The sequence below is a fragment of the Cervus elaphus genome, chromosome 10 (assembly GCF_910594005.1).
Source record: "Cervus elaphus chromosome 10, mCerEla1.1, whole genome shotgun sequence".
Taxonomy (NCBI): Eukaryota; Metazoa; Chordata; class Mammalia; order Artiodactyla; family Cervidae; genus Cervus; species Cervus elaphus.
In genome coordinates this window covers 34,600,736-34,744,914 of record NC_057824.1, presented here as the reverse complement: position 1 = coordinate 34,744,914, position 144,179 = coordinate 34,600,736, and the positions used below count along the sequence as shown (strand labels likewise).

General features: G+C 44.0%; 1 protein-coding gene across 1 annotated transcript; it reads right to left on the bottom strand.

Annotated features, from left to right (window-relative positions):
• Window positions 1-31,184: 31,184 nt before the first annotated feature.
• Window positions 31,185-141,494, bottom strand: HS3ST2 (heparan sulfate-glucosamine 3-sulfotransferase 2). The gene is made up of 2 exons (XM_043914511.1): window positions 141,001-141,494; window positions 31,185-32,589 (listed from the first exon to the last, which is right to left on the bottom strand). Exons 1-2 carry the CDS (start codon window positions 141,483-141,485, stop codon window positions 31,971-31,973), a joined length of 1,104 nt encoding a protein of 367 aa, XP_043770446.1. The 5' UTR covers window positions 141,486-141,494; the 3' UTR covers window positions 31,185-31,970.
• Between the last annotated feature and the right edge of the window lie 2,685 nt (window positions 141,495-144,179).

The window sequence follows — 144,179 nt, the reverse complement described above, 5'->3', positions numbered from 1 at the left end:
GCTTTCCAAGACTGACTTCACACTCCAAAATGTCTGGGTCTAGGTTTGTGACCACATATTCGTGATTATCCAGATCCGACATTTTGCGTATAGTTCTGTATGTTCTTGCCACCTCTTCATAGTCTCTTCTACTTCTGTTAGGTCCTTACTGTTTCTGTACTTTATTGTGCCCATCTTTGCAGGAAATGTTCCCCTGATATCTCCAGTTTTGTCAAAGAGATCTCTAGTCTTTCCCATTCTGTTGTTTTCCTCTATTTCTTTGCATTGTTCATTTAAGAAGGCTTTCTTATCTCTCCTTACTATTCTCAGGAATTCTGCATTCAGTTGGGTATATCTTTCCCTTTCTCCTTTGCCTTTTGCTTCTCTTCTTTTCTCAGCTATTTGTAAGGCCTTCTCAGACAAAGGATGAGGCCGCCTCCTCCTTGCCATCTTGTATTTCTTTTTCTTTGGGATGCTTTTGGTTACTGTCTCCTGTACAATGTCATATTCTTACATTACAACAATTTTCAGGTGCTTCCCTCATCCTTTAGTTTACCTACAATTTCCAGGCTCAGGCCTTGTACACAGTTACCAAGTAAAACTGTACATGTTGTGCACAACACAAGTTCAGAGGGTGTCATTCCCATAGACTAATATAAAGGGTATACCCTGGGATTGTGTGATGTGGCGATACTAACCCTGTTTTTACTTGCATTTTAGATCTCTGCATTAGGGGTTTTGACATCTAATGGGAAATTTACACAAAAGCTGTATTTAAGAAAATCAAAGATCACTTGCATCTCCGTATATTAGCTGTGCTCATTTTCGGCTGGTGGCATTATGATTCAGTTCTATCCTCTTTGTGATTTTTCACATTTTCTGATTTTTCTGCAAGAAACATTATTCTGTCTTTAATCAGAGAACTGGGGAAACAACAATAAATGTTACATTAAGAAAAAAGTAAACGAGGTGTCTTGAGATTCTGGCAGGAAGGAGAGCAGACACCAGCATTTACTTGCAAGTGAGAGGCTGGAAGCAAGTGATGAGAGGATTTCTAATGAGGCCAGGAGTCCGGGGAATGTGTTAGAAGGGGACTGTGATTACCATCTGAATCTAACAGTCTTCTTTACAAATTACTAAGCTCGCACGGTGTCCTGGGAACACAGGGAGATGTGGGAACCAGCACAGGAGCAGGCTACATTGCCCTAGGAAAGAGGATTGAGGTTTCTTTCCTTTTTTTTATTTCTCTCTCTGTGAAAGGAAGTGAACATAGACTCTGAGCTTGGGAGAAGCTTGATTAATTGCCAAGTTGTGGCTAGTGAATAAAAGTTCAATTAGAATTGTGCTTGCTAATGAAATCCAAATGTTGGAGCAGGAAACTGGCAGAAACAGCCCTGTTTTCTGAAAGCACAGAACAGGAAGCTGGAGAGGGTGGTGCTGGAGAGAGCGAAAAGCTGTTCCCCTGGGCTGAAAGTGCTGTGGGCAAGAGTGCTTTCACTATAGCCAGGGCAGAAACAAATTGCATTCAAGCCTGTGAGCTGTAAACCCTTCGGTACTTCCAAAACCTCATCTGTAAAATGACGGTAAAATACCGTCCTCACAGAGTTCTAAGAATGAAATGGTGTGACATAAAGTTCGTTTGTCTTTCCTTCTTCTTAAGCTAATTCAACATGTCAAGCACTTATAGAGAAAATACCTGCAGAAGGCAGGGCATTACGTGGGTTCTGTGGGGAGCGGTAGACAGATAGCACAATATAGCACCGTGTTCTTTATGTGTATAATCTCTTTTAACATCACCATGATCCCATGAGATGAATATCCTTATAATAACTTTGTTTTTAACTTTTCACTTGGAAACAATTTTAAATTCACAGGAAGTTGAAAAAAAAGGTGAAGAAAATTCCTATGTACCCTTCATCCAGTTTCGCCTAACATTAACATCCTACATAATCACAGTTTGAGTCTCAAAACCAACATCAGTACAGTTCTGTCAAATTTCCCCTAATGTTAGTCAAAGTGAAAGTGAAAGTTACTCAGTCGTGTCCAACTCTTTGCGACCCCATGGACTATACAGTCCATGGAATTCTCCAGGCCAGAATACTGGAGTGGGTAGCCTTTCCCTTCTCCAGGGAATCTTCCCAACCCAGGGATCAAACCCAGGTCTCCCGCATTGCAGGCGGATTCTTTACCAGCTCAGTCACAAGCCCAGAGTTAGTCAGTGTCTCTCCGAATGCCCTTTTTCTGTTTCAGAATCCAGTCCAGGAATCCCACATTGCATGTAGTTGTTATGTCTCTTGAATTTCTAAGTTACAGATATTCTGAGGGATTTTGGTTGTATCCATCTTGAGCAAGGAATGAGGAAAGGTCATTTGATATGAGAAGGATCCACATAGCAAGTTTCATCTGAGATTAGATCACGGTTGCTCAATATGCTCCGCCTACCACGAGACATCAAGTTTACCTGTAGTGACCATGCAGATCCCAGAGGATTAGTTCAGGCCTTCTAAATCAGCTTCTTTGGAGGTAGAGCTCAGAAATCTGCATTGCAATTCATTTCCCAGTGGTTTTATGCACATTAAAATTTGTAACCTAAAGGGAGGAAGGAAGGGAGGGGAGGAAGGAAATAGTGTTAACCATTTGCACGTATGCATGCTCATTCACTCAGTTGTGTCCAACTCTTTGAGACCCCGTGAACTGTCACCCACCAGGCTCTTCTGTCCATGGGATTTCCCAGGCTAGAATACTGGAGTGGGTTGCCATTTCCTCCTCTAGAGGATCTTCCTAACCCAGGGATCGAACCCATGTCTCCTGCTTGGCAGGCAGATTTTTTACCACTGAGCTACCTGGGAAACCCAGGTGGGATTCCAATTTACCTAAATCCAGTTTGTCTGAAGTCGGGGGTTATGTGCAACCTTCCCTACAGAAGAGTTAAACATGCCTGTTCTTTGAGTTCAGTCAAAACAGTATTTGCTTCTGTCAGTCAAAAGTGAGCAGAAGTGACATGTCATTCCTCTTGATGTTAGGTACATGGTTTACCACATCTCAGTAATATACCAAGTAGAAGCTGTATTATCAGTCTGGGTCCTGGAATAGAGATAACTTGGAGCAGAGCTTCATTCAACCCAGGTTGAAAATGTGGAGTGAGCAAGAAACACCCTTTGCTGTGTTAAGCCTCTGAGAATTGAGGGTTGTTACTACAGCAGAACCTAACCCATTCTGATTGGTGGCAACTAATATAAAACTAATTCACCTGGTTGCTTGTACATATAAATATCAGGAGATTTCCTTTGATTTGCCTAAGGGAATTTTTGACATAATTTTCAATTTCTTTGAAACATTTTCTGAATGTGTATTAGTTTATTCTCATGAACATCTTTTTTTTTTCTTCTGTCTGCTGAATAACCTTTCTTTAATGTGTATGTTTATCCCAATATTTTCAGACTTGCATTATTTCATACAGGACTTACCAGATTCATCTCTTTTGATTATTTGTCTCCTTCTTGATTTTTTTTTTTTTTTTGTGCTCTGCATGCCTGAATGTACTCCATGAGCTAAACCAAATTAATATGTAGCCTGCATTCTCTCCTGTTTAAGAAGGCACTGGCATTTTGACAGCAAGGATGAAGACACGAGATAGATGGGTTGAGAATTATATTGAATTCCACTCTATTTTATTTTTCAAAATACTTAATTGATAAAGGAATCCTGGGACTCTGAGACACAATGATACATATAACCTTATTTCCAAATGTATGTATTACTAAATTATAAAACTTAGCAGAAAATATCATTAATGGCAAAAAGTCATTAGAGGGTTTGAACATCTATTCATTTAACACATATTTATCAAGTGCCTAAAACCTACTGGGGGTAGAGTAGGGAATGATGAGTGGCTCTCCCCATGGAGGGTTCATTAAGTCTAGATGGTTAGAGGCAGGATTTGAGGCCAGTGGTATGACTGAGCCATTTATTTCACCCTCCCTTTCTAGAGCCTCAGTTCTCCATTTGTAAGATGAGGCTGATCATAATTCACACGACTGTGTTAGAAATGGCTGCTCTCATGCATGGAAAACGACACATAGCTGGCAGACAGCAAAATGCTTAAAGAGGGGTAGCCTTGTTGGCGTCAGACACATTGGCTTAGAGTGAGGATACAGGGGCTTTGAACAGAGGTTACTTTTTGCAGAGAAGTGTAGCAGTGAAAAAAGAAAGATGATGGCAGGGCCAAGGGTCCTTTGTTTAGCTCAGGGCACTTAATTATGCTTAGGGGCAGAGGGAGAGTGAAAAAAAGACTGATGATTCAACAGATGGGACCATCTGTGCAGCTAACTCTTGGAAAACCCAGGCTGGTGTGGAACCCAGGTTATAGGCAGACAAGTTAGATTCAACCCAAGAGGAGGAGCTGCTTCTTCTGAGGACCAATCAATCTAGGACGAGAGCAGGAAAGCTTCCGCTAAGGATCACTAAGGGTCCTGACCGCCAGGGGGAATTGGAGGGCTCTCAGTCGAAGGGCCACTTGGTCTCTTTGGTGGGAGGACACCGATGTGGCAGCTCAAGGCGTTTGGGGAAAGGTTGGCTGAGTAAGGGCTGCCCTCCTCTGGCAGCCCTCCCTCGCTTCTCTCCCCTTTCACTATCCGTCTGTCTTGCATAATTGCCTGTTTAAATGTCTGTCTCCCTGCTAGACTGTAAGTATCTGTGTCCCGCGGCCTCCAGCCCAGTTCTGTGTTCCTGGCACAGAGCAAAAATCAATAAATGTCTGTGGGAAAACGCGTCGAGTGAATTTCTTTTGGTGGCCTCAAAGAAACAGTGACCAACTCCACCTGCAGGTGGCGCTAGCTGAACAGGCGGAGGAGCGTGGGAAGGGCATTCAGGAGCCAACATACCTAAGAGACAGGAATGGCCTGAAATGCGCTGGGGGCGGCGGTGGGGCTGGGGTTGGGGTGATGTTAATGACTCCCTACCTACGGCCGAAGGTTCTTTCACTTTAGTAGCTGCACATCGTCCTTCTGCAGCTGGCTTTTGAGGCTGAAGTGATGGCTTTTATCGGAGTGTGGGTGAGACAGTCTTTAGGTGATTGAGACCATTGACTTTGGAGTTGGACTATCCAGAGTTTAAATCCAGGCTGTGAAATCCCGAGCAAGTCATTTAACTTCCGGGAGCCTCGGTTGTCCCTCTGAGACGTGGGCATGATGATACTTGTACAGACTCCCTCCAGAGCGGCTACAGAGGCGGAAGGGGAAGCCAGGAGCTCTGGGCTGCCTGGTACAGCGCAGGGCGCAGGCACCTAGTGGTGACCAGAGGGTTAGGGTCGGGCTTTGTGATCTGACTTAAAAGGTCAGTGGGCATCCTGCTCTGCTGCTGCCCAATCCGGCGGCGTGCGGGGCGGTTCCCCTGCCGCCCTGCCTCGCAGCTCCTGCAGCCTCTTCCGAAGATGGGGAGCGGGCAGAAAAGATTCTGGGGCTTTCCAGAACCTTCACACACACACACACACACACACACACACACACACACACACCCCACCCCGTCCCGATTGCGGGCTCCAAAGGAGGCTTCGGGGCTTGTGGGTCCGCGGCTTCCGCTGCTTCGCTCCTCCTCCTCCGCGCTGTGGCTCAGAAAGTGGCCCTTTAAATGGTTTTTATAGCAGCGTAAAAGCGCCTGTGGGCGGCTGGGCCCCTCCCGTGACCTCGTAGCTGGTGGTAAATTGCCTCTCTTGGCAGAGGCGGCCGCGGGGAGCGCGCCAGGATCAATAGCAGAGCCCTGGGTCTGGGGAGGGGAGCGCTGGCACGCTCGGCCACCGACTCCCTGACTGCTGGCGCTGCCATGATTGAGGAGGGTGGGCAGGGTAGAGGGGTAGGGGGAAGTGAGCCAAGGCAAAGATGCTCCGGACTGCTGGACTTGGTAGGCAGAGCTGAAGCCAGGCATCCTCCAAGCCTGCTTGTCCTCCAGGATGCTGGGACCCCTGAACCCAGGGACACTGGGCTTGGCAGGAGTGTGTTGCGTTAGGGTTGGTAGGAAGGGAACTTGGATCTTGGCTCTAAAGGCAGCAGTAGTCCTCATTATGCCCTGTTCCCTGAAGGCAGGCAGGGGCTGGTGTCAGGTTAGGAGACTGTCACAATGCCACAGTGGTTGCCAGCATCTGCCCTGGATTCAACAAGCTTAGGTGTATGATCCAAGCTTTGTCTCTCACTACAGTTTTGGGTACATGACTCATTTGGGTCTCAGCTTGCTCGTCTGCAAAATGAAATTATTAAAGTAGCTTCCTCAAGTTGACACGCTCTTACAGGTTTGGCACATAGAGTTCACTCCCAGTCTGCTCTGGTCTGCATACTGTGCCCCCGCCCCCCAAATTCATTTGTTGAAACTTAATGCCCAATGTAGTGGTACTGAGAGATGAGACCTTGGGAAGGGTGATTAGGTCATGAGCGTGGAGCCCGTGTGACTGGGATAAAAGAGATGCCAGAGAGCTCTCTCACCCCTTCTGCCATGCAAGAAGAGGACTGTCTTTGAACTGAGAAGCTGGTCTTCAGCAGACACATAATCTGTTGGGTGCCTTGATCATAAACTTCCCAGCCTCCAGAACCATGAGGAATAAATTTCTAATGTTTATAAGTCACTCAGTTTATGGTATTTTTGTTATAGCAACTAAAGGGACTAAGACAGTGACAGAGGAGCCTACTGTGAGCTACAGTCCGTTGGGTCACAAGAGTCGGAGGAGACTTAATGACTAAACCACCACCATAGCCAGGCAGGCGTGATCACAGCGGTCTATCCTGCTAAGCCTAGATAACCTCGACTATTTTTCCAAGTACTAGCTAATCAATCAAGGTTTGGTGCTCAGGATGAAACCTCCAGGCTGCCACTGACCTTGGGCCTTGCCAGACCAAGGGCTTCAAGCTCCATCACAATTACACATTGCCTCACTTAAGAGTGAATAACCCTGCAGTTATTGCAGATAAACATGTCCCAGGTTTCATTGCACTAGAGAAGTTTGCATCATCCAATACATTGATAAATAAATGTGCATATCTTCTCAGCCATTATTTAGAGGAAGATAATATGTCTTAGAGACTTTTCATCTGTAGAATTTAGTGAATTAAACATTATCAGTGCATGCTCATTCGCTCAGTCATGTCCAGCTCTTTTTGACTCCGTGGACTGTAGCCCACCAAGCTCCTCTGTCCATAGAATTCTCTAGGCAAGAATACTGGAGTAGGTTGCCTTGACCTTCTCCAGGGGATCTTCCCAACCCAGGGACTGAAGCTGGGACTCCTGCACTGCAGGCAGATTCTTTACCATCTGAGCCCTCTGGGAAGCCCCAAACATCAACTTAAATGGAAACTTTGATATATAATTTGCCTGTTAGTATCAATTGTGATAATGTAATAGCCCATCAGATCTTGAGAATCAGATGAGATAAAGGACATAAAGTACTTGGCACAGTACCTAGAACAATGGCATTTGCTCAATGAAACTTAGCTCTCACTAATACTAAGATATCAGTGACTGCAGCACATGCAGCATGAAGGTGTGTTTGCCTATAGTTAGGTGCTGCTACATAAACAGAAACTACTCTGCCTGATGCCATGCCCACACTCAAACCCTTCCCTTCCCAGGCCCGCATTCCTACCTCCCACAGGGTGCTTCTGAGAGCATCTCTGGTAAATGACTTTCATGTGAATCCTTGTTTCAAGGTCTGCTTCTAGGATACCCAGTCTAGGGCAACTGCCATCACTGGCAAATCCTGGAACCAGTCAGACTCCAAGCCAGTTCAACCTCAGAACTCAGCAGTGCCCTTCTCCCTGCTGGGCACACTCTCATCCGTAATAGCTAACACTTGTGCCAGCTACTTGATGTATATTAACTCAGTGCTCACAGTAACTCTATGAGGTAGATACTCTTGCATTTCCAGATGAAGAAACAGAGAACCAGAGAGGACAAGCAACTTGCCCAAGGTCCCACATACAGTACATAGCACAATGAATTCAAACCTAGGCAATTTGACCCTCGTGTGTGTGTATGCTTAATCGCTCAGTCATGTCTGACTGTTTGTGACCCCATGGACTGTAGCCCGCCCGGCTCCTCTGTCCATGAGGATTCTCCAGGCAAGAATACTGGAGTGGGATCCCGTGTCCTCCTCTAGGGGATCTTCCCAACTCAGGGATCAAACCCAGGTCTCCTGCATTGCAGGTGGATAGTTTGGCTTTGAACAGTACGCTCTGTGGCCTGTCGCTACAAAGCTCCTGGGAGAATTCAGTAACTAAAAGGTAGGAGTTATCTGTTAAACAACAGATCAGTAGGAAAGTGAATTATCCATGGCTTATAAAATAATTTGTTTGGAAATCAACCAAAATATCCTTAAGAAGAAATTTTGAATAAGATCAGGCAAAAAATAAAATACAATGAAACTGGGGGGTTTTGAACAGTGAGTTTATGTATAATGTTTTTCTGGGGTCTTGCTGGCCCTTGATTGGGGTCATCTCTGACCTCTGGACATCCTGGCTCTGGGATCATGTAACCTAAATCAGAAATAATTCCTTTTAGGGCCTCCTGCCTAAAGATCTAGGTGACAGGTGAGAGAGCAAAGATGTGTATGTGTAGCATCATCATCTCACACACACACACACACACACACACTTGGGGGTGTCATCTTTAGAAAACTAAAGGGGCCTGATCTGTTTCCATGAGGCCTCTGTTGTCTGCATGTCTCCTCACAGTAGCTGGGGTCATCTCATCTAGGTGGTGGTCAAGAAAGATGGTGTTGTGGAGGTCACTCGAAGCTTGAGCTAAGGTGAGGGAGACAGGCACAGGATGCAAGGCAGTGGACTGGAATGTTCATGATGGCATCTTCATTCACATTTTGATGCTGAGGTGGCTGAAACGTCTGGGTGGTGGGCAGCACCCCCCTCTCTCTGACTCTCTTTCTTTTCATGTGACATCTCTTCATGCCAGTTTTGGCTTCCTCACAGCACGGCAAATTCAGAGTAATCTGACTTCTTACATGATATCAGGCTTCCACACAAAAGTATAAGCAGAGACTGTGCAGCCTTTTTAAAGGCTACACCTTGAACTGGCATAGCCTCACTTCTGCCAAATTCCACTGGTCAAACCAGTCATAAAGGCCAGTTCAGATTTAAATTAAGGAGAAAATTCCCCAGCTTTCAACTGGAGGAGTGGCAAAGAATTTGCCCTGCCACAATTACAATGTTGGAAAGACATAAAGTTTTATCATTAAGCTACTGGACTGTCCAGGTTGTTTATTACAGCAGCAGGCTTATACTGACTAATACACTCTGTCATAAATCAGGTGTAGGAGCTCATTTACATATTCCCTAAAAAAGGAGTCCCTTCTCCAAAGATCATCTAGTAAATGAAGCAAAAATGAGAGAAAAGGGAAGATGCTGCACAAGGAATCATCTCTGATTCTTGTTAAGACATTTATTTTCTAAATTTCCAATTCTTTTTGCATTAAAGGAAAATACATTCGAGCAAGAGATATATGGATTCTTCTGTTTGGTTTAAAGATAGCTTTTCTTAGGGAAAAAAGCTAGTAGTCAAAATGATCTATATCTATGATCGAATAGACTGTCTTGGAAGTAATGTTTCCCATTACCTAAAGGCAATTGAGCAGAAGCTGGTATCACTGGGATGGTGGGTGGGGAATCCAGTCAACACTTCCACCTCCTAGACTAGCTTTCCTCAGATTCAGTGAGAACCTAGTTTGGTGGAATCTTCGCCCTTCCAAGAGACCTGTTAGAAATCTAAGCTCTAACTCACCCCAAGAAGACAGCTAGGAAGTGTGGACATTCATCTTTCTAGAAAGTTCCTACACCAGGCAATAGAAATTGGCCCCTTGGCACTTGATAGGAATAATGTGGGTTTGCAGTGTGGTGGCTTTATTCTTTGGAGGAGTCTCTGAAATGCAACAGAGAATGCTGTGGGAAACAAGCGGCAGGATGAGGTCAGCCTGTGAGGGTCCTGCCCAACTCTGTTTGAGCTTCTGAAGAATCTACCATCTACCTCCTCCCTGGACCACCTCACACACTCCAGCACCGACAACCTGATTCAGCAGGACGTGGGCGAGTGACTGTCTTCAAGTCTTAGTTAAAACAAGCCGTCAACACTCAGAGTGTCTAGGTGTGTTCCCAAAAGGACAGACTGCCCAAGAGGATAGAACATGTAGTCAGAGATTCTTAGATGGCTTTGGATGTCTTTGGATGGCTTCCCACGAGGCACTAGTGGTAAAGAACCCACCTGCCAATGAAGGAGACATAAGAGACGTGGGTTTGATCCCTGGGTTGGGGAAGATCCTCTAGAGAAGGGCATGACAAGCCACTCCAGTACTGGAGAATCCCATGGACAGGAGCCTGGCGGGTTATGGTCCAGAAGGTCGCAGAGTCAAATATGACTAAAGTGATTTCATACAATGTTTGCATAATACTGTGGACAAGTATTTGCATTTTCCCCCTTTTCTTTCCTCCCAGGCAGGCAGGTGGCAGGTTTGGTATTTGGTTGCCTCGAGGGAGGAATGTGTCAGGGCTGAAGGCCAAATATCCCCTGAGATTTCTGCCATTGTTCTGAAAACCTAAACAAGTTAAGGATGGGTTTGTGGGAGGAGGCAGAGTGGCTTGAGAGGCTCAGGAAAGACAGAGGGAGTTTTCCTTAGATTAAGAAAAAAAGATATCCCCCAGGCTGGAGTATGAGAGTGGCCAGTGGGCCTGTGGAGCAGTGGGAAGACAGAATGACCCCAGGGAGAAATGGTTACATAGTATGTCCAAGGAAATAAGACAAAAGGGACCTGGGCTCCAAGCCTTGCCAGAGACCCCTGTGTCCCACTCCTGGGGAGAAAGCAGCAAGGAAAACTCCCTGCTGAAGGCACCACACAGATGGAAAGAGAGAGCTCTCAGAGGTGACTGATGACGGAAGATCCTGTGCCCCCAGCCTTGGCACTGTGTCCGACATCAGATCCTTGACAGCATAGCCTGGCGTGAGCTGGGGGAGGGCTGAGGATCAGAGATGAAGGTCCCTTCCTGAACCATGAAGCTCAGAATGGGGGATACATCTGAGCCTTATTAAGGGTTATTAAACCTTACTAAGGTTTTTTTTAATAGGAGAAAATTAAACTAAAGTTTAATAACATGTATACATAGGAGAGATCCAGGAAAATGAATAACTCACCAACACAGCTGAAACTCTCACCCTAAGTTACTGTCTTCAGCTAAAGACAAAAGAGGATGTTGGGAGTAGTAGTTTGGGATTTTAAAGGGGAGGAAGGCAAGTCACATGAAGATGGAAAAGCAAATGTTTGGTAAACAAATGTTTACTGGGATATGCAGAGACAATGGAACACAGAGAACTTCTCTATCCCACCTAGTTCACACTATGGTTATCTATGGTGACAGCATCCTTCCTGGAACAGCTCCTTCATCTGAATTCTTTTAGGCAGTTAAGGAAAGGTCAAAGTTTCTTCCTGAATCGTCTTTTGGGATAAAACAATCAAATGACCCTCATGCCAAAGAGACTTTGGGGATGGCAAAATTTGCTCCCCCTACAGCTTTTTCACGCCCTCCTCATTAAGGGATGTTAGTGAGTCTGCAGCCTTCGCACAAGAAGCAAACACTATCTACATTCAAGTGCTCTAAACTCTAAGAGATGTCTACTGCCCAGAGAGTCAGTGCAAAATGAAAATGCAGGACGTCTTGTTAAAAAAATTATGAAGAACATCCACAGCTACAGCCGAGTATTAAACCAAGTTTCTTCTGAGCACTGGGCACTGTTGGGACTATACAGGTAGCAAATTGATTACACTAGCCGTGCCACTAAGGCTGGTTATTAAGAATAGAAAGGTGTGACCGTTCTTGCACTCCCGACTTTTGATTTAGAGATCTGTATCAACTCTGTATTTGTTATTGTTGAGTGGAAAACTTAGTGGCAGTTGGGCGGGGTGGGGGGGGGATGATTAAGGGGGTGATGAGGATATTTCCAGTTGACTCGGGGGCTACTAAGTCTATGCCTGGCTTCCCTGGTGTCCTTGAGGACTTCTAGAGTGGTTGCCTCCCCTGGGCTTCTGTATTCACAGTTAAGGAAGTAATCCATGCCTAATGATGCCATAAGCACCATCACACCTTCTTTTGTGTAAATAATGTCTGATAAAATGAGGTGTGAGCCTGCTGTTGCAAAGCACACTTAGCTGTTAAATGCTTTTCTTTCCACTCCATTGACTTTCCCTATTTATAGCTATTCCAGCAGAGCGTTTGTGTCATATTCATTTCCTGCCAGCTGCTGGTTTCCTCATCTTAGTTCTGAAGGGAAACCCACAGGGACCACCCTAGGACCACCCACTCCCCATGGCACCAACCTCTGCTTGGGTCAGGAGTCAAGAGAGAAAATGTTGGGTGAGGTCTCTTCTCTCTTCTTCTCTGGACTTGGCCCTGGAGCTTCTTTGCCAAGTGAGAGAAACAGTTCCTTGACCTGGGTTGACCTGAAAGGAGGGTATTAAAGAGCCTGGGGTGGGAGGAAGCTTTTGTCTTGCAGAGAAGACAAAGGGTGAGGGAGTAACGACTGATGTAAAGACTTGGGTGACTTCTAAGGAGGATGGTGACAGACTAATACTGATGCTAATATTAACAGTTATAGTAATACTGGCCATTAATCTTTATTGAGTTGTTTGCTATGTACTGAGTACCATAGTGAGCACCTAAATGCATTATCCATTTAACCCCAACCCCATGAGGCAGGTCTTGAGTAGGCAGTATTGATCAGAGGGGAATCTGCTTATAGGAGGAGATAAGATATTGTGGCTGTTGAGTAGAAGTAAAATGAATTATATTTTGTGCATTTGGGAGAAACCATAGAGGTCAGCTAAGTTCTGTCTGGACAGAGACAAAATCAACAAATAAGACATGTGAAACTGGGATGTTTTTTGTTCTTTGACCTCAAGAGTGATTTTAATCAAGTAGAGTTTAGGTTTCAGTCAAGACTGAATCCACACAGGCAACACTTCTGGTTGCCCAGGTAATAAGACTCACACATTAGGATATTAACGTTATAATGGGGAAAGTGCAAAAGAAATAAGCAGTAATTTGGGAAGGAGCTGTGTGTGGTCCAGTTAAGACCACCTTGGGGGGGAAATAGATAGTAGCTGAGGGCAGCAGGGAAACATTTGTGTGTATACCAAAGTTACCTTGAGAGAACGAAACTTGGAGCACGCTTCTGGTTTCTCCCCCAGACCTTGGTGAAAATGGACTGGATAGTAAATTATGCACTTGCTTGTCCACATTGACTTCCTTTTTGATCATTGGCATAGCTTCCTGGAGCTCCATTTTCTTGGGAAATAGTGAAAGGCCACCCTCTTGATGACTGTGGCTCTATATTTGGCTCTGGACACGGAAGCCATGGCTGACCTGGGATCTGAGAAGGACAGCATAGAGTCAGTGCTTGCCCCTGTAGGGCAGGCAGGCTCAGGGCCACAACCACAAGTGATTTTGACAATCTGCTACTTAGATTTTTCCTCCTGTTCTTAGTAACAGAGGGTTGGGGATGCCCGCAAAGAGTCAGGGGGATAGACTAAGGGTCAACAGTTCTTGCTGTTGACATCACTGTGTAGATGAGGAAACAGAGGTTTAGAAAGGCTAATACAAGAGGTAGAACTCAAATGTTTCTCCCTAGTCCAAGCATATCATTCCTTCTAGTCTCTTATCCACCTTCTCAAAAGCAAAGAGACTGAAGAAGGGCCAAAAGGTATAGTGGATTTATTACCAAAAGTGGTCACAGTCCTTCTCTTCTCTGGATTCTTTCCCCTTGCAAGATGACTCTGAAGTTCTTCCTATCAAGAGGCAGAATTTATGTCACTGCTCTGGAAACTGGGCTGGCCTTGTTACTTGGAAGTGATCATGTGTCAGGTCTGAGCCCAGGGCTCAGGGGCTCCTGTGGGCTTCCATTCATCTCTTGCAAGCCTGCCACGGCCATGTGAAGTAGCCCAGGCTAGCCTTCTAGAGGGTGAGAAGCCTCACAGAGTAAAACTGAGGATCCCAGCCAACTGCAGACACGTCAGATCAGGTGTTAGCTGATGACCCAGATGAACGGATGGGCTCAGCCAAGCCAGGGACTCATGAGCAACAATAAACGCTTATTGCTGTACACCCCTGAAGCTTTGTGGTTGTTTTTTATGTAGCCCTGCTGTGGCGTTAGATGTCTAATACAGGAAGCTATGGAGCCTCCACCCTGAAATGATGCACAATAGAAAGCTGGGCAGCAGGATGGTGAAGCAGATTCGGTGAGTCACAAGGACTCTAGGAATCTGAAACCCTCTGAGAATTCTGCACTCCGTGATGGATAGAATGGAAAGATATTGTCTAGTGCTGGCCTTGGAGACATTGCCCTTGGAGAAAGAAAAAGGAAACTGACATTCTGTGCCAGGTGGTTTTTAGAGTGGCTTTTTTCCATTTTTTCCTCACGCTATTTCACAGCAGAGTGAGGGCAGGGGGCCTGCCCGCGGTCACACAGCTAAGATGTGGCAGAGCAGGGATTCTCATCCAGGTCTGATGGACTCAAAGACCACCTTCTTTTTAGTTGACTTCATGTTCCACCTAGTCATTGAGCAAACACATATTACTCTAGGCCCTCTGCTGAAGTTGGGATTTCCTAGTTGAATGGTAGACAACCTCTGTCCCCAGAGAATTATGGTGTTGGGGATCTCTGAGACAAATCTATTCAGAGTACAATTCCCTCTCAGTAGAGAATTGCTAGGTCAGAGAGCTCTAGATTCAGGAATATTTAATGGATGATGGTTTCCAATAATGTGATGTCTTTGACTCCCTGTCTTATTCCTCATCCAGCCATGTACTTGGGATTTGGGCTTCCCTGGTGGCTGAGAGGGTAAAGCGTCTGCGTACAAGGCGGGAGACCTTGGTTCAATCCCTGGGTCGGGAAGATCCCCTGGAAAAGGAAATGGCAACCCACTCCAGTACACTTGCCTGGAGAATCCTGTGGACTGAGGAGTCTGGTAGACTAAAGCCCACGGGGTCGCAAATGAATGAGCAATTTCACACTTTCACACTATGGACTTTCAGCAGGACTGAATTCAGGGCTACTGTTCCAGAGGGTTTGGCAGTGCTCAAGAATGGATTATGGAGAGGGCTCTAGGGTTATCCTTGGATTAGACCTCGGTTGTGTCTGAATTGCCCTGGAAATTGTTGGGTCCTCACCTGGCTTGGATGTTGGCTAGCCTTGGAACTACATTTGTGCTCCATGAAGCTCTGTACTTGGCTTTGAACGCGGGGTTCTTGACTGAGCTGAATCTGACATGGACAAGGCAGGCGGGCTCAGGGCCACCCCAGGTAGTGACATCCTGGCCCGCCCCGCTGTGGTTGTCCTTTCCTTCTCTTGCTCAACCAGCCCCTAACATCTCATCTCTTGGGTGGTCTTCCTCACACTGACTAGAAGGTGGCCATACTTCCTCCTCACCCAGGAGTAGATAGAGAAAAGCTTGTTTTGCATTCCTCAATCAATTTGCCACTTCCCCAAACAACTATACCACTTCCCTGACACTTGCTACTGGTGACTCCGCATTAATCTGTGTCCTCGAATCTGGAGCAGGAGAACTCTAAGGACAGATTCTGATGGCAAAATGCCGAGGCGGTCCATTCCAAGAGCCTGTGCCCCTGGGTTGAAGGAGCCAGGTACTGCCCATGGCTTTCTTCTGGATGGCTAGGGCTGCCAGGCCAAGTACTGTGGGCTTCAGTGTGTGCAAAGCAAGATGAGCAAACCTGAGGACTTGGGATACCTTCTTAGATGGGTTTGCTTTTGCGGGAAGGTTCCCAATCAGAAAAGTCGGCGGCTGCCCTATTTCTGTAGGGTCCAGGCTTTCTACCCGTGCTCAGTATAAAGAGACAGATCCAGAAACAGGTTTGGCAGAAGGAAGTGTCAAGACTCAGGGCTGGAGAAGACAGCACGGGTAAAGACAGGGCCACAGCTGGAAGCCACATTGAGAGAAGATAGAAGAGCAAGGAGATGGGAAATTTAATAATCACATTAAAAAATTAAACACCAGGCCCCAGTGGTTGTCGCTTTCCATCCGCTGAGATTCACAACACTTGACATCCAATTATAATTGTGGGTTCCTATAAAACAGCCCATTAACTGCAACTATAAATTACTACAGCTTGTGTGGAGTAGGCTGCTGGCTTAGTAGCTGATACTGAGGATTATGGAAATTATTAACAATCAACGTGTCTCTCGGAGTCCTCCTGCTCTGGGGAAGATGTACAGACCCTGGAGGAAGGAAGACAGCTGCTGAGGAGACACATTCTGGCACAAAGGACAGCTGCCATTGTCTTTGATGGAGAGAGGGCATCTCTCTCCACTGCTCTTCAAGTTGCCATCTTATTCCCTCCTGAGGACCAGGGATGCAAAGACAGGGATGTACACCCCCATACCCACATTCACATCCTCTTCCCACGCACGTGCACACACACACACACACACACACACACACATACACACATGCATTATGAAACTCCTGCCAACAGCTCCTCCTGCTAAAGGAAAAATCAACATACACCATGGATCCAAAGTACTTTGAAATTCTTCAAGAGCTTATTTCATTCTTTATTAGAGTGGGCATCCTCCCCCGCTTTTCCATTCTTCCCTCTCCTCTCGGGCAGCACTACTTTCTGTGAGGGGCGGGCCAGCCAAGGCGCCTTGGGTGAGCTGTCTGGCCTCGTCCGCAAAGTGGACAGGACATGCTCAGCCCTGGTGGAGTTTTCTGTCAGTCTATCTGCATCCACTTGCTATCTTGCAGGAACTCCCCAGAACTTCTTGCCTATTCTTTCTTTTCTAAGGTTACTACTGTGATTCTTACTATTTACCACTTCAGTGGAATTTGGGGAAGGAATAGAGAGATAAACATGTAGGTTAAATCCACCCTCTGGAAACTAGAAGTTGTTCATTGCATTTTAAAATTAGATAAATTTTTTTGAAAAGAATATGTAATATGAGTGACTGTTTTGCCAAATGTTTGACATATATTAATCTTTGACATTAATCTTCCTGAGAATTCTGTGAGGTGAGGACTACCATTAACAGCCCTTTCTATAGATGAGGAAACTAAGTCTTTTGGCTAAAACCAGTGTTTCTTTATTACCATTTTTTTGTTTTTTTTTTTTTTAATGAAAGGTAGTGCCTTTTACATACAACCTTTGTTGTATGTAATTCAATACAAAGATTGAAGGTGGGAGGAGAAGAGGACGACAGAGGATGAGATGGTTGGATGGCATCACCGACTCAATGGACATGAGTTTGAGTAAACTCTGGGAGTTGGTGATGGACAGGGAGGCCTGGCGTGCTGCAGTCCATGAGGTCGCAGAGTCAGACACGACTGAGCAACTGAACTGAACTGACTGAATGCCTTTTAAAATCACAAGAAAATATGAAATAAGAATAATTCTTTATTCTTGGCTTACATCTCAGCACAATCTTGATTTAAAGTCCTGAATCTTAGTTTTTTTCTTTCCCCCTGTAATTTTGTTCTCCTTACGCATCTTTAGAGAGAGAAAGATCTTGTCCATTCCTGGGTTTTAAACAAAATAGATTCTGGCAGTGAGCCCACAAGATCCTTGTTTGATCTGTTTGTCTGAGACAAACGGGAGATTGGGAAGCTTGTATTTCTGTAGTTCTCCTTTGCTAGTTTGGGGCTTTGGTTGCCTGTGGTGAGTAGGAAGTGAATTTCTGGGAGTCAGCACTGCAGGAGAGAAGTTTCCTGCTGGGCAAAGCAGTTTCCTTTCTGAGTTTATTTTGGCTGCAGAAGTTAGTAGGGCACCGCCCTCTCCTCTAAGTGCCCTCATTAGGAGCTCAGGCTTGGCCTGCTGCCAGGGGACTCAGCTCCCCGGGCCTGTGTCCTGCCCTGCCCCCATCAGCCTGAGCTGGGGTTCTATGTGGAAATCCCACATTATGCTTGTTGCTTGGCAAGATTCCTGTTTCCTGGGACTGACCACCACCCCCACCCCCAACCCACACATTTTTATTTATTTGCCTGTGATCATTTCAGTTGACATTTCTGAAGGAGTTAAAAGCATGTGCTTAACTAATTATAATAAAAAATGCAAATCTTAAATTTCCTTTTGAACAAGAAAGGGAACCGAAAGGATAAAACCCCAGATGTATATCTGGGCGGTGGAGTTTTAGATGATTTTTAGTTTTTTCCTTGGCCATTTTTCTGATCTCAGCTGGGAATCTATTATTTTCCCTTAATAGATTTTTAATCTTTCAATTTCAAAATTTCAAACATATAAAAAATAGCATAACAGACATTCATATACCTGCTGTAGAAATTTAACAAATGTTAACATTTGCCCTATTTGCCTTTCTTTTTTACATTTCTTTCTTTTATAATCAAAGGCTTCACTTTAACAATCCAAGAAAGTTAACTCAGGCACTCTCTAAAGTTTTTTTGGAAATAACTTTTTTCTTGACAGTGGAGAGGCAGCAAACACTGTCAATGGGAGGCCTGGTATCTGGCTGTCTGGGGACCCACATAAGATTCTGGGGCACTGCTGCTATTGCCGGAGGCCCCAAGAGGGCAGTTGGGGGAGCAGACACAACTTTGATCCCTGGAAAGTTTTCTCCCAGTTCGAGAGTCTAGGGACCTCCATGCCTGCCTTACAGAGAGCCTGACCACTCCAGGTGGGTTCTGCAGACTAATATCCCCTGGTGGGGCTTTTGCTTTTGCTGTTGTTGTTGTTTTGGGGAGGCGGAAAATCCTTAGTACTGTCTTTCTTTTTTAAAATTGTTTTTATTGAGATATGACTGTATTACAAAACCTGCACGTGTTTAATTTACACAGTTTGATGAGTTTGGACATATGCATATACCTGTGATACCAGTCCCACCATCAAGGTGATAAACAAATTCATCATCACCTCCAAAAGTTTCTTTGTGTCCCTTTGTGATCTACTATTATGTTATTGTGGTATGAACACTTACCATGAGATTTACCCGTTTAACAAAATTGAAAGTGCACAGTACCAGAGTGTTTACCAAATGCACTGTTATAGAGCACATTTCTAGTCTTGTTCATCTTGCATAACTGAAACTTCATACCTGATGAGCAGTGACACCTTATTTCTCCCTTCCCCACAGGCAGAGTTTTAGAAGTGAAGAAATGCACTGTACTTCGCATATGTTCATGTACATAGGAGTCACCGGAAGATCGTGTTAACTGTGGATTCTGACCCAGCAGGTCTGAAGTGGGGCCTGAGAGTCTGCATTTGAGAGTTCCCAGGGAATGCTGATGGTTCTGGTCTGCAGAACTCACTCTCCGTAGCAGAGCCTCCAAGAACTTGGGGTAGTCCCCAGACTGAAGGAGGCCTCCTGGTTATACACAGCTGGAATCTGTTCTCGTTGGCCACAGCCAACATTGTGCAGGTCTTTTTAATCTTTTGACTATCACCCTGCTCCTGAAGAAAATATCTGACCACAAGAATACCTTAGGTTTTGCTCTCAGTTTTGAGAGTCCCAAGTATTACAAATGATTATCATTAACTTTTTGAATAGAATCTGTCAAGGTAAATGCAAAGTGTAATCTATTCTAGCTGGAAAACCAAGATAAATTTCTTTGTCTCAAATCATTGTCCATTATTAGCATATCCCAAAGTGAGACGAATGCCTCATTGTTGGTATGTGAGAGAATTGTAGGTAGCACATTGATAATTTTTCTTAATTTAAAATATTTGTTAGGATTTGAGGGAGCCAATAAAGTACAACCCTACCCTTTCCACCTGAATTCTTTTTCATTTTTTAGTTGAAGTATAGTTGGTTTATAATGTTTTGTTAGTCTCAGGTGTATAGCAAAGTGATTCAGTGTATATATGTATTCAAAGTGTGTATATGTATATATATATACACACATACATATTATTGTCCAGATTCTTTTCCCTTAGAGGTCATTATAAAATATTTAGTATAGTTTCCTTCACTATACAGTAGGTCCTTGTTGGTTGTCTGTTTTATATATTGTAATGTATATATATGTAATGTATATATAATGTAACTATATATTGTAATATATCAAAATTTATCCCTCTCCTCCTTTCCGCTCTGGTAACCATAAGTTTGTTTTCTATGTCTGCAGGTCTATTTCTGTTTTGTAAATAGGTTCATTTGTATCACTTTTATAGATTCCACATATAAGTGATATCCTATGATATTTGTCTTTCTCTGTCTGGCTTACTTCACTTAGTATAATAATGGATCCATCCATTCACTTGAATTCTGAGCCAACTGAGAAAAAAGATAAAGCACAAGGCAGATGAGAGATTACAATGACATTTTATTATGACAAAGGCTAAGCTGAAACCTGGTTTTGTTAGCTTCAAGCGTCCTTAATAATGCCCTCCCCACCTTGCTGGCATTGTGGGAAGCCTACCTCAGAGAAAGTGAGTCTGAAGAGCAGACCCACCTACCCAGATCACTGCCTGACTCCTGTTTGGGTGGAGAGGGGAGGAGAAAGAGACAAAAACTAGGATTTTTGATAAATTAGCTCCACTTACCCAACCAAGAAATGTGGACTGTACTCACCCACCAGGTAAATTCTCACCCCTCTGGGGAGAGGAGAAAGGATAGACAAGAATCTAGGAGTGTTTTGTAGAAATTCCTTCTCTCTGAAATCAGAGAAATGGGGAAAAGACAATCACTCATAGTAATGATTGTGCTTTTGTATTTTAATTAGAATTAGTGGAGCTGATTCTCCATGTATGATAAAAACATAAGATTTCCTTTGAAAATAAATTTAAATGAACAAAAAGAAGATGATTAAAAGAGAAAGATTAAGATAATAATAGTACAGGTAATATGTAGCTATAGAAAAAATTGTATGGATGATGCTCAAATGTCTAAAATTTGGGAAACATTGGTCCAATTAATATTCCCTGAAATCTCAGTGCCACATTTCTTCTTCAAAAACTGCAGATCAGGGTCTCCCATTCTAATGTTCTCCTAAGGCAGCTTTAACTCAGTTATTTGATCACTGATCACAGTTTGACTCTGTTTCACTCAATAGAGAGTAGTTAGAACAAATAAACTAAGACCCTTGATATATTATTGACTTTGATTTCATATATATAAATCATTTATGGGTCAAGTCATATGATCTTAATAGTATTGATCCAAGGCTTTTAATTCTCTCTCCTCCTTCCTCCCTCCTTCTCTTCTTCTCCTCTTTCATTTTTTCCCCCTAAATTCACTGTGAGATAGAATAGCAAATTCTTATTTTTTTTTAATGGCATAAAATAAGACTGTGTCCTTCCATAATTTGATGCAGTTTCTAGGTGAATTAGAAACATGGCCTATGGCCATAGGAAATAAGACCAGCATACTTTCGTCCCCCTAGATGTCCAGGTGGTCCCAGGAGACAAGAGGAAACAGTCAAACCTGTAGGCTAAATGGTAACAGGTAGAATGAGCTAAATGTGAATTATGCCAAAAAGAAAAAAAAAAAAAATCTTGGCATCCAAATGGGAAATATTAAATTATCCTACTCAAAAGGTTTAGTCACTCAGTTACCTGGGGGCCATTCTGCTGCTGAATTTTCCCAAAAGATTAATTGCTATACACTTGTACTCAAAATTGAAAGTGGTCTCCAAATATGTTTATATGAGGGGTGACAGCTCCTCCCACTAAAAAGTCTCTCTGAGAAGATAGGTCATCTTATATTTGAGTCCTTATTATGTATCCAATTTAAAGGACATTCTCTAAATTACTGTATTTTGAACCATGAGGATACCTGAAGGGAGCTGATTCAATGCTAATTTAGGATATTGTATAGGCCATTGGGTGGCCTTGGTAACAGAAAAGATAAAGAAATTTAACACTGATTCAGTCGTTATTTCTTGAGATGTGAACTCACAGTGCAAGTGTTAGATGCAAACAGGATTATCTTAAATGAAATGTTGAGTGATCATGATGACAGGCTCATGACTCCATGTGTCCTGGGAATGGGTGCAGGGGACTGGGAGAACACCGTGGCAGAGAAGTGTTAGATTAATTCAAATGAGGCCTTGATGCCAAAAAATAATGAGAAGAATTTAAATAATATAATTTCATGAAGGTACAAGAAGGGGAACAAAGCAGTATTTTGAATCCTTGTAACTGTCCAGATAATGTGATTTTAAATACATCTGAGGAAGTAAAATAATTGAGACATTACAAGTAGCTGCCTCACTATTTCCTCTAAATTTCTACAAATCTCTATTAGGTCGAACCATGTAAGACTGCCATTTTTGCTGGTGAATGTTGGCATTTTCACATGGTTCAACTTCACAAACTGAAGTTGGTAATACATTATGAAAACATATTATTGGGAACATGATGGGCCACCCAAACTGTGGGGTCACTTTATATGCAGGTATGTACCCTTCAAGGTGAAAGAGGGACTTTGGAATTTTTCTAACTGTGGAATCTTTAAGGTTAGGGCCATGACAATATTTTGGAGATTTACTGAATTTTTAGTTAACCGAGGACCATTTAGGAAGACAAACTGTTGGCTTTGTCAGTAGTTATTTCAATAACACTTCATTTTTTAGAATAATACAAATTTTAGTTGTTTTGTTATAAATGATCACTTTTGTTTACCAGTTGCCCAATTTCTTTAATAGGAGTCTACTTTCACTTGAAGTCATAGAATACTTGTCTTGCGTAGTCTCACTAGGGACATCAGTGGTGCATCATTTGCCTGCAGCCAATGCCACAATCAGGTGACGGTTGCTCTAGGAAGAATAAAGTCATAATTTTTCCCTCTCAGGATTCGCCAGGCTTTATCCATCTATTCATTGGGACTAGCTATCATTTTCATCAATGGAACCTTGATCCCCCACAGAATCCCCTTAATAGACTCATCATTCTTACTGTTTTGTGTTTACATCACTTTATGTAAGAAAGCAGCTTCCCTGGTGGCTCAGAGGGTAAAGAAAATGCCTGCAATGTGGGAGACCTGGGTTTGATCCCTGGGTCAGGAAGATGCCCTAGAGAATGAAATGGCAATCCACTCCAATATTCTTGCCTGGAGAATTCCATGGACAGAGGAGCTTGGTGAACTACAGTCCATGGAGTAGCAAAGAGTCAGATATGACTGAGTGACTAACACATACTATCTAAGACAAATATGGGGATATTCCAGGAGTTACTGTAAAAATAATTATCAAGAATATGTTCTGTTGACCACTAGTTCTCCCCCAGGAAATTGATTCTCTCTCCCTTGAGCTCACAACATTAGCTCATACAAAGCACATCACCCATCCGTTGTTCTCTTTGCCTTGACTGTTCAGAAACTCAGAGCCATGTTTGAGCTCAATCATCATGGAACATTTATCACAAACATTTCTTGATATGATTCTATCTTTCTCTTGATAATTTAACTTCTGACCTGGAATTTTATGTTGATCCTTGCAGCAACTTGACTCTCCAAAGTTAGTTTAAGTTCCAAGGGAAGGCTTGGGTCAAATCCCAAGCCTTTGTTGCCACAGACAAAACACCCAGACTTACACCAGTCTTATCTTCATTTCTCAGATATTATTTTCCTGCACTTAAAGAATGTTAGCTAAAAGCCACCACATGTCTTTTCTTCATTCTCAGGTCTAACAGCCTTTGTTGATGTCAAGTTCTTCCTAAAAGACGATTTAAATTTTCATACTGCAGCATAAGTCTCTTCCTCACAAAGAGGGAATTGGAGTGAGAATTATAGATTTGAGTCCTGGCTGTGAGACCCTCGACAACTAGCTTAAAAAAATCTTTGGGTGTCAATTTCTTCCCTCTGCAAAGCAGGAATACAAATCTTAGTTATTATAAAGAGAAAATTATGTAAAGTATATGAAAGGACTTTGTGCCCTTAAACAAGTTTATAAGTCAGGTTAATATCATTCAAAGGCAGGAGAAAGATGAAGTCCTGTATAAATATCTTTGTTTCCCTGGATATTTTGCCTCTGCCATTTTATCTTCGTGTCTCCATGTTACCTAGAGTCCCTTGCTGGACCTTTGCCCAAGGGCTCTGAGTGGCTACAGCCTCTGGAAAGAGGGTTCAAGACTCTGAAGGTGGCATAAGGTGCCTTGAAAAGCCCTTTGAGTAGCCTAGAATGGACCCCACAGGGACCAGGTTCATCAGGGTAGCGTGAACTACAGGGCTCATACTGGGCTCTGATAGAGCCAGATGCCCAGCATGGGAGGCCGGCCAGGTCAGGGGCTGAGGAGCTGCTGCAGCCACGCTGCAAATGCATCCTTTGTTTCAGGCTTAGCGGGGAAAAGAGCCCCTATCCAGAAGCCCAAGGGCAGGACTGCAGGCAAGAAGCCAGCTCCACTGCAGGGCTAAGCCTGCGTCAATCAGACTGGTGCTCCTCAGACAAGCTCCGGGCTGAGGTGTGCTGGGTGGGCCATGCCCACAAAGCATGTGTCAGTCAGCTGTGATCCAATTAGCCATGTGTCATCAATCATGTTGTGGTTAGACGTGGATCAGCCTGACACTTGTCAGTCACACAGACTCGTCTCCCATCCTTCAAGGGACATGGGAGTGAAATAAGTGTCAGTCACACATATGCCCACTGGGTGTGCTTCTGCCAAACCCTCTGCAGAGTGAGGGAGGGGCCCAACCATGTGGCCCTACCAGGAGGAAGGTGGATGTAGGAATGGAATAACTGCCGGCAGCTCTCCCATCCTCCCCTGCTTTTCTTTTGCCACCTTTCACTCATGGTCTTGTCCCTTCTCAGGCAGCCTGAGTGTGTGTGTGTGTGTGTGTGTGTGTGTGTGTGTGTGTATGCATGCACACAGGGGTTGGATGCCAAGTGGGAAAGGCAACTAAAAGGAGTTGCCTCTTATTCAGAGAGTGGGTTCTAAAGTTAATAAAGGCAGGGAAGCCAAATTGCCTGCAGAAATTTCCCCAGTCTAACACTACCACTTTTATCTTCCATCATTGCTCTGGATTTGTTTATTTATCCACTTGGGCAATTAAGACAGTAGTTGACTTGTTTTTAGGGACCATGGAGGGTGAGGAATAAATAATAATCTACATTAGCATCACAATCAGAGAGGCAAAATGCTCACACGTGGTGATGGGCATGGAGGGGGATGGAGGGGACGGAAAATCCCAGCATCCTCTTATGGTCACTGTCATGAAGCAAGATGACAGATAGAATTGCTCACACTGTTTAAATCGCCTCTCCTCATCTCTCTCTGACAGAATATAATTGAATTTAGGTCAGTTAAATACTTGTATGACGTGACTGCCTCACATCATCAGGTAAAGTGCAATCTGACTTGTTTTAGAGGTGTTGAAAATATCACAGTCCAGTGTCCCGAGCTCAGGTTTCATCCAGGCAGTGGTGCATAACAAGAATCCAGGGCCCCTCACTTATTTTCTCAAGTGCTTCCTGGTTGGGAAGGCAGGGAATGAGAGATTTTATGGTGGTGGCATGCCAGAGCTAAGTGGGCAGCCCCTGGAGAGACGGTTCAGGACTGCATTGAATGATGCCACATCAGTAGCTTATAATTGCCTCTGGTGGGTGCATTTACACCAGAGAAATTGGCAAATTCTACAAAGCAGATATTCCCCTTACTTCCTACCGCGCTCCCTTCAGAGAACTCATCTACTAGCTAGAGATGCAGGCTGGGAGAAGTTGGTTCTGGAGACATTTGCCTTGAGAGGTCAAGTGCAAGAGATAGGGAGACAAATAGAAGGTCTCAAAGTGGGAGGTACTGGAAGATGGTTGTGGGAGATTTTCAAGACTTGTTGGAATATATCGGTAATCTAAGAGACAGATTTTTCAAATTATTGGAGGCTATTGTTACAAAGACTGTTAATTGCCTTCTCAGTATCCATTCTCTTATTTTTCCTTAGTGTCAAAATCCTGGGTTGTCAGGGAGGCAATATGGTTAGCTAACAGACTACATTTTCCAGGCTATTTTTCAGCTAACAGTAGTGCATGAGATGTAAGTATAAGTTCAGTTCAGTTCAGTCACTCAGTCGTGTCCAACTCTTTGTGACCCCATGAATTGCAGCACGCCAGGCCTCCCTGTCCATCACTAACTCCCGGAGTTTACTCAAACTCATGTTGATCGAGTCAGTGATGGGTAGAATATTTAGGAAATCTCCTCTGCTGCTGCTGCTGCTAAGTCACTTCAGTCATGTCTGACTCAGTGCGACCCCATCCCTGGGATTCTCCAGGCAAGAACACTGGAGTGGGTTGCCATTTCCTTCTCCAATGCATGAAAGTGAAAAGTGAAAGGGAAGTTGCTCAGTCGTGTCCGACTCTTAGCGACCCCATGGACTGCAGCCTACCAGGCTCCTCTGTCCATGGGATTTTGCAGGCAAGAGTACTGGAGTGGGGTGCCATTGCCTTCTCCGAGGAAATCTCCTCAGTTGGGGTTGAATTGATTAGCAGGAGTGTTTTTCTAACTTTCTTTTCCCCTTCTTTCTGACTGAAACAGAGATGTGGTGGTTGGAGCACCAGCATCCCTCTTGGACTATGAGGATGCAGGCCAATGGACTAAGGGTGATGTATTAGACAGAAGCCATCTGAATCCCTGTTAACAGAGATGCTGTACCAGGACCGGACTGTCCAACTCCAGACTTCTTCAATTTGAGAAATAAATCCCTAATTCATTTAAGCTACTGTTGTCAATAAAAAGCAGTCAGGCATATAGTTCCTAAATGGCACGGTCGTATTTCCATTTCATTCTAAGCTGTTTTGGAGGCTGAGGTATATGTCTTCTTTCTTCCTTCCTTCCTCCCTCTCCCTTTCTTTCCTTCCTTCTTTTCTTGTTTCTCCCAAATGGTAAAAGCAGTATGTTCTCCTTATTTATCAGGAAGCCAATTTTATCAAGAACCAAATTCATTGTTCAACTGTGAGAGGCCCCTTGGGGCATATATTTATCCACCTGAATTGGTTCTTTGGCTCTCCAGGGCTGGGCAATGGGAGGTGGAGTGAGAGGAAGAGAGGACGTTTTGTCTCCCATAGAAGGCATCCAAGAAGACAAGTGGCTCATCTTATTCTGGAAAAAGAGTGGCTTTGCATTTCTGCCCTTAGTATTGGATAGGCAGGTGTGGGGTCCACTCTGAATTTGTGGGAAAACTGAGACTAGCCCTTGAACTGGGATGTGGTGTGGATAGGCCTAGGGTCCAATCCAGTGACTGGAATTTAGCCCAGTGCCCTTAATCCTTGTTTTTGGTTGTCCTGACCTAGAAAAACAGGTTCCCACAGCATTTCAGACTGGCATATAACATTCTTCTCCAAAGGATGACTTCCTCAGCTTTCTTTAAGACATGGCTCCACTGCTACTTCCTCCAGGGAAGTCCTCATCTGTTTCCCTGTGCCCTCATCACATAGCTTCAGTTTATTATATTATAGAGTTTATAATATAATAATAGAGTTTATAATATAATAATATAATTACATATTATTATAGTTTATGTGACTCTCATCCTCATTAGTTTGGGAGCTCCGAGGAGGAAACGGGAACAAAAGTTCACACAATTGTGTATCCTCGGTGTCTGCCTAAATTGTTCAGTAAATATTTGCAGAACAAAAGAAATCACCATTGATTCCTGGTTTTTGTTTTTTTTTGTATTTCATCCAGTAGGTAATTTGAGGACCAGACCCCATAATGTCCTTCTTGTTCCTGGGAGATGTAATGTCATTACAGCTGTGGTGTCTAATAAACGAGCTGAGCTTTATTCAAGAGGTGGAGATTTTATAATTGGAGATGGAGCAGGAAGGGGATCCATGTTCTTTCTCATGAAGTCCTTGCTGACTGTGTTAACGCCACCCTCCATTTTGCATTCTTTCCAATTACTGCACCTGACTCACTCACCCATCTCTCTTGAGAGAAATGCCTGGGTTGACTCCTATCTCTACTACTTGTGTGAACTTGACTTTCTTCACTTTGTTCAGCCTCAGTTTCCTCACCTCAAAGATAGGAATAATGTCAATATCAGTTACCACTTTTGAATGTAATTCTCAAACTTCACATGAATTGATATGTCTAATCCGCATAAAACCACTATGATGTTGGTACTATTATTAGCACCTCTCTTTCACAGATGGGCAAATTGGCACAGTGAGCATCAAATAACTTGCCCAAGATCCCAGAGTAAGGGAGTAGTGAGTTAGAGTCAGAACTCAGACAGTCCCTGCTCTTAACCATCACACCCATCTGTCCAGTATTTGCTACACTTTGAAACAAGATTTGCTTTGTAGGGTTGATAAGACATGGAAGGCACTGCAATCACATGAGATGTTCACTTCTAGTTAGCCTGCCATCAGCTTCCCTGAACCAACAACCTCCAGGCACAGCTGGAGCCTTCCCAACGAAGACTCCTTGCTATGGCAGTTAAACATTAAAAATATTTTTTTAATTGAAGGATAATTGCTTTATAGAATTTTGTGGTTTTCTGTCATATACCAATAAGAATAGGTACACCCATGTCCCCTCCCTCCCGGACCTCCCTCCCATCTCCCTCCCCACCCCACCCTTCAGCCCCCGTTTGTGTTCCCTGAGCAAATTCCCACTGGCTACCTATTTTACATATGGTCTTGTAAATTTCTATGTTACTCTCTCCATTCATCTCCCCTTCTCCCTCCTCCCTTCCCCCATGTCCATAGGTCTGTTCTCTACGTCTGTTTCTCCATTGCTGCCCTAAAAATAAATTCACTATAGTGGTTTGGTGTCAGGAGGTTCTCTTTTGGGTGATCTCCAATGACTTCCACACTCCTGTCATGCTAGTGGAATGAGCCATTGTGAATTGTGGGCTCTAAGATGGAAGGAACCTGATTCTCTGGTATTTTGGAATTACCGTGCACCCTGTACTGTTAGAGAGAAACATGCTTCACACACACACACATACACACACACACACAGGCCTGGAGGAGCCTTCTTTGTTTCAGATTTGAATAGCCAGACTTCATCTATTTAAACCGCACTAATTTGGAGCTTGTGCAAGTTTGCCCTCAGGCAGCCTGGGTGAAAGGATATATTTGCACCGGATTAAAAATCAGAGTTTGCTGAACAGACCCATGTATACACCTGATTTCACTTGTTTAAACTAGGATTTTTAAGGTACTTTAGCATCTTTTATTTGGATATGATAATTGATCCATTAATTACAATAGATTCTGACCTATTCATTAATACTTAGAGGCTACTTGGTCTGAGAGGTCTGAGAATGCTTGTAATGCAAAGGAATAAAGCTGCATTTGTGCATACAAAATTCAGGAATTTCATTAATTCTAATTCCTGATCGGGATAAACAAGCAAATTTCACAGTTTCTTGGGTGTTTCCTCTGGGTCCCAGTGTAATTCTGTCTCCTTCTGGCTACAACCTTGGCCAGGATCACAGGACACCAGATACTTTTGTAGGGGAATGTACAAGGGCAATTCATTAACATCCATATACAACTCATTCTTCTTCTGGTCCCCAGAGGTTCAATGCCCAGTTTCTGGGTTGTGGTAGCTCCCACTGACCTCTGTCCCCCTTCTCCATGCCCATGGGGGATGCTTGGAACCATGGATTATTGGTACCATATTCTCAGTCATTTGATTTTCCTAAGTCATTTCCTAGGACTCTTGGGGTAGAAAAACAGAGCTAATATCTCAGGCTTTTGTAAGTCTTGTAAGTCAGACTCATTTTCAGGAGCCTTCCATGATGTCTGACAGAGCAGACAAAGGGCAAAGCAGCCCCTGGAGGTTCAGCAATCCTTCCCAGCTACCCGTGGGTCCTGTGGAGCTATCTGGCAAGTGTCCCAGAAGTCCAGTTCCATGGGACATTCCTGTCCATGTCACCAGACTCCCAACATCCATCCAGCCACTTACACATTCATCCCTCAAACATCTGTCGTGTGCCTACTGCAGATCAGCAAGATGCAGTCTTGACTCTCAGGGAGTTCAGGGTCTATGGTCAAGACAGGCATTTATACAAGTAAAGATACCCTAGTGTGATAAAAGCTAGAACTGAGATGTACACAAAATACCAAGTGCAGAAGAGCAAGCAGATAATTCAGCTTGGTTGGGGAGGAAGGCTGCACAAATATCAAGCCAGAGACACTTGAGTGAAGTCTTATGGGAGCAGGGGTTTCCATTAGCTGAAGATGCCTGGGGGCAAGCAAGGCATGGATACAGAAAATGTCAAGAAAAGGCACAGTTCTGTAAGATTGGAGCAGAGGGTGAGGAGGGAGAAGGTAATCCCAAAGCTGCCATTGGCGTTGTCCCAAGCACCATGCTGGAGGATTCAGACTTTATTCTGAGGCCATGGTACATACTCAAAGCAGGCCTGTGAACTCAAATGCCTTACATGATGATGAGGGGGTCCACTTGGGGACTGAAAAATCGAGGAGTGCAGGTCCCATCTGAGGTGGCAGCCTTGAAGCACAGGCTTAGCTGGCCAAGTCTCCACGTCACACTGAGTGAAGTAAATTGGACAGAGAAAGACAAATATCATGTGATATTGCTTATATGTGGAATCTAAAAAATGGTACAAATGAACTTATTTACACAACAGAAATAGAGTCACAGATGTAGAAAACGATCTTATGGTTACTGGGGGAAACAACAGGGGGAGAGATAAATTGTGAGATTGGATTGACATATATATTGACATATATACACTACTATATATAAAATAAAGGACCTACTGTATAGTACAGGGAACTCTATTCAAATACTCCGTAATGACCTATATGGGGAAAAAATCTAAAAAGGAGTGGGCATATATATATATACACACCCACATATATATATGATTCATTTTGCTGTAGAGTAGAAATGAACACAACACTGTAAATCAACTACACTCCAATAAAAAATTTCTTTAAAGAAGCTGGAAATCCATATTTTATATGAACACTCCCAAGTTCGTAATGTGGGAAATTATTTCAACATGTCAAGCTGGCCAAGCAAAAACATGTCTGATGTCCTGTCAGCCTCTAGTTTGGCTTCACTTCAGATGTAAAACTTACGCGGAGAGCTGACACCATCAGACTATGTTTCAGGAAGAGGATGCCCCCACAGGTCTCCCCAGCCTTTGTCAGCAAGAACCTCTGCTCCTTCCCCCACCCGCTTGCTTCTCCTCTCACTGCCCTCCCACACCATCCCCAGCACAGCCCCACCTTGCTGGGAGGAACTGGAAGAATGAGCCATGCCCCAGGCCTGACTCACAGAGAAAAGCCCAGCCATAAGGACACGAGAGAGCCGTATTTATTTCACATGGACAAGCATGATTCCATTGCATGCTGAACATGAAAGCTCGCGTGAGGAAAGTACCCGTAACAGCAGAATTATGTGCTTTTGTCCACAGGGAGCAGGGAGGATCACAGGGTGTTTTTCAAAGACAGTTCCCCTTCAAGCAGAGTTGAAACCACAGGCTTTGAAATCACTGGTTTATTTCATCAGCAAAGGGTCTGTATCCTAAGGGTGGCCAGGAGGAACACTTCCAGCTCCACAATCTCTGCACGAGCTGCTAAGGTCAGGAGAATGAGGCTGGTCCCCATCCATCACCCAGGGCGGCTCCAGAGAGTTAAGCTCAGAAGGGAGGTACATGCCACTCGGAATTAACAAAGCTGCTCCAGGGTGGATGGTGACGGAACAGACTGCTTTGTTCATAGCAACAGAACCATTACCACTTATAATATGTATCTATAATCAGAAGATCTGTGCTTCCTAAAACAATTTCCCAAGGCCTCTTATGGGCTGAAAGGAAACTATTAGGAACTGACTGGACATGCCAGAAATAGATCAACTTTGCCTGGACAGACTGGGGAGAGCTAGTGGCAGGGACCCCCTCCCCCCCGCCCCATACACACACACTGGTCTCTTGGCCTTTAGCTGGACTTCCCCATTCCAAGAGGATGGAACCCAAGAAGGGAAGAGGGGCTGGAGCCTGGATTCGCTGAGGGAAGAGGGTCAGAGGCCTTCAGGGCAAACCTCATGGAAGAGACTAGTGGAAGAGCCCTGAATCTCCTTGGCTCATTCCCACCTGAAGTCCTGCCCAACAGTTTCATAAAATTTAATATTATATGGTCTATAAAATTCCCGGAGTTGGTCTATCACTTCAGGGTCGATCTGTACATGAGTTCTGCCTTTGGATTTGCCCAGGCATCGAGGCAGGAGGCTCGATTCTGTTTTTTTCAAGCAAGGGAATCCTTTGGTCTTGTTGAAATAGAAGTGCTTGTCCGTGATGAGTCTCTTGATGCCCAGGAAGTCCTGGACGCGCCCCATCTCGCCGGCCGGGTCGGTGATGAGCCGCTCACCGCTGACGAAGTGGATCTGAGCCAACGGGAAGTAACGCAGCCAGCTCTCCAGGTGCAGCGCGTACATGCCGATGCGGATGGCGTTCCAGGACACGTCCACCAGGCCCAGCGTGCGGTTGCGGAACGAGAGGCCCTCGAACGTAGGGATGTCTGGCTTCTTGGAGAGCGTCTGGGTGTAATCCGAGATGGCGCGGGTCACGGGGTTCCGGACGACCACGATCAGCTTGGTGTCTCGGGACATGTTGAAGATCCGGCGAGGGGCCTCTTGAGTGACAAAATAGCTGGGAGTCTTTTCCAGTGTGATCTGACTCTCGAGGGTCCGAGGCATGAGGCTCCTGTGGGGCAGAAATGCACATGATCAGCCAAGGCTATTCTGAGGGCCCCCGGGAGATCACTTCCCTCCACCCAGCTCCCCTGGGGAACCCCGCCTTCTCCTCTGTGACATTTGAGCCTCGCCTGTTCTCATCTGATGAAGCACCTGTTTTAACTCTTGTTGACCCTTTTTTCAAAGTCTTTAACAGTTTAAGACAAGAACCAATCTAAATGTCCATCAGTATGGGTTAGATACATGATGGAATAGCCAATTAATACAGTTGGGTAGATCTGTGTGTACCGTTATGGAATGATTTCCAAGATTTAGTGCTTAAATGAAAAAAGGCAAGACACAGCTTGTTTATCTGGGGAAAGATACCAAGAAACCAATAAAAGTAATTGCTTTTGGGGAGGGGCCTTGAGTGGGAGCAGAGCAGGGAGGTCAGGGATAAATGAGAATTACTTTTTATTGTGTAATCTTTTACACTGCTTGAAATTTTTATTGTGTTTATTACATATTCAAAAAAAATACAAAGGAAGCCACTGAATATTGTTCTGGCATAAGATACCTCTCCAAATATATTAAGAAAGTCTTTTGGGGAGAGGAAAGGCATGTTTTGTAGGAATAGCATGTGTTTTTGAAACCGAGTTCTGATGTCTTTTCCTGCTGAAATGTATCTGAAATATATCCGTGGTAAAAGACTGAAGAAGCACAGAATTTCAGGTGCAGGGAGGGGCTCAGTCAGAAGCCCAGTAATGCAACCTCTTGCTGTCTTCTTAATTTCCTGGTTCTGCTTAAGGTTTAAGGGAGGATGGCAGGGCAAGCTGATGTCTCCTTCTCAGGGGTATCTCTTTCAGGTCCTTGTGAAAGGGAACACCTCTGGCTCCCAGTTGCTACTTCTTTCGGGAAGGTTGTGTTTTATCCTTAACTAGTTTTTCTTATATAGTGAAGAACAGAGGAGCCCGGCATGCTGCAGTTCATGGGGCTGCAAAGAGTCGGACACATGACTTAGTGACTGAACAATGACAGCAAAGTTTTTCTTAATCCTGGCTGCACATTAGATCACCCAATTAAAGAAAAAAAGAAAAAACGAAGGTGGTTCTTTTGAGGCGCTAGCCTGCCATCTTCTTGATCAGTTGGCCCCCGAATAAAGTCTCTTTCTTGCCTCAGCCCCTCATCTCTCAGATTCATTGGTCTGTCGTGCAGCGAGCGGAGCAAGCTTGGACTCAGTATCAATTTGGCTTAGCCAGCCAGAAGACTTGCTGCTTGTGGCTAACTGATCCTGATCAAGGAATATTGGGGCAAGACCCTAGCAGTAGCTGGGACCGTTTGTCCTGAGATTCTTTCCTTCAAGATTCCCTGCAGTGGCCTGGCTGCCCCTCAGCACTTGGCAGCTGAGAAAAGGAACAGGCAAACTTCTACCAGTTGACAGACTCGGATATTGTTTGTAGAGAGTCATTAACAACAAACCCAGCCCTGCTGAGATAGGTGTTCTGTAATCTCTTCAGAAACTTGATAGCTTCCAACTCAGTTCAAAACTGAGTAAGCATCCAGGTGGAGAACAAGATGGCAGAGGAGTAGATGGACGTGGAGTGCATCTCTCTCCACAGATACATCAGGAATACACCTTCAGACACAGAAGTACATGCAGAACACCAACTGAGAGCAGACAGGGGTACCCGGCCAGCAGAAAATAATAATATGGACCCACGCAAAACTGAAGCTCAAGCCCTGAGCCTTTGGAGTGGGAGCACTGACTCCAAGACCCTAGACTACGAGAGAACTAACCCTAGGGGGGTATCAGGTAATGAGAACTCACACAAAGGAAACCACTGGAATACAGGACCTGGCATTACCCAGCCACCAGTAGCACCCTATGCAGGATGCTGCATCTAAACAACATACAAAACAAAAATATAAACCAAATCATCAGCCGGCAGGATTACCACCTCATTCACCCTTGCCCATCAGAGGAAAAACAAATAAACAAACAAAAACTCAGCACAAATCTCACCCTATACAGAGCTTACACAAACCACTGGACCAACCTTAGGAGGGCAGAAACAAAAAAGAAGAAAGAATTCAACCTTAAAGCCTGGGAAAAGGAGACCTCAAACACAATAAGTTAAAAAAAAAAAAAAATGAAAAAGCAGAGAAATGCTACACAAATGAAGGAACAAGCTAGTCCAAATAAATGAAGAGGAAATAGGCAAACTACCTGAAAAAGAATTCAGAATAGTGATAGAAAAGATGATCAAAAACCTTGACAACAAAATGGAGAAAATGCAAGAATCAATTAACAAAGACCTAGAAGAACGAAAGAATAAACATGCAGAGACAAACAACACAATTACTGAAATTAAAAATACTCTAGAAGGAATCAATAGCACAATATCTGAGGCAGAAGAGTGAATCAGTGAGCTGGAAGATAAAATGGTGGAAATAACTTCTGAAGAGCAGAATAAAGTAAAAAGAATGAAAAGAACTGAACCTCTGGGACAATATCAAATGCACCAACATTGAAATATAGGGGTCCCAGAAGAAGAAGAGAAAAAGAAAGGGTATGAGAAAATTTTTGAAGTGATTATAGTTGAAAATTTCCCAAATATGGAGAAGGAAACAGTCAATCAATCCAAGAGGCACAAAGAGTCCCATACAGGATAAAACCAAGGAGAAACATACCAAGGCACATACTAATCAAATTAACAAAGACTAAACACGAAGAAAGAATATTAAAAGCAGCAAGGGAGAAGCAACAAGTAACATACAAGGGAAACCCCATAGGCTTAACAGCTGATGTTTCAGCAGAAACTCTGCAGGCCAGAAGAGAATGGCAGGATATATTTAAAGTACTGAAAGGGGAAAATCTACAACCAAGCTTACTGTACCCAGAAAGGATCTCATTCAAAACTGATGGAGAAATAAAAAGTTTTTCAGACAAGCAAAAGTTAAGCAGATTCAGTATTATCAAACCAGCTTTACAACAAATGTTAAAGGGACTTCTATAGTCAAGAAATACAAGAGAAGAAAAAAGATCTACAAATCAACCCCAAACAATTAAGAAAATGGCAATAGGAACATATGTATCAATAATTACTTTAAATGTAAATGGATTAAATGCTCCAACCAAAACACACAGACTGGCTGAATGGATATAAAAACAAGACCCATATATATACTGTCTACCAGAAACCCACTTCAGATCTCAAGACACATATAGACTGAAAGTGAGAGGATGGAAAAATAGAAGCAAAGGAAATCTAGAGTAGCAATTGCCATATCAGACAAAACAGACCTTAAAATAAAGAAGATTACAAGAGATAAGGAAAGACACTACATAATGATCAAGGGATCAATCCAAGAGGAAGACATAACAATTGTAAATATTTATGCACCCAACATAGGAGCACCTCAATACATAAGACAAACACCAACAGACATAAAAGAAGAAATTGACAGTAACACAATAATAGTAGGAGACTTTAACACCACACTCACAGCAATGGACAGATCATCAAAACCGAAAATTAATAAGGAAACACAAGTCTTAAATGATACATTAGATGAGATGGATCTCATTGATATCTTCAGGACATTCCATCCAAATGCAGAAGAATGCACCTTCTTCTCAAGTGCACATGGAACATTCTCCAGGATAGACCACATGGGTCACAAATCAAACCTCAGTAAACTTAAGAAAATTGAAATAGTATCAAGCATTTTCTCCAACCACAATGCTATGAGAATAGATATCAATTTCAAGAAAAAACTGTAAGAAACACAAACGCATGGAGATTAAACAACACATTTCTAAATAACCAACAGGTTACTGAAGAAATCAAAAGGGAAATAAAAAAAATTTCTAAAAACAAATGACAATGAAAACATGACAACTCAAAACCTATGGGATGCAGCAAAAGCAGTCCTAAGAGGGAAGTTTATAGCAATACAATCCTACCTCAAGAAACAAGAAAAACATTGACTAGACAACCTAACTTTACACCTAAAACAATTGGAAAAAGAAGAACAAAAAAACCCCAAAATTAGTACAAAGAAAGAAATCATAAAGATCTGAGCAGAAATAAATGAAAAAGAAATGAAAGAAACAAAAGTAAAGATTAATAAAACTAAAAGCTGGTTCTTTGAGAAGATAAACAAAATTGACAAACCTTTAGCTAGACTCATCAAGAAAGAAAGAGAAAAGAATCAAATCAACAAAATTAGAAATGAAAAAGGAGAGATTACAACAGACAAGGCAGAAATACAAAGGATTAAAAGAGGCTACTATAAACAACTACATGGCAATAAAATGGATAACCTGAAATAAATGGACAGATTCTTAGAAAAGTTCAATCTTTCTAGACTGAACTGAGAAGAAATAGAAATTATGAACAACCCAATTACAAGCATTGAAATTGAAGCTGTGATCAAAAATCTCCCAAAAAACAAAAGCCAAGGAACAGATGGTTTCACAAGAGAATTCTATCAAACATTTAGAGAAGAGCTAATGCCTATCCTTCTAAAACTCTTCCAAAAAATTGCAGAGGAAGGAACACTTCCAAGCTCATTCTGCAAGGCCACTATCACCCTGATACCAAAACCAGACAAAGACAACATACAAAAAGAAAACTACAGGCCAATATCACTGATGAACATAGATGTAAAAATCCTCAACAAGATTCTAGCAAACAGAATTCAGCAACACATCAAAAAGCTCATACACCATGATCAAGTTGGGTTTATTTCAGGAAAGCAAGGATTCTTCAATATATGCAAATCAATTAATGTGACACACTATATTAACAAACTGAAAGATAAAAAACCATATGATCATCTCAATAGATGCAGAAAAAGCTTTTAACAAAATTCAGCACCCATTTATGATTAAAACTCTTCAAAAAATGGGCAAAGAAGGAACCTACCTCAACATAGTAAGGGCCATATATGATAAGCCTACAGCAAACATTATTCTCAATGGTGAAAAACTGAAAGCATTCCCCCTAAGATCAGGAACAAGACAAGGATGTCCACTTTCACCACTATTATTCAACATAGTTCTGGAAGTCCTAGCTACAGCAATCAGAGAAGAAAAAGAAATAATACGAACTCAGATTGGAAAAAAAGAAGTAAAACTCTCACTGTTTGCAGATGACATGATACTGTACATAGAAAACCCTAAAGATAGTATCAGAAAATTATTAGAGCTAATCAGTGGATTTAGTAAAGTTGCAGGATACAAAATCAATACACAGAAATCACTTGTATTTCTATATACTAACAATAAAAACTCAGAAAGAGAAATTAAGGAATCAATCCCATTTACAATTGCAACAAAAAAATTAAGTATCTAGGAATAAACTTACCTAAGGAGACAAAAGAACTGTACACAGAAACCTAAGGAGACAAAAGAACTGTACACAGAAAATTATAAGACACTGATGAAAGAAATCAAAGATGACATAAAAAGATGGAGAGATATTCCATGTTCCTGGGTAGGAAGAATCAATATTGTGAAAATGACTACACTACCAAATGCAATCTACAGATTCAATGTGATCCCTATCAAATTACAAATGGCATTTTTCACAGAACTAGAACAAAAAATTTCACAATTCATATGGAAATACAAAAGACCCCAAATAGCCAAAGCAGTCTTGAGAAAGAAGAATGAAGCTGGAGGAATCAACCTTCCTGACTTCAGATTATACTACAAAACTACAGTCATGAAGACAGTATGGTGCTGGCACAAAAACAGAAACATAGACTAATGGAACAAGATAGAAAGCCCAGAAATAAACCCATGCACCCAAGGGTACCTTATTTCTGACAAAGGAGGCAAGAATATACAATGGGGCAAAGACAGCCTCTTCAATAAATGGTGCTGGGAAAACTGGATAGTTATGTGTAGAAGAATGAAATTAGAACACTTCCTAACACCATACACAAAGAGAAATTCAAAATGGATTAAAGACCTAAATGTAAGACCAGAAACTATAAAACTCTTAGAGGAAAACATAGGCAGAATACTTGATGACATAAAGCAAGATCCTCTATGACACACCTCCTAGAGTAATGTAAATAAAAACAAAAGTAAACAAGTGGGACCTGATTAAACTCAAAACCTTTTGCACAGCCAAGGAAACTATAAGCAAGGTGAAAAGACAACCCTCAGAAAGGGAGAAAATAATAGCAAATGAAACTGACAAAGGATTAATTTCCAAAATATACAAGCAGGTCATACAACTGAATGCTAGAAAAACAAACAACCCAATCAAAAAGTGGGAGAAAGACCTAAACAGACATTTCTCCAAAGAAGACATACAGATGGCTGACAAACACATGAAAAGATGCTCAACATCTTTCATTAATAGAGAAATGCAAATCAAAACCACAATGAGATATCACTTCACACCTGTTTGAATGGCCATCATCAAAAAGTCTGCAAACAATAAATGCTGGAAAGGGTGTGGAGAAAAGGGAATGCTCTTGCACTGTAGGTGGGAATGTAAATTGATACAGCCACTGCGGAAGACGGTGTGACGATTTCTTTAAAAACTAGGAATAAAACCACCATATGACCCAACAATCTCACTCCTAGACTTATACCTGAGGAAACCAAAATTGAAAAAGACACATGTATCCCATTGTTCACTGAAGCACTATTTACAATAACTAGAACATGGAAGTAACCTAGATGTCCATTGACAGATGGATGGGTAAAGAAGCTGTGGTACATATACACAATGGAATATTCAGTTCAGTTGAGTTCAGTTCAGTCACTCAGTCGTGTCCGACTCTTTGTGGCCCCATAAACCACAGCACGCCAGGCCTCCCTGTCCATCACCAACTCCCGTAGTTCACCCAAACCCATGTCCATTGAGTCAGTGATGCCATCCAACCATCTCATCCTCTGTCGTCCCCTTCTCCTCCTGCCCTCAATCTTTCCCAGCATCAGGGTCTTTTCAAATGAGTAAGTTCTTTGCATTAGGTGGCCTCAGCCATAAAAAGGAACACATTTGAGTCAGTTCTGATGAAGTGGATGAACCTAGAACCTAGTATACAGAGTGAAGTGAGTAGAAAGAGGAAGATAAATATCATATTTTAATGCACATATATGGAATCTAGAAAAATGGTACTGAAGACTTTATTTACAGGGCAGCAATAGAGAAACAGACATAGAAAACAGACTTATGGATATGAGGAGAGGGGAGGAGAGGGTGAGATGTATGGAAAGAGTAACATGGAAACTTATATTACCATATGTAAAATAGATAGCCAATGGTAATTTGCTGTATGGCTCAGGAAACTCAAACAGGGGCTCTGTATCAACCTAGAGGGGTGGGATGGGGAGGGAGATGGGAGGAAGGTTCAGAAGGGAGGAGATATATGTATACCTATGGCTGCTTCATGTTGAGGTTTGACAGAAAATGACAAAATTCTGTAAAGCAATTTTTCTTCAATAAAAAAATAAAAAAATACACAGATGTCTGAGCCCCATTCTAGACTAACTGATTAAAAATATTTGGGGGTGGGTTCTTTTCTGAAGCTCCTCATATTATTTCAATGTGAAAATAAAGGTGAGAACCACCAATACATAACCACCCTTTCCCCACTCCCTATTTATTTGTTTAAAACTGTTTATTTTAGTTATTTATCTATTTTTTCTTGTGCTGCACAGTATGTGGGATCTTAGTTCCTTAACCAGGCATCAAATCCATGCCCCCTGCATTGGAAGTATAGAGCCTTAACCACTGGACCATCAAGGAAGTCCCACCCTTCACCTATTCCTAACACTATGGCTTCCCAGACCCCACAGCAGGCAGCTTCACAGTCCTATGGAATAGAGGCACCTGGTGTCTAGTCTTCTTTGTCCCAGGCCCATAGTCATCTCTTCAATAACCTGGCCTCACAGGTTGTTGGCCAAATATCTCCATTTTCTTTTCCCTTTTAGTAAACTCTTCCTCATGCCCATATGTTAGGTTTTGTCCTTGGAATTGCCCTAATTCTGAAAAGGTTCACTCTGAAATTCTACTCTAGGGCTATGTCGTGGATTGAATGATGATCTTCCAAAAGATATGTTCACCCAGAACCTATGAATGGGACCTTATTTGAAAAAAGAGTTTGTGCAGAAGGAAGTAAATTAAGGATCTTGAGATGAGATCATCTTGGATTAGGGTTCCTTGTAAGGAATATCCTTAGAAGAGAAGAGAAGGAGAGAAGAGACAGACAGAGGAGATGTGAGGATGAAGGCAGAGCATGCAGTGATATGTCTACAAGCCAAGAAATGACAAGCATTGTTGGCAGCCGGCAGAAGCCAGGAGAGAAGCATAGAGTAGATTCTTCCTCAGAGCCTCCAAGATGAACCAACCCTGCTGACAATTTGCTTTTAAGGATTCTGGCTTCCAAACCTGAAAGAATAAATCTCCATTGTTTTAAGACACCTCTGTTCAGGGCGTTTGTCATGGTGGCCACAGGAAATAAACACAGACCATAACCTTCTTTCTTTCTGTCTTTACCATAGCCTCAGATTCATTGTACCTGATCTTCAAATTCATCTGATTTCACTTTCTTTTTTATTTCACTTTCTTCTAAACCTTCTCTGGACCCAGGAAGCAATCATTTCCATAGCATCATCTTCACATCACCACCATCACCACCACCAATAGTCTCAGAGGACAAGTTATACAGGGGCTCACCTGCCCACCTATGCTCTCAGATCCCTCCCCCCACCCCCTGACTCTCCTGCCTTTCATACAAACCTCCCATTTCCCCCTTGAATCTTCAAGATCTTTTTGCAACTGAGAAGCTAATACAACCAATATTTTGCTGCTAGGCCCAAAGTCTGTAATAGACCTTGATGGGTTGAAATTTTTAATAGTATTTATTAATACTCAGGATATCATTCTTAGCAAATAATCACAGGTGCACCTGAATAGAATTCTTTGGATTTTCTTAGAAATCTGCCTGTATTATTTTATGATCTTGGAACACATTGTAATGAGGTGTTGGCCTTAATGACAGAGTAGATGAAATTACATATCTGTGACAGTGCATTTAAATTAAGGGACTTTCCAAGCTTTATGGGGGTATAAGGCCTTCAACACACAAAATTTGACCTGATAAGCCATTAAACATATTTCTTTGCAATATCCTTTTATATATCAATGAATATCCAACAGAAGAAAACAGGTTGCAGCATTTCCCAAGCTTATCTGGCTAAGGAGCTATGAACTTTTGCCAGGAGTTCCAATTAACACCTCTCTCTGCTACCAGTTTGGAAAATTCTGACCTATTCTAGTGATCTTCAGGATGTCACATCACTCCCCGAGCTGTGCATTAAAGTGAAGTTCCACCCTTCCTAATTGGCATATCAGCTACAAAACCAAATTACAGTTACTAAGGAGGACATAAACACCACACTGTAAACAATATCATGCACAGATCATTACACCATGTGTCAAACGTGTACTTCAAATTTTCTCTATTCCACCAAAGGACACCTTACATATTTATTTCTCATTAGGTCACTGGAATAGAGGCCTGTGTGATGGTAACACACAAGGAGACCCTATGGATACACACCTCTCTGATCTGTGGTGGGAAGGGGGCATTAGTCTTTTCCTTAAGGCTCATTTTTCCTCCTCATGCCATTGTTCAAATTTTGCTGATGTGTTTCCAGCTGCTAACAAACAGCTGAACTTTTCTCTCACCCCCATAACCCTTTTAAGCTTCAGTCTCTTTTTGTTTCTGTGTGGCTCTGCAAAAATTACAGAAAGAGTGGCCTAACACTCACCATTTGGACTTACTGCCCATCTGTTATTTTAACCTGCTCAGCAACAATTTCCACCACATCTGGTAGTAGCCCCCAGATTTCTTTTAAAGGAACCACTCCTATTTTGGATAAACTCTTAGCAGTCCAAGGAGAGGGTGCATGACTGACAAAAAGTGTATCATGAAGACGGAATGTGGACTGAATCTTCCAGTCAGACACAGGAGCTTGGAGGAGCCTCCCCTGCACTCTCTCTTACCAAACCCCTCAGCTCTCTTGGTTCTTGCCCTTTCCCAAACCTGGTTTGCCCACCTTCCTCTGTAGTTCTATAAGTTACTGCACATCTTTCTAAGAGATTTGTTTTACCACTTGAAGTTAATCAGAGTCCATTTCTGTTGCTTAGAACCCAAGAATTCTAATGTGCCTTATACAACCTGGTTTCCTCTCTGTGGAAGCTATGCTAAGCTAAGCTCACCCCCACTTGATTATAAACTGCACAAGGCAGGGCAGGTGCACCTTATTTGCATCTCCCTCTGCAAAGGCTATCATAGCCATGGCACAAGTAAGGTCTCCATCAATATTTCTAAGGCTCACATGAAGCCAACAATCTAATCCAGATATGCACTGGAGCCCTCATCCCCTTTTCACATTCTCAACTTTCTCCAAATCACTGAGAACCTTCCCAGGAGTCTATCTCCCACTTCTCTTATTCTACATGATTTTCCTGGATGACCCCTTTCCTCCCTAGCCTTTAGCACCACCTGGAAGCCGTTACTCCTCACAGGTCTGTAACTGCAGTTCCAAGTTCCCCACACTCTGGACTGGAATGTCCAACTGTCTATGGACAGGATACCTCATCTCGGTAATGAACTTGCCATTTTCCTCCCATGCTTACTTCTCTCTTTTGCCTGTTTTTGTCGATGGTATCACCATGAATCCACTCACAAAGTGTAAAAACCTCACATCCTTCTTACATCTAATGTCTGTCTTCCTGATAAGTTCTTAAGTCTCCCCCCATCTCCTGGTCCCATTCATACACCTCAGGCTCATGTCATCTGTTCCTCTGACAATAGATTTCTCTCTGACCTCCATGCTTCTACTTTCTTTTCCCTTTCAATCCATTCTGCATTCTGTGTCCACCAAGGGAATCATGCTAAAGCAAATCCATACTCTTGCGTAGATGTGACTAATGGGAACCTACTGTATAATTCAGGGAAACCTACTCAGTGCTCTCTGGTGACCTAAAGCAGAAGGAAATCCAAAAAAGAGGGGATACATGTATATGCAACGTCTGACTCACTTTGCTGTATAGTAGGAACTAACACAACATTGTAAAGAAACTATATTCCAATAAAAATTTAAAAAATAAAGTGAATGAATGCAGTCACAGACAGTGATAAAATATTTAGATGAGTCAATACTGAGAGTTGTAAACATCTTTCTCCATAAGAAGAGAGGCAAGCATCTGCCAAGAATGTTGGGCTCCACGTTTTTCGTGTTTGCATCTTGATTCATAAAATATCTACTGAGAATACAAAAAAATAAAGCAAATCCAGTCTTGTCAACCATCAGCCATTCTTCTGAATAAAGCCCATATTCCTTGCCTTGGTACTCAGGGCTGCTGTCTACATTTCCAGAATTAATCTCTTGCCACCTCCTGGAAATCTGATGCTTACAGCTATATTGAACACAAAATTCACTCACCAAACACATGCTGTCCTTTCATGTTTGTTTTGTTTTTTAAGACTCTGGACCATCTTTCTGGTCTCTTTCACCCTGGCAAACATCTACTCACCTTTCCAAATCCAAAGGAAAATTCACACCCTCTGTGAAGGCTTTTTAAAAAATAATTTCATACAAAAACCCTCAAATAGCCAAAACTATCTTGAGAAAGAAGAATGGAACTGGAGGAATCAACCTGCCCAACTTTAGCCGCTACTACAAAGCCACAGTCATCAAGACAGCGTGGTACTGGTATAAAGACAGAAATATAGATCAATGGAACAAAATAGAAAGCCCAGAGATAAATCCACACAGCTATGGACACCTTATCTTTGACAAAGGAGGCAAGAATATACAATGGAGAAAAGACAATCTCTTTAACAAGTGGTGCTGGGAAAGTTGGTCAAAAGAATGACCACTTACTACTTGTAAAAGAATGAAACTAGAACACTTTCTAACACCATATACAAAAATAAACTCAAAATGGATTAAAGATCTAAATGTAAGACCAGAAACTATAAAACTCCTAGAGGAAATCATAGGCAAAACACTCTCTGACATAAACCACAGCAGGATCCTCTATGACCCACCTCCCAGAATATTGGAAATAAAAGCAAAAGTAAACAAATGGGACCTAATGAAACTTAAAAGCTTCTGCACAACAAAGGAAATTATAAGCAAGGTGAAAAGGCAGCCTTCAGAATGGGAGAAAATAATAGCAAATGAAGCAACGGGCAAAGAATTAATCTCAAAAATATACAAGCAACTCCTGCAGCTCAATTCCAGAAAAATAAAAGACCCAATCAAAAAGTGGGCCAAAGAACTAAACAGACATTTCTCCAAAGAAGACATACAGATGGCTAACAAACACATGAAAAGATGCTCAACATCACTCATTATTAGAGAAATGCAAATCAAAAACACAATGAGGTACCATTACACGCCAGTCAGGATGGCTGCTATCCAAAAGTCTACAAGCAATAAATGCTGGAGAGGGTGTGGAGAAAAGGGAACCCTCTTACACTGTTGGTGGGAATGCAAACTAGTACAGCCGCTATGGAGAACAGTGTGGAGATTCCTTAAAAAACTGGAAATAGAACTGCCATATGACCCAGCAATCCTGCTGCTGGGGATTCACACTGAGGAAACAAGGATTGAAAGAGACATGTGGACCCCAGTGTTCATCACGGCACTGTTTATAGTAGCCAGGACATGGAAGCAACCTAGATGTTCATCAGCAGATGAATGGATAAGAAAGCTGTGGTACATATACACAATGGAATATTACTCAGCCATTAAAAAGAATACATTTGAATCAGTTCTAATGAGGTGGATGAAACTGGAGTCTATTATACAGAGTGAAGTAAGCCGGAAATAAAAACATCAATACATCCTCCCTGTGATGGACAGGGAGGCCTGGTGTGCTGCGATTCATGGGGTATAATAATGCATATATACGGAATTTAGAAAGATGATATGCTCAAACTGCCACACAATTGCACTCATCTCACACTCTAGTAAAGTAATGCTCAAAATTCTCCAAGCCAGGCTTCAGCAATATGTGAACCGAGAACTTCCAGATGTTCAAGCTGGTTTTAGAAAAGGCAGAGGAACCAGAGATCAAATTGCCAATATCTGCTGGATCATCAAAAAAGCAAGAGAGTTCCAGAAAAACATCTATTTCTGCTTTATTGACTATGACAAAGCCTTCAACTGTGTGGATCACAATAAACTGTGGAAAATTCTGAAGGAGATGGGAATACCAGACCACCTGACCTGCCTCTTGAGAAACCTGTATGCAGGTCAGGAAGCAACAGTTAGAACTGGACATGGAACAACAGACTGGTTCCAAATAGGAAAAGGAGTATATCAAGGCTGTATATTGTCACCCTGCTTATTTAACTTATATGCAGAGTACATCATGAGAAACGCTGGTCTGGAAGAAGGACAAGCTGGAATCAAGATTGCTGGGAGAAATATCAATAACCTCAGATATGCAGATGATACCACGCTTATGGCAGAGAGTGAAGAGGAACTAAAAGGCCTCTTGATGAAAGGGAAAGAGGAGAGTGAAAAAGTTGGCTTAAAGCTCAACATTCAGAAAACTAAGATCATGGCATCTGGTCCCATCACCTCATGGGAAATAGATGGGGAGACAGTGGAAACAGTGTCAGACTTTATTTTTTTGGGCTCCAGAATCACTGCAGATGGTGACTGCAGCCATGAAATTAAAAGACGCTTTCTCCTTGGAAGGAAAGTTATGACCAACCTAGATAGCATATTAAAAAGCAGAGACATTACTTTGCCAACAAAGATCCGTCTGGTCAAGGCTATGGTTTTTCAGTGGTCATGTATGGATGTGAGAGTTGGACTGTGAAGAAAGCTGAGCGCCGAAAAATTGATGCTTTTGAACTATGGTGTTGGAGAAGACTCTTGAGAGTCCCTTGGACTGCAAGAAGATCCAACCAGTCCATCCTGAAGGCGATCAGTCCTGGGTGTTCATTGGAAGGACTGATGCTGAAGCTGAAACTCCAGTACTTTGGCCACCTCATGTGAAGAGTTGACTCACTGGAAAAGACCCTGATGCTGGGAGGGACTGGGGGCAGGAGGAGAAGGGGATGACAGAGGATGAGATGGCTGGATGGCATCACCGATTCAATGGGCATGAGTTTGAGTAAATTCTGGGAGTTGGTGCTGTACAGGGAGGCCTGGTGTGCTGCGATTCATGGGGTCGCAAAGAGTCAGACACGAATGAGAGACTGAACTGAACTGAATGATAACCCTGTATGTGAGACAGCAAGAGAGACACAGATGTATTGAACAATCTTTTGGACTCTGGGGGAGAGGGCGAGTGTGGGATGATATGGGAGAAGGGCATTGAAACATGTAAATTATCATATGTGAAATGAATCGCCAGTCCAGGTTCAATGCATCATACAGGATGCTTAGGGCTGGTGCACTGGGATGACCCAGAGGGTTGGGATAGGGAGGGAGGTGGGAGGGGGGTTCAGGATGGGGAACATATGTACACCCATGCTGGATTCAAGTCAATGTATGGCAAAACCAATACAATGTTGTAAAGTAAAATAAATAAATTAATTAAGTTTAAAAAATTTAAAAAATGAAAAAAAAATTTCATGACACTTCCTGAATCCAGCTATTAAGACCTCATCCCATTGTGTAGTACTTGCTAAGTACACATCCATTTATATCAAGAGATCGTCAGTATCTTGGGCATGTTTCTTATTCATTTTTGCCTTCTTAGCACAAATCTGGCACAACATAGGTGCTCAATAAATTGATCAAAGATCTAGTGTCAAAGGTAGGTTGCCTGTTGAGGGGTTATCACGAGTCCTCAGAAGTTACCAGAAATTATGACATTTCTTTTTTTGTCATTCTGGACCTGGGCAGAGGAAGATTCCAGCAGACACTCCTGGGGTGAGGGGATCACTGTGTCATTTAAAAAATTTCATCATGACCACATGTACTCAGGTTCATGAGCTGAGGAAGAATTCAAGCTTTGCTTCAGCCAAAACTTCCCAACATAAGAAGGTAAAATGAGACTGAAAGGAACAGATCTTGTGCCATGTCTGTTTTGCCATCTGCAATGTCCTTTGCCCAAGTTCCCTCTGATGTTGAAAGAGGACAGGGCTGTGGTCATCTGTAGTGTGGCTGAGAGGGAGGAGGTGGGGAAGTCAAACTGGACGTGATAAATACCCCCACACGTGCTAATGTGGGCCAAGTCACTTCAGTTGTGTCCGACTCTATGCCATCCTATGGACTGTAGCCTGCCAGCTTCTTTTGTCCATTGGATTCTCTGGGCAAGAATACTAGAGTGGGTTGCCATGCCCTCTTCCAGAGGATCTTCCTGATCCAGGGATCAAACCCTCATCTCTTATGTCTTCTGCATTGGCAGGCAGGTTCTTTACCACTAGTGCCACTTGGGAAGTCCCATACCACCAAACCAGAGTAATTAAATCAGAGTCTCTGGGTGGGTGCAGAGGCCTGGGCACCTCTGACTTTAAAGCTCCCCAGCTGATCCCAAGGGGCCCCAGGGCTAAGAACCAAGGTTGAGGACTGCATGTTCCTTTAGCTGCAGAGCCTTCAATCCAGTAGCTCAGAAGTGATTTCTCCTTAGAGGAAAAGAGTCTCAGTATATTCAGCTTCGGTGGGTTTATGGTGCAGCCCAGGAGCCTGCATTTTTAATGAGCCCCTTGCTTCATGATTCATGATCAGAAAAGCTTGGGAAGCGCAGTCTTAATAAAATGCACCCTTGTAAGTAATGTGATCATACTCATTGCTACCTAAGACGTTAAATATTTATTTGAAGGATATCTCTGCCCTCTCCCAGCCCAGTCATAGACTGGAAGTTCCAAGAGAAAAGCACTGGTGTCTGTCTTTTTCTTGGTTGTTCTGGCACTTAAGTAGGGACAAAGTCATTACTTGCTGAAGAGAAAAAAAATTAAAAAATAAAGGCAAGGCTTTAGTCTGGAACAATGAGAAAGTAGCACATTTGTGTGTGCTGGTGGAGATCTGTGCCCCAAAGTCCATTTTAGGTCTTCTGCCCGAGGGAAAAAAATCACAGACTTCTGTGTCCCTTACCAAAAGAAGAAAGAAAAAAAATCCAAATACTGTCTTGTCAGTTTGAAACTCTCTGGAAATGGCATTTTCTGACCCACTCAGTAGAAGAGAGGCAGGTCTTGTGGCCCCACTGTCCACACAGGGATGTGGAGTTGGGGGCTGGCTTACCCCGATTATCACCAGAAGGGTTCACTGGAAGATTTCCTTTTCTGCTAAATCTGTGCACCCCATGAGTGTGCTCTAAAAGGCCTGGCTGCCTGGGGGACTTTGGTGATTTATTAGCTCCTGGCTGGGCAACCAGGCTCCTTGGAAAAAAAAAAAAAAGTCATTGCTGTCTCCAGAGGGATAATTAGGAGCGGAAGGGGGGGGGGGAAGTCTTTCCTGCAAGAAACAGGTTCTTCTAAAACTAAACCTGCTAAACCCGCTCACCCTCCATGTGCTGGCCAGCGTAGGCACAGCACCTGTGAGCACACACCTGCGTCCCCTCTGGCATCTCAGAACCCCCTCCTTCCAAGTCCTCAGCTCTAATCCTTACACTGATGTGACCTGGGAGGAAAATGCCGAGTCCCAGCTTGAACCCCATCAGTGGTTCTTCACTGCTCACAGGATAAAGGCCTTAACAGGATTTAGGTGGCTCTACTTAACCCAGCCCACGGCCATCTTGGGCTCTGGCCAGACTGGACTATTCAGAGTTCTCCCCCGAAACTGCATTTTTCATGCCAGGGGACCTCTGATGTGTCGTGGCCTCTGGGGGAAGCCTCTGTAGCTGGTCAGGCAGAACTTCATGCCTCAGCCCTTAGCTCATCATCACCTCCACCAGAGAGCCTTCTCTGATTGTGCCTTTATTATCTCCCTCTTCCCAGAAGTTAGGTATTTGTTATCCCTGTGATTCCATGGGACTCACTACAGACATAACTCATTTTTTACACATTATCTGTCATCACCCTAGAGTGTTAGGTCACAAAAGGCAGGGCTCACCACCATCAAGTCTCTGTCGACAATGCCTCTCCTGGGCCTGGTATGCAGCCATGTGCTCATTCATTAGATACACATTTATTGAGTACCTGCTGTATGCCAGGATACAAAGACAGGCATGATCCTCAAGGAGTTGACAGCCTTGTAAACCCGAGGGGTGAGGGGGCTCCCCTTTTCCCAATGTGAGGGGCTGATGGAACTTGGCTTCCCACTAGGGCTGGTGGCTTCCTCTTCTGCTAGGAGGGGCCATGCTTGAATCCTGTCTCTGACAGTCATCAAGGTCCTCATGGCCAGAGCAGTTGGCTTTCCCCGATAACTCATGTAAACATCTGGCACCTCAGTCCAGCCTGCCTGGTGTCCTAGTAGTTTGACTGTCTCCCAGCTGACAAGGCTGTTCTCACCTCAGCTCTATAAGAAGGGAAGCTGATATAAGTGTCTGAGCACAGTCTCTTCCCTGGAGCGTTAACCCCCACATGGTTCGGGCTCTGGCGTGTTCCCCAGGGTGATGGCGAGAAGACAGGGTAACCCTGCCTGCCTCTTCTACTGCAGGTTTCCCCAGTGGTTGCTATTCTTTCATCTCTACTTTGTGAAATATTGAATTTGTCTTGAGTCCCCCAGGTGCCAGATGGAAACCAGAATAGAATCCTCCTTGCCTGATACATCCACATGGAGATGTTCAGAGGGCAGTGGGCTACTTTAGCGGCTGGTTGTGAGTGTGGGATTTGAAATCAGAGAGCTGAGTGTGAGTTTTGCCATTTGTTAACTGGAAGAAATGGGCATGTAGCTTCACTTCACATAATGTCCTATAGGTTCACCCATGTCCTCCCAAACGGCAGGTCTTCATTCTTTTTTTATGACTGAGTAAAATCTGCCAAGCACAGAAAGACAGATACTATATGATTTCAGTTACAGATGGGATCTCTGTGTTGAACTCACAGAACCAGAGAGTAGAATGGCGGTTGCTGGGGGCTGGAGGTGGGGAGAGGGAAATGGGGAGATAAAGGTCAAAGGGTACAAACTTTCAGTTGAAGATGAATAAGATCTGGGGATCTAATGTACAGCCTGGTGACAAGAGTCCACATTCTGGTATTACATACTTGAAATTTACTGAGAGAGTAGGTCTTAAGTGGTCTCAGTGCTACTGCTGCTAAGTCACTTCAGTTGTGTCCGACTCTGTGCGACCCCATAGGTGGCAGCCCACCAGGCTCCCCCATCCCTGGGATTCTCCAGGCAAGAACACTGGAGTGGGTTGCCATCTCCTTCTCCAATGCATGAAAGTGAAAAGTGAAAGTGGAGTCGCTCAGTCGTGTCCGACTCTTAGTAACCCCATGGACTGCAGCCCACCAGGCTCCTCCATCCATGGGATTTTCCAGGCAAGAGTACTGGAATGGGTTGCCATTGCCTTCTCTGAAGTGGTCTCACTACACACACAAAAATGGTAACTCTGTGAGGTGATGGATTTGTTCATTAACCCAATTGTGATAATCACTTCACAATCACTTAGCGTGCATGTGTGCTAAGTTGCTTCAGTTGTGTCTGACTCTTTGCAACCCTACAGACCGTAGCCCACCAGGCTGCTCTGTCCATGGGATCTCCCAGGCAAGAATACTGGAGAGGGTTGCCATTTCCTCCTCCAGAGGATCTTCCTGACCCAGGGATGAAACCCCCATTTTTTATGTCTCCTGCATTGGCAGGTGGGTTCTTTACCACCAGTGCCATCTGTGTCTACCATGATGATTTATGCCAAAATCATTATGTTGTACACCTTGAAAAAAAAGGGCACCCAGCCTATCTCAGCCAATACACATGGTCTGCTATGGACTGGATGCCTGTGTCCCCTGCCATCCTCATCTCAAATTTATATGTTGACGCCCTAACTCCCAATGTGATGGTATTTGGAGGCAGGACCTATGGGAGTAATTAGTTCACAAGAGAGGAGGCCTTAATGCTCTTATAAGAAGCGACAAGGACCTACTGTATTGCACAGGGAACTCTGCTCAATATTCTGTAACAACCTAATCGGGAAAAGAATAGATACATGTATACGTATAAATGAATCACTTTGTTGTATACATGAAAGTATAAATGAATCACTTTGTTTATACATGAAATTAACACAATATTGTCACTCCACTATGAAAGTGAAAGTCGCTCAGTTGTGTCCGACTCTTTGTGATCCCAGGGACTGCAGAGTCCATGGGATTCTCCAGGCCAGAATACTGGAGTGGGTAGCCTTTCCCTTCTCCAGGGGATCTTCCCAACCCAGGGTTCGAACCCAGGTCTCCCGCATTACAGGCGGATTCTTTACCAGTTGAGGCACAAGGGAAGCCCAAGAATAGTCGAGTGGGTAGCCTACCCCTTCTCCAGTGGATCTTCCCAACCCAAGAATCGAACTGGGGTCTCCTGCATTGTAGGTAGATTCTTTATCAGCTGAGTTACTCGAGTATATTCCAATGCAAAATAAAAGGCTAAATTAATTTTATTTAAAGGGAGAGATGATCTCTCCCTCTCTGCCATGTGAGGACACAGTAAGAAGATGTCTGTCTGTAAACCAGAAGGAGAGTCCTCACCAGGAACCAAATTGGCTGGCACCTTGATCTTGGACTTTCAGCCTCCAGGCTGTGAGAAATAGCTTTCCTTTATGGAAGCTTCCCAGCCTATGGTGTTTTTGTGATAGCAGCCCAGGCTGATAGAGATGGGGTCACTGAAGCCCTGGACATCATGAACAAGCTAATAGCTAAGATTTCTCATTCAGGGACCAGTGGTCAGATGCGCTACTCTGTGTATGAGCCACCTCCCTTGGTCCTCACATTAACTCCATGAGCCCAGCATTCTCACTATTCCTCTTTATGAGCTGAGGAATCTGGGACATGGAGAACTGAAGTCAGTCACCGAATCAACGCAGCAAGTTGCAAAATCCAGATTCAAGCAAGTGTGACTCTAGCACTAGAAGAAAACGTGAGAATATAAAATTAATCTTGGCACGAGGATAGCCTTTCTAAGCACGACACAAAACCCATGGAGGAAAAGCTTGCAAAGTTAGATACATAAAAAATGTAAGTCTCTGGGATGGAAAAATACCATAAATAAAATAATGGGAAAAATGACTCACTGGAAATACATTTGCATCATACGAGATAGTGAAACAAAGGATGATTTCATATATTTTTAATATCTATATATGCATTTATATTGCAGAAGGAAATGGCAAACCACCCCAGTATTCTTGCCTAGAGAATCCCATGGACAGAGGAGCCTGGTGGGCTGCTGTCCAGAGGGTCACACAGAGTTAGACATAACTGAAGCAACTTAGCAGCAGCAGCAGCATGTTTTTATGTTTTATATATAAGCATTGTATGTTTTATATATTTTTCAAAGTCCTTGCAAATTAATAAGAAAAAGAATCAGCTGGTGGAGTATAGGAACATGGGCTGTGAGAAGTTAATGTCTAAAGAGCTACCAATGGGAAATAAAGTTAAGAAAAGATACTCCATCTCTGTTAAAATAAAAGACATGCAGATTAAAACTAAGATGAGATCATATTATTCACCTGTATGACTGGAAATTATACTTTTAAAAATTATAACAGTTGTTAAGACTTTCCTGGTGGTCCAATGATTAAAAATCTGCCTTGCAATAAAGGGGATGTGGGTTTGATCCCTGGTCAGGGAACTAAGATCCCACGTGCTATGGAGCAGCTCAGCCCGCATGCCACACTACTGTGCCACAGTGAAAGATCCCGTGTGTCCCATTGAAGCCCTGACACGGCCAAATAAATCAATAAATTATAACAAGTATTGCTGGCAAAAGTGTAGAACAAAGTACTTGCCGATACTTTGAGGGAGTGTAAATCAATGCATCTTTAGAAGGATAATTAGATATTATCTGTGTATGCGTGCATGCTAAGTCACTTCAGTCATGTCCAACTTTTTGTGGCCCCATGGACTGTAGCCCCCAAGGCTCCTCTGTCCATGGGATTTTCCAGGCAAGAATACTGGAGTGGGTTGTCGTGCCCTCCTCCAAGGGATCTTCCTGACCCACGGATCAAACCTACATCTCTTATGTCTCCGGCATTGGCAGGCGGGCTCTTTATAGCACCACTTGGGAAGCCCTAGATATTATCTACCCAAATGTAAAACATACATACCCTTTTACCCAGCAATTCCACTTCTGGAAATTTAATTGTACAAGTGTGTGAAGACCTGTGTGCAAGAATGTTTGTCACAGTATGTGTGGCAGAGATGGGGAGGCATCCACCAAAGATTCCTGCCTCTCACTCCATTGTATAGCTCTGTCTCTAGAGGGTGGTGGCCCAGCCAAGGACTACATCTCCCAGCACCCCCTGCGGTGGGCCTGTGGGTGGTTCTAACTCTGTGACCTCCAGGCCCAGGTGTTTACAAAGTAGGTGTGTCCTCTTCATTTTCTTTTACATCTACAAGCTAAATGCCCAGAACTCTGAGGCCTTGGAAGGTTTAAAAGGGAGAAGGGGCATGAAGACCTCTTATAATTAGGGAAACAATGCCTTTGGACTATCGTGAGCAAGACACACACTTTTCTCTTGGGGTTTGTTTGTTATAGCAGCTGCGATTGACCTAATAACTGAAGCGCTGTTTGTAACAGAAAGAGACCAGAAACAACCTACATGTCCATTGGTAGGAGGCTGGTTCAATAAGCTTCAGTGAAGTCAGACAATAGCTTATTTTATGGCTGTGAAAAAATAAAGTGAATCTATAGCTATTGACACAGAAAGGAGTCCAAGATGTATTATTAAGTGAAAAAGAAGCAAGACACAGAACAGTGAGTTCAGTGTGTGCCTATTTACTTATAAAATGTACACACAGATTCCACCATTGACATGCACACACCATCTCTAAAAAGATACACTGTCAACTGTTAGCCGTGATTACCTTGGGGGCCCCGGATGGCCTGTGGTGTAGGATGGACTTAATTTTCACCTCGATCTCTCTGTACTCATTGGATTTTTTCCCCTTTGTAGTTTAAAAAACTAGCTAATAAATGGTTATGTTAAAAAGTCTCCCTTGATCTTATTTAGGGAGAAGATAGCCAGCATGGAAGCAGTTTTGAGAAGTGAGGGGGAGGAAACATGTCTGGAGAAGCCGTGTCTGGAGGAGCCTGGGTGTGGGTCGAAAGCACAGATCTGTCGGGCTGCGAATGCACAGCTCTGCTCTCCAGAATATCTGGGCTTGGAAAGGAGGAAGGGTGACCGTGGGTGTTGAATGAATGGATTTTGCTGCTGCACCTACAGCTCCAATAAGTTTCCAGGCAACTGGACTTCAATTTCTCAGGTGCCATCTGCGGGCTAGCCTGGCCTGACCACGGGGACACTTTCAGGGCACCCACTGGGGGTAACTCTGAAACTCTCACCTTCTCTCTCGGTCTGGGCTTAGCTCCTTCTCCACATCTAAGCCTACTTTCCTTTTGCCCTGGGAGTGGATCCCTAGGTCAGCCCTTCCCACACTCGAATGTGCATTTGTATTGCCTTGGGGTCTTGTTGAAATGCAGATTCTGATTCTACAAGTCTAGGGAGGGGGGCGAGATTCTGCATTTCCAAAATGCTCTGCAGTGAGGCTGATAGGCTGGTCCGTGACCCACAGTTTGAGTAGCCAGGTGCTGGCCCTCCTGGCACAAATTACATAGTTAGTGAGTGTTTATGCATTAAATGGGACTGGCTAGTGGATGTTGGGGGACTTCCCAGGTGGCGCTACTGACAAAGAACCTGCCTGCCAATGCAGGAGATGTCAGAGGTGCAGGTTCGATCCCTGGGTCCGGGAGACCCCCTGGAGGAGGGCACAGCAACCCACTCCAGCATTCTTGCCTGGAGAATCCCATGGGCTGAGGGGCCTGGCAGACTATAGTCCACAGGGTCGCAAAGAGTCAGACACGACTGAAGCGACTTAGCACACAGGCAATGAATATTGGATCATGAACTGTAGATGATGTGAATTCAGAAAACCCAGATTGGAGGCCCAGCTTTCCCATCTCCTGGCATTGTGACTTTCACAGCAGTTTCCTCAGCTCAGTGTGCAGATGATAATAAGGTGGACTTCCCCTGGCTGCTGTGAGGGCTAAGCTGGATGAACACGGAAGGGGCCCATGTAAACTGTAAAGTGCTGTACCCACCCATCAAAAGGTTCCTCTTTCTCTAATTTCTCCCCTTTAGTTTAAGGTTTTTTTTTGTTGTTCTTTTATTTATTTAGTTATTTTTAAAGTTGAGATATAATTGACATATAATAGTATATTAGTTCCAAGTGTGCAACATAATGATTCAACATATGAATGGATATTTTGTGAAATCACCATGATAAGTCTCGTGAACATCCATCACCAACGCATAATTTTTTTTCTTCTGATGAGAACTTGTTAAAGCTACTCTCTTGTGCTGTGTGAGTGCTCAGTTGCTCAGTCATGTCCAACTCTTTGCAACCCCATGGACTGTAGTTCACCAAGCTCCTCTGTCCATTGGATTCTCTAGGCAAGAATACTGGAATGGGTTGCCATTTCCTCCTCCAGGGAATCTTTCCGACGACCACGTGGGATGGAACCCACATCTCCTGTGTCTCCTGCATTGGGCGGATTCTTTACCACTGAGCCACCCAGGAACTCTCTTAGGAACTTTCAAATATGCAATATAGTGTTATTAACTATAGTTACTGTGCTGTAAGATTTGTCTTTCTGATTTTCAAAAAGCCTATCATCTGTTTCCTCATGAGCTCCCACTACAGCCCTATAGGGCTCCTTTTCTTCCCAAAATTCTTGAGAGAAATCTCAACAGCTCCACTTCCTCCCTTCATATGCATCCCCCACTTGTCACATCTGCCTTCTGCCTCTTCACTCTCTGAAACAGCTCTCTCTGAGGAGTCCCACTTTGTCCCGGCCTTGTTTTGTCCTCTGAAGCATCTGAGGCATTAGCGCAATCCCTACTTCTTGAGGAACATGTTCTTTCTTGGCTTTAAGAACACAATGCCTTGGTTTCCCCTTTACCCCTCTTACCAGTCCTTCTCCTGACATATTTCAGTTATGTTTCTCTCCTTACCACTTCTCTCTTTATGTCTCACTTTATGGCCCCAACAGCCACTAGTCACCCAGCAACACTCACATTTAATCGATGGTGGTGGCTCAGTTGCTCAGTCATGTCCGACTCTTGCGACCCCATGGACTATAGCACGGCAGGCTCCTCTGTCCATGGGATTCTCCAGGCAAGAATACTGGAGTGGGTTGCCATTTCCTTCTCCAGGTGATCTCCCTGACGCAGGAGTCGAACCAGGGTCTCCTGCATTGCAGGCGGCTTGTTTACCAAGGGAAGCCCCATCTAGTCTATAACTGAATCCAACTGGTAATCTCCCACCCAATCTCTCCTGACATTAGTCCCTGCCAGCTTAGGACCCATCACAGCTTCCTTTTTCATGGTCGGAGCTGCAAGGAGCAGCTCCGCATCTTTCTTTCCGTAGACCCTGCTCGCCAGCATCCATTCTGAGTCAGTTTGCTTCACTGAGTGGCAGGGATGGTTCCCAGGGGTGGCTTAGGGGACCTGCATCCTCCTTGCGTCTCTGGAAGTCAATCTAAGTGAACACAGATGGAGGGGAAGAAGGGAATGTGCTGCTGGAGAACGTTTGAAACCGGCAGGATGGCTCCATTACAAATACCTGATTCCTGACACTGGGGGTCTCAGCACAGCTGGCAATTCTGCCGTGTTCCTCTGGTCAACTCACCCTCCCATTCTGCAAACAGCTTTTTCAGACCTTTTCCACACTCTGCCAATGATCAAAGCCTGCCCTTTTCTGCCTTTCTCAGCAGATGAGTTCGTACCATACAGAATACAGAAACTGTTAAAATGAAACATCTTCACTATCCTGCTGCCAAAAACATAAGTTTCTCCACACTGACCAGCCCCAGGCGGAGGATGGGGCTAGTCAACCCAGTGGCCTTCTGATGCCAACTTCACCGCCCTTCCTGCCCCCCAGCCTGTGCATCTTCACCTCCACCTTCACCTCCCAGAACTCCCTGCCTGCAGTGTCCACGGAGGCCCCACTTTCCACCTGTGCCTGAATCCATGCTAAGGACCTATGTGCTGTCTCTAGCAGATCTGAATGCATTCCCAGCATCTACAAATGTCCCAGCCAAAGACTGGATGAGTCAGTGAGTTTATCTTCTTTTTAAACATCAAACCTTCCAATCTCACACTCCAGAGCCCCCCTGGGTACTAAATTTTTCAGGGCTGAGTTCTGCAAGCCTGCCCCCACTTCCTGCAGCATAGCAGTGCCCTCTCGTGGGAGGTGATCCAACTGCAGCTGTTGGAAGCAACACCTCCTGCCTGGCCTCAGTTCCCTGCTGTCTCCCTGGGAGAAGTTAGCCACCATCAGGAGTCCTTTTCATTTTGTCTCCCGAAGAGGCAGGTGTTTCAGAATACACGAAGCCCTGCGGTTCCAAGGGTGAACAGGGGCTGGCTTTCTGATTATTCAGGGAGTAAGGAGAGCAATGCTGCTGTGGTCATTCAGCTGTGTCCAACTCTTTGCGATCCCAAGGACTGCAGCGTACCAGACTTCCTTGTCCCTTACTATCTCCCAGCGTTTGCCCAAGTTCATGTCCATTGAACTGGTGATGCTATACAACCATCTCATCCTCTGCTGCCCTTTACTCCTCCTGCCCTCAATCTTTCCCAGCATCAGGGTCTTTTCCAATGAGTCTGCTCTTTGCATCAGGTGGCCAAAGTACTGCAGCTTCAGCTTCAGCATCAGTCCTTCTAATGAGTATTCAGGGTTGATTTCCTTTAGGATTGACTGATTTGATCTCCTTGTTGTTCAAGGAACTCTCAAGAGTCTTCTCTGGCCCCACAATTCGAAAGTATCAATTCTTCAGAGCTTAGCCATTTTTATGGTCCACCTGAAAAAGGTTTTAATAGCCTGGATAACCACGATGGTGTGGTCACTCACCTAGAGCCAGACATCCTAGAGTGTGATGTCAAATGTGCCTTAGGAAGCATTACTACCAACAAAGCTAGTGAAAGTGATGGAATTCCTTCTTCTTCTTTCTTCTTCTATTCACTTAGTTGTGTCCGACTCTTTGTGATCCCATGGACTATACAGTCCATGGAATTCTCCAGGCCAGAATACTGGAGTGGGTAGCCTTTCCCTTCTCCAGGGGATCTTCCCCACCCAGGAATCAGTTGAGCTATTTAAAATCATGAAAGATGAAGCTCTTAAGGTGCTGCATTCAATATGGCAGCAAATTTGGAAAACCCAGCAGTTGCCACAGGACTGGAAAATTCAGTTTTCATCCCAATTCCAAAGGAGAGCAATGCTCTTGGACAAAGCCCTGGGGTGTTTTATATCTAATGCTTAGATATCATCCAGGTCAAAGATGCGCTTGTATGGTTACTGAGTCAACAATATTTCTACAGGGTCCAGGCCTTGCCCAAACTGTGCAAATCTGGATTCCTGTCCAGGCAGTGATTTAGAATGATCCAGCTCTACATTTCAGTTCTGGAAGATATTCAGGACACCCCACAGGATGAGCTAAATGACATTCTCAAATCTATCAGTCCTACCCTCACCTGCCTCCAGGCCTTTTCTGCTTTTTCTGCCTAGCACACTTTCCCCTGACTCTTCCATGGCTCAGTCCTTCTCATCCTCTGGTCTCTGTTCAAATGTCTCCAATCTCAAATGTCACTCTATAAACCCATGGTTCATTTCCCTCATCGCACTGAGCATGATCTGTAATTCTCTTGCATATCTGCTTATCTATTGCCTTTCTTCCTGGTTAGCCTGCACACCCCATCAGGAAGCGATGCTGTTTTCGGCTGAGTGTGGAGTCTCAGTCCTTGTCACTGGGACACACCACCACAGGCAGCCAAAAAGCATATGACGCATGCTTGTCAAATGAATAACAGGGGAAGAAGCAAAGCCTAAAGAAAGAAGACGTGGGCACCGTGAAGAAATGGAGCAGCCCAAGCTCTTTAGAAAGGATTTCCCAAAGTTTCATCACACATCATTTCTGATGTGCAAGTAATTCATGGATGAAAACTGTATTTTTTAAAAACACTTTTGTGTTTGTTTTAATGCATTTTAGAAAATTAGAACTAGAACATCTAGAACATTTAAACATCTAGTTTAAACTAGAACTAAAACTTTAATTTTATTACTAGGATGGGGCTTAAATATGCAGTGAGCATAGAAAAGTGGCTTGATCTGAAGACAAATACTAAGTAAAAAATAGTACAAATGGTATATGAATATTGGAGGGAAAGGTGATACTAACAATGACAGAAGTTTGGGGACCTCTGGCTCAGACAATGTTATTTTGGCCAAAGGGAGTCCAAGTCAGTGTAATGTAGACATAGACTCATTCAACAAATAATTATTAAATACCCATGTTTGCCAGCCATTGTGCCAGGCGCTGAGGCCATGGCTCTAAATAAGATAGATATAGCCCTTGCCCTCATGGAGACTCTGGTCTGGTGGCGGACATAAGGAACAAATGGGCAAATATATAATTACAATCCAGGGTGGGGGGAAAGAACAGCAAGCATAACAAGGGACTGAGAGGTCAGAGAAACCCCATTTGAGTGGACATTTGAGCAGAAGATCAACAGATGAGCATTGGCTTGGATGGAAAGACCATAGGATGAAATGAAAAGACAATAGGATAAGACAGAAACAGGTATAGATGAGGCCAGATGGTACCGTAGAGAATCTAAGAATGCATTAGCAAGCCACACTGACAACAGTCAAGAGGAGGCCTAACAACATAGAAAATAAAAATCAGAACAAACTTGAGCGTGATCCTGGGCTTCTCAAGTAAAGATCCACAAGACTAAACTGATGATAGCGGCCACATGGAAGAGGAGTAGTGACAGAGTAGCCATTAGCAAAGAATAGTTTGGGATGTCATTGAAGAGGAAACCATAAACAAATTGAATAAAGCTACAGGCAAAAGAGGCATTTTCACAGGTAAAAGAATGGGCAACGTGAACATATCAAAAGGTCAGCTTAGCCCAAACAAAACAAAACTTACATCCGTGAATCCATCCGTCCATTCATCTATCCATCAATCCACCCTTCATCTATCTGTACAAACATGCATCAGGGCAAACATTTAAAATTATATGGAAAATGCAGACGTTCTAGAAGTATTATTGATATCCAAGCTAGATAAAGCAAATGAAACAGCTTTTCTACAAATTTAAGCCAGAGAAGGACTTTAAAGCAGCATTAAATGCTAGAAAACACAGATCATCATCCATAGTTTTGTAAAATATTTATTCACTAATTTATTTATTTGACTGCACCAGGTCTTAGCTGTGGCATGTAGTGTTTTTCTTTTTCAGTTGTGGTATGCAAGCTCGTAGTTGAGGCGTGTTGGATCCAGCTCCCTGGCAGGGACTGAATCCACGCCTCCTGCATTGGAAGCGTGGAGTCTTAGCCACTGCACCAACAAGGCAGTCCCATCTATAGAGTTTTGTGGGAAAAAATGTGACTCCAAATACTTAATATTTAGACAATTCACTTGTGAAGGCAAAAGAAAAGCACTATAAGTTTGAAAAGCATTCCACCTCATTCTCCAAAAAGTTTTCTTAAAAATAAAATCAGTGATCTGAGAGATGGTGTGCAGGAACAGGGGAAGTTGTACATAAAAGGACAGAACAAACTATGGAGTCCAAAGAACTAATACATTTAGCACTCTTTCTTTCTTTCTTTTTTGGCCGTCCTATAGGCATGTGGGATCTTAGTTCCCCAACCAGGTATCAAACCTGTGCTCTCTGAAGTGGAAATGTGGACTCTTAACCAGTGAACCGCCAGGGAAGTCCCTATTTAGCTCTTAAAATCAATATTTTTCTTTAAAAATTAGATGTAAAAAGTAATCATCTATACCTCGATAGAGTTGAAAAAATTAATACATAATTTGATCTATCAAATTCAAAATCCAGGGTTAAATCACCGCAGACTAAGAAATTGGCAACAGAAGAAGAGGGGGAGGGAAGGAGCAGAGCGTTCCCTCTACTCATTTGCTCTATTAGAGAAACATACAATGAAGAATTAAAAACAGGACATGTATCTTTCAAGACACTGGAAAATAAAAAAGCAAATTAAGTGCAGCTCATATAAGAAAAGAGACAGGAAAGGAAAGCAAGGAGAAAGCAGTCAAAATTGCACAGCAGTTGACAGAAGTGCAGAAGTAGGACTGATTGTGTTAATATTAAAAATCACTGGAAACAGGCTAAACCCCATCATTTGAAAAAATGACAACAATAAAGACTTCTCATTTCAACATAAAACCTAGTCAGTCATATTTGTGTTTACAAGACCACCCCAGAACACAAGGATGGAAACATTTTGTGTGAAAGTGGAGAGGTTCATATACAGCAGGAGAATGCCAGTCTAAAGAAAGCAAAGTCACATTATTAACATCAGAAAAAGTAGCATGCAAGGCAGAAGACTTTAAATGAGACAAAGGGCATCATTTAATATTGAGAAAAGTCCCCACTTGCAGTAGTACTTCCATATGACATGGGAGCTCAAACAGCGTCATCTCTCCTCTGTCACCGCTAAATCGATCATGAAGATAGACTGTATAAAGTCAAAATATCAAGAGAATGGGTGAAGAGTTGGTGGCAGGCAATGAAGAGAGGCTCGCTTGTGGAAGAAGGGAGGCTGACAGGCAAGGGGTGCTGGTTTTGGAAGAGAATGCTGAAACTTCAGTGGCTGCAGGGAGAAGGGGGAGTCACTAATAAGAGAGTGGAATCTTCCCATAGCTCTGGAGTTGGAGGCACCAGGGACCCAGGTGGGGTGAGAGGTGTGGGCAGAAGCACCGTCAATGTCAGAGCTCTCTAGAAACGGCAACTGGGCTTGCAGAGCTCCTCTCCCCCAGGCCTACAGCCAGGTTGGAGCCACTTCCCCAGCAGGGCAGAGATGGAGAGATGATCGTTCTTCTGAAACAGGCAGCCCCCCAAACATTGTCAAGATGAAGCGGGGGGAGGGGGTGAGACACCCACCAGAATGCTGACGGGCAGCTTATCTACCTCAAGCTGACAAGTGGAAGCTCCCCCTTGAGAGAAAATGACCAGTCAAGATTCCAAGTAATATCTACCAAAGCACAATTTATTAAGAGTAAAGCTGCCATATCCCGCCGAGATCCATATCATTAAATGTAATACAGAATCATAACTCAGTGTAGAAATAGGTCATAAGAAAAAAAAAAATGATCCTCTCAACAGATTCTGAAAAGGCACTTGGTAAATTCAACATCCATCACTAATTAAGAAAAAAATTACTGCAAGAAACCAGGAAGGCTGCATCTTCAACATGAAAAAGAATATATGTCTTAAACCCACAAGGACTTGAAGGATTAAATAGTATCAATAGCTAGCTTTTTAAAAGAAGTTTTATTGATGTACAGTTGATTTACAATGTTGTGATTTCTGCTGAACAACAAAGTGACTCGGTTATACATATATTCTTTTTTCATATTCTTTTTCCATTATCGTTGATCACAGGACTTTGAATATAGTTCCCTGTTCTATACGGTGTGTGCCTGCTAAGTCGCTTCGGTCTTGTCCAACTCTTTGCAACCCTATGGATTACAGTAGCCAGGTTCCTCTCTCCCTGGAATTCTCCAGGCAAGAATACTGGAGAGGGTTGCCGTGCCCTCCTCCAGGGGATCTTACTGACCCAGGGATTGAACCCTCGTCTCTTACGTCTACCTGCATTGGCAGGTGGGTTCTTTACCACTAGCACCAACCTAGGAAGCCCACTCATTCTACTCAGTAGGATCAGGACCTTGCTGTTTATTCACCCTTCATGTAATAATTTGCATTTGGTACCCAGACCCGATATTTCCCTCTCCTCCCCTTCTCCTTGGCAACCACAAGTCTGGCCTCTTCAATAGCTAACTTTTATTGAGAGCCATGTGGCAGGCATAGTTCTAACTATTTTCATATCTCTTATCTCACTTAAACCTCATCACAGTGTCGCTAGGTAGGTATTTGTATTAACCTTACAAGGAAAGGAAATTTGAGGAAATTTGGCACAAAAGAATAATCTGCCAAAGACCCAAAGTACTGATTAGTGAAGCCAGGATATAAACCCAAGTGTTTTGACTCTAGTGCCTGTGCTGTAACCTCCAGGCTATGAATCTCATTAAAGTCAGGCAAGACAAAGATGCCTGCTAACACAATTAATATTTAATATTGTTCCATAATTTATAGACAGTTCAATTAAAAGTTTAATAAATGGAGAGATGGGAAATCGTAATATTAGAAAGACATCCATACTTCTCAAATTAATCTATAAATCAACTGTAATACCAATCCAAATCCCTAGAGGATTTTAAAAATTGAATTTGACATTACAATTATAAAGTTTCTTTTGGATGAATAAATTAAAGATAAGAGTCAATGCATTGTGTTAGAGGAAGAATCATGGGGAGGAAGCTACAGTGTCATACAATATATATTATAAAGCCGCAGTAATTAAAACGGTGTGGTTCTAGCTCAGAAACAGGCAAATGGATTTATAGAACAGAATATAAAATCAGAAATAAGCACAGCTATACAAGAAACACATGATAAAGGTGGAATTTCAAATCAGTTGGGAAATAATGCATTACTGGGACTTTGTTGGGACAGAACAGCTAGAAACAAAGTTTAATTGATTAAGCTGGAAAAACTGTAGTCAGATTTCCTCATTTACATCTACACCAATATTAATTCAAGATAAATGAAACATTTCAGTGTTGAAAAGAAAACAGTGGAGTAAGAGATTAAGATTTCAGTAAGAACGTATATATTCTTGAGACTTGGAAAGACTATTACCATGATATCAAAGAAGAAAGCAGAAGTTAAAGTTTTGGGGAATTCCCTGGTGGTACAGTGGTTAGCACTCAGTACTCTCACTGCTGGGGTGCTGGGTTTAATCCTTGTTGGGAAATTAAGATCCCACAAGCTTTGAGATGTGACCAAAAAAAAGTTAAAGTTTTGGAAGACAAAAAAAGTAATCACAAGTGGAAATAAAATGCAAAAAAAAAAAAAAAGAAAGAAAAAGAAAGAAAAAGAAAATGGTAGGATAGACAAATATTTAATATCTTTACTAAATATAGTTTTTATAAATCAATAAGGAAGACACCCCAACAGAAAACTGAGGAAAAGACAAAGGATTCCCGAAAGAAGGTATAAAACTGGTAAAATAATAAAATACTAGTGGTAAAGAACCTGCCTACTAATGCAGGAGACATAAGAGACGTGGGTTTGATCTCTGCATCTGGAAGATCCCCTGGAGGAGGAAATGGCAACCCAGTCCAGTATTCTTGCCTGGAGAATCCCATGGACAGAGGAGCCTGGCAGGCTGCAATCCATGGGGTCACAGAGTTGGACGTGACTGAAGCGACTCAGCACGCAAAATAATAAAATTCATTAGATAGCAAAGAAACTCAAATTCAATTTAAATAAGATAGCATTTTGAACCTACCACAAAGTTAAGAATTATTTAAAGTTATCCATGGTGCACAGAAATATGCACCCTCATACAATTCTAGGATTTCAAATAGTACACAATACTATATTGATTAAAAAGTGATGGTATATGCATTTTATGAAATGCTATGCTGCAATTATGAGTAAAGTTTCAGAAAATGTTTAAGATGATGGGGAAATGCTGGTATTAAACTGGTAGGCAAAAAAAAAGAAGTTAGAAAATATCATATTACACATGATAACTGGTCTTTGTGTGTGGGTGTGTGGATATCAAAAGGGAAGACATAGTTAGTTACCCCAGGATAGTCTGGTGTTCTCTAAGTCTCCCAACTATGTAAAAAAATACGATTTGCTGTTCTTAATGATCTTTCCTGAAAGATGTGTATATAGGATAGCCTGCTCTTCATTTGGTATTCATACAAGTTCAGTCACTTAGCCGTGTCCAACTCTTTGCGACCCCATGGATCATAGCACACCCGGCTTCCCTGTCCACCACCAACTCCCGGAGCCTGCTCAAACTCATGTTCATTGAGTTGGTGATGCCATCCAACCATCTCATCCTCTGCTGTCCACTTCTCCTCTTGCCGTCAATCTTTCCCAGCACTAAGCTCTTTTCTAAGGAGTCAGTTCTTTGCATCAGGTAGCCAAAGTATTGGAGCTTCAGCTTCAGCATCAGTCCTTCCAGTGAATATTCAGGACTGATTTCCCTTAGGATTGACTGGTTTGATCTCCTTGCAGTCCAAGGGGCTCTCAAGAGTCTTCTCCAACATCACAGTTCAAAAGCATCAATTCTTTGGTGCTCAGCTTTCTTTATAGTCCGACTCTCACATCCATATGTGACTACTGGAAAAACCACAGCTTTGACTAGATGGACCTTTGTCAGTAAAGTAATGTCTCTGCTTTTTAATTTGCTGTCTAGGTTTGTCACAGTTTTTCTTCCAAGGAGCAAGCGTCCTTTAACTTCACGGCTGCAGTCACCATCTGCAGTGATTTTGGAACCCAAGAAAATCAAGTCTGTCAGTTTCCATTGTTTCCCCATCTATTTGCCATGATGGGACCGGATGCCATAATCTTAATTTTCTGAATGTTGAGTTTTAAGCCAGCTTTTTCACTCTCCTCTTTCACTTTCATCAAGAGGCTCTTTAGTTCTTTGCTTTCTGCCATTAGGGTGGTGTCATCTGCATATCTGAGATTGTTGATATTTCTCCGGGCAATCTTGATTCCAGCTTGTGCTTCATCTAGTCTGGCATTTTGCATGATGTACTCCGCATATAAGTTAAATAAGCAAGGTGACAATATACAGCCTTGACGTACTCCTTTCCCAATTTGAAACTAGTCTGTTGTTACATGTCTGGTTCTAACTGTTGCTTCTTGACCTGCATACAGATTTCTCGGGAGGCAGGTGAGGTGATCTGGCATTCCTGTCTCTAAGAATTTTCCACAGTTTGTGGTGATCCACAGAGTCAAAGGCTTTAGCGTAGTCAATGAAACAGAAGTAGATATTTTTCTGGAAATCTCTTGCTTTTTCTATGATCCAATGGATGTTGGCAATTTGATCTCTGGTTCCGCTGCCTTTTTTAAATCCCACTTGAACATCTGGAAATTATCAGTTCACATACTGTTGAAGCCTAGCTTGGAGAATGTTGGGCATTAATTTCCTAGCGTGTGAGATGAGTGCAATTGTGCGGTAGTTTGAATATTCTTTGGCATTGTCTTTCTTTGGGACTGAAATGAAAACTGACCTTTTCCAGTCCTATAGCCACTGCTGAGTTTTCCAAATTTGCTGGTATATTGAGTACAGTACTTTCACAGCATCACCTTTTAGGATTTGAAATAGCTCAGTTGGAATTCTATCACCTCTATAGCTTTGTTCGTAGTGATGCTTCCTAAGACCCCCTTGATTTCACACTCCAGGATATCTGGCTCTAGGTTAGTGATCACACCATCATGGTTATCTGGGTCATTAAGACTTTTTTTGTACAGTCCTTCTATGTATTCTTGCCACCTCTTCTTAATATCATCTGCTTCTGTTAGGTCCATACCATTTCTGTCCTTTATTATGCCCATCTTTGCATGAAATGTTTCCTTGGTATCTCTAATTTTCTTGAAGAGATCTCTAGTCTTTCCCATTCTATTGTTTTCCTCTTTCTTTGCATTGATTGCTTAGGAAGGCTTTCTTATCTCTCCTTACTATTCTTTGCAACTCTGCATTCAGACAGAGATAATTTTCCTTTTCTTCTTTGCCTTTCGCTTCTCTTTGTTTTCTCAGCTGTTTGTAAGGCCTCTTCAGACAACCATTTTGCCTTTTTGCAATTCTTCTTCTTGGGGATGGTTTTGATCACTACCTCCTGTACAATGTCACAAACTTCTGTCCATAGTTCATCAAGCACTCTGTCTATCAGATCTAATCCCTTGAATCTATTTCTCACTTCCACTGTATATTCGTAAGGTATTTGATTTAGGTCATACCCAATGGTCTAGTGGTTTTCCCTACTTTCTTCAATTTAAGTCTGCATTTGGCAATAAGGAGTTCATGATTGGAGCCAGTCAACTCCCGGTCTTGTTTTGCTGACTGTGTAGAGCTTCTCCATCTTTGGCTGCAAAGAATATAATCAATCTGATTTCAGTATTGACCATCTGGTGACATCCATGTGTAGAGTTGTCCCTTGTGTTGTTGGAAGAGGGTATTTGCTATGACCAGTGTCTTCTCTTGGCAAAACTCTTTTAGACTTTGCCCTGCTTCATTTTGTATTCCAAGGCCAAACTTGCCTGTTGCTCTAGGTATCTCTTGACTTCCTACTTTTGCATTTCAGTCCCCTATGATGAAAAGGGCATCTTTTTTTGGTGTTAATACAAAACTCTTCCCAATTTTGCTCCCAAAGCATTTATAAATTCTAAATAGGAAACTTTAGTACAGACATATGGTCCATTTCAGTGAAACAACTTGTAACAGCAATTTCAAAGAAAAAAAAATGTATACATGCATAGGTATATGAGATGATGTGGAAGAACCTATGAGGGGGACCTCTGAGAAGGGAAACCCGAGGGTGAAGGGCTGGGAGGAAACTCCATTTTAATTACGTATCCTTTGGGTATCCTATGACTTTTTGTCAAGTGTATTTTTTTTTGTTTTGTTTACAATGGAGAGTGCAGAAGGGGAAAAAACAGGCACTGGAACCAGACATGCCTATGTTTGAGTCTCTGTTTTCCCACTTACTTGTGTACAGCCTTGAGCAAGTCACTGACCTCTCTCTGAGCCTCAGTTTCCCTATTAAAGGGTAGAAAACAAACCTTACTCTGCAAAATTGTGGAAGGGATTGATGGTTATGCATGGAAATTTCCCTGTGTGTTGGCTGGTGCATAGTAGGTGCTTGTTAGCCGTGGTTATTATGATTAATCTTGTATCTGCCTGAGACTGTAGGCAGAGCTGAAGCAGAATGCAATTATCCAGGTTGGAACAAAGCCAGGATACCTGAGTCTTGCAAAACATGCTGTTGAATGTTCAATCAAGATATGTAAGTACATACAGCCGCAGAACATACCCAGTGCTTTCCCCCAGGGTTTGGGAAGTAAAATGCATTTTACCATGGCACATCTGCTCGTTTTTTAAAATTCCACAACTAATTAACCAGAGTCCTCATCAGCCATCTCCATGTGGATTAACTAAACATGTCAGCAAACCCTGGCCCTTTCCTGTTAAATACAGGCGATTTCTTCTTCCCACCAGTGCCTCCAGCAAGATGCTGAGTGCCCGGAGAGTTGAACTGTAAAATCTAATGTTCATTTCACCCACTATAAGGCATTTCTCAGGTGGTGCTAGCGGTAAAGAACCTGCCTGCCAATGCAAGAGATCTAAGAGACACAGGTTCGATCCCTGGGTCAGGAAGATCCCCTGGAGGAGGGCATGGCAACCCACTTCAGTATTCCTGCCTGGAGAATCTCATGGACAGAGGAGCCTGGCAGGCTACAGTCCATAGTGTCCCGAGTCAGACATGGCTGAAACGACTTAGCATGCACGCAGGAACTTCTCACACAGTAGGTCAGTTTGATAGTTCTTCAACAGTAGGAAGGCACCATATCTTAGTGGTTAAACCCACACAGTCTCTGGAGTTGGTCTGACATGGCTTCTAATTCTGCTTGATCACCTCTTAATTGAGAAATCATGGGTAAGTTATTTAACCTCTGTAAACCTCAGTTTTTTCATCTGTTAAGTGGGGCTAATTATGGTGCCTACCTCTCAGGATTATGGTAATAAATAAGGGTGAGGATAGATGAGCATTAAAGGTATTTTGCACAATGTCTGGCACAGCCCCCCAAAAATTTTAAGGACAAACAAAGATGTATGTGCTTTTGCATTATGAGATTCCAAGGGAGAATCTTGTCCTCACACAAGCAACAGGGAAGTCACCCACTGAAGGAAGATGTATGAAGCTGAGTTCTCCGTAAGGAGCCCTGTAATGACCAGAAAAAGCAATCACAAAGAACATGTATATTGTCCACTGTGTTGTTTATAAGTAATTTGCTTATCAAATATCCTCAAAGGAAAATGTGAGAAAAACTGTTTAAAAGTATGATCGCGTTATGGTTGAAAACATTTTCTTGGTTTTCAATGAAAAAGAAATAAAGCAACGTTCCTTTAAGAAGGAAATCCATTTAGAAAATCCCGAAGTCTGGTTATTACTACGATCATCTAATGTTGTTGTTACTGAGTTGCTAGGTCATGTCCATCTCTTTGCGACCCCATGGACTGTAGCCCACCAGGATCCTCTCTCCATGGGATTTCCCAGACATACTGGAGTGGGTTGCCATTTCCTTCTCCAGGAATCTTCTCCACCCGGGGATTGAACCCACGTCTCCTGCATGGGAGGCGGATTCTTTACCACTGAGCCACGAGGGATCTCTCATATGTCAACATTTTTTTAAGGGGTGGGCTGTCACATAAATGTAACTATTATTTAATTCCAAGCGCTTAGGTGAAAAGTAATTTTCTGATTAGCAAGGTGGTAAAAGGAGAGATGTCAGAAGTTTTTTTTTTTTTTCTTTTCTTTCTGATTGTATAAGATTGTTATGGAGAAGACATGCATTTTTCCTTATTATATCAAGAATCTTGACATGGAGTCAGGCCGTCATTATTTAACTGCTATCAAGCCTAAGAGTCAGGGCTTCTCAGGTTGTGCTAGTGGTAAAGAACTAGTGGAGACATAAGAGACTCAGGTTTGATCCCTGGGTGGGGAAGATGCCCTAGAGGAGGAAATGGCAACCACTCCAGTGTTCTTGTCCAGAGAATCCCATGGAGAGAGGAGCCTGGCAGGCTACAGTCCATGGGGGTCACACAGAGTTGGACACAACTGAAGCTACTTAGCAGAATCTTGACATGGGAGAAGGCAGTCACTATGTAACTGCTATCAAACCTAAGAATCAAAAGAATCAAACCTAAGAAAAGCCATGGCTTCAAAGGCAGCTCTTTAGTCTGTTTTATTTTTAAAGAAATATTTTTTGTCAGAGGTCCATCATTTCCCAGAAAAATTTTTACAAATTATTCCCAAATCTCAGGTCTCATCCCACCTTCTAACTCTTTTAAAAACTGCAGAATGTGACAATCGTGACCCCACAGGAAACAATGTCAGTGCAGTGAAAGTTCACGCCCGAGTTCTGACCCAGTCTCCATCACCCACAGTCAGGGCTCACTGAACAAGGCACTCCAACTCCGAGTCACTTTCTACACATAAGGAAGGGAGAAAGTAATACATCTGTACAATGGATAATTTAAAATGTAACATTAATGTTAAGTGTCAGCTTGACTGGGCTAAGAGATGCCGAGATAGCTGGTAAAACGTGATATCTGGGTGTGTCTGTGAGGGTGTTTCTGGAGGAGATTAGCATTTGAATCCGTGGACTCGGCAAAGACAGCAAATCGCTCTTTACCGCCAAGGTGCTAGGGCATCATCCCATGCGTTGAGAGTGCAGATGAACAAAAAGATGAGGAAGGGCAAATTCATTCTCTTCTTGAGCCGGGACATCCATCTTTTCCTGCCCCTGGAAGTCAGGGCTTCTGGTTCACAGACCTTCGGGCTCAGACTGAGATTCACACCATCGGCTCCCCTGATTCTCAGGCCTTCAGACGTGGACTGGATTCCACCACCTCTCCCAGACCTCCAGCTTGCAGACAGCAGATGGTGGGACTTTTGAGCCTCTGCAACCACGTGAGACAATTCCTATAATAAAACTCCTTTTATATATAATCTATATATATCCTATTGGTTCTGTTTCTCTGAAGAAGCCTGGCTGATACAGTCTCTCCTGGGGCTTCTGTGAGGGTTAAATAAAGTGTATTATAACGTGGCTGCACAGTACCCTACATGTGTTCATTGAAGGATTGGAGGGAGCAAGGTCACCAGCTGCAGGGCTGGGCAGGGCGGGCAGAAGGCTGAAGGTAGAATGAAAAGTTTGAGGTCACCACTGGGGGACAGAGAGAGGGGATCACAAGGCTCACAAACCGCTCTGAAGTACTCAGGGCTTTCAGGAAGTGTGGGATCCATAATTCAACATTGGCATCAGCACCGAAGGAACATATTTCAAAAGTGAGGAATAAACCAGCAAAGGAGAGAGGAGCAAATGTCTACTTGCCTTCTCACGTGCATGCTCAGTTGCTCGGTCATGTTCGGCTCCTTGCAAACCTCTGGACTGTAGCCCACCAGAATTCCTCTATCCATGGAATTCTTCAGGCAAGAATACTGGAGTGGGTTGCCATTTCCTCCTCCAGGGAATCTTCCCGATCCAGGGATCAAACCCACGTCTTCTGTGGCTCCTGCATTGGCAGGAGGATTCTTTACCACTGAGCCACCTGGGAAGTTCTTGAATTCCTGAGTTTTGTTTTGTTTTTCTTAAATTTTATGAAGCAGAGATCACCCTCTGGGCATAACAGTGCCTGTATCAGGCCCACGACCCAAAGCTGAGCAAAGTGTCTCTTTCCCCAGGGGTTCCGGTCAAGGGAGAAACAGGGCGGATTCCAGTTGCCATCAGGTATACTGTCTCCTGTGCCGCTGGTTTACCGGGAGTGATGCCTGTTTTGCAGAAGGTGGGTGGTGACCCTGGGCTTCATACAGGGGGTCCCCTTGACCATGGTTTGGACCAAATGTGGCTCCTCAAAGGCAGGCTATCCAGGCCCCATGTCCAAGGGAGGGATATGAACCCCCTTACCTGTATTAGCTGTATTACAGCTCCCTTTCCCTGTATTTTCCCAGAAAAGTTTTCGCCTATTAGTATCAGAGAGGGTGGGGGGGGGGGTGTGGGGAGAGAGAGAAGCTCTATTTCAGTTTGTTTATTGCTCTAAAGCATCTGTTACTTTGCTATGTTGTGCAGGGAAACTTGGCATCTCATATTCATAAACCGGGCTGTTTTGGGTTTAATTGTGTAGCTAACTTGAGCTATAAAATGGGATCTGGGGTAGCCTGGGAAGATTTTCAAGGGAGAAGCAATGAACCTCCAGGGCTGTTGATGAGAAAATAATCATGTGTTAACTCCACCCCTGTAAGGGACGCACATGTAGCTCTCGGTCTTGGGTGTGAGGGAGCCTGGGTCCCCACAGGAGCCACGAGAGAACAGCTGATTTCTGATGACCTGACCCTGGGGGTCAGCTAGGCTGGACCAGAGGTAGTCTATTGAAATCTCTGAGCCCCCGGTTTTTGGCAACCAGACAGGGTTGATCCAGTGACTATGGGCCAGACCTTTTTAAAAAATTTCATTTACTTTTGGCTGTGCCGGTCTTCATTGATGCGCAGGCTTTCCCTAGTTGTGGTGAGCGGGGACTACTCTCTTGCTATGGAGCATGGGCTCTAGGCGCTCAGGCTTCAGGAGTTGCAGCTCTCAGGCTCTAGGGCACAGGCTTAGTAGTTGTGGCACACAGGCATAGTTGTTCTGCAGCATGTGTGATCTTCCTGGACCAGGGATCAACTGTGGCCCAGACCTTCTGCTTGGTCTTGTAACCCAAGACCTCATTTCTTCCTGACATCATGACTAGGTTGTTGTTCAGTCGCTCAGTCGTGTCTGATTCTTTGCAACTCCATGGACTGCAGCTTGCCATGCTTCCCTGTCCTTCACTATCTCCCAGAGTTTGCTCAAACTCATGTCCACTGAATCAATGATGCCATCCAACTATCTTATCCTCTGTCGCTCCCCTCTCCTCCTGCCCTCAACCTTTCCCAGCATCAGGGTCTTTTCCAGTGAGTCAGTTCTTTGCATCGGGTGGTCAAACTATTGAAGCTTCAGGTTCGGCATCAGTCCTTCTAATGAACACTGAGGGTTGATTTCCTTTAGGACTGACTGGTTTATCTCCTCATGGCTAGGTGGGTGCCATGTTTTAGGGAAGGGTCCTCATTTTATCCGCAGTAGAGGAGCATCTCTGGTAAAAATCTAGAACAAAATGGAATCTGTCGGGACACACAATGAGGCCACTCTGGTAAAAAGTGAAATTTGAAGGTAAGAGCCCCAAGTTCAAATGTTCTGTTCTTCGTAGGGTTTTCTTAGCTTCTCTCAGTTCCCTCTTCAGACTGTGGACTGAGTTAGCCTCTGAAAAATTTTCTTATATTTGAGGCTTAGAGGAATAAAGGTAGGCAGGCTTTCTTCAAGCTATTTCTCACAGACTCTTAAATTAAAGAGGGAAAAAATGGAGAAGCGATTGGTACTGTGTGCTATAAGAGTGAAAAAAATCACAATTGTCTATGTCTGAAGGTGAATCTAGCAATAAAGAATGACAATCAAGGCAGATGTCGAGATGGATCAAATCCTGCCTAATTTCTCACAAGGGATAAAACTGATAGTAGATACTTTCCCCTCCATTTTACAGATGGAAAAACTGAGGTAAGGGAAGTTACCTGAGGTCATCCAGCTTAAAAGTGGCAGAGGTTTGACCTCAGCTCTGTCTGACCCAGTGCCTGCCTTGGAGGGTGAAGCTGTAGGACCTGGGATCCAGGGAGGAGACATGAGATGCGAAGCCCCTTCTACTACAGAGTCCTGGCCGACGGACCAGGGAGACTTCTTGTGTCCTCTTGGAGAAGCATCGTGAATAAAGCCTCTACATTTCCTTCCGTCTTGGCAGGAGCTCCAATTTAGAGTCAGAGGAACTTGGATTTGAAACTCAGCTCAACATTTTACTAGTATGTTCTTAGGCAAGTTACTGAACTTCTCTGTTCCTCAGGTTTCTTATCTCTAAAATGGAGATGATAGTAGTAATAGCTCAGAGGGTGGTTGTCGCAAGGATTAAATGAGATAATATAATGAGACAGATCACATGAAGCCCTTAAGATGGTCCCTGACATGTAATAAACACTTTGTGTTAGATGTCAAGATTAGTTAATTACGTGGTGACATTTGGGCCAAACATGGCTCAGCTTCCTTCCTGACCCCGTGCTTCTTCCTCTCCCTCTGTCTCTGATTTGCCCAGAATTGGAGCCCTTATCCCATCTGGTGCAGGTCCCACCTGTTGCTTCAGGAAACAAGTCTGGAAACCACTCTCTGGCTTTTCTCAAAATAGGGCGAGGCAGATCCAGAACCTCTCTGTGGGGTGCCCCAACTTTGCCTGCAGGTTCAAGGACTGGTGAGAACTTTTGGAATGCCTGCTTTTGGTCTTGTGTTCAAGATGCATTTTTCAAACTATCTTCATCAGGAATACAAGTAGAAATTATATTTTCATTTCTACCTACATCTATTTTTAAAATTCAGTTTAGAATCAGGAAGTAAAGAGGGGTGTGATGAAATGCTAACCTCTAATCTCAACAAAAGGGAAGCATACAATTCAACTATCATCTAATGTTTAATCCTTAAGCCAAAAAGAGAAAAAAAGGAAAGGAAAAACCCAGTTAAGTGGTTATTCCAGCCATTCCAGTGACTTCCTGAGATAGCTCACTTCATTATTATTATTATTATTTTTGACAGTGTTAATTGTGATGCCTTGAACTTCCCATCTATCATCTATGACACAGGCAGGCCTTCCAGGAACAGCTCTTCTGGAATAGCTTTTCAATTACTTCCTAGACCTCCAGAGAACTCCTGAACCCAGGGAATATTAATCAGTGAGAACTCCCACGAAGGCCCCTGTCTGAATCCAACACCCGGCCCCACACACCCAGTGCTGGATGCTGCACCCAAGGAACAAGCAAGACAGGAACACAAACCCATCAGCAAACAGGCTACCCACAGACACTCCAAAATGCACCAACTCACATAGCCCTGCCCATCAGAGGGAAAGAAATTCACCTCCACCCATCAGAACGCAGGCACAAGTCCTTTCCAATGTGAAGCCTACACAAGCCACTGGACCAACTTCACCCACCGAGGGCAGAGACCAGAAGCAAGAACTATGTCCCCACAGCCTGGGAAAAGGAGACCTCGAACACAGTAAGTTAGATATAACGAAAAGACAGAGAAATACCGTGCAGATGAAAAAACAAGCTTAAAAACCCACAAGACCAAATAAACGAAAAGGAAATAGGCAAGCTACCTGAAAAAGAATTCAGAGTAAAGACAGTAAAAATGATCCAAACACTTCTGTCTTAGAACTCTCGGGTCCAGGTAAAACTGTTCTTTTCCCTCAACCCTTGTCCACTAAACCAGGTTTTTTTTAAAGTTTCCTCTGGCCTCTCCGACATATCTGACTCTCCCTTAGAGGGCATGAAACCCTCTGCCTTGCTGGGCTGATGTTCTGGGCAGCAGCTGCCTGATGCAGGAAGGCTAGGGAGCATCCACTGAGTGTCTTCTGTCACTTTCTCTCAGCCTGTGACTCTCAGAGAAGGAAGCATGAATGGTCAATGTGTTTGGGAACTGGCATCTTTTTGCAGTTTATGATATTCCGCAAATGCTATAAAGTGATCTGAATTTGCCTGAAATGGACCATATGGTTAACAGGATTGTTGCTATGGTCTGGGAATCTTAATGCAGCGGAGTTCACCTCCCTCGCTGATCCCTAAGACTCTCTTTGGAAATCCCACATATGCTATTTTTTAAGTGAAGTCAGAAATAAAGATTTTCGTGTAAACGTTCTCAATTATAAAGTTTTGGCACATGTTTTTAAACAACATCAACAGCTACTGAAAACACAAGAAGAACCAAATCAAATGTGTTCCCTGACACTGCAGCCCACTGATAGCCAGTTTACAACCTGTGTACCTTAGGCCTCTGGCACGTTCTTGATTTTACCAGATGTTTATGAAAGACCAATTACATACCAAAAACTTGAGAAGACATTTCAAGAAAAGAAGCATGCATAAGACCCACAGTTATTGCTACTGCAGATCCTGCCAATAAGTAAATTAAGGCAAGAACCTAAGGCATCACTTTCTGAGATGCTATGAAGAGTCTTCAGCTTCACAAGGTCACTGGGAACTTTCTGTCCTCATTTTGCAGAGTGGTTACGATTTTACCACGGAAGTCAGCTGCCCCGATGTAAATGTTTGTTCCTACTCCTGTGGGCTTCCTGCAAGCTCTGCTTTCTCTCAACTTGGTTTGATTTGATACTTTCCACTCTGGCATGGGTGGACATGCATGCTGGTAGCCTCTTTGGAGCTCAGACAGGGCTAGGAACTGAGGGACGCAGAGGAAGGGGGTAGAGATAGTGCAAGGGCAGAGCCTGAGAGCAGGCCTTAGAGCTTGCAGTGTTCATGTGGACCCTGACGTCTGCCCTCCTGACAGCACCGATGTCTGCACTGCCCTCCAAGAGTAGAGCAGCAGCGAGGGGAGGGACCCAGAATGGCGCTGAGCACCCGGTAAGGTCACACAATCCTCAGGAGCCCTCGTGTCTGCTCCTCCCAACAGCCCTACAGAGCACATGCTTTGTTATTCGTACTTTGCAGATGAGCGCATGGAGCGTAGATGAGGTAACCGACTCTTTGCAACCCCAGGGACTGTATAGTCCATGGAACTCTCCAGGCCAGAATACTGGAGAGGGTAGCCGTTCCTTTCTTCAGCAGATCTTCCTAACCCAGGGACCGAACCGGGGTCTCCTGAATTGTAGTCAGATTCTTTACCAACTGAGCTATTGGGGAAGCCCAAACTCTTTCCCAAGATCATAGAATTAGCAGATGGCAGAGCTAGGATTGAACTGAAGTCTGTCCCTTGGTTGCAAGTTACAGAAGCTCAGCTCAAACAATAAGGGAACTTAGGGCCACACACACTTTGGAAGTCCAGTGACTCATCAGGTTTCAGGCACATCCAGATCTAGGGATTCAAATGTGTTGTTGGGATTCTGTCTCCATCACTTGGCTCTGCTGTCCTTGGTACACTGGCCTCACGTTGCAGACCGCTCCCTCCATGTGACTGGCACAGATGTCCACTGGCACAGCCTGATCCCAGAGGAAGAGAGACTGATTTCTACCGGAGTCCATATATCATATCTTAGGGATGTTCTGATTGGCTCAGTTTGAGTCACATGCCATCCCTGAACAAACCACAATGGCCAAGGGATAGAGTTGCCTTATTGGCCAGCCAAAGTCATGTGCCCAATCAGCTGACAGGGTCTGATCTACTCCTCATCAGTATCACACGGCACAAGTGAAGTCAAGGTCTCCTACCAGCCAAAGAGGGGAGTGGATGCTGGGTGAGCAAAACCACCAGAGGTTGTCTATACTTCTCATCACTTCATGGCAAATAGATGGGGAAACAGTGGAAACAGTAACAGACTTGATTTTCTTGGGCTCCAAAATCACTGCAGATGGTGACTGCAGCCATGAAATTAAGAGACGCTTGCTCCTTGGAAGAAAAGTTATGACCAACCTAGACAGCATATTAAAAAGCAGAGACAAAGGTCCGTCTAGTCAAAGCTATGGTTTTTCCAGTAGTTGTGTATGGATGTGAGAGTTGGACTATAAAGAAAGCTGAGTGCTGAGGAATTGATGCTTTTGAACTGTGGTGTTGGAGAAGACTCTTGAGAGTCCCTTGGACGGCAAAGAGATTCAACTAGTCCATCCTAAAGGAAATCAGTCCTGAATATTCATGGGAAGGACTGATCCTGAAGATGAAACTCCAATATTTTGGCCACCTGATGAGAAGAATCGACTCATTTGAAAAGACCCTGTCTGGGATGCTTGGCCCTGGAAGATTCCCCGACCTTGATGGTGGAAGATGAAAGTGGTTACCTTACCTGCTCTGGGAGCCCAGGGAAAGATTTCAGACTCAGACATATTTGGAGGAAGGATTCAGCACTGGAGCTGCTACCTCCAGATTAATTTACACTCTACCGGCCCCCAGAGAGGCTGACAGACTGATGGATGGCGATGCCTGCTGGGTGTGCAGCCGCATTAATGCTGCCACAAACTCAGCTCATTAGCTCCGAGTTCTTCTCCTTCCTCACCACACCTTGGACACAGTTAATCTCATGTAAAACGGGGCCGGCTCCTAGGGGCCATGTGCACTCAACAGCAGATCCCTGGGGTGGATGCCCAGCTCGGCTACCAACACAGCAGAGGGTGCTCACTGCCCTGCCTCCATCCACCATCTGCCTTCATCCTTCCCAGGATATGGCGCAGGTCACACAGGATGCCTGGCAAGAACACAGTCCGCACAAGGAACTCAATTACCTCAGTAACAGTTCTGAGGACAAAAGTCAACATCACAGTCCTGCCCTGCAGGGGTTTAGGCACATAATGGCTCCTAAGTCTACCAGACACTAAAACTCTTGCTAGATTCTGTTGGAATCCAAAGAAATAATCAGTCAAACTGATCATTTGCTCAGAAAGCAGAGCCCAAGAGTGTCGGTAGAGCCCAGGTAATCTGCGTCAATGGTGCCAGGACTGTCTACACAGATAACCTTGGCTCTGGCTGAGGAAGGCTGGTGCTCAGCTTGCAAAAACAGAGCACCAAGTGGCCAATTGGATTTTTCACTTGTTCTCCCCAATGACTGTGGCAGGAATATATAGATAGGGCTTTGGGCAAATGCCAGGAGACCTTCTGCACCCTTCCCCCTCCCTTCTCTGACTTTATCTCTCACCATTTCTCCTCTCCTCACTCTGCTCCAGGTTCGCTGGCTATTTTGCAGAGGAACATGCCAGGCACACTCCCACCTCAGGGCCTTTGCATGTGCCGTTCTCTGCACAGAAAGCTCTTTGCTCAGAGCTCTACGCCTCCCTCACCTTCTTCAAGTGTGTGCTCCATGCACCTTCTCAGGGAAGACCACCCTAAAAACAGTTGCATTACCTTCCCCCAGCACTCCTTACCTGCATGTATTTATTTTTCTCTGCCTCGCCACTTTCTAACATACTCTATAATCTACTTACTTCTGTTGTTTGGATCATGCTATGCCCCTACTTGATATCCTCCAGCAGTTCTCCATGGCTCACGGGTCCCCCACAGGGTGGGGTGATGCAGGTGGTCCTTGGGCTCAGCATTAATTAACATCGAATTGTAGACCAAAAAGTTTAACTCCTGCCACTCTCCCCTGCTTAGTCAAGGACAGAGTCTCAGTCAATGTCAGAACACGTCTCCAACGTGTTCTCCATCTTTAGCAAAGACAGTGCAAGTCTCGGGCCCTGAGCTTTCAGCAGGCGACAGTGTCTAATCAGAATTAAAGAACATCACTTTGTTTTTATTTATTTATTTGACAAATGATATCAGTTTTCCATGCACCAGTGATAAAAAGTTTACTTTCCAAATAAATTTAAGTGGAAAACCTAAGTACCTGATACAAAGAAAATCATGAAGGGGCTACATGACAGAGGTTTAAGAAACTGTAATGCATACAACAGATTCGAAATATCCTTCAACAGTACGCTCAGTCGTCCATGACCTGGCACTTGGTTCATTTTCAGTCTCTTAGATACTCTCCTCATGGACTTGACTCTGGAAATTCAGGAGTATTCACGAAGCCCCTGACATTCTGTGCAGTTTCACACATCTGGATGCTGAATGGGCCTCCCAGCACTATCTCCTGGGTGAACTCTAAGCATTCAGAAGTCAGCACCAGCTATCACCACTTCTGAGAAGCCCCTTGCTATCCCTCTTTGCAAGACAGAAGGTATCCTTCGCTACACTCTGTTGCCTGCCTAACTTGTATACCTGTACTGTTGCATGAATTACATGGCACTTGTTTAGACAACAGTTCCTTGAGACAGCAGACCGCCCTCTTCATATCTACTATGTACAGTGGCCAGTACACATTGGGTGCCAAATAAATGTTGAGTGAAATACCATCTCATGGATACTCCACAGGATAACCTGATTGCCTGGCACTTGGGGTTAGGGATAAGTCTGGAAGGCAATCCAAGCTGATCCTGGCCTGCACCCTCCTTGGGGTAAGTCATGACCTTAGGACTTCCCCAGATTCCACTCCTCTGTCCAGGTGAGACTCTCCCAGCCCAGCACATCCTCCTTGGTATGCTGAGTCACCTGGCCAGATGACTATGTCAGAGGGACCTCCATTTTCCTGCCCACTGATAACCACATGCAAAGTCTTCACTCTTGATCTCTCTCACCACCCTGTAGGCATTCCTCATGTTGATTTAATTAACTGGCAAATTTGGAAGAAATAACCAACCATGCTGTGGTCAGCAACCCTCCCCAAGTCCTGCCAGAACCAGTTATCCCCCCAGAGGAGGGCACTGCCACTCCTCTGGGCCATCAACACCAAGAGATAGTCTCTAGGCAATGCCCAGAGCTACAGTTCCAGCTCAGCAGTGACCAGGTGTGAGTCTAAGTCACCAGGGCCAGCGGCACGCTCTCATGACCACACTCTCAGCCACCTTCATCAGTGACACAGCTGACCTTCTGATCACCATCTGTCTGCCTCTCGACTCAGTGGGTTCTGAACTTGGGAAGAGAAGAGAAGAATGCAATGTTGTTCTCCTCCCCATCAGTTCAGTTCAGTTGCTCAGTCGTGTCTGACTCTTTGCGACCCCATGGACTGCAGCACGTCAGGCTTCCCTGTCCATCACCAACTCCCAGAGCTTGCGCAAACTCATGTCCATCAAGTACCAATGGTCAGTGGGGTAATAAGTAAGTCCACAGAAACTAGAAGTCACTGGCTTAAGCAGAGGACCTAGGCTTGAGTTGTCAGGGAATCTGGAGCCAGGACCCAACCGGGGGCACTGTTGGAAGACTAAAGTGTTTACCTAAACACTCATGCCAAAGCCCCAGAGTCCCAGCCCCTTGGAAGAGATCTGATTCACATGAGAATCCTGCCATGGCAAGAACCCACCCTTCTGGGTTCACTTGTCCCCCTTTTCTGCTTTCATCCTTCTGAGCCCCAGTTCCAGCCACTCATGGCCACCTCATCCTCCCTGTCTTTGGCATCCAGGGATAGCAATTAAGGGCATGGGTCCCAGGGTCAGACAGACAGGCTAGGGTTTCATCAGCACCCCTTCCACTTACCACTGGCTGGACCAGCAGTGTGACACCATCTCCTGGGATCTCAGTATCCCCATTTTTAAAACAGCGATAACAATGATACTGACCTGCAGAGTACATGCTCAACAAGGTGACTGGCACACAGCAAATGCTCTGCCATTTTATGATGGCCCCACTAGGGCATGTTTCTGCAGCCTTGGGCCTTCCTCATCGTTTCTTGCTCATGTTTGGTATTGACCCTCCTACTACAGCCACAGAGTCCTGCCCACTGCCTCCACCAGCCCTGGGGGAGCTACCCTACATGGTACAAGGATCAGGCAGGTCCCAGATTGTCCAGATATTGGGAAAGTTCTGGGTGTAAACCCTGGTGAGTATCTTTGGAAGACCTGAGGGACTCCGGACACAGCCCCTTTGGCACCAGTGGCCAGGATATAGGACCTCGAGATCTGCGGAGAACCAGGAGAGCTGTTATCAGTCCCACTGGTTCAGCTTTCTGGGACCTGTGGGTACAGCAGGTTCCAGTACTTGTCCTGACTGTGACAGCTTCCAGCCCCAGCAGCTGCCTCTGCCAGTTCTCAGCAGTGATGTTCACAGTGAATAATGCCCTTTCCCAGACAGCATATGGCCTTGGCAGAGCCTGGGATTCAAGAGGCACCAACTCACAGCTCACTGTTTGGGCTCACTGCCCAAATGACTCTGGCCAAGTTAGGTCACCCAGGGCAGCATGTGTTGGGGGACTTGAATGAGTGAAGCAGGCTTGAGGGGAGCAGAGCATGGGCCCCACTGGAAGGCTGGCTGGTGCAGTCATCAAGGAATAAATTCCCCCAAGTCCAAGAATATAGAGTCTGGGAGTGAGAGAGGAACACTCCCCTTCCAGATTTTTCCACCTACTAGAAGTCAAGGGAGTAGCTTTCCAGGTTGGCTTACAGTCACTGTGAGCTTGACTGCTCGCAAAAACGGCTACAGTAACTCCTCTTCCTGTATGAACCCCTATGGTAGAGCCCGCCCACAGTGACTCTAAACTTAGCCACGTGACTTCCTCTGGCCAATAGGAGAGCAGCAAACGTGAAACGCAGATACTTGAAAATCACTGGTACACGAGGCTTTCCCTCTTGCTGCTTCCTGTGGCCACCATTCAGTGTTCCCAGGCTTGTCTGCTGGAGGATGGAAGACCGTGTCGAGATGGGATACCCATCATCTCAGCGGTCTCAGACCAAGACACCAGGCAGCCTGGTCAACCCACTAGTTGACCACAGATGCATGAGTGAGTCCAGCCAAGTTCAGGTGAGCCTGTCTCAGACCAGAAGGACTGTTCAGGTGAGCTCAGGCCAAACTGCCAACCTGCAGAGTCATTGAGCTTAATAAATGGCTGTTGTATAAGTCATGATGTTTTGGAGTGGTTTGTTACACAACAAATAGAGACATATGGATTTTGTGTTGTCAGAGATAGCTAGATCATTGTGGCTTCATCCAGCTAGACTCCGGCATTTCTGTTCAGAACAATCCAGAATGACTGTTTAAAACATTCAAAGAACAAAGGAGAGATTATGAATTCAAAATGACCTGTACCAGAAAGTAAAAACCATCTCCCATCGCTCCATCACTTCCAGTCTAGTTTATCTGTCTCCCAAAAGTTTTAGTTGAATGTAAGTTGCAATAAGTAAAAATGGTCCAAGAAACTTGCCATTAAAGGAACATAGGATTTAATGGACACTGACATGCCTACCATGTGCCAGGCTTTGAACTTGGTGTTTTAAACATTCTCAGTTTCGTTTGCTACCCTCCTTCCCTGCCCACTTAATAACCTATGAGACAGATTCTGCTTCTGCAAGTTATGAAGCCCAGGCTCAGAGAAGAGGCATGTTTTCCCTGGGAGGGGAGGAGCCAGGGTTTGAAATCGCTCTGCCACTTCAAACTTTGAGGGTTTTTCTGATACCACAGAATCCCCATTCCAGCGAACCTTTGTTGACCATGACTTAGGTGCCAGGTCCCTTTCTGGGTGCTTTACATAAAAAATTAATCCTCAACTCTAACCCAATGGGGTAGAAACTACTGTCATCATCACAGTATAGATGACAAAACTGAGTCATGGAGAGCTTAAGAAACATGCACACAGTTACACATCTGCTGAGTGGTCGACTTGACACCAGGTCTTCGGCCTCAAGGGCTCATTTTAGCCAGGTTGTTCAGTGTTAGTGACTGCAAGTCTGGAAGTCATTATATAAATAATGCCTTCTAATTTTGCCGCTTAGAAATGAACCAACACCAGACAGGGAAGCAGATTGCCTTGCAAGTCCATGTTGTAGATTCCCTGGGATGAAACCTGAGAGAATCTTATACTCTGGGGTCCAGAGCTGCCCCCTCTTCCATCCTCAGCCCCCTGCCTGGTGCAGGGTGCTACAGTTGCCAGTTCAGGCATTTCCATGGATCAGGCCAGTAACTGGTGAGTCACTGGGCTGGGTAGGCTGGTGGGGAACCCTTGGCTGCACATCTCATGTAAAAAGGAAATCATTTTTCCAAGCTGATGTTAGCAAGCAGGAACATGGGTCCACTGTTCCTTAACTTTCCCATTTTTCAAGACAAGCCAGAGATTTAATTTTTTTTTCATGTGTTTTCATTTTTTAAGCTGGAACCCAATAAACATTTTTTTTCCTCCCAAAACATGTGAGCCAAACAAAATTTCTTTGAGCCAAATATTGCCCAAGAGTAGCATTTGCTATATTTGGTAGAGGAGATAAAACTCAGGGTAAATGACAATAAAAACCAGAATGAGTTTAAGGGGGAACTTATCTCCTGGAAAATAAGTCTGGAATAATCATTTTTAGGGTCGATAAGTGAAGTGAAGGGTGGATTATTAAATAGTCTTTCACTTGGGTTTATCTCCAGGGCTGCCACTTGACATGCTAATACTCAGCTGACAAATCACAAGACTGTCCCATTTGTGTGCAGAGAGCAGATTTACAAGCCAAATTCTGAAATTTTCATCTCAGAGAGTCTGGTGTGCTCTTTGGGTATCTACAGTAGTCTACAGATTGCGTTTCCATCAACAGTAAACACACTGTCTGGAGAAGTACAGGCACTATCTGCAATCATTCCACTGGTGCCCAACAAAATGTCTATATGCCTGGTCAGTTCCCTGCAGGGCTATTCCAGGTCTGTCTGCACCTCCCAGGTGAGCCTAGTCTGAATCTGGAAGTGAATCCTTGTCCCTGCCAGCATCAGAGTCTGAGCCACACAGGTTTCTAGCCCATGAGTATTGCTGATAGTGGCTGCTCTCAATGTAAGAGTCTTGCTGGCTTCCTTGGGGGACTTTGCCTCCAAAACCCAGCTCCCTATGGGTGGAAGGATATTGGACTGGGTTCATTAAGTCATCAAGTGTTTAGTGAGCACCTACTATGTGCAGGGCACTGTTCCAGAGTCCGAAGGTAGACTGAACAAAAGAGACACAAATCCCTGCCTTCACAGAGATTGTATCATGGTGGGGAGGTGGACAATAAATAAGATGAATAAGCAAAACAGCATGTTAGAGAAGGTAAGTGCTAAGGAGCAAAAATAAAGCAGAGACATGGATGATGAAGGGTCAGAGGGGTTAAAATTTTACAAAGAGTGTCTGGGGATGGCTTTACTCAGAAGAGGAGAGTTTTATAGCAAGTGAGGGAGGGGGCATGAGGCTCTTGGAGGAGAAAGCATTCCAGGTGGGGCAAACACAGGTGCGTGATCCCTGAGGTGGCACTGCCCCTGGTGGGTGCTAGGAACAGTGAGGAAGCCAGGCTGCTGGAACAGAAGAGCAGGGGAGGAGGCCAGAGGGACAAAGCAGAAAAGGCTGGATGTAGGACATGGGAGGTCATAGCAGGACTTTGAGAAGCAGAGCAGGAACCTAACCTGACTTATGTTTGAGCAGATCTCACAGGCTACAGTGCTAGAAACAGAAGACAGCAAAGGGCAAAAGCATGAATCAGTTGAGGCTACTGACAGTCATTCACAAAAGAGATGATGGTGGCTTGGCAAGAGAGGGTGAGAAGTGGTCAGACTGGATACATCCAAATTCCCAAATTCTCGATTATTACTGCCATTGCAAATTTATTGGGCATTCCTGGTGGGCTTTGCTGGACCCCATGGATCCCCTGAAACTGTCTATAGAACGCTGTTCTGTGTATTGTATATATCTGGGAAGGTCAGCACAGGACAGTACCTTCCAGGGATTGCAAACTGCAGTCAGATGGCCTGAACTCAAATTCTACATGAGCTCCTTACTCTCTCTGTAACCCCACACAAGCTTTTAACCCTTAGTATCTTCACCTGTGGGCTTCCATTGTGGCTCAGCTGGTAAAGAATCTGCCTGCAATGTGGGAGACCTGGGTTTGATCCCTGGGTTGGGAAGATCCCCTGGAGGATGGAAAGGTTACCCACTCCAGTATTCTGGCCTGGAAAATTCCATGGACTGTATAGTCCATGGGGTCTCAAAGAGTCAGACAGGACTGAGCGACTTTCACTTTCCTTTCACTTTCCTCATCTGTAAACTCAGGGATATTAACAACCATGCCTACCTTGGCTTTAAGAATTGAAGGCTATATTTGTAAAACACTTCATAGTAAGTATTCAATATACATTAGCTAATTTTATCCAATTTTTTTTTAAAATGTCAGTAACCCAAATAAGGTTGAGACTAAGGCTTTGCCTTCAACCTGATCCAGACCACATCTGGTATAAAAGGCCTCCTTTTGTTCCTCTGGCTTCAATTTTAAAAAGGTTGAAGATCTTGGGGTTTTAGCTTAGGCATGCCCTATAATCTTGTATCAGGAAACTGAGTCTTGGGTAGGCTAAAGTAATTTGCAATAACCTCCCAAGATTACAGAGCTAGAAAGTGGCAGAGCTGGGTTTGAATCCACAGCTCTCTAATGCTAACCTTTCTTTATAATACCATGCTGCTTCCTGAATGTGATGAAGACTTTCTCCTCAAAGATTTGTCCAGCAAGGCTAATGAGGGAGGTCTCTAACAGAAGACAAAGTCAGAATCAGCCCTGCCTTAGAGGGCTAGTTCTACAGAGACCCCCTTCTCCAGCTTCACTGGGCTTCTCTCTGCTCTTACAACATAAATCCCAGCTACAGGTCTTGCTGTGTAATACCTGTCAGGAAAATGCTAATTTCACTGTGAATCCCACTACTGTTCAGATGATCACAAACAGGTCCATCAAAAATCCTCAGGGGACAGCATTTATAAGTGATTCCCCCTGTAGACTGTACCAATGGAGCCTCCTAAAACTGCTGTTTCATTAATGGGCCATCTTCATACTTGTTAATGTCTAATTACTGACACTAATGGGCTCATGTATTTTAAAAATGAAATTATGGGTTTTATTCAATTAGGAAAAGCACCAGATAAACTGCTGAATAAATCTAGCAAGGGACACAAAGGACTGCTAGTTAAATAGGCACCCCCAGCTCATGAGACCTCAGAATGCTGCCGCAGCAAAATTAACTCCAAAAAGAAACAAATCAATGCCCGGGATTGTAAAACAGAGCACAGTTGTGGGTGAATACATCTTTAGATTAACAACAGTCCTGGGTATGGCCCAGGCTCAGAAATGGATCTGAAAGTTAACTGCTGCTGACTGTAAAATATATCTTGACTTTGCATTGTCTGGCTGATCTACATGGAAATAACACATCAGATAAGTAAGAAGGAAAAAACAAAGATCCTGTAAAATCCCACCATGCAGAAATAAACATTATATTCTTCAGACTTTCTACCTTTCTATTTGTATGATTTTGTGTGTATATTTTCAAAAAGTAAACAGAATTACACTAAATCAATGTGATATTCTATAACTTTCTAGAACTTGTTAATATATGAAGGACAGGGAAGCCTGGCATGCTGCCATCCATGGGGTCACAAAGAATCAGACACAACTTAGCAACTGAACAACAACAATACAATGGATTACATTCCATGATAATAGCTTACATTTATGTACTTCATTTCTTTAAACTGTTGTATAGTATTCCATACCCATCTCCAAAATTGGATATTTGTTTGTTTGCATTTTAAAATATTCAAACAAAACTATATTAAATATCTTTGAAGTTAAATACGCATCTACCCTTTTATTTCCTTGAATCTGTTTTCTAAAAAGCAGTGTCTGAATGTGACTGAATCTAGGACTTTTCAGCAAATAGCCGAGTTTTCTTCCAGAACAATTAGGCCAATTAACAGACATAATACTACCTCAGGAGGGTATTTTCACATTTCTTAATTTCATCAGTGAAAAAGTATTATCATTTTTTTTACTTCATTTTTTATTTTTACTATTTTACTTTTTTATTTTTACTATTTTACTTTACTATTTTACTTCATTTTTTTTTTCACAAAGTGCTACTGAGTTGAACACTTTTCTTTCATTTGTAGATTGTCCATTTGAATTTCTGCTTTGCACATTGTTTTTCCATGCTCACTGCCCAATTTGTTATCAGAGTGTCTGTCTCTTCATTATTTACATCTTATAGATCTTTACAAATTAAGGATAGTTAATGCTTGACTATTTGTGTTGCACATGTCATAATCTACTTTAACTTCTGCTTCACTATTATAATTTTTTTAGTGTACAAATGCTCTTACATTTTTATATAGTCCGGTTTCTTAAAATTTTCCTTTATGTTTTCTGTCTTGGTGTCATGCCAAGAAAATTCTGACCATTCCATGGCCATAAAGTGGTTTTATTTTCAGCATTTAACTCTGTAAGCATGTTGAGACATTTTGATATATGTGAGGGAAGAACTATCTTCCAAATGGCTACCCAGTTATCCCAATACCGTTTCTTAAATAAGAAATGTGACACGGATTCAAGTGTCACATTATGATATAACAAGCTCAAATATTTCATCAGAGAAGGCAATGGCACCCCACTCCAGTACTCTCGCCTGGAGAATCCCATGGATGGAGGAGCCCTGCAGTCCATGGGGTCGCTAAAAGTCGGACACGACTGAGTGACTTCACTTTCACTTTTCACTTTCCTGCATTGAAGGAAATGGCAACCCACTCCAGTGTTCTTGCCTGGAGAATCCTAGGGATGGGGGAGCTTGATGGGCTACCATCTATGGGGTCGCACAGAGTTGGACACGACTGAAGTGACTTAGCAGCAGCAGCAAAATTTTATGGATTTTTTATTCTACTCCATTGATCTTTCTTATAGCAGTACTATACTTTTAATTATTATAAACTTACATTATATTTTAATACAATCTTATTATCCAATTCAAAATTTTCTCCAGTATTCTCATCAATCTTCAGATGAACCTTAAAAGTCAAGATTTTTCTTTTTATTGGTGTTTCCATTTAATTGAATGAAAGGAACAGATTAATTTCAGGAGAGTTGACAACCAGGTATATGCCATGCCCTCCATCATTCAGGCCTTTGTTTACATAATCTAGTAAAGTTTGACACTTCATACACATTCTTTCTGGGTGTTTATTTAAGTGCTTAGCATTTTATTTCTGTCATAAACAACCTTCCTCCATGTGTAATATTTGTAACAATACACAATATTCTTAACTGGTTAGTGTGTGTGTGCGTGTGTGTGTGTGGGTGGGTGGGTATCTTCCCCTCAGCCAAACTCTTTGAAACCTTCTCATTAGTTCCTAGACTGTTGATTGATTCTCTGGTTTTGTGGGCAGACAATACCATCATCTGCTAATCATGAAAAAAAGGTAACTTCTTTTCAGAATCTGTGCCTAGTTTCACTTTTCTCTTGTCTTATTGCATTGGCTGTGCCTGCCAGAACAATACTAAATAACTGCAGTGGGCTTTAAATGCCACTTAAACATAATGTAGAAATCTAGTCAGATAAATAAAAAACACTATCCACTAGTCCTAATTTAGTATTTTGTTTTCAGAAATGACACTGATTTCCATCAAAGCTTAATTTAAAAGTCATCCAGCTGATTGTGAGTTTTTCTTTCTTTTTACCCACTAGAGTGTTTAATTGTATTATGAAGCATCCTAATAAACCATTCCTGGAATTCTTGGAAGAAATTATATTTGGCTACAATAAGTACCCCCTGACAAATTCTCTAGGTATATATTTCTTTGTGTTAATTTAGCTGGATATTATTTGTTCCTTTATCATTCAGGTTTTCTGCATTTGTGCTCAGAATTTGGTATCAGGGAAGCCCAGTTGCTTGTTAGTAAAATAAACATTATATTTTTATACATCTAGAATAGCATAAATTTTCAAGTTCCTTGAAGATTTTATTTAATTCATACATGGAATCTCTTTGGTCTTGCAGATATTGGGGAGACATTATTTTCAAATACAATCCATGGTTGTTAGTATGTTTTCAGTTTTTCTCCATCTTCCTGAGTCAATTTTCTTCCCTAGAAAACCATTTGCTCAAACTAGGTTTTACCTTTTAATAAGCAAAATATGTATATTTTAGATACAATATTTTAAAATCTGCTGTTTTGTCTTTCTGATATTGTGTATTCAAGTTTTCTCCCCCTACCCCCAACTTACCTATCCAGAGATCTATTTTGCATTTCTTTAAAAAGCAGCACTTGGGTTTACTTATTAAGCATAGTGTCTTGAGGGCCATGCTCCTAGAAGAAGTAGTAAATGTGTTATCTGTATGTATTCCGCCACTAGAATGGATATAACCAGGGCTGTCTGCTCATCTACATCTCCCTTTCTGCAAGCCACCCCTTCACTTACAGGAGTGGCCCCTGCAGCCATGTCTGTACTGAATAGCGTGACCTCCTAATCTGGACCGGACCAGGTACAGAGACACCTGGCTCAAACTACAGCAAGTAAGCAATGCTGGGAACTTGAAACTGAGGATCACACATACTAATTCATGTTTGCCATTTGCTCAAATAGGTCATTACTGCCTTAGTTTCTGGCTACAGTTCTTCTTGAGGTCCTGTAATCTTGCCTATATTTGGTTCTATGAAATAGCCCTATAACTTTATAATAAATCACCCCTTTCTGCTTTACCTATTTTATATGTTTCTTCTCTTTTCAACCGGATGATACTTGATTCAGACAATCACTGGGTCCAACATCCATCACATCACCACCTCCAGAAGTAGAGAAATTGTATGTTGGCATGTTGGTGTGGCCTTGACTGAAGGGACAGTGTGAATCAGAAGATGGTCAGTCCCTCTATATTCTTACTTTTGGGGTAATATTTATTTACTTATTTATCTGGCTGCACAAAGTCAGTTTCAGCACGCAGGATCTTCGATCTTTGTTGAGGTGTGTGGTATCTCTAGTTGTGGCAGGCAAATTCTTAGTTGTAGCATGTGGGATCTAGTTCCTTGAACAGGGATCAAACCTGGGCCTCCTGCATTGGAAGCATGGATTCTTAGCCACTGAACAACCAGCGAAGCCCCTTTTCTTACTTTTTAAGTTTATGGGTTTTCTTGAGACTTCAACTTTCACCTGATTTACTAAAAGAACGTTTGTGCTATATATTTACAGTTACTCTGGTATTGAGAGTTTAGTTAAACTACTCCATGGTATTGCTGCCTTGGTTGACATCCATTTTGTTTGGTCAGTGGCCAGTGGGGGCCTTACTCTGACACTAGACTCCACATGCAAGCACGTGTCCTAGATAAAAGCTCATAGAGTCACAAGCAAATGTAAGCTCCTTGTGTGACTTCACCAACAGCCCCTCACCCTTGCCAAGGCCTTTCACTTTTATGCCCCTTAGATAGGACACATGTGGAACTTTTCAAAATCTCACTCTTTCTACTTCACATTGACCATCCGGTCTTAGCCTAGGAACCCCAAATTACTCCACACATGGCCCCTAAAAAAGGTGTATTTCCCAGGTCCTCTCTCTCTCTGCCTGAACCCTACCTTGACTTCCCCGCGTGGCCCTTGGAGGTGTGTCTCGTACTTCCTCCAGGACTGGTGAGTAATTAACTTCTGTTTCCGTTTCTCTTGTGGCCTTTTGTTGACCCTCCTCACTGTCCAGCACCCTGTATTCCAGGTAACAAATGCGCATTTGTAACAAAGTCTTAAAACCTGGTCACACAAGCTCTGATGAGGGGGGCTTTCTGATGAGTAAGGAACCCTGCCAAGCTCAACAGAAACCAAAACCAAAAGGGTTTAAATGAAGAGAATTTTTTGCCACAAAATGGAAACACACAGACCCTGCTGGATCTGAGGGTTTGGATGAAGTCCCGAGTTTGCCCCCCCTCTGCTTCTCCCAGTCACGACTCCCTCACAGTCTTATCCACGTGCCAGAGCCAAGCATCTTATCAGCCCAGCAAGTTCAGTAGAAAAATGAAGTTGTCCTGATGACTCTGGCAGGAAATTCCTGCCACAGACACTAATGGTTCAGCTGGTACCCTGAACTAATTACCACGGGGAAGGGGGCTGGACGTGCAAGGATGTGTGAAACCTGGAAGTGGATGTGGGGACAGAGATGCAAACAGCATACTTGTGACTGACAAAGCCGGATGGTAGCACAGAGATCTTGGGATTCCTGTGGTGGGGATGAGTGATGAACACATTGCAGAAGGCTTGACAACACACCTTCATCTTGAGGGCCCAAAGGCCTTCTGCCCCAAGTGAGTTGTCAGCTGTCAACTTCACATTGATGAGAGTAGGAAGCTTGCACCAGGAAATTCTTAGGATACACTGGTATTGGCAGGTATGTTGAATTTTTTATTGGGCCACCCACATACACTGTTACTTTTGTCCCACTGCATCTTTAAAGGCATCCCAGGACACAGAAGTCAGCATCATCTGCTTTCTCTGCTTTTCTTACCAAGCTGATGGGGGAAAGTAATAAAACCTAGCTAAATGGGGATACTGTAAATTCAAAAGGAAGCACTGTCATTTTATCCAGGGCCATTTAAAAAATTGTACTTGAGTATTTCCTCAGCATCCACTGTTTTCCAAGCTGTGCTAGGTGCAGAGGATATTAGTATGGAACAAAACAGATCCATTTCCTGCCCTCATGAGCTGCCTCTTGCAGCCCCATAGGAGATGTTCCAAACCTTTACTCTCTTTTCTTCTCAGCTGTCAGCCTTGCTTAACTCCTTCAAAGATGAAAGCTGGCAGCTATACCTTGCTATCCCCCGAACCCCAAGCCCGGGAACATCAGAGGCACGTGAGAAGACTGGTTCCCCAGCCAGCTTCCTGAGAACAGACTCGGATCCATGAGGACAGCCGTAAAAGCCAGAAAAGGTGTCTTGAGTTCTGAGTCCAAAATGATCCAACAGTCTAGGGTAGGTAAGCTCGAATGCTGCAGGAGCCAGACAGGTAACAGAGATGTGTGAGATGGGAAGAGTGTAAGACAACTGATGCTAAACAGCTGGGATTACAAGAATAACAGGTGCCTGTGTAGTCTGCCTTTTAAACACTGCAGGAGGCCAATCAACCCCCTTCAACAAATCCACAGGCTGCATCTAGCTCCACATCCTACCAGTCTGCAACTGTTGCTGCCGACTCTCTTCAAAGAAACTAAGGAGAATCCTGCCTCATGAATGAGAAACATAGCCACACCAGTTACCTTTAGATCCTAAGACAAGAATGCCTAGTAAGCCTGCTGGTGCAATCATTCATTTATTCATTTGATGAATGTTTCAGTTCAGTTCAGTCCCTCAGTCGTGTCCGACTCTTTGCAACCCCATGAACCACAGCACTCCAGGCCTCCCTGTCCATCACCAACACTCGGAGTCCACCCAAACCCATGTCCATTGAGTCGGTGATGCCATCCAACCATCTCATCCTCTGTCATCCCCTTCTCCTCCTGCCCTCAATCTTTCCCAGCATCGGGGTCTTTTCAAATGAGTCAGCTCTTCGCATCAGGTAGCCAAAGTATTGGAGTTTCAGCTTCAACATCAGTCCTTCCAATGAACACCCAGGACTGATCTCCTTTAGGATGGACTGGTTGTTTACTGAGGACCAATTAAGTGCAGGGTGCTGTGGCAGGTATTGAAGCTACAATCATAAATGAACTCCCCCCACCCCCCATCCCACTCCATAGAGCTCACATTCCCAGGGTAGGGATGGAGAGACAAGTCATGAAAATTAAACAAGTAAGTGAAATATGTCATGAAGAAAACACACAGACAGGAGAGGCTACTTTAGAAAGGTCTCTCCAATAGATACACTGGGCTCTGGTCTGAATGATGGGAGAGAATCAGGACTGGGGGGCAGAGAGCTCATTCTAGGAATCAAGTGCAAAGGCCCTGAGGCAGGAAAGGAGCTCGGGGGTTCAGGAAGCAGAGGGGATCCCTGTGGCTCTAGTGAGGAGGGTGTGAGCCAGGGGCCACAGAAGTCAACAATAACTGAGATCTTGGAGGCCATGGTAGGAGTTTTATATTTTATTAAGTTCCACTGACCCACAACTCCTGGAAGGAGGCTCCCTCCCCAGCTCTGGACTAAAAACAAACTCGTATTTGGATGATGGTGCAGATGCCTATCTACTAAGAAGACAGAGGACCGAGGCTGCTCTGAGGATCCCAGTGTTCCTGTCACGTCACCTCCCAGACATCCCAGGGCACAACCCTGTACCCAGGCCCCTCTGAAACAAAAACCACCTGCCCAGGTGTCAACATGTTCAGCGGCAGCAGCCAAATGGATTCAGCCACAAGCTGAGACAAGGGTGAGGAGAAGGGTGCCTGCAAGCCTCGTGTCACTGATGGGGCCCCAGAGTGGGCTGGGGTTCTGGGGGCCGGAAAAGCAACATGCACATCCAAGCCCAGGACAACACTAGGGCTGTTTCATCCATTCCATCCACAAATATTTACTGGGAGCCTAAAATATAGCAGGGGTGGTTCCACTGCTGAGGACAGCAGTGAACAAAACTGATGGTAATTCCTGCCTAAAGGGAGAGAGACTCCCCCAGAGTAAATTATATAGTATAAAGTCATAATTGCAATGAAGAAAATAAAGTACAGAAGCAGGATGGGGAGTTCTGATGTGCATGGGGTGGGGGAGGCTGTGATTTTAAATAATGTTCAGGGGGAGTCTCACTGACAGTGAAACAGGGATTTGAGCGAAAAGAGGGAAGCAAGTCACGTGGCTAACCGGGCAGAGCATTCCAGTACAAACAGCCAGTGGGAAGGTCTTGAGGCAGGTGTGTGCTGGATGTTTAAGGACGAGCCCTGAGGCGGGCTGTCAGGGTGGGGAGGAGGCTGGAAGGATCTGGGGCACATCATCAAAACTCTTCGGGTCTGCAACCACCTGGAGGCTCACTCTCCACCTGCCCACCCTACCTACCATGGGGTCTTAGGTCAACCACCCCTCCCCCAAGAAACCTTCCGACCAGTGGAAAGTAAGTCTCCTTCCTTGGAAATAAAGCATTTGGTTCCTGCCATTTCACTTGGGACTGCTCAGTTTCTGCCAGTGATGAATGTTTGTAGGTTTAACGCAGCCATAAATCACAGGCTACAGATTGCCAGAGTTTTCCATCTAGACTGGCAGTGGGAATTTTGAAGGGAAGTAGAGACTTCCTCTAAGTTGGACTAAGCCAATTCTGCAGTTGTAGTGAGGTGGATGATCCTAGAGCCTGTTACACAGACTGAAGTAAGTCAGAAAGAGAAAACAAATGTCGTATATGAACACATATTTACAGAGTCTAGAAAGATGGTGCTGCAAGGTATTTGCAAGGCAGGAATAGAGATGCAGACGTAGGCAATAGACTTGCAGCCACAACAGAGGCAAGAGAGAGTGGGATGAATTGAGAGAGTAGCATTGAAACATACACATTACCATATGTAAAACACACCGCTGATGAGAAGCTGCTATATGACACGGGGAGCTCAACAGGGAGCTCAGCCCGGTGCTCTGTGATGACCTAGAGGGGTTGGGGGGGATGGGGGAGAGGTTCAGGAGGGAGGCGCCATATGTGTACTTATGGCTGATTCACGTTGTTGTATAGCAGAGACCAACACAACATTGTAAAACAATTATCCTCCAATTGAAAAAAAAAGGAAGCCAGCTTTGACAGGAGAAGACCACTTTGGCCCCAATAAGGAAGTCTTTGAAGCAAGAGGGCAGGCAGCCCGGAAAGGCTGTCAGGAGATCTGGCAGCTGGAATACCCGACCATGAGAATGAGCAGTAAATTACTGATTCAATTACATTTTCAGTAAAGAATCACAGAACATGTACTAAATTCAGTTATCTAGCCTTCTGCAAATTTACGAGTTCTCAATGTCTTTCCCCACAGATCCCCTTTGTGCTAAGAATTATTAGAGGCAGCCTGCATTGTTTGCAAACAAGAACGTGTACCGTGAATGTTACCAAACACTCCGTGCTAGGGAGTGTGAAGGGTCAGGAAGGGTCTTCCTGGAGTGTGGGTAATATTTGACTGGGATCATTAGGTGGAGAGACAAAATCGGAAACCAAGAACAGAATGGTTTTATCATATTTCTGATCAGCAAGATTTGGGGTTTTCTTTATTACACTGAAGGAGCCCTTTACAATCCAGCCAACGAATTCAGTACATCATCGCAGAGAAACCCAGCAAGGAGGGCATTTCTCTCATTGTGCAATGCAGAAACAGGCTCAGAGAGGGAAAGGATCTTGTCTAAGGTCACACAGTACGAAGCAGGGACTTGAACCCCGGCTGTCTGAGGGTGACTTTAAAGCTCTTTAAAGCAACTCTAGCCTCCTCACTAAATTGACTGCAGCCCCAGAACAGCTCACTCACCCTGAAACAGAAGAAAGTGATTCCAAAATAGGCCTTCTTAGAATTATATTTATAATAATATAGTAATCTAATCATCCTATACTTCATAATTTGAGAACAAAGAATTTTGTTGTCTCAGCAGCTGAATTTTCTGGTGGAAAAACAAGCACAGTCCACACCACGAATGTAGGTGCTTACACACCCTCCTTGACAGCCCACGCGTGCTTGAGGGGGTCTAGAGCATTTTATTCTTCTAACTTTGGTGTCTAGCCCCGCGCCCAGCATGCCGGAGATGTCAGGAAAGGTTTGTAAAATGAATGAATGAACGACAATGGAAAAAGCTACCCTACCTACTTACGAATCGCTCACATCTCTCCTTCAGCTCCCCTCCGATGCACCGAGTGGCTTATTAATTATGGATGGAAATGGAAGCTCTGAAACAGAAACCGACGTGGGTATAATCACACCCTGTGTTTGCATGATCATAAGTAGATTATTAAAAATGGATAAGGCAGCCATAATTGGGCTTCAGCCCACCAGAAATCTTAGAGAAAGCAGATGGAGCAGTTGGGCATTTTCTGTGCTTTAATCTAAACCAGCAGAAAAAAAAAATTGATTAGAAGATTGTCTTTCACATTCCATTATCGATGTCCGGGCTATCATTAGCAAATGGGTCGCTGTAAGAGCTTTCCCCAGTGCAGAATCAGAGACATGGGGATTTTATTTAGAGAGAGTTAAACTTTGCTGTTTGTCAGGGCCTTCTGAGAGTTTGGGCATCTGGCCAAAGTTGTAAGTGAATTTTTCCCCAAACGCATTTTCCTTTCATTTGAAATGGGGCTGGAAAGGAAATGATATTAACGCATTTTCCACTGTTTATGCTTTAAAATCATCTCAAATACTCATCTAGAGGCTCCAATGGAAATAACAAGAAGGCTTTCTTAAAGGGAAATCATGCAAAGCCTGGGAGAAAGAAAATGGTGGCTGGATAACACACATGCAGAAAGATGCCAGAAATGTGGAACAAGTAGAGTTCATATTCATTTATGTGAAAAATTACAACTGCGGAAACCCAAGTTAAAAGTAAATAACACGTAAATAATCAAGGAGGAGCATTTCTTGAGAGCTTATATCATGGCCAAGTGGTCATATTGACTCATTTTATCCTCCTGACTGTGAGGCAAGTGTTACCATCTCCACTTTACAGAAGAGAACATAAGAGCTGGCAGTTAGAGGAATTAAGGAACAAAGGCAAATCTGAACGCAGCCCTGTCTGATCCATGTCTCATGCTCACCCACTTTTGGTGTATAGATGTCAGTCATTAAAATCAATATTATTTTTATCACTATACTCAGGAAATCTCACATAAAGTCACGGGTATGAGCGCAAACTGAATTTTTCTTATACAAACAGGTGTCATTCAATCTCTCTACCTTTCCTCACTTATGAAATGGGGGTGAGGGATTTCCCTCGTGGTCTGGTGGTTAAGAATCTGCCTTGCAATACAGGGGACATGGGTTTGATCCCTGGTCAGGGAACTAGGGTCCCACATGCTGTGGAGCAGCCGAGCCCATGCACCACAAATAGGGAGTCCATGTGCTGCAGTGAAAGATCCTGCATGTGGCAGCTAAGACCCGAGGCAGCTACATAAATAAGTATAAAGTGGAAGTGATAGTAATATATGCCTGCAGAGTTGTAAGGATTAACTGATGTAGTTAATACTAGGGTATAAAATACCTAGGGCAGTGCCTCATACACAGTATCATTGAATAAAGGGTTGTTATTGAGACTATGTAGTATCTGTTGAAATATTTCTGCTCTTCCGTTGGAATGACATCCCGAGGCATCAGCTGAAAGCTGCAAAAAACCTTCAGAAATGACCCAGCCCTGCTCTCTCATGTAAAGGCCCAGAGGAGAGACATGACATGCCCAAGGCAGAGAACAATCAGGACTATCGCTTTCTGGGGCACTTTAAGGTCACTACCGACTTGATGACATGTCAGCTACCAGATGGAAGTAGATATGAACCTCTCCTTTTCTTCCAGAGCTTAACCCACCTACCCCAGAATGGACTTCCCACCACTCTTTACCACCAGAAGTGCTCAACAACTAAGCAGTAAGAGAAGCTTCTCTGGGGGCTCAGACAGTAAAGAATCTGCCGGCAGTGCAGGAGAGCTGGGTTCAATCCCTGAATCAGGAAGATCCCCTGGAGAAGGGAATGGCAACCCACTCTAGTATTCTTGCCTCAAGAATCCCATGGACAGAGGAGCCTGGCAGGCTACAGTCCATGGGCGTTGCAAAGAGTAGGGCATGACTGAGCAACTAATATATATATATATATATATTTTTTAAGGGATGGGAAAAGCTTTGGTTTCTTAGGGAAGGTATATGTTTCAGGGCCAGGCGACAAGAATAATCCTTTATCAGCAATGGGATTTCTATTTCTGGAAGTGACACAGGATTGAGGATTTACATACTGAAACATGCAAAAATAAGCTAAAGAAACTGCACCAGGACTAGTAGCTTAAGGAAAGCAATTACAGCTTGTAGAAAGAACCACTGAGTAAACTATACCTCTCGACGCCTACCATTTGATGTCAGCCTGTAAGGTACCTTTGGGCTTCCCAGGTGGCACAGTGGTAAAGAATCTGCCTGCCATTGCAGAAGATGCAGGAGACGTGGGTTTGATCCCTGGGTCAGGAAGCTCCCTTGGAGTGGGAAACGGCAACCCACTTTAGTATTCTTGCCCCAAGAATCTCATGGGCAGAGGAGCCTGGTGGGCTGCAATCCATGGGGTTGCAAAGAGACACAGCTGAGCATGCACACCTAACCAATAAGCTATCTTTATGCAACAATACTTCTATCTCTTGGGAAGCCATAAAAGTTACACAGCTCTATAATGTCTACGATATGACTTGGGATCCTTTAAAGGTGACATGGTTGTATAGTACACGATCTACCCAATTGTACTTCACCTTCTTGCTGGGCCAGTTCACTACTTACCACTCTGAGGAAGGAGAGTGGTTTCACAGAATTAAGTGGAAAAGCCTTCCATAGTGGGCATCTATTGTTTGTGCCACTACCATTCATTCACTGTTTTTTATACTAACCTAACCCAACGTTTCTTTTGTAGGATTTGCATGGGGCAGATTCCAAACCCTGCTTGAGAAATGGGAATATCCCACCTCTTAGATGTGATGAGTGGTTTAAAGGTGAGCATGTGATCCAACTGAAGCCAATGAATCTACAACCAGACATTTCCTGGGAATGCTGGGAGAGAAGAAAATATTCTCTTTGGTGTATTCAGAATCGTGAGGATACGAGGGCTGACGCTGTGGCAGGCATCATGCCCCTGCAGGGAGCCTGAGAATGAAGTCAGCGCACAGGGCTGACGAAAGACAGAGGCTTGATGCATTGTTAATCCCTGTATCAGCCAGATCTGAAGCCCAAATGACCCCTGAAGTTTTCAGTGATGTGAGATAAAAAGTTCTCTTTTGCTCAAGCCAGCCTGAGTTTGTTTTAATGTCACTCGCGCACAAAAAAGTCCTGAGTCTTATAACCCTCACTGGTTTTGAGAGGTCTGGACATCTGGAGTGTTTGAAGCCTATGCTGGTGGCCTGGTTAATTGTGGAGAAGTCACAGCGCAGTGCTAGGACCATCCGTGGCCTCACCTTCCTTCTCTGCCCCTCAGGGTACTCAATCCAGGAACCTGCAAAATCTTCCAGCTCAGGATCCACATGGAGGAAAATCATAAGGAGAAATCACTGCTTTCTCCTTGGGAGGAAATGCCAGACCTGGACTGGAACTCTCATGAATTAAAAATGATAAAAAGATAAAAGTATGAAGCCTATGAAAACTGCATCATAAATGGGTAGAGCACAATTATGCTTTTGAAAGTGATTTACCAAAGGAAATAGAAGTCAATTTCAATAGCAGTTGCTTTGTACTTTCAACAAAATTGAAGAAAAAGGCAGACATCATGAAACAAAAACATAGACAAGATGAAAATAAAAAGATATGAAAATGATTCTGGTGTAGAGGCAGAAAGAAATCAAACCATTTAAAGATGCATTTGATAAATGTCCATTGATAAATGAATGGATAAAGAAGACATGATACAGACACGTGATGGAATATTACTTAGCCATTAAAAAGGATGAAACAATACCATTTGCAGCAACATAGATGGACCTAGAGATTATCATATTAAGTGAAGTCAGACAAAGACAAATTACATACAATATTACTTACATGTGGAATCCAATAAAATGATTCAAGCGAACTTGTTTACAGGAGAGAAAAAGACTCAGAGATTTAGAGGTGGGCTTGTGGTTGTCAAGGGGGGAAGGTGGGGAGGAGGAATGTATTGGGAGTTGTGGTTGGTATAGCTGCACTGCTATATATAAAACACATAATCAACAAGGACCTATTGTATAACACAGAGAACTATCCTTAATATTCTGTAATAATCTATGTGGGAAAAGAACCTGAAAAAGAATAGATATATGAATACATAGATACTTTAAATCACTTTGCCATACACCTGAAACTGGCTTCCCAGATGGCACAATGGTAAAGAATCTGCCTGCCAATGCAGGAGATATAGGTTCAATCCCTGGGTCAGGAACATCCCCCGGAGAAGGAAATGCCAACCCACTCCAGTATTCTAGCCTGGAAAATTCCATGGATGGAGGAGCCTGGCGGGGTACAGTCCATGCAGTCACGGAATCAGACATGACTAACTGAGCACGTAAGCACACCTGAAACTAACACAACATCGTGAATCAACTATTTTCCAACATAAAAAAGTTCAGGTGCATTTGATACAGTAACAGCTAAACGAACAATGCAGAAAAGCAATTTAGCAACCATAGGGCAAGTGTGCACAAGTTCCCAAGGATTCAGAGGAAGAGGATCGAGATGAAAATTCTGAAAGGTGGCAGATATTAAAGACAGGCACTGTGATACAGCACCAAGAAAACTCGTATCTCTGAGTGAAGTGAAAGTCACTCGGTCATGTCCGACTCTTTGCGACCCCATGGACTATACAGTCCATGGAATTCTCCAGGCCAGAATACTAGAGTGGCTAGCCTTTTCCTTCTCCAGGGGAATCTTCCCAACGCAGGGATCAAACAAGATGCCAAAACAAATGTAACAGAAGCAATGTTCAATATGAGAAAACAACATTTCTTGAGTTAAAAAAAAACAAAACCAAATCTGTATTTCAAAAGAATGCAAAAGTCATATCAGGAAAAAAAAATGTTAAACACAGCAAAACTCTAATGTATATTCCGGTAAAGTCCTAACTTTAAGGAAAATGACTCCACAAATAATCAGGGGAAAAGCTTATTTATAAAGGACGAGTCAGTCTGGTCTCAGATTTCACCTCTGCAGCATCAGACAGAAGACAGTGTCGAGTTTTGGGGGTTTGGAAAGCCTGCAACCCCAGGTTTCTATAAACACAGCCAAGCTGCTGTCCCCATGTGTGGCAAAAAGGAAGCTATTTTCAGCTATTTAAGGCTCTGAGGGTTCAATGGCCACATTCTATTGAAATAATACTCCGGTCAACTATTGGCTAACTTAAAATACAATTGTGAGACCATGCACATCTGTGCTTATAAACTGAAAGGTTGAATGCAATGGAAGTTTTTCTAGGAAAAGATAAATTACCAAAATTGACTCAAGAACAGTCAACCTGCTTAGACCAATTAGGGTGCCAGGCTTCTTGCTTGACCATGGAGACAGAGGCCTTGGAGGTTGCCCTGTCTCCATGGATTTTTATCCGCGTTAGCTGCTAGCAGCAGGGAGATGCCCTCTATAGAACTTTGCTGTGCATGGCAGCCTTCCAGTCTTGGAGGAAAGTCAACCACCACATGGGCTTTGGCTTTAGGGATCTCTGCCTGCCCATGGAGTCTTCCCTCCTCTCAGGATGGGGAAAGTGAGGCTGCCTTCCAAGGCAGCTTCAGACCAGCTTTATCAGTAACCAATCTGGCAGGAAACCCATGAAGTTTCTACAAATAGGTGAAGCTATTGTTAAGATTCCAAAGAATAGCAAGGAGAGACAAGAAGGTCTTCTTCAATTAACAGTGCATAAAACTAGAAGAAAACAACAGAAAGGGAAAGACTAGCGATCTCTTCAGGAAAATCAGAAATATCCAAGGTAATATTTCACCCAAAGATGGGCACAATAAAGGACAGGACAGTAGAGACCTACTAGATGCTGAAGAGATCAAGAAGACATGGAAAGGACACATGGAAGAACTGTACAAAAAAGATCTTAACGAACAGGATTATGATGATGGCGTGCTCAGTAAACCAGAGCCAATAAACCACTCCAGAATTGGAGTATGAAGTCAAGTGGGCCTCAGGAAGCACTGCTGTTAATAAAGCTGTGGCTGCAATGGATTTCCAGAAGAGCTATTCAAAACTCTAAAGGACGATGCTATCAAAGTGTTACACTCAATATGTCAGCTAATCTGAAAGACCCAGCAGTAGCCACAGGACTAGAAAAGGTCAATCCTCATTCCAATTCCCAAAAAGGGTAGTACTAAAGAACACTCTAACATTGAACAATTGTACTCATCTCCCATGCTTAAAATCTTGCATGCTAGGCTTCAGCATTATGTGAACCAAGAACTTCTAGATGTTCAAGCTGAGTTTAAAAAAGGCAGAGGAATCAGAGATCAGATTGCCAACATTTGCTGGATCATAGAGAAAGCAAGAGAATTCCAGAAAAACATCTACCTCTGTTTCATTGACTATGCTAAAGCTGTTGACTGTGTGGATCATAAAAAACTGTGGAAAGCTCTTAGAGAGACAGGAATACCCGACCACCTTACCTGTCTCCTAAGAAACCTGTATGCGAGTCAAGAAGCACCAGTTAGAACTCTGCATGGAACAATAGATTGGTTCAAGATCGAGAAAGGAGTCCAACAGGGCTGTCTGCTGTCTCCCTGTTTGTTTAACCTATACACTGAGCACATCATGAGAAATTAGGCTAGATGAATTACAAGGTGGAATCAAGATAGGCGGGAGAAACATCAACAGCCTCAGATATGTGGATGATACCACTCTAATGGCAGAAAGCAAAGAGGAATTAAAGAGCCTCTTGACGATGGTGAAGGAGGAGGATGAAAAAGCCAGCTTAAAACTCAGTGTTAAAAATAAAACTAAGATCATAGGATCCAGACCCATTATTCATGGCAAACATAAGGAGGAAAGGTGGAAGTAGTGACAGATTTCCTCTTCTTGGGCTCTAAAATCACTGTGGATGGTGACTGCAGCCATGAAATCAGAAGATAATTGCTTCTTGGCAGGAAAGCTATGATAAACCTAGACAGTGTGTTGAACAGCAGAGACATTATTCTGCCAGCAAAGGTCCCTATAGTCAAGGCTATGATCTTCCCAGTGGTCATGTATGGTTGTGAGAACTGGACCATAAAGAAGGCAGAATGCCAAAGAATTGATGCCTTCAAACCGTGGTGCTGGAGAAGACTCCTGAAAGTCCCTTGGACAGCAAGGAGACCAAACCAGTCAATCTTAAGGGAAATCAACCCTGAATACTCATTGGAAGGACTGATGCTGATGCTGAAGCTCCAGTATTTTGGTCATCCGATGCAAATAGCCAACTCACTGAAAAAGTCCCTGATGCTTGGAAAGAGTGAGGGCAGAAAGAGAAGAGGGCATCAGAGGATGAGACGGCTGGATGGCATCACCGATGCAATGGACATGAACTTGGGCTTCAGGGAATAGTGAGGGACAAGGGGGCCTGGAGTGTTGCAGTCCACAGGGTCACAAAGAGTTGGAATGACTGGGTGACTGAACAACAAAATTCTTAACATCTAAAACCAATGCCTCGGCATTAACAGACACACACTACTATATATAAAATAGATTCAAAGGACCTACTATATAGCACAGGGAACTGTATTCAATATTCTACAACCTATAATGGAAAAAAATCTGGAAAAGAATAAATATGTGTGTGTGTATATATATATACACACACACACACACACAACTGGATTACTTTGTTGCACACCTGAAACATTATAAATCAACTATACTTCAATACAAAATAAAAATTATAAAGAGATAAAACCAATGCAGATTTTCCTCCTATTGTGTTGATCATCCTGACAGGCATGGAGGGAAAGAGGAGGACTTAGATGTCCATCTTCTTCAGAAGCCCTTACTCTTCTCTTTTACACATTCAAGGACTCCTGAAATAATAGTGGTAGAAATGCTACCAAATCTTTCCTCTTCCCTGTGGATGAAGCTATTTAAAATCCTCTAAGTAATACACTCAACCACATGTATGAGTATAAGAATATTATGAACGGAAAGAGGCCAGACACCAGTGAATAAATCCTGCAAGTCACACTGTATGATTCCACCTCTATGAAGTTCGAGAACAGGTAAAATTAATCTTTGATAGAAGATAGATGATAGAAGGCAGAATAGCCATGACCTCTGTGGGGTAGTGATTGACTGGAATGGGGCACAAGGGTACTAATTTTTTTGTTTTCTCTTTCTCTCTCTCTCTCTTTTTGCTGCACAGCGTGGCATGCAGGATCTTAGTTCCCTGACCAGGGATTGAACCCTCATCCCCTGCAATGGAAGTGTAGAGTGCTAACCACTGGACTTCCAGGGAAGACCATAGGAGACATTCTGAGGTGACAGAATGTTCTAGATCTTGATCAGGGTAGTGGTTACACTGGGGTATATAGATATAAAAACTGATCGAGCTGTACCCTTCAGATCTGTGCATCTTACTGCATGCAAATTATATATTAATTTAAAAAAACCCTTCCAAGTAGATGAGGAAGGTGAACTGGTATCAAATAGAACTGAATGTTCAATGGGTTAAAATGTTTCTATAATTTCTTTTTCTTTAAATTTTATTTATTATTGTACTAGGTCTTCTGTGCATGGGCCTCCTGGGCATGGGCTTTCTCTAGTTGCAGCCAATGGTGGCTCCTCTTGTTGCAGAGCACAGGCTCTAGGCCCGCGGGCTCAGTAGTTGTGGAGCAGAGGCTTAGTTGCTCTGAGGCACATGGAATCTCCCTGCGCCAGGGATTGAACCCATGTCCCTTCCATTGGCAGGGAGATTCTTATCCGCTTAACCACCAGGGAAGTACATCTCTATAATTTATTTTGTGCACATTAGTCAGAAGCTGATTCTTTTCTCAGTCTGAAAACCAAGATTACATAAAAAGATTCTGAAGGACATAGGGACCAAAAGGAACACTTTTTGTGTTTTCTGAAAAAGTACAGAATGTATTAAGTTCCTTGGGGATACGAGTCACCATCGAATGCACGTATTCATCAGGACTGGAGAATCTAGCCTGGACTGATGAGAGAAAAGGCAAAGTTTTTCTGCAAGAGAAAACAAGCATTAATAACCGGCTGGAGAAAATTCTTCAGACAAATTGAATGTGACAGAGAGGGGAAGGGGCAGGCCTTGTGAGGCAGAGAGTCATTAAGGGCTTCAGGAGGCAAGAAAGAGGATGACATGCAGCTTGAGGGAGGCATCTTAGGGGCCCGAGGTGGTGCCTTCCTCCCAGGAGGTAAAATTCCAGGCTGATCTGCTACACTGCCCTTTGTCAGGGCAAATACCTGGGGATCAGAGCCAGCAAGGAGATTACAAAGCCTAGCTGGGAGGAACCATTCATGAGCTTGCCCCGTAAAACACGCGTTTCTCATTTGCCATCGTATCTGTCATTTATTACCTATAATAGAGTAATAGTGTTGCTCAGTCATGTCCAACTCTTAACCACCCTCTGGACTATAGCCCGCCAGACTCCACTGTCCATGGAATTTTCCAGGCAAGAATACCTGAGTGGGTTGCCATTTCCTACTCCAGGGGATCTTCCTGACCCAGGGATCGAACCTGCATCTCCTGTGGCTCCTTCACTGGCAGGCAGATTTTTTATCACCACACCACCCGGGAAGTCCTGTAATGCTGTATTAAAAACCTCCTCCTAAACTCAGAGGTTTCAAATAGCAATCACTTATTTTTGCTCACATGTCTACAGATAGGTTAGGAGTCAAGGTTTCTCGATCTCAGCACCGCTGACATTTTGGGCCACATAATTCTTTGTCATGGGAGGCTGTCCTAGGCTTTTGTGGGACATTTAGCCGCATCCCTGGCCCCTAGCCACTAAATACCCAGAGCACCTTCCTCTTAGCTGTGTCTCCAGTCATTGCCAAATGTTACCTAAGGGGCAAAATCACTTTCAGTTGAAAACCACTGGTCCAGGTTGAGCTTGGGCTGGACTCACCTGGGCAGGAGTCTAAGTCCAGGTGTCTCCCCTCCTTCAAGGACTGTTGGTTATAGAAGCACAAGGGAGCAAGCCCAATGACACAAGCACATCCAAACCTCTGATCATCTTATTGGGTTGGCCATAAAGTTCATTTGGATTTTTCTATAACATCTTATGGCAAAACCTGAACAAACTTTTTGGCCAATTCAGTACCTCCACTAACATCCTTTTGAGCAAAGCAAGTCAGAGGCCACCCAACACTGATGTAGGGGACACAGGAGTGAGGATTTAGGGAATAATAATCCAAACTAATCCAGCCATCAACACCACCATTGGCTGATAATTGTTAGTCTATTAAGTTCTCTGGGCTTTCCTAGTGGTTCCATGGTAAAGAATCTGTCTGCCAAGGAGACTCGGGTTCAGTCCCTGGGTCGGAAAGATTCCCTGGAGAAGAAAATGGATACCCACTCCAGTGTTCTTACCTGGGAAATCTCATGGACAGAGGAGCCTGGCAGGCTACAGTCCATGGGGTTGCAAAGAGTTGAATATGACTTAGTGACTCAACAATAACAACAAATAAGTTATTTACCTTTTATCCTAAGTTATCCTAGGGGACACCCAGGGAATGTGATACAATAAGCAGGGAGTGGGAAATTCTCATGAATCAGGGGAATATGATTACATCCTCCTTCAGGATGGGTTTTCATTTTTATTCTTCAATCTATGTACAAAGGTTTTCTCACTCCAAATAAGAGAGAGCTGGGCTGCAACGGCAAAGAAACTCAATTTGACTTGGAATTGGAAGACCTGAGTTCTAGTCCTTGTTTTGCACTTACTAGCTGTTTGATTCGGATAAGGCAATGGCACCCCACTCCAGTACTCTTGCCTGGAAAATCCCATGGATGGAGGAGCCTGGTAGGCTGTAGTCCATGGGGTCGCTAAGAGTTGGACACGACTGAGTGACTTCCCTTTCACTTTTCACTTTCATGCATTGGAGAAGGAAATGGCAACCCACTCCAGTGTTCTTGCCTGGAGAATCCCAGGGATGGGGTCGCACAGAGTTGGACACGACTGAAGCGACTTAGCAGCAGCTGTTTGATTTGGGGCAAGTGTTTTGACTCAGTGAGACTTTAGTTTGCTCAACTATAAAATGAGGCTATATCAGTTTTTACCCAATAGGGTCAATATAAGGGTTAAGTTACATAATATACGTAAGATGCACATGGTTGATGGCCTCCAAGATGACTCCATCAGTTCCTTCCTCCTATGCACATGCTGCTCCTCTAGAGTGAGATGAGGTCTAATTCCTTTTTGCCCTTGTGTAGAGACCAGCTTCAGTGACTTGCTCAACTACCAGAAGCCAGCAAAAGTGAAATTCTAAAACAGCTGAAGCTAAGTTACAGGAAGTCCTGCAGCTTCTGCCTGGACCTCTCGGAACACTTGCTCTTGTGATGCTTCTTCTCAGAACCCAGCTGTCATGCTGCTAGAAACCCTAGCCTGGTGGAGGGGTCACACATCATCCCTCTGGTTGACGACCCCAGCTGAGCTCATGGCCAACAGCCAGCATCACCCGCCAGCATTGTGAGTGACCCCTCTTGGACATGCATCCCAGGAGAAGCCTCAGATGGTAATGGCCCAGCTGACATCTGACCAAAACTGCATGAGAAATGCAGCTGCTTGGCTGAGCCCAGTCATTTCCATTGCATGGAAACATAAGGGACAGTAATACATTATTGGCTGAAGTGACTAAGGGGTTGTTTGTTACCCAGTGTCATGCCATTGTAAGGTATTATTTCAGAGCTATATCACACTACACACCTAGGGGAAACACCACACCCATTCAGCTCAAGCATAGTTATTATGGTGAACAAGAGCTTATGACACTCAGAAGCTTCTTAGTCTGATAATACAACATCCACTCTTTGCTTTGAAGGAACCACTGTTTTGGGAAGAGGGTTCCCATATGCGGGTGCCAGTTTTAGAAAATAAAATACAGGATATCCAGTTAAATTTGAATTTCAGATAAACAATGAATCTTTTTTTTCTTTCTTTTTTTTTTAGTTTAAGTATGTCTCTTGAAATTGTTGGGATTTACATATACCAAAAACAAAATTCTGTGTTTACCTGAAATCTAAATGTAACTGGGTATCCTATATTTTATTTCATGTGAGCAAAACACTACTCCCAAACCTGGTCCTAAAAGGGGGGATGACTACACTAAACTAATAACACATTGTATTGCCCTAGCCATGGTTATCACGTTAGGATGGCTGTATTATTCAATCCAGGACAATCAGAAAGGAACTTTTTAGAAGGTTTGTGGGAACTATCTGAGGGGACCCTGTTTCTTTTGTTGAAATGGGATCTGTGTTGCTGTGAAGCCCTGAATTGCCACAGTCTGAGGATAGATATAACCCAGAGGAAGCAGGTCCAAAAGACAGAGCATAATGGCCTTGTTTGTGCCCTGGATCAAGCCTTTCCTGAAGCTGCTGCCAGGTAGAAATGTTAAGAGCCAGTGCACATTTTTCCCCACATTCCCTTTCCACTTCTGTGGTGACCCTTTAGCCCATGTTAAGATGAAGTCTCCATGAGCTGGGTCCCTCAGTGACACTAGGCGGTGCTGTCCTCTGCTGACACTTGAAGGATCTTTAGCATGAGCAAGAAACAAACCGTTGTTGTGCAAAGTTTAATGATTATGTTGGGGTTGTCTGTTATGCAGCATAGTACCTAGCCTATTTAGTCTGTCTAAGTCAGGTTAGAATGAGAACTAGACAAAAAAATGGTTGGTATTCCCACAAACTGAAGTTGAGCTGTAACGTTTCCATATAGTAAACATTTTAGTAAAAGGTTTTTTTTTTTTTCCCCTCCCTCTTAATTTATGGTCTTAGTATCTGAGTGGGCTGGCTTATTTTAAAGACAGAGGACTCAATTATTTCAAAGAGGTAAGTGTATATGTCTGTGAGCTCCTGCTGACTGGTAGTGATGAAATAACACAAATCGGGGAATGATAACTGCCAGAAAGTGAGTATCTCTGCTCAGCCTGCTATTTAGGGCATGTTGCATGGTTCACGTCCCTCTGTGTGCCATGCTGAAGATCATGCCCGTTTTCTAGATGAGAAAAGCAAGGCACAGAACAGTTAAAAAAAGAAACCCACCCAAATCACAGTGAGTCAGTTGCATTGTCCAAAAATCTGCTGGATTTAAAAATGTTCAAAATGTGAAAGCTTTTAAAGACTTTCAGGTTGAATGCAAGATTTTAGAAAGCAGCTGGATAATTTTATAGTGTGTGAAACCTGCTGCTAAGATGAATGCAATCAATCTAAAGGCCTCGGAAAATCACCACAGTCCACAGTAGAGTGTCAGGGTTTTTCGACGCTGTGGCAGGCGTGGGGATAATCATCCGGCCTCACGTTAAGTTATGGTCTCTCTAACAGACAGCAGAGAACAAAAGGGAGAGAGAAATCAACTTGAACACACAGAAGACTTCTCCCCAAGACCAGCGGGGAGGAAGGTGAGTGAGAAGTCACACAGTCCTCAAGCCTGAAACGGAGCCGGGAAGTGGGATGGCGGAGGCGTATGTGAAAGTGGAGACTTCCTTTCTAAAGGTGCTCAAAGGAGAATATTGCACAACCACACTCAGAAGCAATCCGGATGCTTTAAAACAATGCTGTGCAGAAACTCTGTTTTAGCTACACCGAAAGCCACTCTCTTTTGCTCCAGTCTATGTGAACATCAGTCCATTTCTATTCCAAAAACCTTGCTTGAACCCCTAGGATGTATTGGAGACTATAGCAAATGTAATCAAGGAGAGGAGGCTAGGATTTACTGAATACCACAGGTTCTGTACTGGGACGATGGTTCAAATTTCCTCATTTAGTCCTGGCAATAATCCTCAAAGGTCTTTTTGCCCCTGTTTGCCAAATGAGGAGACTGGGGCTCAGAAAGAAGACATGACCTTGCCCAAGGTCACACAGTCAGTGGCAGAGGCTCATCTGACCCCCAGTCCATCCTCTTTCAACTACATCTTGCAGCAGCCATGTAACCACAAATGAGACACACCTCCTGCAATGAAAGACCTTTTCAGTGATTTGGAAGGAAAGGACACATATTAAGATAATAATTACAAGATTCCAGAAAACACACAAGGCTGGCCTGAGCGGGCAAGAATTCAAGGAGAAAATGAGATTCCCAACTGAATAAATGTTTCCTTATTTATTCTTCCGAACATCATGTGTTGAGAGTTAATCACACCCCTGCTCTGTGGCTTGTCACCATCATTGGTCTGTGACAGCCCCTTTCTTATGTATTTATTAATTAATGTACTCGCTTTTCTCCTCGTTCCCTTCTCCCAGAAGCAATCCATCCTCATATATTTCTTGGGCATCTTTTTGCTTGAGTATGTTCTTGCAAAATGTATATTGTTTGGCATGCGGGTTTAAAAGATTTACATAAATGATATTATGCAGAATACCTCATTCCTTTTCCTCACTCCGGGCTCGACTGTTAGGGTGTATCTGCGGAGCTTCGTGTCTATCTAATCTGCTGATGCCGAGAGCTGCGGCAGACTCCGGCTGTGCGTCCCGACGCCTGCCCATCCGCTTCCGCAGCGATGGACACTGAGACTGTGCCCAGCTCCCCACCTCTAGGACCCCACTACAGTATCTTTCCTCGTACATGTCTTTTTACGGAGCTCTGTGAGGCTGTCTTTGGGCTATCTGCCCAGGAGTGGAACTCTGGAGTTTGATATGTTTAATTTGACAGTCATGTCAGATTGCTGTTCAGAATTACACCAGTCTGCCTTTCCCATCAGCCTTCCCTGAGAGTTCTTATAACCTCTTATCCACTCTGACACATGGCATGTATCTAATTTTTCCTAGTTTAATAGGTGTGAAATGACATCTCAAATTGCTTTAATTTTAATATCTCTAATTACAAATGAGTTTATGTAAAGCATACAGTCTTTTTTTAACTGCCTACTGTGTGCTGTGGGTGATATGGAATCAGCAGGTGACATGATCCGGGATCTCACTAAGATTTCACGAGGGTACAAAGTAAGACTGAGCTTATAACAAGAGAGGCATTAAACGTGAGAAGACAGAACAGTTTGCAATGAGATTGAGAACATCACTGTCCAACACTGATAATACATTGGCAAGCACTGATTGAACCTCTTGACCCAATGCAGCAACATATCTGAAGGACCAATTTACGTCTGACCATCCTGAAGTGAAATCAGACAATTAGAATCTTTTGTTAAAGAGAGGAAAACTCAATTTGAAAAGCCTGGAACTTTACCAAAAGATGAATTTGCTTTATCAAAAAGCCTTATCTTCAGCATCCTACTAAGTTGCTAATTGTGTTGCTAAAGAAATACAGCCATAATTAAAGAGACATCATAAGGCCCCACAGCAAAGTAGCCTGAGTTAACACGGACTCTCCTATCAATAGAAATTGTAGATAAAATATTACAGTAATAATACATAGTTGAGTTCACAAAAATGAAAGGGAAATCTCTGAATGTCAGACATGAAGAGAACATGGATGGCATGGTGCCACAGTGGCCCGTAGAGATAACAAGCCACATATAGGCCTTAGTCAATCGAGTTATGCCCCAGAAGATTGAAGTTGTGACCCTAAGCTCATGGGAGGTGGTTACCTGGAATCAAGACCCAAGTATAGAGCTGTGAAACTTGCAAGGGTTGTCATCATTGGGAAGGAAGACAAGAAATTCTTTCCAATAGCTCAGGGGAACTGTAAGGAACTTTGTCTTTTTTCAGGGTCTGGGAAGAAAAACTGAAACCCTGAGCTTGTGTCAAGCATGGTGCAGGAGTCCCAAGGCAAGAAATTAACACAAAATTCTGTCCCAGTGCAGCAGCAGTAAATGTAAAACCACTCAGTAGAAACAGTTCCAACCCGGGATACATGGTCCTCATACAGCAGAAACGATCCCCACTAAGATGAGCTCAAAACTTTAAAATGAAAAAAAAAAATACATCAAGAAATAATCCATCATAAATAATGGAGAGTAAGATGATATGACAAAAAGAGATGATTAAAATGCATTGAAATGCATCTCTTTGAGAGATGAGAGAAATGCATTACAAGGTGTAACATGTGTCTAACAGGAAGACCTAGCGGGAAGAAGAGCGAACAGAGGAATGAAAAGAAAATACTCGGAGATGTTGGCTTGAGAATCTCTCAGAATTGATGGAAAGCATTAATCTTCAGATTTAGGAAACAAAGTATGTTCTGATCAAAAGAAAGCAAATCCATACTTCAGATACATTGTAGTGAAATTACAGAATATCAAAGAGATAGTGAAAAGCAACCAGAGATGAAAGACATATTTGCCTGTAAAGGAATCACAACTAGATTCAGAGAAGATTTCTCAATAATGCCATGAAAGTTCAGAAGATGCTGGAATTATATCTTACAAGATCTGAGGGAGAATAACTGCCAATCTAGAATTCTGTAGCGAATTAACTATTAATCAAGGGTGAAGGCAAATAAAGTCGTTTTTAGAAAAAAGATATTTTTCCCCTCTATCTCAATTCTTTAATAAGTCCTACTAGTGGTAACATAAGCAAGAACAACATTTTAATTAAGTACACACTAATTACACTAGCATAATGCATATCTGTTACAGAAAGAAGAGTAATAGTGGATATTATGAGATTCAATCAATCACCACTGTAAAGAATTCAAATAGTAAAGTTCCAAGCAGAGGAAACCAATAAGTAGTAGGTTACTACCACAGTATAATTTTCAAGGAAATATTTTTAGAAAAATAGATATTGACAAAATTTACTAGTGAAAACTACCGAAGGGCAGGCATACTTGAGTAAATAGCAAGAAAACACAGGAGGAAGAGGATCCTTTGGATAGGTCTACAGAGAAGTTTCCTGCTTTTTTTTTTTTAAAAAAGGAGGTAATAATGGTAACAGGATGTAGGCTGGTAAAATATTGATAGGTTCTAGACTGTGAAATTAAAATTGTAAGTGTTAGTCACTCAGTCGTGTCTGCCTCTGCGACCCCGTGGACTGTATCCTGCCAGGCTCCTCTGTCCGCGGAATTCTCCAGGCAAGAATACTGGAGTGGGTTGCCATCCCCTTCTCCAGGGGACCTTCCCGGCACAGGGATTGTACCCGGATCTCCTGCACTGCAGGCAGATTCTTTACTGTCTCAGCCACCAGTGGAAGGATAACCTCTAAAAGAGTATGTGTTACAGATAACGTCCAAAGTAGTTGAAGAAGAGTCAGCGTGGCTGTGAGCTGGCTGACGGCCTGGAGGCAAGGAAGAAATGTAAGACGTGCCCCTGTAGGGCATCCTCACCCACTCCAGAACCACAGACGTCTCTCCTAACAGCACCGAGGCAGGTTACGAGGGGACTGATAACTGCCCCATTCTTTCTGGCCTGGCAGCTGGACAAACTCACTGCTCTTTTCCCTGGGGAGCCAGAAGCCCGTTTTCACCTCTAATATGCACTCTGACACCATCAAAGAATTCCTATTTTGTGAGCTCCTTTGGGTAATTGCAAAAGCAGGCCACATCTCTGAAATAATAAAGTTTCTTTGCCAAGCAAAGAATATGTAGACCAGGCTAGAGGTGACCTCCCTGACATGAGTACAAAGGAAATGATGCGGATTGAATGCAACTTAAGGAGCCTTGGGGAAATCTCGTGCTCCTAGACATCAGGCCATTCTCACTGGGCAAAGTGACCCGCAGAATCTCTGATTCCACACGCTTCCACTTACTCTGTAAGTCCGGTGTCCATCGCCATCAAAACCAAACCCCGGAATTGATTTGGTGTCAAAGATGGCACGCACACTGGCCCACAGTCTCAGCTGCTTACACCAGCTGGCAGCAACAGCATTGAAATTTCCTTTTGAGTAAGTGAAAGGCTACTTTTCCATCTTATTTTGCACAACTCTGAGCATTTTGCTTCTAGAAAATGATCATTTATTTTACTTTAAAAAGCTGAGGCAAAAAGACATAACCTTCTGCAAGGATCACATTCATAAGTGCGTTGAGTTGAAGGCAGTCACTTTCGACTGCAATAAGATGAATTCTGCAAAATGTTGAGCTTACATATTTATAAATTTGAGGGAAATGGGAATATAGTTTTCATCATGCTCTTAGAGACATTTATAAGCAAAATGAAGTTAGAAGCACCTGAGATATGAATTCTAACTAACAGGAGGGACAGGTGGGGGGTATATTGGGATCTTTGGGTGAAAGCGGGCAAAACTGCATATTACCTTTGAAAAGCATATTAATATGCTACCTTGAGTTGGAGAAAAGAGTGGAATGGCTTCCTCCCTGGAAAGAAAATTTCTCATAACTCATAAAAGTTACCTATGCAACAGCTTTTGTGCAGAGAAGAAAACAACGTTGAGAAATACTGCTCTAAGGAGTGATTTTAACTTCTCAAATGTGATTGACAGGCCATTCACAATTACAACTCTTCGAAAGCTATAGGCAGAAAGAAATATTGTTCCTTTCCTCCTTACACCTTTGTTCTTTTCAAGAGCTCCTTCCAGGTTTCCTGAGAAGCTTTTCATTCCCTCATGTGCCAATAGTGCAGTGTGGTTTCAGTGGGCGCCCTGTGAGCGAGGCTGAGTCCTACCCTGCTCAGGTGGTACAAAGACTCATTGATTCATTCAACAAACAGGTATCCATGCGAACGGTGCCAGGCCCCATTCCAGGCACAGAGGAGATGGCCAAGGACAAGGTTTGCAGTAACACACAGGTGTTTAAGGACATTCAACGCAGTGAGGGCGTATGTCACGCAGGGTTGCTAAGGGATGCATGGTGACATCACAGCTCAGTGCGGCTCACAGATGGGGTGGCAGGGCTGTCTGGTGTTGTGCAGGGATGTGTGGGGCTGGGAGTTCCTGGTTGGACAGTGAAGAGCAGCGTCACGTGGGGCTGGGCAGTGCTGGGACCGTGTGTGGTGGAAACGGTAGATCAGCATCATCGTGCCTGAGTCCCAGGGTAATGAGGCCAAGGCAGGCTCTTATAAGAAGAAAAAGCACTGCTTGGGCTCTTTCCGAGGCTGCAAAGGGCAGTCGGGCACACACCCCAGCAGACCCTGTACCACCCACCCCTCCACCTGGCACAAGGAAGAGCTAGATCTGCAGTGGCCGCCTGCCCGCACACGCCATGGTCCTTTCAACAAATTGTCTCCTCTCTCAATCCTGCTCTTACTCTTCTTGATGACCCTTGCCCTTTCATAAATGCAGCTCCAGGAGCCTCCGCTGCTGGGTTTCAGCAGCCGTAGACACCTAGTCGATAGCTTTTCATAACGATTTTTCTCCCCAGCAAGCCCAAAACTCTTCCACTAAAACACACCTGGACTGAACTAAACAAAGATGTCAAAGCAACCAAAGAGGCAATTTATCGTTTATGATTTTTAAGGATTCATCCCACAGCTGCCATAAGAGATAGGAGCCTCCGCCAACTGTCAAAAAAGCCTCTTTGATCCCACGTTGCAGAGGATATTGAATATGAAGGTTGGTGCTTGGTAGGTCTGCTGGGAACACATTCCAACGGAATCCAACATGGCCCATTCAAAAATCCCAGGTCATGGGATGTTGCATTCTGAGTCCCAACTGCATGATGGATTTTTGCTCAAAGAGATTCCAGAGCAAGACAAAGGAGTTTTAAGTCCATTTTCTCCAAATTCAGTCATTCACAAACAACTCCCACAATCCTGGCCACATTCTTGCATTATTGTTTATTTTCTATTTCTCCTTATAGTACATCCAATGTTTTTGCTTACATAAATATATTTTTTTAGGTTAAAAAAACTTTGTTAGGACCATAAATGGAAAAATAGTATCTCTTGCCACAAATGGTAGGTAACTGTAAAAATAAGTACAGACAAGAAAAAAAGAATAAACTAACTATGTAGTGTTACAATGTTAGAAAGGTGTTAAAGACCTATCAACACCAAGCAGATCTTTTCCTTGACTCAACTGGAATGAGGAATGGGTGTTGAAAATGATATGTTTTTACCATGTGCTTAGATGTGTGTAACAAGAGTTCATATCATCTCAAATCACCTCAATGATCACTCCAAACTACCTGGTTATGACTTGGTCTCCATTCAGGTTATACAAACCTAGTCTAACTCTCCGATTCAACAAACGAAAATATGGACCCTAAGGGCACACAAGTCATCCACCCAAGATCAAAGGCAAGTTGATGAACTCAGGGGAACTAGAACATGGGTTTCCTAACCCAGATCTCAACTCTTCAGATAACAATACTGGACTAAGCTTTCCTTCCTTCAAGGCTCAGGACCTCTGGGCGTCACACACTTCCCCTTGGAGAACCAGACAGGTGTCATCAGTCTAGGAAGGCTCAGCTATCCCCTGGCCGCCTGAGGTCAGCACTGCCTGGACACAGAGGAGCACAGAGTCCTAGGAACAGCTAGCTGACCTGGCACTGAGCCTCAGGGATCCTTCTGGAGGAGAAAGCCTGGTCTGAAGGATTCCAAGCAAACAAAGACACCAAGATGGGGCTGAGAGCTCAAACTTCCATCCAGACCAAGCTCAACCTGAAAAACTGGGGGGATCTGAAGCTCATGACTAAGTGGTCAATACAGTGTAGCAAAGTAGATCCCTGGTCCTTGGGGGTCCTCCGTGTCTGCTGCCAGAGAAAGGAGCATGGAACAGAAAGTGGCTGGAGAGCTTGACTCCTTTTTGAGCTCACAGGCAAGAGCGCACGGGTATGTAACAGATACATTCTGAGCCCCGTCTCACTTCCCTTTGCCCACCTTGAATTTCAGCAGCATCTATGATGGGCAGTTCCTCTGAGTCCTGACATTACCCCTGCTCACTTGCCTCTCACCCAGGGCAGTCCAGAAAAAAAGCAGAGAGGGTAACACCTCTTGGAGAAACTCTTAGCCAATGGCTCTCATCTGGAGAGACGATTCTGAGGCACTTTCTAGATAATGCCTTAGAATTCCTCGGATTCCCCAGTAGGCCTGAGTTCAGGTCACCACCATGCCAACCAGCTATTTGCAATTGACTCTCCCCGCTTGCATCTGTGTCTCTGTCCACTGTCATTCCTGCTTTCAGGAGTCATCTCCAAAATAGGTCACCTGTCTACTCCTGTAGTGAAAAGAGAAAGGTCACCAGATGCATGGAAGGATAAAGTAGCTCACAAATCAGTGTGAGAAATAAGAGTAGACATTAAGAAAGCAAGACAGTTGCTACAAGAAACAAAAGCAATATTAGAAAACCACTGGCTGCATTCTCAAAAAGACTCAAAACACACTACATCTGTTCAACTGTGGAGAGGGAATAATCTAAAGTCAAAAAGGAAAAGAATGAAAAAAAACAAAGCAATTGGTAAAATAAAAGCCAAAAAAGGAGATGGGACTCCAGATTCCACATTTCAAGCTACATATCGATGACTAAAACAACTCAAGAGACATCATAGAATTCAGAGACAAAGGGAAAGTGATAGAGAAAAGCGCTATAGAGGACAAATCTGTAAAGTTTATTAAGAATTTAATGGGAAATCCAGATGAAAGGTATTGATCAGAAAAGAAGTGCTAGTAAGTAGCGAGTTAAAACTCAGACAAATCACACATAAATATATCCTGCTTCAATGTTTTAACTTAAACAACAGAGAAAAATCACAAAGCATTGAGATAGGGAAAAACACCAACCTACCAAAGGGCTCAAATTAATGCACTAACTGAAAAAAAATTATTGATAAAAGTTTTCCAACTGGTTGAGAGATAAATAAAAACAAACAACTAAAGGAAGGTATAAAGTCATGGAGAAAGGAAGGTGAAGACATGGAACCAGTAAACAGAGACTTATGCTATGAATGGTAATGAAGCTTATGGACGCTATCAAATGTAATATTTGAAATACGAGGTACATTATATGAGATGATTTAGTAATAATTAGAAGTAAAGTCCTCGGCAACAGCAGTTGCCACTTATCATTCTGCTCTCACCCTCCATGGCCCCTGGGGATGTTCCTTTCTATAGTTCACAGGTAAGCTTTTTATTTTTAGCCGTTACACTTTAACTCTTTTATCAATTATCTGTGCTGAACCTGGCACTTCTGTGATTCATCAGCAGAGTTTGGGGGAAATGATACTCACGTGAGTTCAAGACATCATGGTGAAAATTATTTTTAAAGTAATGCTAAAAAGTATTTTTAAGATGTACTAAGTGCTTTATGAGGCTTCCCAGGTGGCTCAGCGGTAAAGAATCTGCCTACCAATGCAGGAGACATGGGTTTGATCCCTGGGCTGGGAAAATCCCCTGCAGGAGGAAATGACAACCCACTCCAACATTCCTGTTGGTATAAACCCATGGACAGAGAAGCCTGGCAGGCTACAAGCTGATGGGGTTGCAGAGAGTCAGACGTGACTGAGCACACAGGTGTGCAAGTGTTTTGTGAGGATTAAATACAAATTCACTTTTATCTAGTTCTTTTTCAGCATTATAAAGGTGCTTGAGCCCTGTACAGATTTTCTTAAAACCTTCTAGGTCTACTCTTTTTTTTCATTTCAGGTTTTGCCTATTTGTGCTCTTTTTTGTTCTTGATTAAATACCATAGATGTTTGTCTATTTTACTGATTTTTTTTAGAGGCAAAGTTCTTGGGTTTTCTTTTAATTTGTTTAAGCCAATGTTACTGTTTTCCTAGATTCATTTTCTGTTTTTATCATTCCAAAAGATTTCTTCCTTATTTCTCTACATTTGTTTTGTCATTTTTCTAACCTTAGAAGTGGAATCCTTAGTCAATTCATCTTCTTCGTTTCATAAAGCACTTATATACAGGGAAGAAGAGAGATGCAAATATAGAGAACAGACTTGTGGATACAGCAGGGGAAGAAGAGGGTGGGACAGATTGAGAAAGGAGCATTGACACATATGAACTATCAGGTGTAAAATAGATAGTTTGTTGGAAATGACTATATACAGCACAGAGAACCCAGCCTGATGCTCTGTGATGACCCGGTGGCTGGGATGGGTGGGGGTCGGCAGAGGGAGGCTCAAGACATATATATATGATTCGCGATGTTGTGCGCCAGAAACCAACACAATATTGTAAAGCAATTTTCCTGCAATTAAAAAATAAATTTTAAGAGAAGAAGCTTGGTTGCTGTGGAGTAGGGTTTTGGCTATATCTGACTGGTTTCTGAGTGTCCACATTGTCATTATTTTCTACATATTGCACAATTATAGTCTTGAAATTCTTCATTTACCTGACTAATTTAGAGGTGCAGTTGTAACTCCCAAGGTTATCCTTTTGTGATGTACAAGACACAGTGATAGAAACGTAGTATTTACTAACAAAGAGGGACAAAGAGAGAGACCCAAAGGAATCAACATCAGGCGCCTCCAGGAAGTGGAGATCAGAATGTGGGGAGTCAGGCCGTGGGCTGCTGTTTTGTGAGGAGCCTTGTGAGATCATTTAACTGTTTAGATGAGGCCGACCTATGACTTTGACAAACATTAAAACCACAAAATAAGTGCAGTAAAATACAAGGGAATCACAACATGACCAGTTGGGGCAGGGAAGGTGGGAGTCATGGCGTTGTAAATTATTCTTTGTTAAGGCTTTGTTTGGTCAGATATAAAGCTAACTATTAAACACAGACTTAGCTTGTATAACTTTCAGCCCAGTGGAGGGAAGAAAGGGAGGAATAAGGAAAGCTCCAGTAACTCAAATAGCAGAGAGTCGGGAGAGGAAGGAAAAAAGAAACTGAAAATGAACAAAATAAATGACAGTAAAATCCAGATAGATCAATAATCAGAACACATGTAAAAATGTAAACTTTCTTACTGAGAGATGATTTTAAAAAGGGAGCCCTCCTTCATTGTTGGTGGGAATGTAAATTAGTGCAGCCACTATGGAAATAGTACAGAGTTTTCTCAAAAAACTAAAAACAGAGTTGCCACATAATCTAGCAATTCCACTTCTGAGTATGTATCTCAAGAAAACAATAATTCAAAAACCTACATGCACCCCTGTGTTCATAGCAGCACTATTCACAATAGCCAAGGCAAGGAAACAGCCTAAATGTTCATCAACAGAGGAACGGATAAAGACGTGGTACATACATATAATGGAATACTATGCAGCCATAAAAAAGAAAGAAAGAATGCCATCTGCAGCAACATGGATGGGCCTAGAGATGATCATACGAAGTGAAGTCAGTCAGTCAGAGAAAGACAAACACCACATGATACCACTTGTATGTGGAGTCTAAAACACGACACAAATGAACTTACTTTCAAAACAGAAACAGACCCACAGACATAGAGAGCAGACTTGCAGATGCCAAGCAGGGAGCAGGAGGAGGCAGGAATGGATCACGTATTTGGGATGAGCAGATGCAAACTATTATACATAGAGGGGATAAACAACAAAGTCCTCCTATGGAGCACAGGGAACCTGTGATATAGATCCTGTGATAAACCATAATGGAAAAGAACATGAAAAAGAATGTATACATGTGTAACTGAGGGGCTTCCCTGGTAGCTCAGTGGTAAAAGAATCTGCCTGCAATGCAGGAGCCGCGGGAGACATGGGTTTGATCCCTGGGTCGGGAAGCTCCCCTGGAGGAGGGCATGGCAACCCACCCCAATATCCTTGTCTGGAGCATCCTAGAATCCCATGGACAGAGGAGCCTGGTGGGCTATAGCCTATAACTGACCGACTAAGCACAGAACAGCAGCCCATTGGATAAATAAACCTCTTTGCTATACAGCAGAAATTAACAGAACATTGTAAATCAACTACACCTCAATGAAATAAAAATTTTTTAAAAAGACAATTATCAGACTAGATGACAATATAGCAGCTGGCCAGATTCTATTCCCCCACCTGAAACATGTCTGAAATAATATGATACAAGAATGATCAACCCAGGGTAAGCATCATCAGTCACTTGCATCCTCTTTTAAAAAGAAAAAGAAAAAAAAATCCAACAGAAAAAACAATTAACAAAATAATTGAGCAAGTAAATACAAATCTATAGTAAGCATTTTAAAATAGATATCCAAGTTTTCAAATTAAAAGGAGATTGTTTTCATCTGACAAAGATCAAATAGATTGTTAACAGGGTTGACAAGATTGTGGAGAAAAGCCCTTTTAGTCTCTGCTAATGGAGTATAAATGCCTCACCTATACTGTAATAAGGGTAGAGAAAAGTTGCCAACTTGTATGAAAAACTTTCCCTTTATTAAGCAAGGTTATTTTCAAACCCCAAATTCCTCTGCAAAAGGTTTATCCTGAGGGGGGAAAGATTAACAAATTTTTGCTCCTATCTTTTTTTATTATTAAATACTAAAATAATATGTGGGGACAATCTAAATGCCCATCAATAGATTTGGTTAATAAACAATGGCATATCTATACAGCTAAATGCTATATAATCATTTAATTTATTTTTATTCATATAAGCATTTTAAATGATTCTATGAATCCACACTTATTGGCATGGAAAGATACTCATGTCAAATTGTTAAAGCAATTGGTAAGTGTGGTAAAAGGCAAAATTCTAATAGTAGCTATAACCAGCAGTACAATTTTGGGTGACTTCTTAATTATTTTACCAGTTTCCTTGCTCTTCCACAATGCACAACTTTTATCTTAATTTTTCAAAGAATGTATTAACATAGCTCAGAAAATAAAAAACAAAAGATGTGTAGTGAAAAGTCTCTCCCCTACCTCTGTCCCCATCTACCTAATTTCACCCCCAGGAAACTCCTGTTATTAGTTTCGGTGTATTCTTTCAGAATTTATTTATGTATAAGTAATAAAATTTGAATTATATTCAAATATACATTATTCCTCTCTTTCTTTTACACAAAAGATAATATATGGTTTTCACCTTGCTATTTTTTAACTGAATAATAATATAGCTTGAGAACTTTGCTTATTAGTTTCATTTTTCTTTCTTTATCTACTATGCTGAATTCTATGACGGGGCTGTATCTTTGTTTGCTTACTTATTTACTTACAGATGAATTATAATCAGGAAAAATAAAAGCATTTATATGTGTGGACAATGAAAGCAGCAGCAGATGTCAGATATCTTTATGTGTGCTACGATCATCATCATATTTGAAACTGGTTAATATGAATACCCACAGCTGACCATGGAAACATCCAAACAGGCTAATAACCATGGGATAATGGTAAGGTTAGGAAACACAAATCATCTTTTCCTCAGGGGCCAGCACAGAGTAAGAGATGTCGGAGGGGTGGATGCCTCAGACACGTCTGGTGCACACGCCCCCTGCTCCACCATGATTCATGTACAGACCACCCATCTCTATCGCCACCCCCATCACTGCATCAGTTCACTTCCTGGCCACGCCCCACCTTGCGACCACCCTCTCCAGCTGCACAGGTCCCTGAGTTATTGCAGCTACTTCCATGAAATCAATTTATACTTTCTAGAATTCACAGGCTGGCAACCTCACCTAATGAAAAGACCCCCGTTCAAACTAACGAGGGAAAACTGGGGTTTGTGAGAGGATGCTGAGGTGGGCTCAGCCAGGATTTAAGGGCTTCTCTCTTTTCTACACATGGTCTTGGTGTGCACTTTGAGATGCCATGTTAAGAGAGAACTCGACTGGAGGCCCATCTGTGGCTGGAAGTGAAGTCCTGTGGGGCTCTGGGAAGCATGGGTTCTATCCCACATACGGAGAAGAGGGAGCCGTGGACACCTTCAGTCCAGGGCAGGGGCTTTTCCAGTTCTGGGGGTGCTCTGGTGGGAGAAGGTGCTTTGGGAGCTTTTTGTCCCTGCCGTTGTGGCTCAGGGTGGAGGGAGTGGGGAGCAGGGGTTGCTTCTGGCTCCATCCTCAGGCTGTCTGGTGCTCAGGTCAGACCTGCTGTTGGCAGACTGTGAGCTGTTTTGTTTTGGATGCCTCTTCCTTTGTGGCTTGTGATCCATTTTTCTCCATCCTATATGTCCCTCCCACTCCTCCCAGCCAGACCTTCTGATCCACCAACAGGCACTCCAATTATGAGATGCATTTGCCACTGCTACCTCCTCCACGCCCTGACCTCAGACCTTCAGGTAGAAGCCTGGTGGCACCTCTGTGTTGGCCACCAAGGCTCCAGACCACAGTGGAAACTTTCGAACCTTTATGTCAGCCTCCAGCATCATTCAGAAGTGTGGGATGAGGAAGATTTAAAGGCTACCCACTTTCTTGATTCTAACTCATAACAAAGATGGAAGTTAGGGAAATTAGGCTCCGAAACACATGTGAGCAGGTTCTCTTTGATAATAAGGAACCAGGGCTAAAGGATGTCCTCCAGTAGCTAAGTTCTACAATCATGAATATTTTAAAAATAAAGTTTTATTTAAAAAAAGTAAAGTTTTTTTTTGGTAAGTTTTATTTTAAAATTAGTGGGCATGGGTTCAGTCCATAGACAGATGAATGGATAAAGAAGCTCTGGGGCACATAGACAATGGAATATTACTCGGCAGTGAAAAAGGAACAAATGTGAAACAGTTGAACTGAGGTGGATAAACCTAGAACAAAGTAAGTCAGAAAGAGAAAAGAAATATCATATATTAACATATCTGTAAAGAATCTAGAAAAAGGGCACTGATGAACTGATTTGCAAGGCAGGAATAGAGAGGAAGACATATAGAGAATGGACTCGTGGACACAGTGAGGAAAGGAGATGGTGGGATAAACTAAGAAAGTAGCACTGACATATTATATATACATTATCATGTGTTTAATAGATAGCTAGTGGTAAAATTCTGTATAACACAAGGAGCCCAGCTTGGCACTCTGTGATGACCCAGGGGGTGGGATACAGGGGTGGGCTTGGGAGGGAGGCTTAAGAAGGAGAGGATATACATATAATTATGATTGATTCATAACTGTTTCAACAGAAACAACATTGTAAAGCAATTATCCTCCAACTTAAAAAATTAATTAATAGAAAATAACATCACGCAAAAATAAATTTTATCTTTAAAAGTACTACAGTAAAGTATACCTTCTATCACTGTTAAGCTCTGTGGATTTCAACACGTGTGGATTCATGTGACAACCACCACAGTCAGGACACAGAAGGGTTCCATTCCCCGGCCCTGTGCAATTCCGTTTTCTTCCTCTTTATAGTGACACTCTCCCCCTGCCCTAAACCCTGGCAAATGCTGATTTGTTCCCCAGCATTTTAGTTTCATCTGTTTAAAAGAGTCATATAAATGGAATCATACAGTATGTAACCTTTCTTTCAATTGGCATAATGCCTTTGGGCTTTATTCAAGTCACAGCTTTTTAAAAAAAAAAAAAAAAGAACAATAAATAAAGGATTTACATAGGTGATTTAGATTGGAATTGTAAAGAAACTTTGGGTAGCCCCTCAGGTAATTGGTCTTATTAAACCCAGAGTCCAGAAAAAAAAAAAAAAAGCAAATGATACAAAATTGGTCCAGAGAAAAAGATCTAAAAATACTGTATAGCTGGATCTTTTCCTTCAGTTCTTCACGTCTGCATTTGCTTTTCCCATGATGCCCCATCAATTTGCAATTTAAATTGAAATCACAGCTTTTTCAACCACCCAGACTTTGTAATGTCAGCCAGCCCCTCCCAAGCTGTTGATGGACCAGGACAACCAAGTATGATAAAGTAATACAGTGACATCAAAGCAAGAGGGATCCAGGTGGGCAGGGCAGCATTTCCCAAAGTGTGAGATGTGTAGCACCGGTGGTTACAAAAATATTTTGGTGGCACACAGACCTGACTTTAAATGCCACCTAAACACCTCATTACCAAATAATCATCTTTCCTTTTTCATTCTATTCAAATCACAACATGGAAAAAGTCTTAGGTGCTAGCATGTTGTTAACACCTCCCAAATAGGTTTTGATCTCTCTCTTTAACAGAAAAAAAAGAGGCTGCCACAGGCAGAACGTGGCACAAGCAACAGAATCTGGCTGGAATCTATTTGCATTGTTTGGTTTTTACTGCACTGGTTTTTATGACCACTTTCTATTTCTGCCAAGTGATGATTCTCATTTAAGATAGAGATATAAAGTTTCATATTTAAGTAAATGGTTAAAGCAAAAATTATGAGTGGACTTTAACACCATGTAAAGGATATAAAAGTATTTGTATATGGCACCTACATGACTGAAGATTGGGAAATGACTATCAGGTTTTAGACAGAACTTTGCTGACTCTATGATTGGAGAGGCTCATTGACAGATCACTCCAGAGGCAGGACAAACCTGGATGATTGATTACACAGCTCTTCCATCAATGGTTCATACGCACAGGCTGTCAATACTGATCATGCAACCAATTCCAATGGAATTCCCGCCACATCAAAGCTCTGCTTGGCTTTAAAGGGAATTGTGTCAGAGATGATGCAATTCATCCTTCTGAAGGGTGGCTACACTCTCTTCTCCATCATACTCATCTCCCTCCAGCCTCCTCTGCACCAGCATCCCAATGTTCTCCTGTTATTCTACAGGTGCCAGTGACTGATCAAGGCTGGGGAGCAGTCCTTCTAGGCTGATCTTTATGGTCCACCGCTGCGCATCCATTAGCCTCTCCCCATAACCAAGACCTCACTCTCCAGGTTGGCCTTCTACCTGCACCAAACCACCCAATCTTAGAGGCACTCACCTCCTGTGCAAGCTAGGTCATCTCTAAAACATGAATCTCAGCATCTCCATCCTATCCAGGTAACTAAAAGCCAAAAGAAGTGTGTAGAGGAATAGAGAGGTCTGAGCTGTTCTGAATAAGGCACTGCGAGCTGAGGACAGTGACCCAGCTGCAGAAAATGTCTATCCCCTGAAGAAACAGTCTGGAGCAGGGACAACATCAAAGACTCAAAATCCTCAGGGGCTCTCTGGGCATGTATAAGAATGACAATAAGAAGCAGTGGGGGGACTTCCCTGGCAGTTCAGCAGATGGGAAACCAACTGTCAAGGCAGGGGTCATGGTTCAATTCCTGGTCCGGGAAGATCCCAAATGCTTTGGAGCAACTAAGCCCGTGCACCTAGAGCCCGTACTCCGCAACAAGAAAAGCTACCACAATGAGAAACCCTTGCACCACATCCAGAGAGCATAGCCCCCGCTTGCCACAACTAGAGAAAGACTGTGTGCAGTAATGACGAGCAACCAAGATAAATAAATTTTAAAAATACTTAACTTGCAACTTTAAAAATATTTAAAGAAAAGAAAAGCAGTGGGGGTTGCTGGTTCCCTCCTTGGGAGTTAGTTCTACAATCAAATGGGTTTCTCCAACCTTGGGTAATCCTGGCTCCAGACTCTTCTCCTCCCCACTGGCCCAACAGGTAAGACCCCAGCTTTCCTCACCTTGACAAAGGTCCACATGATGTATTTTGTCTTCCAGTCATGCCCATCGGCTTAGTGATGATCATACCTCCTCCAAGCACAATCCAGGAAGGGGGACCCTCGACAGTATGACACGTAACAGTGAATCATGGCAACAACACAGCAGGCAGGAATGCTTGACATTCTCATCTTTTAGGGGAGAAACCAAAGCTCAAGAAGGGAGCAGCTAACCCCACAGCTCATCCGTGGCAGAAGAAGGATTGCAAAGTGGTAGAGCCTGCCTCTAAGGCCCACCCTGCCAGGATGGCGAGAGGACAGCTTATGGGTAGCATCCAGCCCACAAATGTGTTCTGCTTGTTCCTCAAGGGTTCAATAAAAGTTCTGAATCAGTAAGACACAATTATAAATTGAGAGTTCACATTTTTAAAAAACAAATATCACTTTTCATAATAGGTTAAGATTTTTTAAAAATATTTATTGATTTGCCTGTATCAGATCTTCATTGCATCATGTGGGATCTTTTGTTTGGGGCACAGACTCTCTAGCAGTGGCGTGAAGGCTCCAGTAGTTGCAGCACATGGGCTGAGTTGCTCCTCAACATGTGGGATCCCAGTTCTTCAACCAGGGATTGAACCCATGTCCCCCACATCCCAGGATGGATTCTTAACCACTGAAATACCAGAGAAGTCCCTCACATTAAAAAAAAAAATGCTATATTTCAAGTTTTGTGTTTTTTTTTTTTTTTCCAAAAAGGAATAAACCTTGAAGATCTGGCAATACTGGGATGGCAAAAAGTCTTGTGGGATGAATTAACTGGACAAATGTCCTCCCCCACTGTTCCACACGCACGCTCAGCTGTGTCTGACTCTGCGATCCCATGGACTGTAGCATGTCAGGGTCCCCTGTCCACAGGATTTCCCAAGCAAGAATACTGGAGTAAGTTGCCATTTCCTACTCCAGGAGATCTTCCCTGCCTGTGGATAGAACCTGGATCTCTTGTACTGGGAGGCAGATTCTTTACCACTGAGCCACCTGGGAACCCCATTACCCTTGGTAGCAAAGAACAACTGAATTAAGTCAAGTCCTTTACCTCCTGGAAAAATGACTGCCAGACAGAGATTTGGCCAAGATGACCAAGAACTTCTGGTTAACGGAGATCTTCTTGCTAAAGAAAATAGCCTTAAAGAGGCCTTAAAGTGGGAATTTTGCCACCACAGAGCTTTGCAATGACTTAACTCATTTTTCACAGAATTAATAATTCAGATCCCACACTGTTTCAGCCAGAAGTGGCCATAAACTGCAGAGAGTTTAACCAACCACTTCTAAAAATGGGGATTGATCCTGGGAAATGCTACCTCCACTTTAAGCCATCTCACTTGAGGCAAATGAAAGCTGTTAGATGATTTCATATCTTCATTAAAACCATCAAAGCAGAAACACACTGCATAGAGGTTGCCAAGGCAGAGAACATTTCCCCACGCTCCAGCAGCTTTGGGGAAGTTGGGGAGATACAGATCCCAATTATCTTGCGGGAAGGCATCACGGTGTTCAGTTCTGTTTGAAAGAAACCACACAGAAGCCCCCTAAATCGAGCGACGCCATCAAGGCAGCTCCCTTGCCAGGCATGTTGATGAGGCTGGAACGAGAATGAGAAGCTGGGTGATACCCACACTACGTGGCACGTGCCTTTTCTGGGTTGGAGCAAAGCTAGTTCAATCTTCAAAAATCTCAAGAGGTTACCTAAGAACACTGCATTTATAAATAGGGCTTCCAAGACCTCTAGAAAGAGGGACTGCCATCTCTCACCAATTTGAAGGTGACCCTGCAGCCTCCAAGCTACAGTAGAACGTGGCATTACTTTCTTTGCTTAGTTCAAGGTCACCTACAGGTAGATATTTGACTTGTCAAGCCAGGAGCTGTACTGGGAAGTATGTTAGGTTCAGACCTCAGCCCGCGGTCAATTGTAAGGGTCTGAAAGACAGCAAACCCTTGAAAGGTGTCATCATCACCACCATCATGACACTACCATCTTCCCCGACTCCTCTCTCATGCCTAGCCTCCATGAATCCATCAGCAAAACCTGCAGCTGCACCTTCAGGAGGTATCCAGCACCTGTCCGCATCGCACAGCTCCACCGTTAACCACAGCAAAAGCTTCTGCTAAACAGCCCAAGAGATCTTTTCAAAATGTAAGTCAGATCATAAGACTCTTTCACTCCAAACCCTCCAATATATCTCCCCATTTGCTCGGAGCAGAAGCCAAAATTCTTGCAATGTTTTGGAGAGCATTTTGGCAGTACATATCTCCAGCCTTTAAAAAAGTTCTTCACTTGGACCTAGTAATTTCGCTTCTAGGACTCTGTGCTAAAGAAAGAATTTGAGACCTAGGCCATGGAGAATTACTTATTAAAAAATAGGGAAAAAAATTGGGGATCAGCAACTAAAAGTCCAACAAGAGGAGAATGTGTGAACCCTCCATGGGACCACATGACAGAATGAAACCCAGATGCTGAAATCAAGGTTTGGAAACATTTAACGACAGAGGAGGAGATGGCTGGATGGCATCACCGACTCGATGGGCATGAGTTTGAGTAAACTCCGGGAGTTTGTGATGGACAGGGAGGCCTGGCATGCTGCGATTCATGGGGTCGCAAAGAGTCGTACACGACTGAGCGACTGCACTGAACTGGACTGAATAGTGTGGGAACATCTTAATGACGTTAGATCTTAATGAGTGTCTTAATGAATGTTAGGCAAAGAATGCAGGATTGAAAAATTGTGTTTTATATATCTATGTGTGTTTGTGTGCTAAGTTACTTCAGTCACGTCTGACTCTTTGTGACCTTCCAGACTGTAGCCCGCCAGGCTCCTCTGTCCATGGGATTCTCCAGGCAAGAATACTGGAGTGGGTTGCCATTTTCTCCTCCAGCGGACCTTTCCGACCCAGGGATCGAACCCACGTCTCCTACAGGTTCTTGCATTGGCAGGTGGGTTCTCTACCACTGCGCCACCTGGGAAGCCCTTTATGTATCTGTACAATGTCTCAGTTTTGTTTGAAACAAACAAAAGTCCCAGTTCTGCTGCTCATTGGCCAGGCAGCTGGGGTCAAATCTTTGAGTCTCTGAGAATACCAGTTCATTCAGCTCTCAAAGTGAGAGGGGGAACATTTGGATCCCGCAGTTTTCACTGCTGCATGGCACAGCATATTAAAAAAGAAAAAGTAATAAATAAATCATATTAATAAAAATTTCATGCAATGCCCTGCAAGGCCCCGAATGGGGGCCTGGCCACCTTTCTGAGTTTACTTCCCATCACCCCCCTCCTGGTGTGGCCAGTCCAGCCACTTGGCCCCTAGATTGCCCTCAATCATACCAGCTCCCTGCTATCCTCAGAGCCTCTGCATTTCCTGTCCCTCTGCCGAGAGTGCTCTTCACTCAGATCACACATGCTTTGCCCCTTAACCTCCTCCAGGTCTTTGCTCCAACATCACCTTCTCACTGAGGCCTTTCCTAGCCTCCCCATCCAGACCTGCAGCGTTCCCTCCTGGCCACTGAGAACTCACCATCCTCCACCCCTCCAACTGTCCCACAACCCTTATCACCATCAGAGAGAGAGGCAATTTGCTTATTTCTTTTGTTTAATGAATATTTTTTTGCGTATTTGTTTAATGAATGATAAGCATGCTTGTGTTTATTTTTCAAATTAACTTTTATTGGAATATAGATGTTTTACAATGTTTCTACCGCACAGCAAAATGAATCAGCCGTATATATACATATATCCCCTCCGTCGTGGACTTCCTTCCCTTTCAGGTTATCACGGTGCATTAAGTATAGAGTTCCAGTAAAGAATCTGCCTGTGATGCGGGAGACTTGGGTTCGATCCCTGGGTTGGGAAGAACCCCTGGAGAATGGAATGGCTGCCCACTCCAGTATTCTGGCCTGGAGAATTCCATGGGCAGAGGATCTTGGCAGGCTACAGCCCATGGGGTCGCAAAGAGTCAGACAGGACTGAGCAACTTGCACACTTCCCTGTGCCATACAGGATGTTCTCACTTGTTACTATCCTATGCATCGCATCAATAGTGTATACTGTCAGCCCCAGTCTCCCAGTTCTTCCCTCCCCTTCCCCCCTTGGTGTCCATACATTTGTTCCCTACTGCAGTTTCTCAATTTCTGCTTTGTAGATAAGATCATCGATACCATTTCTCTAGATTCTGCATACACACATTAATATATGATATTTGTCTTTCTGCCTTACTTCATTCTGTATGACACTCTCATATGGTACATATATATGATGGAATAGTGCTCAGCCATAAAAAGGAACAAAATTGGGTCATTTGGAGAGATGTGAATGGACAGCGCACTTATTTCTTTACTATTTCCCTCTCACCCCACAGAAAGTAAGCACCATGGGGCAGGGATTTTTGCGTTTTTTTCTTTTTACCACTGTCTCCCTGGGGACTGTAACAGTGTCAGGCATGGAGCAGATGCTCACTAAATATCTGTTAAAGAGGTGGCTGAGTTCTCAGCACCGTATCCTGCACTCTCTCACCCAGCCTCCCAAGACCCACATGTGAAAAGCCTAATGAAGGGCTGGGACCAGTCTGTGGCCTTGGAACAGGCTCACCCATTCCTAGGCATAGTCATCAACAACTATTTATTGAGCACCTACTGTGTGCCAGGCACTCTGGAGACACAGCCATGACCAAAACAGACAAGATTCTTGCTGTCCTGGAGTTTTGGGTCTGGTGGGGGAGACAGCTAGTAAAAAGGAAAAGGAACAAGATCATTTCAGATTGCAATACAAAGTAAGAGGTAAATAAAACAAAGTGGGGAAAAGAGATAAAGGGTGATGGGGAAGGTAAGTCAGCTAAGGCTGGGTAACAAAGGAAGGCGTTACTGTCCTGTAAGTGACATTTGAGCTGGAACCTACACAATGAGAAGCAGCCAGATCTAGGATGCTCTGGAGGGAGTGATTCAGGTGGAGGAAAGCCAATGCAAATGTCCTAAAGCTTAGGCCTCAGATCCCCAGAAAGCCTCTGACCCACCCTGAGTGATACCGCATGCCAAGAACCTTTTCTCTCCCAGCACATCTTGCTATTGGATTTGTCTGCCCCTTGAACTCTTTCAAGGACAGTTCTTTCTTCCTTTTTTCTAGGATTTACCACAGTGCCTGGTGTGTGCGTGTGTGGCTCAGTCATGTCCGACTCTTTGTGACCCCATGGACTGCAGCCAGCCAGGCCGCTCCATCTGGGCACGAATACTGGAGTGGGCTGCCATTTCCTTCTCCAGGACATCTTCTGGACCCAGATATCGAACCTGCATCTCTTTAATCTCCTGCATTGGCAGGTGGATTCTTTAACACAAGTGCCACCTGGGAAGCCTGGTATATAGTAGGTAGTCAATAAATGCACATAGAACTAAAATAATTTGGAAAAAAAAAACTTTATTTTTTTATTTGACTGTAATCAGAGGTGAAATCGTGGGATGAATGTATTTAGAAACAGCATCTCTATAGGTCCAGCCCCTTTACCTGCCCCCTGCAAAAATCCCATCTGCCCATTGAGACCCAAATAACATACTACCTCCTTCAGAAATCCTTCCAAAATTCCCCCAGTTGGATGTTATCTCCTTCCCATGCTATTACAGCTCTGCTTGCATCTCTCTTATGGCTCCTATCATCAGCTGACTTGTGTAAAAATTTTCCATGAACGTTTCATAATCCATCAAACTGGGAGGAGCCCAGTCTTGTCCACCTCTGGGTCCTTAGCACTCAGCTCAACGAAGGAATGATGAGAAAACCAATAACCAATGATGAGAGCCAACACTTGGACCCCTTCCACATGCCAGAAAATTTCTGAGCACGTTTTTACATGATATCACTCATTCAGACCTCACTGTAACCCTATGTGTAGACGAGAGGATTGGTTCGTACATGGAGATAGAACCGGGGCCCAGAGGACCCACACTCAATGGTAGAACCGAGATTCCAATTCAGTCATTCTGATTCAAGAGCCTGAGTTTTTAATCACTGTGCTGAAAATGTCTTCTGATTTCCATTTTAAGTTCTTCTCATCCATGTACTCAGAGCTGCCCTCCCTCCCTTTTTTCTGAGTGCCACGAGGCACCGCTTCAATGCCAGCTCATTTGTCCACCAGCTTTCGGATGGATCTGGAATTCCTTCACCGGGCAGTGAGCGCCAGGACCTGGAAGCCCTGGGTGAGCAGGAAGCCCTCTCCTCGTCAGAGTCGATGACTATCTGCCCATCTGAAGGCAAGCTTGGGGAGCCCTATCACAGACACCCTTTAAATGGCTTCTGTTGACAACATATGGGAAGTCCTAGGGACAACTGTCCCCAGTGGAGCTCCTTTCATGCAGCTAAAAAAGTATGCAGAAAGACACGACATCGTCTTCCCCTCTTTATTCAGTGAGATCAAACTATTTGAGAAAGGAAGAGTGACACCCTGCCCGACCATTATTTTTAAGTCTCACATCAAGCGTCACAGGGGGAGAGAAAAGGAACTTTGCATCCTGACATTGCAAACAGACATTCTGTTCCACATGAGCCTCTAAATTGAAGAAACAAAAAAAGCTCTGAACCCCTTTCACACACATTGCCAAGTCCCTAGTGGAAACAACTTTATCTTTGACTTTTGCAACACTGATGCCCGCAGGTATGTAATCACCATGGAGATATGGTATTCATGGGGGAGACCACTGATTTTCCACCAGCGAGGGCAGTGATGAAACCAATAGTAAACTGGTGGGATACTGTTTTTTCCTTTTTAATACATGCTACACCCTTTATTCAGGGAATCCTGTTCTTCTGAAGGCTAGACTACTTTGTAAATACTGCAAACCACAATACTTTTCTGAACGCTCATATTTGTTCTGAGTTTTCCTTTGGCTTGTCTCTTTCAATCATTAACACATCAAAGGAATCTGAAAGCTAGAAACATCTCTGGATTTACTTACACTAGGTTTTCTGCAAACTCTGGCAGTCCTATGATGTCCGGGCATACCCCATCTCAGTAATTTTAGATACTACATAGACCGACTAAATGTCACTTAATCGCATAGTGAGAAAACTTATGATCTTGTCCACTTCACTTTCATTCATTCTGATTACATCAAGGAGAAACGTTTCACATTGATATTAGCATTTCTTTAACTGCTCTTTTTAGTATCCCCATTCTCTTTTGAACAAAGATAAAGCATGCTGCAGGCTTGGAACATTTTAGCCACTTTCACTAGCAAAATTCCAATTAAAAATAAATAAATTAAAAAAAAACAAATAAATAATTTTTTTTAAAAATGAAAAAAAATTCAATAGCATTGTTATGTTTTCAATCTACTTATTTTTACAATTACTCCCTAACTATGGCAAGTGATGCTGGCTTTCCATTTAAGGTGGTTTTCAAATAAAGTTGTGTTTTAAAAAGATGTATTTCAATTACATTTGCATAATGGATGTTAGGTTTACAAATGCAAGCACCTCTCTTGAAGGATACACAAAAACCGATCTGGTGATTGTTTCTGGGAGGAGGAACTATGTGGAAGGGGAGATGGGGTACGAAGGCGGAGAATGGTTTTTAGGGAAAATCCTCTGTCACTTTTGAAGTCTGTATTATGGGAAGATATTATCTATTCTACAATGTACACACTGGTGGAAAATAAACCCAGTTCTTTATGAAAAATCAAAATTTTTTAAAGTGCTAACTTTAAAGTATTAAGAAAATAATAGAGGTCATGCCAGGTTTGGGCAACTATGAGGCAGTACAAAAATGTCTGAAGCCTGGAAAATGCTACCCTAAGAGGGCATGGACTTGATGCTGCCCCTCCAAGGATGTCAACAAGAGGTCCTCGGGCCTTTGCCCAGAGTGGACACTTTGGTTTTTTTTACTTGTGGGAGCTAGTGACCACAGACCCTGAAAAGGAACCATGATTAGTGCCATTGATTTCAAAGCTTGGGAAGCCCAAGTCCCAGTGGACTTGTGTCCAGGAGATCCTGTGATCCTCAAGCCCCAGGTAATCCAACCAGGCTATCTAGCTCACGATCCTTGGACGCACACACGCAACATTAATCCCTTGCCCCCATCTCTGCACCATTATCCTCTGAGGAAGATGGGTGAGTATAGCATTGGACCAACAGCCCAGTTGTGTAGCTTGACAGGCAGCAATTACCTCTGAAATGCTAAGTTATTTCCATCACTGGTGGCTTTTACCCACCTCATCAAGCTGCCCATGGACTACAAAGCACTCCAGCCCATCAGTGCAGCCCATTAAGAGAAAAAAGTGGCAGCAGAGCCAGCCTACAGCAGCGTGGCACTGATTCTGGTGAATGGTAGGCATCTGACGAATAAATGGATTAACCCGCCCTGGGGTTAGCTCACAGGGCAGAGAGTCTCACAGGTTTAGGTAGACTGCATGGCCTTGCAGATCCCTCCACCCTGACTCACTGCCAGCAAGACTATCTACCTCCCCAACTTCCCAGCCCCACTGCTGAGCCCTCGCTCACAGAGACAGCCCCCACTCCAAGCCCGCAGAGGATTCTGATCAATGGGGAGCTGTCTGCTTCCAGCCCCGCCCCACCCACTCGGTCACACAATCATTCAGGAGCAAGGCAGTGGAGGTCTAACTGATGAGAAGAAAATTATTCTACTGTCCTCCACACCAGATGCAATGGAACATAGGCAAGCACACCTGGTGAGCATCAACCCCGCCCTGACTCTTTAGGGACTCTTGGGATGTGACTCCAAATATCTGGGCAGAACAGCAGCCAGTGAAGAACATGCCTGCCAAACCATCTTGTTGTCTCCTGGTGACCATCAACTTGCACTTTCCCTCATTTCAGGATAGGCAGAAGAGAGCGTAGGTAGCAATCAAAAATCTAAAATGAGCACAGTTCAGGCATTCCCTGGTGGTCCAGTGGTTAGGACTCCATGTTTTCACTGCCAAGGGCATGGGTTCAATTCCTGGTCGGGTAACGAGATCCCACATGCCACAATTAAGAGTTCGCATGCTGCGATGAAGATCAAAGATCGAGCATGCCCCAACTAAGACCCGGCACAGCCAAATAAATAAAGAAATATTTTAAAAATAAAAAAATCAAGTGGGTACAGCTCCTTCACCAATCAGAAGGCACCCTGCTGGCTGCAGAGACAAGCAGGGTCTCAGGCGCTCCCTGCTAGGTCAGGCATTTGCCACCTAGTTACTGGTCCTTTGGAAAGTCCAATGGATACCAGAGCAGAGGGCACCTCTGGGAGAGTGAGTTTCCATCCAATATGGAAGCACCACATCTCATGGAACCTAGACCCCACCAATCATTAGACACATCCTAATTTCAGAGGTGTGAAAAGGTGAAAAAGAAAATGTGTTTCTTAGGCTCTATGTAATATTTTCATATCCAAAACAGACTTAACAAAGTGTGGCAATTGAATAGCACTAGGACCTATCGGGGTCTTTCCCCCTTTAGCCACATACCAAAGGCCATGGGGAAAGTCCAGTCTTCATTCCAAGGTCTTCCACTGTCCCTCCAAGCTCCAGGGGGATGCAAAGCCAGCTCTTCAAAAAGCCTCCTTGAGCGATGACAGTTCTGTTTGCTCAACCTGAATGTTCCTCGGTGCCTGACAAGAACTGTACATGTGCTGGAACTAACTACTATATCTCCGGCTGCAGCGAGGCTGACAGAAAGCTACAAGGCGGACGAAGGATTTATGAACTCAGCGGGTTCATTTAATCAGCGTGTGTGACATCCTCCTGGACCGAGCCAGGAAAACTCCTTATGAAGACGTGTCTGCACAGACACTGGAGTTGTGCGGTGTGGGTGCCCACGTGAGGACTGTGCATACACACACATCTGCACACAATGGAAAAACACAGGTCATCTCTGCCCAGTGTCCATCAGGCTCTTTAAGGTGGTAAAGCCTCCCGCGTTCACTACTTCCCCTGCCTTCTGCTTTTGGTTTTATTTCTTCTTAAAGTTTGCCTTTCTAGAATTTGGCTTTGCTACTGAAATTTGATTCCTTGATTAAAATCAGCTAGATAAGGTGATAGACCTTACTCTGGGCTTTTAATTCTCTGTCTCACTTAAACTGTTGCCTCCAGGGCAAATGCCTTGTCTTCTTTTCTCATACCATCCCCAGAACACCACTGCTGCTGAACAAATAAATAACCAGACTTGTGGAGTCTAAAATTTACAGAACAGGCTCATCTATCACAATTTTGACACCAGAGCACAGAGTCAATTATCACATATTAACTTGCTCTTGTTGGCATTTCAATGCATTTAGAGAAGATTCACTTCCTCTTTAGACTGCCTTCCCCGACCCCTATCACTGAAAACCAGCAAAATGAACACTCTACACAAAACTCAGCTTCCCCTAAGACCGTAAAAACTACTGGACAATGCACAGCTTATGTCTCTTTATGAAAGATGAAGGCTTTGAATATTGTGTCTCACACTCAACCTTTGATGCATTCCCAAATATAATCTTAGATTGAGAGATGCATTGTCACATACTTTGTCAGACATCACTCTCTTTTTAAAGGTGAGCAAACTGACACCCTGAAATAAGGGGTGACTTTTTACCAACGCAGAAGGAAGGAGGGAAGGAAGAGAGGGAGGAGAAAAAGGGCAAAGCAGAGCTGAAAGTCAAACTTAGGGCCAGGACCCTTCCTAGTCTTTCACGGAACTACTTCTCCAGCAATTAACTCCTCAGTCCCAGGTAGTAATAACGGTAGGGAAAGAAGCTGATAGTTTTAATACTCAGTACTGATGGTGGTAAAAGGAGTATTGGTAATGAAACAGTCATAGTAATAGTGGTGATAGTGATAACATTACTGCCTTATCTTTATATACCAGGGAATTTCCCAGGACACTTTCATATACGTTTCATTTACAAACCACCTTCTATGATAATGGTTACAATAGGCATCATCCTATGACGAGGAAGCCAAGATTCAGGAAGATGACTCTGCTTCCAATGACCCAGCTTAGGGGACCATCTCCCGCCTTCTGACAGCAGGTCCTATCCTGGGTCCCTTGTCACTGTGGCCTCACGCTGCCTCCCTGTCCAAGAAGCTGGTCGAGCCCACCCAGCCCATCCAGCCGCTACCTGGAGGAGCCAATTGGGAGGGGGAAGCCGGCCAGGTGCAGAGAGGAGGGATGCTTCAGGGATGGGATCTCAGAAAATATCTCAGGGGAGGGATCCCACCACAGAAGTCTGGCCTCTCCTAGGGTGGCTGGAACCCAGCTAGTTCCAAGAGGGGGTTCAGGCTGGGCGTCAGGAAGATGCAGATTATGTCTCCTGGTCTCTGGCCGATGGTGGCTCTCTGGCTGTATCATTCTGTCTTCAGGCACTGTTTGTCAGCTCCTGGCTTATCTCCACTTAGCCACAGAGAGAATTCTTTCCTTGATTTTTCCATTGTCTGTCTGATTGGGGCCTCCAGACCCCGGAAATTATCCCCAGGGGCTTCAAGGAGATCCACTGCCTGCCACTCTGCAACTCCACCTTTGGAAAACATGGTCCCCCACAAACAGGCACAAGGGCTCTTTGGCCATGTCTACCCAGGGGACCCTGGCTTTCTGGTGGCAAGCTGTGCAGAACAGTGGTTAGAGTACTTGGCTGGAAGTGCACATACACACACAGTGTACATGTATAAATCTTTGTGAGACAGTGCATGCCAATGACTTTTGGTCCCAAATTTCATCCGCTTGCTTTGGATCCCATTCTATGATGCTCTCTTTTCAGGTTGCAGTTTTCCCATCCGTGAAATGATAAAGGCAATGGGCAGTTATCACTTGCCATCCTAACTCATGGACTTCAGGAATAAAGTGAGTACGTGAGTTTTAAAAGAAACCAAGTATTTCCATCATTTCCGCAATTAATGCATATTACTTGAGTGATAATAAAGAATAAGACACATACAGAAAAATGTTCTGGAAATTACAGAAATAGCATTCAAATGGGGCAGTATGACTTTATATACAGAAATGACAATCCGTACCCGAAACCCTGGACTCTGGAGGTACGGATTTGCAGCCCCAAGAAGCACAAATCACACGGCCCCTCCTGAAGCTGTAGGCTCCCAGCCTTCCTGGGGAGGTGACGGGGATGAGGCAGTTAGTACCAGACAGGCGGGCTAAATGCTCTTTTAGAAATATAAAGGGGGAAAGGGATGGTAAGACAGACCCTGGGAAGTGGGGGGAGCCGAGAGAAGTGGGGCTGTCAGCATGCTTGATGTTAAATAAAACCTACCAAGACTCAGCTGAGAATTTTAGCAGAATCCAAATGTGCTATATAAAAAAAAAAAAAAAAAAAAAAGGCACGGCTCCCATCTCTAAGGTTCACAGCTAAGCTGGCTTAGAATCACACATGCCAAGGTTAAAAATAAAAAGCAGCCATCCCTGAATGACACGGGCTTGGAGAAGGAAGGTATGGTGTTTGGTGGTGGAGCACAAGAGAGGGAGTGCAGAGGCTGGGTGCAGGGAATAGGTGTTTACTGGAGGGCTCAACAAAAGCCAGGGCTCAGAACTGTGCTATTTTGCACTTAAGAGGCACTTCACTTTGGCAAAGGGTTTCATAATGATCCTTAGATTTTCCATCGAGGAAACCCTGCCGAGTAAGAGCGTGCGGCCATGGCTGACCCACGTCACGCTCTGCTGTTTGATGCATTTGCCTCTCCGACTCTGGGGTCTGGCTCTGACACTGTCCTCATGGACTTCATACCTCCAGATGGGATGCCTGGGTTGGGGGGGAGGGCGGTTTCACAGCTTGGAAAGCCCGACATGCCATTCTGTGCCACTGTCTCTATTCCAATGAGCCAACGTAACAGGGCTGGGGCCACCCACAGGCCAGCCATCCCCTGCTGCGTGCCACTGGAGATGGGCTGTGTGTCTGCCTCCTGAGGACTAGGCATGTCCCATCCCCGGCCACTTAACCATGACCAGGGCTCCCGGGCAAAGGGGACAAGTGGGCCCTGTTGCCCCGATTCTTACAAATCCAGGGTTCCATAAGTGAGGCCAGTGGGGTCCTCCTTCTAATGAAGCTGTCCTTTATCCAATATGGTTATGACTTTCTACCCCCTAAAGGGTTTAACTTTAACAAAATTATCTTAAAGAACAGCCTCAGCTACTGTGTCAGCTACCATGTTACCCCCCCCACCCCACCCAGTTCCATCACTAGGCAGACATTCCCAGCAAGTCTTCAAGGGGTCAGGTGAATGGTGAGAATTCTGTAACCCAGGTGTTACGGGGAGCCCATACATTACACCACCCGCAGGGATGCCCTGCTCAGCTCACACGTGGGCCAGCCCTACACCTCAACACCATACAGGGCTTGGGAAGTAGACAGGCATTTAAGAGTGGAGGCTGCTACCTTCCAGAAGCTTCAGGCTATCCCCAGATATCACCAGCCTAGGGGACTGTCATCCCTGACAGTGCAGTGGGGGAGTGGACAGTCTGCTATGACTGGCTGCCCGCTGTGAACCTAGACAGCTTCCATCTGAGGTGCCCACCGGTATTCCAAATTCTATATTCTGGCTGCTGGCTTAGAAACACCGCCCAGTGCAAAGTGTCCCTGTTACACCTTTCAAGTACTTAGAAAGCCCTTGCGAGGCCGAAAGGTCAGGGACCTTTCCTGCTAGTTGCGATGGACCAGAAAAATCAAGGCTCAGTGAGTTTTTAGGAATTTGCTCAAGCTAAGTGGCAGAGCCAAGACTCACATCCAGGATCGTGTGCACTATTTGAAAACATGAATTCAGGGTCAGAGCGCCTGGGAGTCTCAGACCAGATCCAGCAGCAAATACCTGGAGCTGAGAACGAGGCTCCAGAAAGGACCTTTCTCCCGCCAACACCTCAGGGGCCTCCCTGTCATTCGGCCTGAACTTGGGGACCTCGCCCCAGCGCAGGGCCCTGCCGCGAGGGGGCGCTGTTCGGACTGTCCCTTCCCTGGGTCTGTCAGATGCCTGGAAAGATGCGGCCAGGCTCCGGAGAGGGCTGCATTCAGGCAACTCCTGTCCTGGCTGCCCCTTCCCCTGGCACCCAGCTTTACCCCAGCGTCTAGACACCGAGCCGGCCCTCCAAATTGGCCCGGAGGTCAGGCCAGCGATCTCCCTTCCCTTCTGGCGATTCCAGAGTCAATTGCCCTTTGCGGTTCAGGAAACCGGAGCCGGTCCACACCATCACTGGGGAGTTCCGGGTAAATCTTTCTGTTAGAGTTCCCCCACGTGTCAGTCGGAACCCACATAGCCAGCCGAGTTAAGCGGATGCGAGGGCGCAGGAGGTGGCCCAGAGGACGGGGCCGGATGGAGCCCGGGCGCGCGCGGTGGGGCTCCGCTCCTTACCTGTACCAGTCCAGCCCGCGGCCGTAGTTCCTGTCGAAGAAGTGGGGCTCGGTGCCCAAGGCCCGCACGTCCGGGTGCACGCGGATAAACTCCAGCACGGCGCGGGTGCCCCCCTTCTTCACGCCCACGATCAGGGCTTGGGGCAGCCGCTTGGTACCCAGCTTCGGAGAGCCGGAGTGGTTGGACCCAGAGAGGCGAGGGGAGGGCGCGCCGGCGGCGGGCGCGCTGGGAGCGCCGGGCTCGCCGGGCGTCGGGCCCGAGGGATCGCAGGGGCGGGACTCCTGGAGAAGTTTCTGGCCGCCCGCGCCGGGGCCGCGGAGGCAGCGAGGAGAGCCGAGGAGGCGGCTCTGGCCGAGGTCGTCGCAGCAGCACAGGAGGCTGTAACACAGGTAAGTGCAGGAGAGCGAGAGCGTGAAAGCGAAGAGCAGCCTGCGCGCCCTCCGCGGCTGAGGTGGCCCCGCGCGGCCCAGGACCCTATAGGCCATGGCTCCATGGGCCCGCACCGGGGGTCATGGTTTCCGAGGGGGCGCCGGCGGCGGAGCGGCTGGGGCCCTGCGGCCGCCTAGAGGGCTCGCGCGGCGCGGCCCGGACCACGAGGGTCGGGCGTAGGGGGCGCTGTCTTCTCCAGGCGCTGCCGGCCCGGGCGCGCACCGTGCCCCGGGATCCCGGGGGCGGCGGCTCCTCGGGGCACCGGCGGCGGCGCCTCCGACATCCCCGCGTCCTGGGCGACGGGACTCCGGGCAGCTGGGCGGCTCCCGGCGCTCCTTGGCTCTCACGTGCGCCGGGCTCGGAGCGCGCCCAGCGCCGGAAGCCCCATCCCGGATCCTCCGGGCTCGGCGCCCCGAACGCTCGGCGGCGGTGCGGGCCGCCGCGCGGGCCGGACGGTGGCGCTGGCGCCGGCCGCGTTCTGGCTCCTAGAGAAATGCCGAGCCGAGCGCGCTGCCGGCTCTATTTAAGGAGTCGCCTGACGTCAGCCGCGCGGGTCCCCCGAGCCCGCGCCCCGCCCGGGGACCCGGCCCGCCCCCTGCGCCCCTACTCTTTACCCCTTCCAGGGACACACCACCCCGGGGCTTTCCCACGCAGGCTGCTCCCTAAGGAGCCCGGGCCAGCTGGGGTGGTGAGGGTGTTGGGGCTTTCTTGCTCCTCCGGGAGGCCGGACACCCCGGCCACGCGGGCTTCCCGACACGCGGGGGTGGGAGCCCAGGTCGAGATTGCGCCAACATCTATGCCCAAACAGAGACCCTGGCGCACACGCAGGCACCCCGCGGTGATAAAAGGTCCCACCACACTGACACACGTATGCACGCACGGACACAGGTACATAGGTACCTGAGCGGGACACACCCCCCTATACCCCTCATGGGGCAGGGCGGGAGAAATCTAACCTGGGCAGAGAAACACCCAGAGGGACACTCCTTCTTCCGCCCACCCCCTTTTCCCCCAACGGACACCCAGAACCCCGAATCGGACATCGTATCGGGTGCGCACGCAGGCGCGGGACTGGACACACGCTCTAGACGGGATGGTGGAGGAGCCGAGCGTGAGTGAGATTCCGTGACTATTCGGGGAGCTCCTTAGCCCCCCGCGCTGACTCACACCAGGCGGCTCGCTCTGTCTCACACCCAGGAAGCGTGCACCCCGCCCACTGTCACTCCACCTCCCTCTGGGCCTGGCTGGAGAGCGAGTCCCAAAGAAGCAGACTCCGCGCCGGCGGCGGGCATCGCAGCAGCCGCCCCCTAGCGGCGGGCCGCTCCCCGGGAAACTGACCAGGGTCCCAGAGCATCCCTGAGATCCAGGACATCCCCCAGTGGGCCAAGGAGGACTTTATCCAGGAGCGGTTCCTCTTCCAGTGAGTCCTACGTGACTGCCCACAGGACAGTTCTCATGGATTGTGCCCAGAACAGGCCTGAGTGACCAACCCCATTACTGCCCTGAATGACCACACTAGTTGGAACAGAACTGTTCATCAGACAGTCCTCAATGACCATACCCAAGAATGAAGCTAGGCTGTCACTCCACAATGCCATGTCATCCTGTCCAGGTGTTCACCAAGTGAGTACCCCATGAAATGTATGAGTGATGGCCATCACTCCCACTGCACCCCTCTGAACTTTTTTCAAGGTTCATTCTTCAGAAAATAATCTGATCAAGCTCTGTGGACCTTAGCCCAAGCCAGGGAGTATTTTGACCCCAAGCCAGTCCCATCCCTCAAAACCTTAGGCCAGTCCCTCCACTGTTACCAAGTTTTTTTCAGGCACTGAGCATGTGTTAGCTCATTTAATATTCACCACAAGGTACGGGATTGTTACCATTATCCTCACAACATGTCACTTCCTTAATCCTAACATTTATTGAGTGCTTTTTTTTGTGCCAGTAACATACAAATCACTTGGCATGCACTACCTCATCTATCTTCAGAGATAGGTACTGTTATAATTCCTAACTTACAGACAGTGAGATTAAGGCTTAATGAACACATATTCAGTAATTGACAGAGCTGGGATGAAACCCAGGCAGTCAGATTCCAAGATTCGAGCACTTAGTTACAGTGCTTTGCAGTTTCCTAACTTCCTTTGACCCTGGACTAATTTGTCTGTATCACTTCTGAAGTCTGACACCCGGGACTGAATTCCAGGTGTAGATTGAAAAGCTCAACAGACTGAAAAGTTCAACAGGACACCCCCTCCGTTTTGTAAACTCTGTTTCTAGGAATGCCACCCATGGCTCCATTATCTTTTTCTTGTAGCCCCATCACACTGCTGACGGCTCAAGCTTGCAGCCAAGTAACATCTCTAAGTGTTTCTTACAAGTGCTGCTGATTAAGGCACATCTGCCCCATACTGTGTTTTACAGTGGACTTTTTTGGACTTAGGTCCTTACACGTTTGACCTGATTAAATAGTATCCTGATCTCATCATCTCACTCCTCCATTTTTAAAAAAATGTCTACTTGAATCTTGAATCATGACATAGCTTTCATTTATTCAAAAAGAAAAAGTAGAAAGAATGTAAGCCAACAGCTTTACTCTTGATTACAGGTATACCTTGGGCAAGTGAGTTGACAGCTCTGAGCCTCAGTTTTCTCAGCTGTAAAACGGGGAGTTATGATAACTTAAACTTCTTGGGGTTCTGATATTGTGTAATTCTGATTCCATTATTCAAGGCATGAGCTGTTCTATT

Bases quoted from the DNA above. Each gene is read 5' to 3' on its own strand.
- HS3ST2 (XM_043914511.1), bottom strand. From the start codon at position 141,485: ATGGCCTATAGGGTCCTGGGCCGCGCGGGGCCACCTCAGCCGCGGAGG. The intron at 32,590-141,000 runs GTAAGGAGCGGA...TCTGCCCCACAG, and splicing joins CGCGGGCTGGACTGGTACAG to GAGCCTCATGCCTCGGACCC.